At 38.3% G+C, this 141,638-nt stretch overlaps 14 protein-coding genes across 16 annotated transcripts; 5 read left to right on the top strand and 9 right to left on the bottom strand.

Annotated features, from left to right (window-relative positions):
• Window positions 1-7,247: 7,247 nt before the first annotated feature.
• Window positions 7,248-18,283, bottom strand: LOC104421834 (fructose-bisphosphate aldolase-lysine N-methyltransferase, chloroplastic). 2 transcript variants are annotated; one of them, XM_010033952.3, is made up of 14 exons: window positions 17,939-18,283; window positions 17,319-17,382; window positions 17,131-17,232; window positions 16,965-17,024; window positions 15,988-16,095; window positions 12,881-12,953; window positions 12,280-12,320; window positions 12,121-12,201; window positions 11,887-11,922; window positions 10,680-10,763; window positions 9,491-9,624; window positions 8,709-8,797; window positions 8,448-8,596; window positions 7,248-7,839 (listed from the first exon to the last, which is right to left on the bottom strand). In XM_010033952.3, the coding sequence occupies exons 1-14, from the start codon at window positions 18,217-18,219 to the stop codon at window positions 7,663-7,665; spliced, it is 1,479 nt and encodes a 492-aa protein (XP_010032254.2). In that variant the 5' UTR covers window positions 18,220-18,283; the 3' UTR covers window positions 7,248-7,662. The 2 variants fall into 2 exon arrangements, with proteins under 2 accessions (XP_010032254.2, XP_039159067.1); XM_039303133.1 differs by lacking the exon at window positions 17,939-18,283 and adding an exon at window positions 17,545-17,915.
• Window positions 18,284-23,881: 5,598 nt separating this feature from the next.
• Window positions 23,882-24,693, top strand: LOC104421838 (histone H4). Its single transcript, XM_010033956.3, has one exon. The coding sequence runs from the start codon at window positions 24,033-24,035 to the stop codon at window positions 24,342-24,344; it is 312 nt and encodes a 103-aa protein (XP_010032258.2). The 5' UTR covers window positions 23,882-24,032; the 3' UTR covers window positions 24,345-24,693.
• A 588-nt stretch (window positions 24,694-25,281) lies between these two features.
• Window positions 25,282-28,491, bottom strand: LOC104421837 (probable receptor-like protein kinase At2g39360). Its single transcript, XM_010033955.3, has 2 exons — window positions 28,190-28,491; window positions 25,282-28,016 (listed from the first exon to the last, which is right to left on the bottom strand). The coding sequence occupies exon 2, from the start codon at window positions 27,913-27,915 to the stop codon at window positions 25,447-25,449; it is 2,469 nt and encodes an 822-aa protein (XP_010032257.1). The 5' UTR covers window positions 27,916-28,016; window positions 28,190-28,491; the 3' UTR covers window positions 25,282-25,446.
• A 6,179-nt stretch (window positions 28,492-34,670) lies between these two features.
• Window positions 34,671-38,868, bottom strand: LOC104423564 (chalcone--flavonone isomerase-like). Its single transcript, XM_039302820.1, has 4 exons — window positions 38,757-38,868; window positions 37,016-37,174; window positions 36,278-36,501; window positions 34,671-34,898 (listed from the first exon to the last, which is right to left on the bottom strand). The coding sequence occupies exons 1-4, from the start codon at window positions 38,866-38,868 to the stop codon at window positions 34,671-34,673; spliced, it is 723 nt and encodes a 240-aa protein (XP_039158754.1).
• A 2,817-nt stretch (window positions 38,869-41,685) lies between these two features.
• On the bottom strand, window positions 41,686-46,091 carry LOC104421835 (chalcone--flavonone isomerase). The gene is made up of 4 exons (XM_010033954.3): window positions 45,980-46,091; window positions 43,787-43,945; window positions 43,045-43,268; window positions 41,686-42,146 (listed from the first exon to the last, which is right to left on the bottom strand). Exons 1-4 carry the CDS (start codon window positions 46,089-46,091, stop codon window positions 41,925-41,927), a joined length of 717 nt encoding a protein of 238 aa, XP_010032256.1. The 3' UTR covers window positions 41,686-41,924.
• Window positions 46,092-51,945: 5,854 nt separating this feature from the next.
• Window positions 51,946-54,275, bottom strand: LOC108954720. Its single transcript, XM_039303419.1, has 2 exons — window positions 52,694-54,275; window positions 51,946-52,572 (listed from the first exon to the last, which is right to left on the bottom strand). Exons 1-2 carry the CDS (start codon window positions 54,013-54,015, stop codon window positions 52,554-52,556), a joined length of 1,341 nt encoding a protein of 446 aa, XP_039159353.1. The 5' UTR covers window positions 54,016-54,275; the 3' UTR covers window positions 51,946-52,553.
• A 3,286-nt stretch (window positions 54,276-57,561) lies between these two features.
• On the bottom strand, window positions 57,562-70,976 carry LOC104423565 (chalcone--flavonone isomerase). Its single transcript, XM_010036037.3, has 4 exons — window positions 70,830-70,976; window positions 68,978-69,136; window positions 67,879-68,102; window positions 57,562-57,816 (listed from the first exon to the last, which is right to left on the bottom strand). Exons 1-4 carry the CDS (start codon window positions 70,939-70,941, stop codon window positions 57,562-57,564), a joined length of 750 nt encoding a protein of 249 aa, XP_010034339.1. The 5' UTR covers window positions 70,942-70,976.
• A 10,167-nt stretch (window positions 70,977-81,143) lies between these two features.
• On the top strand, window positions 81,144-83,341 carry LOC104421840 (40S ribosomal protein S15a-2-like). The gene is made up of 3 exons (XM_010033959.3): window positions 81,144-81,396; window positions 82,506-82,666; window positions 82,833-83,341. Exons 1-3 carry the CDS (start codon window positions 81,267-81,269, stop codon window positions 82,929-82,931), a joined length of 390 nt encoding a protein of 129 aa, XP_010032261.1. The 5' UTR covers window positions 81,144-81,266; the 3' UTR covers window positions 82,932-83,341.
• Window positions 83,342-89,350: 6,009 nt separating this feature from the next.
• LOC104421841 (probable membrane-associated kinase regulator 4) lies at window positions 89,351-90,582 on the top strand. The gene has a single exon (XM_010033960.3). The coding sequence runs from the start codon at window positions 89,443-89,445 to the stop codon at window positions 90,580-90,582; it is 1,140 nt and encodes a 379-aa protein (XP_010032262.2). The 5' UTR covers window positions 89,351-89,442.
• Window positions 90,583-92,515: 1,933 nt separating this feature from the next.
• On the bottom strand, window positions 92,516-96,969 carry LOC104421842 (ankyrin repeat-containing protein ITN1). The gene is made up of 4 exons (XM_039303655.1): window positions 96,598-96,969; window positions 95,423-95,923; window positions 94,501-94,910; window positions 92,516-94,046 (listed from the first exon to the last, which is right to left on the bottom strand). The coding sequence occupies exons 1-4, from the start codon at window positions 96,617-96,619 to the stop codon at window positions 93,216-93,218; spliced, it is 1,764 nt and encodes a 587-aa protein (XP_039159589.1). The 5' UTR covers window positions 96,620-96,969; the 3' UTR covers window positions 92,516-93,215.
• A 2,490-nt stretch (window positions 96,970-99,459) lies between these two features.
• LOC104421843 (ankyrin repeat-containing protein NPR4) lies at window positions 99,460-103,182 on the bottom strand. Its single transcript, XM_039303317.1, has 4 exons — window positions 103,090-103,182; window positions 102,538-102,939; window positions 101,286-101,695; window positions 99,460-100,685 (listed from the first exon to the last, which is right to left on the bottom strand). Exons 1-4 carry the CDS (start codon window positions 103,109-103,111, stop codon window positions 100,029-100,031), a joined length of 1,491 nt encoding a protein of 496 aa, XP_039159251.1. The 5' UTR covers window positions 103,112-103,182; the 3' UTR covers window positions 99,460-100,028.
• A 3,699-nt stretch (window positions 103,183-106,881) lies between these two features.
• On the top strand, window positions 106,882-108,057 carry LOC120288710. The gene is made up of 3 exons (XM_039302821.1): window positions 106,882-106,935; window positions 107,301-107,630; window positions 107,908-108,057. Exons 1-3 carry the CDS (start codon window positions 106,882-106,884, stop codon window positions 108,055-108,057), a joined length of 534 nt encoding a protein of 177 aa, XP_039158755.1.
• Window positions 108,058-112,801: 4,744 nt separating this feature from the next.
• Window positions 112,802-119,246, top strand: LOC104421844 (MATH domain and coiled-coil domain-containing protein At2g01790). The gene is made up of 5 exons (XM_039302822.1): window positions 112,802-112,866; window positions 114,225-114,290; window positions 114,420-114,577; window positions 115,215-115,239; window positions 118,199-119,246. The coding sequence occupies exons 1-5, from the start codon at window positions 112,802-112,804 to the stop codon at window positions 119,046-119,048; spliced, it is 1,164 nt and encodes a 387-aa protein (XP_039158756.1). The 3' UTR covers window positions 119,049-119,246.
• A 6,817-nt stretch (window positions 119,247-126,063) lies between these two features.
• LOC104421845 (3-ketoacyl-CoA synthase 19) lies at window positions 126,064-129,002 on the bottom strand. 2 transcript variants are annotated; one of them, XM_010033968.3, is made up of 3 exons: window positions 128,400-129,002; window positions 126,762-127,727; window positions 126,064-126,577 (listed from the first exon to the last, which is right to left on the bottom strand). In XM_010033968.3, exons 1-2 carry the CDS (start codon window positions 128,896-128,898, stop codon window positions 126,805-126,807), a joined length of 1,422 nt encoding a protein of 473 aa, XP_010032270.1. In that variant the 5' UTR covers window positions 128,899-129,002; the 3' UTR covers window positions 126,064-126,577; window positions 126,762-126,804. The 2 variants fall into 2 exon arrangements, with proteins under 2 accessions (XP_010032270.1, XP_010032269.1); XM_010033967.3 differs by lacking the exon at window positions 126,064-126,577 and having other exon boundaries at window positions 126,579-127,727.
• Between the last annotated feature and the right edge of the window lie 12,636 nt (window positions 129,003-141,638).

The raw sequence follows: 141,638 nt of genomic DNA on the forward strand, positions 1-141,638 counted from the left end.
GCATGTGTAAAATAGTCCCACTCCCACCGGATGCAAAGCATAAAAATTGTAAATTAAGTTCAGAACTGAGGAGAAATAAGGTTTAGCGAAAAAGAAATCAGGGTCGAGGTAAAAAATTCTGGCTTTTGATCATATTTTGTCAAATCAGGCGAAATCAAAGACTAGATACCTGGTCTTGAAAATCTGAACTTTTCCAAATCCGGAAAACAGACAGAATTCGAGGATCGCTCCTCGTAGCAAATACTTTTATGCATACATTTTCTGGTTAATTTACACCATATTTTATTCTCATAAGATAATACGCAATTGCTAACATCCCACCGGATGCTACATTAGAAGCACATTGGGAATGTAGATAATTGGGATCATATACATATAAAATGATAGCAATGGAATGTCAATCCTTAGGCTTTATTTGTGCAGTCTCTATTCCTTGATAATCGAAACCTAAAGATCTATAAACTAGTCAATGCTTGACTAGCCAAGCAGACAAACGACCTTGCAGCTTTTCTATCTCCTGCTTTTTAATTTGTATTTTTATTTGTATAAGTAGTTCACATTTACAATAAGATGCAATTTATGAGGATTAATTTGTTGTTTGTTATTCTATATTAAAGAATGCTGCCTAATTCAATGATTCGTGGGATATACTAAACTTTTATATTTGAAAAATGTTTTAGAAGGTATCTCTAAAGTAAATGGTGATTCATAGAGTAATATTTTATCATAATTTGCAGCATGAGTACTATGTCCAACATGAAACTTGTGATTGATAGTAAAACACTGATTTTCTTCTTGAGATCTAATTCGCTCTTCATAAATATCTCTAGCTATCTTCTTACGAAGTTTTATTATAGCATCTATAACTAACTTTATTTTAGGACAGCCTAACAAATAGACTTCTATAGGAATTAGCTCATCGGCTTCTCGAACAGTATTATACGAATCAATACCGAACACCCCCCTTTTAAGAAAATAGAAGTCTATTTTATGCTAAAAGGGTGTCTCTGAAGGGCTTGAACGGGAGAAGTTCTTCCACTGTGGGAAGGCATACTTGCAGGAAACTGACTTCGTCCTCCCCGATTTTAAGTCTAGATCCATTCGAATGATATCAAAGCCATGGTTTTGTTTGTAATAATATTTGTTCCATGCGCTTAGTAGATGAATCCAATGCTGAGAATATCTTTTCACATCATGGCAAATCATCCATAAATACTAGAAGCACTTGTTTCCCTTTTTGCATCTCCATCTTCTTCAACCCCTTCAGATTTTCGTGTTTCAAATGCTTCTAAGATAGATTATCTCTATGAAGTCTCTCTTAGTGATAAAACTAAGATCTCTGAAACCCAGCTTCCCCTGATGAACCCCTATTCTGCTTTTGCTAAACCCACTTCATCATTTTCTCCCATCCGATCTATTCACCGGCTCATTCGCCAAACTCTGAAGGAAGTAAAAGAGTTTGTTATATTTTAGTTCAGGCATTTGTTCATATAATCTCACTAAAGAAGGAGCCACTTTCACTGTTACTGTGCCGGATATTAAAATGAGGTCCGTCTGTCTAGGACTCAATCTCTGTACCAGTCCATAACGATCAAAGTCGAATCACGAGCCTATTAATGAAGCAAATTTAATGAAGCAACAACTGATACCATAAAGAAGGGGCCATAAACTAGAGAGCCTTGAACAATTTGAAAGATTATTTAATGTAGTTGAAATAGTTGAACTGTCTCTATGTTATTTTTTTTTATATACTTTTTTTATTGTCTGAATATTCAAGAACTAAGATCATTCCAATGATCCTTCTCACCATGCATAAACTAAACCAACAATTAGGATAAGCATGAACATGAAAGCTTGTATAAATATGGAAATCTCCAATACATTGAAACTCATTGCCCATGGATAAAAAAAAAACTATTTCAACATAAAAAACAACAAAAACTAGGGAAAACATATAATAATTGATTCGAAATTGTAACCAAGCATCACTCATTGGTTCTATACCCGATTCATAAATCGAAAGTTTCTCTGGCCCTTTGCTAATTAGGGCTAAAATTCCAGAAATTAGAAATGCCAAAATAGAAATAACACTTGATATTATTAGAAATGTCTAGAAAATATCACATTCATAAAGCAAAAACATGGATGAACTCCTATGAGTTTGAAAAATATACCCGATTAGTCGATTCAATTTAGTCCATTCAATTAAAATTAATTGTAAAGTCATCCACAATATCAAATAAATCATTTTGATTGACCTATCTAGTTTCGTTTGTTAACCATAGTACATGTCTTGTTTAAATATTTATCAATTGGAATCCTATTTATATTAATCTTACTTCGATTTTTTTTTTTTTTTGATATAGATTAGGGGTGTGCAAAATACACAGGAACCGTCCGGACCGCCGGAACCGGACCCAGCCGCCCGAACCGGCGGTTCTTGAGGGAACCGTCCGGTTCCCGGTTCCAATTTTGGGAACCGGTGGGAACCGGTCCGGTTCCCGGTTCCATGGGCGGATCCGCCCACCGGACCGGACCGGTTCCCTTTTACTATTAAAAAAATACTAAAATTGAATACAAAGAAATTGTTTTGTGACAATTGTTTTTGCTGCAGGATGAATACAAAGCTAAATATTGGGGAATTCTTATGTTTTTCGTTGTTTAGTTTATTTATTAATATAATGTTGAAGGTGATATATTCAATAAAGTCTTGTTTAGTTGCACTTCCTTTGTTTTCCTGTGTTTGGATGGTGCCTCATTTCACCTCCTTTGATTTGTTTGTGCGACTTGTGATATTTTGCCGAACCTAATGAGGGATGTGTCAGTTCATAACTTTAAGAAATACTCATTTTTCCTAAACATTTACTACTCTCTCTGCCTCTATATCAACTTACGTATATCCATTCCTTCATTGGTTGCATTTATAGTTGCAACAAATGAATTTTGTTCCACGTACTTAAATTTGGTTTTCTTTTTTGGCTTGCTTTGATGTCACGTAGTCGTTTTATGTTGAAAATCAAAATTGTTTCGCGTCAAGATCGGTTCCATGGATCCACCTAGGAACCGGACCGGACCGCGGTCGGTTCCCGGGTGGATCCATGGAACAAACGGGTGGATCCTGGTTCCAATTTTCGAACCGGTCCTTAGCGGGCGGTTCCGGTTCTAGGTCGGGAACCGCCCACCCGGACCATGCACACCCCTAATATAGATAGAGTAGTTATAAATAGATAGTCTCTTATACAAAACAAATAAAACTTTTTGCTTCACCTGGATGAATTTTTTATAACAAAGAAAAGGAATTCAAACAAGATAAAAAAATTTAATTTTTTATTTCTTTGGATTTGAAATTTGAATTCCAAAAATATTCAAAATGGAAATTAATTTTTTTGTTTTATATTAAAAAAATATTTATTATAATTTTAATATACTAGTTAACGAGACTATTATATTAGTTATAATAAATTATAATATTAGTTATATTAGGGCTATACGGACTTTATTGACGTTCTCATTTGCATTTGGATATCAATGCTAGATTGTTCGTCTGCTTGATACTAACCAATTTGAATTTCATTACGTCGAGGGTCATTGATTTGTATTAACAGCAAGTAATTGTCCTATACGAGCCTAAAATTTGCAAGCCACAGCAAGGACATTGACAAGAATCTTCACCGTGCAATATTTTTCAAGCACACCCTAGTGTTCAAGGAGATCATAATGCTCGGATGTTGCGATTTGAGATATGTTCCCGTGTTAAAGGAAAAAATAACTTTCAACTTCTGGCCAAACACTAAACTAAGTCCATTCGCAGTGTTCAAAGGGGAAAATTGTCTAATCAATCATAAATATATCGTTTGGATGCCTATTAAGTCATAAATTTTTTTTTTCAATTTTGTCTATTTAATCCTAATTTTTTTTCAAATATGATTAGAATGATGTGAATCCGATATGGAAATTTGACAATATATAAGTCTCCTAAACAACACGGTCATGAGAAGCCATTTCTGAACAAAAAAAAATAACATTAGAAAATATGTTTATCCCTAATTTTGTCTCAATATTGCCCTAAAGTTCTAGTAGATTTGTTACGGGTATCTTAGTTTGAAATTTATTTGTGAGACAAAATAATCATTGGTCTGGGATTAAGTTGGTACAATTGTATCGGTTCAAGATTTTTTTTTTTTTTTTCTGTGATATTAGCCTATAAAAACTGAAGCCCCTTGCGTTAGGTGTTTTGATTCTTAGGTAACCAACAGAATCACTAATACTTCTACATCGTACGCATGGACTCAAGTTTTTATCTCTTAACATTAGGGACGCTACACAAAAAGTGCTAAATCAACGAGTATTCATTGAAAAGGGATATCAAGCATTAAATGTAGATATTCCACACTAAAAGGGAGAACAAAGTGGAACCTCCTTTTGAAGATGAGTTGACTTTGAAAGAGGATATTGCGCATTAAATGTAGATCAAAAATTGAAATGCCATTAACTCTTAGCGTATTAAGTAGATGTAAAGTACAAGGCCTTACCATTAAATGATCTGTTGCATTTGAATCCTTCTCGTTGTATAAATGAGAGTGAGAACCATCAGCGTTGGCACACAAACTACCAAACAATGACAATATCCAATCTCACATCAGCGGCTTTCCTCACTTGTTTTCTCATTGCCATTGAGCCTTTTGGGTCTGCCGGCTTCAACATCAAGCTCATCCCATTTGATCGATTCGACACAACACTCTTTCCTTAGGAACCTCACCCCAGAAGAAAGATACCATAGAATCTTTGGAGATACCTCGAACTCGTGTGCAACAACTCGGATTCGCAGCTTCTTTGAGTTCCGAGGGTCAAAAAGTGTCGGCAGAGCATGGCCCCAATACGCTACAACCTAAAACATCTTTGCATGTTACGGGTTATTACATAACTGACATGAGAGACGCATCCCTCCATTCACGTATCTCCCTGGTAGTATGGCTGGTGATGACGCTTGCACGCAATGCGAAGGGTGCACCAACTGCTTCCCCACAAGGCTAGGTAACTTCAACAGAAGTAAATCGCAAACATATCGACCCTTATCTCATGATCATCCCCTTTGTTCGCCCAAGGACGCTAGGGGCTACTCACATGGAAGTTTCGATTGCTATAGGAAGGGGAAGGTCGGGTTAGACACCTTTGTCTTTCCGGACCGTAATAGATCTGTCAAAGAATTCCCTAACTCTGTGTTTGGTCGTGGTCTAAATAACCATAATTTGGGATGGGTCAAGAAGGGACAGAATTATACCATATCCGGAATATTCGGATTGGGATTGGGGCCACGGTCTATCTTTTCACTGTATCGCAATGAGACTGAAGGACGTCTGTCCGATTGCATGCCTTCATTATACTCCGAGCATGGGACCTATGTGTCACTTCAGTTTGGGGACGATACCTCGTGGGACAGTGGTCCGGACAACACCACTGGTCCCTAACGTGATCCAATATGCATCGACAGCCATGGGGATCAGTGTCAATCGAAAGTGCCTCAATATAAATCCAGCGGTTTTTCGGATAAGACCGGACGGGACGGGTGGGTTTATTTTCGATGCCGGACTGCCTCACACTGTCCTCGTTCGTACTGCTTATACTGCTGTAAAAGAGGAGCTGATCCGATATTTCTCCAATGCCTACGGCTGGCATCGCTAGACTCCTCAACACGGCGGATTCGACTTGTGCTATGACTTGCCGCCTGGTCGCCATACATTTCCATTTATGACATTCCATTTGGAAGGGGCCAATCTTATGCCTAACGACAAACAACTCTTTCTTTTCTTGGGAGCGGAATTTTGCTTGCAAATGATGCCTATAAGTGACAGCGGAATCAACGTACTTGGAGCATTCCAGCAGGCGAGGAATTGGTTCTCGTTTGATTTTGGATCACACAAATTATCTTTTGTAAATGAAGCGTGCCGATACCCTTGAGAATTGCACGCTAAAGAGAAGGAAAACAGCAAGTTAAGGTCCTCCATGTAGCTTTGTAAGCTAATAACTTGTCTAATAAAAGAAAATTTGCACAATATCTTTCTCTAATGTGCATGGGTGTGAGAATAGATTATAATGGAGATTAAAAACCGATGGCTGCAGAGTCAAGCTCATTTTTGTAGATTGCATCGGTACAGCAGTCTTCCCCCTAAACTCTCACCCGCGAAGAAAGATACGAAGGAGCTCGTTTCCATTGACTCGAGTTTTATCTCTTCACGGGAGGAATGACCATGCGCAAGCGTAGAGCTGATAGTTCAGGATTCTAGCGAAATTCAACTATGCGCAAGTATTGTAGTGTTGTATGACTAAACCTCTAAAATTTGGACGGCTGGACCTCAAGGTATCGCGCATTCTAACCACGATCTGATTGATCTTGCGGGTGTCGGGAAATTGGTGATCTTTCCCGATCAATTCGACGAATTCCTAAAGACCCATGATCTTGGCATTTCTTCATGAGCCGACTGCATTTTGCGGAAGTTCGAATGGCAAACTTTTCGTGGCGCAAAAATTGGGCCAATGGCGACCTTGGAAGGAAAAGATATGAAAGGCAAAAGTTCGGTCAAACTACTGGCAAGATTTATCAAAAGGGTTAATGTCATGAAAAATTCTAAATTAATATATTTATGATAAATTTAACTAAAATTAATATTTTAACCATAAAAACTCCATAAATTGATACACATATGAAATTTACCTTCTATAAATTTTCATTAAATTTGACCATCAAATTATTAAGTTAAATGACACATAATGATTGGTAATTTTACTAGTTTATGATTTTACCCTCCATTTCTTACATATATATACAAATTTTGTGATTTTTCGTAATATTAATCTAATTTAATGGAAATTAACAGAGGATAAATTTGTCACCCAAATACTAATTTGGAGTTTTTTATGATATTAATCCTTACTAAAATTAAAAGTCGGCAGTGCACCCAGCTATTAAAAAAAAATTCCAAACCGGGTTCGGTGGCTTGGTTCCTAGGGTCTTCCCGAACCCTAGGTTCGGGTTGACTAAAAAACTAGATACTTTTATATATGGAAAAAGTAGAGATGATTCGCCACAAATTGATCTTGTTCTTTTCTATTTTACCAGGCCCATTTGAATGAGCATGCCTAAGAAATTATAGGGAAATATACTACCTAGGTGACATACGCAAAGTGACTAGTCTATTGCATACTCAAGAAATGGAGTTCGAGTGTTTCGTTAAAGGCGACTGGGCGTGGACAAATCAAAGCTTCAACGTAACGACCCAAGCGGATAACATTTATCGGAACGGCCAAGCAAACAAAAATATGCATAGAGAGCTCCTGACCCGAAGGAAGAAGGTAAGGTTTCAAATTCATCAACATGGGTACCAAAACTCAAGACATTGATTCAGAAACCAGATGCTTATCCGCATTAAGGGAGCTTAACGTGCGTGGATAACGGATGACCTCTTCTAACTCTGAAGAATAGAACATGAGAAACAGATAATCCGCACACCTGATTTGCAGGCACCCAAACTAGAAGGCTCTGACTGGCTGCCTGCTGCATTCAGATATTTGCACGCACCCATCAAAATACAAGCAATGGGTTTCTCGCTTCACTGGTGCTCCCTTTGATTTCTGACATGGAAATTGTCTACTTACTCAATTGTTTCACCGACTAACAAAGCCTCCAGCCAGTTTTATCTCGTCACACAGGTTGGTTGTGTAGTTTTCTAGCCATGAAGCAGCAGATTTCAGAATACGAAGTTCACCAGCCAGCAGCTCACATGCCATCAACCTACGGATGCCATCTCTTTTGCTTGCAGGACAACCAGTAGGCTTCATTAACTGTACATATAACCACAGGATCGTCACCATATGCATATTGACGTTAATAACAGTACTTATCAACTTCTAACCGACCATTGACCTCTCAATCCCATGGTAATCTCAAGCAGTTAAAATCTGAGACTTTTCATCAGGGAAGGGATAATGATAATTAACCATCATGTATTGCGGACATCCTAACATTCACAATCCCACATTACAGGGTCTGGGGAAAGACTATGAACAACTCAAGCTTGAAGTTTAGCGAAGCTCTTTAAATGGGTTGACTTTAGAGGGCTTACAGTTTCAATTGAGAGTCTCTGCAAATAATTCACTATGGTACAAATTATTCCCTTCCCAAGACAGAAACCTTCGAGGCATATCAAAGCAGTTACCTATAACTTGGACTAAGAAGCTGTATCACTTGCTCATATCATGTTCCTACCTAGCAACACTTCTAGAGTCCTTCAAATCGATTATTGGACCTTTAGTAATTTGCTTAGCCCAGCTAAAATTGCATGGTCTAGCAAAGAATGGTATACGAGCCTAAACATATTGATTTTTGATGTGCAAGCTCACTTCTTTTGCAGGCTTCTGGAGCTTATCGCACATAATAACAAGGACAATACCTTCGCAGATGCATTGTATTGGTCAATCAATTTGGTGATACTTGATAGCAACAACTGATGTGCTTGTATTTCCCTGGTGATGTTCTTTAAAGGACGTCGGCCAAGCCGGCCATCATTTTGGGTGGCTTCCTCCTCCATATCATTCAGCTCTGAAAATCAAACTATCAGAGTACATTCACTAAAGCAGGTGTCTGGTTCAGAGTAAAGTTCATTCTAAAGAATACAGAACTATGTGTGGAGAGAAAAATATGATTCACACACCTTCAGGAGAGATGCAAGATAGCACACGGGCAGCAGCACGGAGTGATTGCGGAATCCCAGTGCCTTTTCCCTTAGCAGATCTCACTTCCCTGAAAGGCAATAAATTATCAATAGATACAAACCTATAACACAATAATGACATTGTCACTGCTCGATATTTATGTAAGATCACCTACTTATGCAGATTTAAGGAAGTTACAGAGATATTCATACGATTTAATTACATCAAAGTAATTCCTTGTTTCTTAAAGGGAGAAGGCTTTAAGTCGTATACCACCTTAGCAACTCTACCTTTGACGACTAGTCAGGGTCACAGGTGCTAATGGCCTATGGTGTTTTATCAATCAGTAGCCTTTCTCTTAGAAGCTACATAAGAAGCCGCAGAACTTTTACTATGGGTATGAACAATCAAATAGACCAGGTCAACATTGAGAAAAGTGATCATATTTAGCCTTCCATAGTAATTGCCAGAACTGAGAGAAAGCAGAAGCAATTTCATGGGAGCCAAGACTTCTCCCAATTTTCTCATTCAGTGAATTACCCCAACCATGTCTGAACCGAAAAAAAAAAAAAAATTATACATATAAATTACCCCAACTGTGAGTAAAGTGTGTGTGACTAATGAGTGTCCCATGACAATCTCAAAAGGGAAAGTTCATTCTTGGATTACCTTAAGGACCCAATCCATAACTTCAGTTGGACATACTACAGAAAACATACCAATTGAAACAGTCTCAAATTTGTGACATCTAATATAAGGAAAATAAAGCATCAATACCAACTTGATTGTGAAAGAATCTGCGGGACACTTGGAAATGCCAAAATTGCGAGTTATCTGCAAGCAATGTCTTTGCAGAAGATACAGCTTCATTTTGTATAGAGGATCTTGAAGAGGAACATTGAATTGGATCTGAACCTGAAAGTTGCTAATATTTTGTCAGAAGCATTCGTCATGCCAAAACAGATGTGCGGACAGTAGTTAATGAGCATGTGATGAAAACACTTTCTACATTCAATATGCCCCCACTGCTTTCTTTCTAGTTGTTTGTTTGTCAGAGTCTCCTGTCATGAACATGTATACAAGATAAAGTTGACAAGTACTGGTGTCAAATATTCAGCTCCAACCTTCATACTGTATCTATAAGACAGCAGATTCCTGGAAGATGCAGTTTCTGATATTTCTAGAGTTTCATACGGAAAAAGAATGGCATGGCTGATTTTTACTTGCACATTGGGAAATTTAGTAGAATTTAAATTCAAGACAAAATAACAAGAGTGAAGAATTTATCAAGAATGGTCATATCAGCTCCGTCGTTAAGTATAATTGAAGAAATTTTCCACTTCCAAAGCAATAATCACATATATAATAAGAAAAGTTCATGTATTGAAATTGAAAACTTTCCGCATTAGTTAACAAGTGCCTAAGGACACTTCCCAACAAAATCCTATCTACAAATGTCATACGGCTAAACTTAGCAGGAAAAACAAAAATGAAATCCTACTCATGAAAATAACTGTAGTCTTCAATATTTAATCTAGCAAATCACAATCAAAGATTCTGGTCCCAAAAGAACCTTGGAAGTTTAGAACCATCAATATACACAAAAATCAATATATCTGATCATAAGATATCTGCAGAACAAACATATCATTCAAGGAGGAAATTAGTATTCTCACGAAGACTATCTAACACAAACTGTGCAATGCTACCCTTAAGCAAGGATGTATATCTCATCCAAAATGGATGAGCACTCAAATTATCATATGTTCATCCACGAAAACACAAGGCTTTGAGAACATGATTAACAAAAGAATGTCACAGATACAAAGCATAATTTCATTAAATTAAACTAAGCCACTGCTGCAATAATCAATTCCGCATTGCAAATCACATCTAACCAGTACTAAACATGCACCACTGTGGGAAACATGGACCACTGTACATTTGTTTGATTAGAATATAAAACTGACCTCATCATAAATGTTGTGTGGAATGGTAAACCCGAAATCCAACAATAAGACAGCATTCGAAAACTTTCCATATGATATTAGTACCTGTACACACATGTCAAAGGTTCCTCATGATACAAAGATATCAAAAGTGGACTACCAGAGATATGAAGGGTTTGCATCCATGTTTTGTTATTAATTTTGTTCTTCATGTCCTCAACCAAAAGAGAGCAAAATCTCATACATTACTGCAAAAACCCTGAACCACGATCACCAAATAAAATCAACATATTAATGTGAGACATTAAAGTTCAGGATTTTCATAAATATCAAATTAATGTTTTGATGAGCGAATTATGTTTCTTTCCCTGCTTTGAGAAGAAGCATCCATGGAGAAGAGACTTATATAATCACTAGAACAATCTTTTAATAAGAGGAATCCAAACATAGTGAATGAAAATCAGTTGATTATGTGGTACAAAGTCCAGTATTATTCCCCGTCATGGTTGAAGATTGACACTTTGTGAATTATTTGCAAGAACGCAACTTGCAGCTACTGTTTAACTGGTTTAAATATGACAAAACATTTCATTAATGCACATTGATTGGAAACAGCAAGATACAGTTTAACTGCGAAAACAAAGACAGAAGTATCAACAGCCAATGGAATTGCAGAACTGGGGCAAGTATAGATGCCATTTGGAACTGGTTTAGTTACAGTTGTCACCTACAAATATTACTGACCAAACAACTTTTGCATCTTTTGGTGTGAGATGTTAAGAACGTACATCAAAATGTCGAATTATTTTACTCAAAACTCTCACAAAGATATTGTCATCTTTGTGCTTTACTAATTTGCTGCAGTTTCTTGCTAATAAAGAAAGCAGTCGAGAGTTCTCTTAGATTGACTATAGGAGCTTTCACTTATAAATTCCTGGAGAACTTGTACTTCCATTAAAGGAAGATGGTTAATGCAATCTGTCCAAAGAACAAAACTCAAGCAAGAAACTTAATACCTAATGAAGAATGTCATTAAAGATGCTCCAGTAGAAGTTTAAGAACATTATCCCAGATAGCTAAAAACCTTGTCATTCCAGCATCAGGCTATATGGTCTTTAAATACAGATGATCATTAGCAAAAATCTGTTTTATGAACAGAAGCATTTCTTAAAATAGAACGGAGATCCAAAAATAGAGGATAAGAGTATCTTGAAAATTGACAACCAACCTGTTCACCAGGAGCATAATTGCGATCAGCAATCACCTGAAAATTTTTTTAAGCTAATAAGGATTTTTAAATTATAAGGAACAAAATCACCAACATATAGTACATTCAGCTTCAACAAGAATTTTTTTTTGCTTGGGACCAATAAAGCCATCAACAGTTGGGCAAGAAAAGAACAAACAAATCAAATTTCAGGCAAAAGGATAAGTGGTAGATGTGGTCCTAGGAGGAGATTACCTCTGAGAATTGTTTTTGTTCATCCCTCAACAAAACTGCTTTTGCAAGCCCATCATGGTTAAGAAAATCTGCAAAAGGAACCTACCAGAAGATTATTCAATTTCTGTATAGACATTAGCAAGAGAAGTGCTTTTTCAATCTTATACGGGTAATCTTTACCAGAGAATAGCCCTTGCTGCTTTCCCACGCGCGAGATTCCACTGTCATAACAATCATGTGCTCGTGAGGAAACATTAGAATTTGTACCAGTTAAACAACAACATAAAAACAGGTGATAAAACAAGGCAGCCAAAAACCTACAGTGACTAGTATGAAACGTCACATCCAAGATAGCAAACTGGGAAAAATGTATGATTTAAAAAACGACTGTCTTAGATTCAGGGAAAGGGCCATTGCAACAGCAGGTGGTCTATAAGTGCCACATGTATATAATACAGAAAATGGCAACAAAAAAGGGGAAAAAAAAGAGAGAGAGAGAGAGAGTGAACTGGTAGCATTTTCTTCCAGTTTCATGCGCTTAAGGAAAGCCACATGAAGAAAATCGCAAAAAAGTTGCCAAAACAGTACATTACTTCAACTCCCAAGAATATGTATAACCTCATAGGAATGCTAACTTGAAGTAATAAACCCAAGCTTTGCAAGCAGAAATTGAGATAAAAAGAGGAGGAAATAAATATTTAGAAAGAGCCTGTTCATGCAAAATGAGCAAAAGTTGGTTCCCTATGCAGTGAGAGAGCACCATAACTTCAAAGTTGCTTACCCAAAGCACATGCATGCATAAAATCTTCAAATTTCATATCCTTGGAAACTTCTGGCAAGTGACAATCAAGAGCCTGAAATTATTCGCTGTGGCATGTCAAAATTACTATCTTCTGGCAACATAAGGTCATTGCAAGTAACATCAAGCTAATGACTGGACTCAGCAAAGGAAAAGAAACAGGGATATGTACATTGAAGGTGTTTTAACTTAGGGAGTTCCCATTTCATATGGACACGTACTTTAACTGTTTCACTCAGATACACCAACTACTAAATCTAACTATGTAAGGATGTGTCTAGATTGACTTAAACTTTTAACTTTTTGCTTAATCAAAATATTGCAAGTCACATACTTTTGACTTTTTTAAATAAGAGATGGCTGGAACTTTCACAATACATAATGCTCACACAGAGATTAAACCATAAATTTTTTCATAATTGTTGGAAATTCAGATAATACTTCAAATGTTGGAGCAAGAGCAATGGCCAAAAACTACTTTTTGCTTGTGCTTAATGCCAAACAAACAGGCCCTAACTCATCAAGAAAATCTCTCACAAATGTACTTGGAAGCTGGAACTAACCAAAGATTCTGGCATAGACAAAGAATTCAGAAATAGGATTTTCTTTCTCTTATTTGTCAAGAACAAAGTTCGAAAACTACTGGAGAGAATCGATCTATTGGCATGCCAAAGCGAGGTCAAAAATTGACATGTGCCAAGGTGATCCAAACTTCAGATGATTGGAGAATCATCAAGATCGCTCCACAGTTCAGCACCCGGGTGCGTTTGTTTCGCGGAATACATTTTCGGGGAAAACATTTTCCTCATTTTCCGGCATTTGGGTCGCTTAGGAAAATGAGTCAATGGAAAACGTTTTCCTAGTCAATGGAAAATGTTTTCCTAAAAGCTAAAATTCAGGAAAATGATTTTCCCTTTGAAAGGACTGGAAAATGTTTTAAAGCTACCAAAGCTTAGATTTGATACTTGGTTTACAGACAATTATTCTTATAAAAATATATTTTAAAAAAATTGAATTTGAATTTTTATATTTTTAAAAAATTAAAATTTGGAAAACATTTTTAAAATAAAAATAAAAAATTCGAATTTGCTTCTTTTCTTTTCTTCCTTTTTCTTTTTGCTGCTTCTTCACCCGTCACCGGCCACAAGGGCCCGGCCCGGTGAGTTTTTGCTTCTTCATTTTTTTCCTGTGATGAAGTGTGATTATTTTTAATAGGATACAAACGATAAAAACATTTTCAATTATACATCACCAAACAAAGGAAAACAAACCGTATTCTCGGAAAATGCTTTCCCGGAAAGCATTTTCTTTTATCATTGAGTTTTCCGTGAAACAAACGCACCCTACATTGAAAAGGAAAGACAGTGAAATGAAGTACATAAATTTGAAAGTGCACAAGGAAAATGGAAATAAAAGGAACATCGGTGTGTGTCTTCTCTATGCTTGGCTGAGTCTTTTCATAGTCCTTGTGAAAATTGCAAGTTTCTCCTGTTAATATCCAACACTTGTGTGACTAACACCACTAAGGGCATCTTCTCATATTTCACTCGACCACTGCTTGCAACTTCTCATTTAAGGTAACTCCCAATAACCACTCATCTTCTTAAACCTTCCATACGGGCATGATCTAATTTTTTTTTTTTTCCAAAGCACTTAAAATGCATTTTAAAATATGAAATATGTTAAAAAGTGGCATTAAGAAAAAAAAACCATAAAAGTTAAAACAAATACTTTGCTAGGGAGTGACATCAAAGACAAACTACAAACTTCAAAATGACAACATAAACCCAAATTCCATTATCACAGAATTTAAATTTTAAAGTTCACTAAGTGCTGTTGGAGAACGCATGGTAGAGAAACCCAACACAAGAAGCCCTCCACTTTGAAGACTATTCTATGGAACAGTCCTTCAGTCATTTATAGCCCCTAGAAGACTATGGAAAAATCAGTTCCATCCAATTACAGCCAATTTCAATTACTCAAAATGAGCTTCCTTCCAGAACCTCATAGAAACTTCGATCATCCCCATTGACTTGTAAAGGAGTTTGTGCGGAGAAAGAGAAGCATAGAAGATAAGAAGCTTGAGCAAACAAAGACAACCCCTTCTCAATTTATTTACTCTCTCCCATTATATCTTCTTGGCTGGTGTCTTCTCTGTCTAAGTTTCGAATGGTAAGATCTTTTTAATTTTCACGTATTTAACCTCTTCCAGTTCAGCTCCTGACTACTTGACACATCATTAAGAGAATTTCATTTTGGCCTACACTTTCATCCAAGTCAGTACATTATTAAACCAAAAGTATTTGGTTTACTTGGAAAGAAAACTTCAATTTCCAGCATTTAAATGGAAGTATCCTGAAAGTGTGACTACTTCTGATGCAATGCATCCCAAATACCAATTAATAGAACCACCATGAATGTAGCTGTGGCATAATGAAGATATAGTTTACTCGATCCCCCATCTTGCCTTAGATAGAGATTGAGTTGCCATGGCTGAGAAGGTGATGTTGATTATGGTTTTGCTCAGATTAGACAAACTTCCATACTGTACATGGTTTAGCCTGTCTAATCTTTGTCATACATTGACACCCAGAGTTAATTATTGATTCAACTATATTTCTTCCTTCTCTTTATCACCCTATATTACTTAAACATACCATTGTGTTCTATTCACCAAAAGGCCACCTGAAACTAACTGATTAGTTTTCACTAGCACAGTGCCATACTCAAAAGCACTGCTACTTGATAGACATTCGTTAATCTTACATACATATCAACAGCACAACACTAAAAGTTAATCCTGTTGCCAGCACAGCATCTTGTAGATGAAGCCAATTTATACTGATGAAACCACCCTACAGGATAAAGTACTTATTATCTTATCAGCAACTTAATATTGCAGGAAAGAAAAAGTAGGCTTGTACATTCAGGACACATTCCGAATGTGATCCTTACGACAGTGAGTGTAGCGATAATCACATGCTAAACATGCCATAGTGATGTATTTGCTCCTAATCATACATGAAGAGCCAAATAAAATTGCCTCAACAATTAGAGTAATATTGCTGGGGGACACAACAAATACTTACATGTCTGAGTACTGAAAAATCTCTCTCCATTCCAACTTTCTTGTCAATGGTTCTTTGATAAACCAAGCTTTCTTTAATCATCTCCAACTCCTCATCGCTCCAGAATACCTGAAGCCAGTTTGTAGTCATGTTCAAAATCCATACCAACCTTCTTGTAGGCTGTATGCTTATTAAAAAGTGAAGCACCTAAACTGCCATTTAACAACTGTAAGTGCTAGTAGGGTAGCATGAGGTTTCAAAGAGACATGGATGCCACAAAATTACCAATCCTGGGAGTAGAATAGATTGCACTACATCTCACTTTAGTGGCACATTTCTACAATATTTGTTTGTTTTCTTAATCTTGATTTTCAATGATCTTAAAATACAAAATTTGTTCTCTTAATCTTGATTTTCAATGATACCAAAATACAAATATATATACATTAATCAAGCACTAGCAAATTTTCAGACTCCAAAACTTGTTACCATTTCCCACGATAATTATATCCATGCAGATCCCTCTTGAACTAATGAAGCCTCCTCAGCAAACAAAATTTTATCACTATCACAAAGTCCGAAATATAAATATAACCAGCGAATCTTGCTGCAAGGGATGCAATTTGTGGCAATAAGACTTATTGTTAACATTCAACTGCATTTCTATTGTTTGAATATTTAAAATCCTAACTATATTAGAAATGAAAGTTAATCATAGTAGATTTATTTTTTTATTATCCTTCGATAATATGCTACAGCTCCAAGAAGGAATATATAAGATAGAATTTTATTACTCTTCATTGGCTATATGGAAAAGCAGCAATGAAATGCAAATCCTACTTGACCATTATGAGGACCTCCAACTTTCTCAGTGAAGGATTTTTTTTAAATACCCGATATATCTCTTTTCGCAAGACTATACAGATTCAGCATCGATAAAATAGGAAGAACAAATTGTGAATATCAGAGTGTAGGAACATTCAATAAGACATTCAGACCATGCTATGCATCTCCTTGGGCAAAGGAAGACATCTTATATAAGGAGCCCACTCAGAATCCTGTAAAAATAAAGGAAAAACTGATCAACTGCGGAAGCTACTGCAAGCGCAAAGAAGTACACAGAACAGCTGTTTAGGAGAACAGAAGAAGCTACAACAGCATTACCTGAACCATTTTCTGTTCTTTCAGGACGACGGTAGCAAGTTTAGCTACATTTCCTACTTTACAGGACCTAATTTCAGGAAGGAGATCATCTGGTGATATTTCCTGTAAATTTAAGGCAGAGAGTTCAACTTAACTATGGTTCTCTCAATCAATCTATCCTTTACTTGAACCCATGACGAACAACTCACCACGTTGAAAGGGACCTTCAAAATGCTGTCCCCTGCTCTTATCAACTTTGAAGCAAACAGGGACCTGCATCGACAAATCATGCACAGATAAAGATCCAGCACAATTTAGAAATGGAGCATAGTAGGATAATTTCTCTTTCACACACACACACACAGACACTCAAGAGAGCTTATATTCTTCAAAAAAAAAAAAATCCCAAATAAGCACAATGCTAGAGAAACTGACATGTTATAAATTCCTTCCACGCTTGTGTTGAACAAAGCAGATGTTAGAAATGGCCGAGATGATTGCAGATTTAGGACTAGTACCAGGATGATAACCCGTATAACGCCAACTTGAAACTTAAGACAAACTCAAAGCACATCATCAAAAAACTCGAAGTGTCCCATAACGCGAAATTCTATACGTAGCAGATTCCAAATTCGACGTGACATTCAATCCTAAACAAAGTTCCATAAAGCTGTGCAGCTGCCAGTTCGAGCTCAAACAACTCCACGCACACTTCAGACAACAGAACCACGGCAAACAAGCAACCGGAATCGCCTCCTGAATCAACTCCCGACCGGAAAGTTCAAAACGTGAAAAGGCGCAAAAGGAAACGCGGCACGCGGAAACGAACCGTCCGTAGGCGGATTTCCCGACCGAAAGGAACGGCGAGACCTCGGCGCCGGCTTTCCGCTCCAGCCACGGCAAGAAGTCGCCGCACTCCTCCACGTCCACGCTCTGGATCCCCAAGCCGGTGGACGACGAGGAAGTGGTGCGGAGACGAACCTGAGGCGGTGGAGGAGGAGGAGAGGACGAGATGGCGCACCGGAGGTCGACGCGGCGGCGGCGGTGCGCCGCGGCGAGGAGCGGGCGGGGAAGCGGCCGGAGCTTCGCGAGCCGAGAGGGGCATAGCATCTGCGCGTCGCGATTGAGGAGGCGAAATCCTAGTGTGTATTCATGTTCTAATTTTGAGGTAAGCCCGATTGGAGTTGGCGGTTCCCATCTCGACCGTTTACTAAAGACCAATTCCTAAAAATTAGAATCGGAAGCTGCCCGGATCGTTTGATAACGTTCCGGAAAATACCTGTTTCGAAAAAAAAATCATTTCTTGTTTTCAGGAATAACTCAAAAAAACAAGCTTTCTTTTCTTTCTTTTTATCTTACTTTCTTCTTCCTAGCTAGTCACCAGCTCGGCAATGGTCGGTGACCGGCCAAACAAGGCCCAGTGACCTCGCCAGAGCCTTGTCGGCTCCCAACGAGGTTGCCCTGAGCTCGCCGGCCATCGGCAAGGCTCGGGGGAGCCTCACCGTGGCTGGGTGAGGCCGAGCCTCGCCTAACCACAATGAGGGCGAGCCTCGCTCAGCCACGACAAGGCTCAACCTCACTTAACCACCGCAAGGCTGACCTCCTGGTGGCTAGGCAAGGCTCGGGGGGACCTCGTCGGTGGCCGGCAACCTGTCTGGCTAGTCGTTGGCCGACCATGGCCAAGCCGGTGGCGGCTAAGAGGAAGGAGAAGAAAATAAAAAGAGAAAAAAAAGAAATGTAATAAAATTATTAATATATTAAAAAGAAATTTTAAGTCATAAAAAATTTGGGAGTTATACCAAATATGTTTCTGTCCTTGGAACAATTTTTTATAATTATAAAATGTTGTAAAATGCTCGAAATTGTTTTTTGAAAACAAAAATAGAAAAAAATGTTTTTAAAAAGAAGCGTTCTCAAGAATAGAAATGTTACCATACGCACCTTACTAAGGATCCGTTCATTTCGTGGAAATTGGCCATTTCCGAAAATATTTTCTCAAAAATCATTTTCGGGAAAATGACAATATTTTCTAGTGTTCGGCTAAAATCTAGAAATGTTTGAAAATATTTTCCAATGTTCGGTAAGGAAAATAGTTTCCGGCGAGTGCGAGCATTAAGCTCAACGCTCGCCCGGATCGACTGAGCGCGAATTTGAGATTGAAACTTGAGGTTCACCTAGTTTGACAATAGCCAAGAAGAAGATGGAAAACAAAAAATAAAAATAAAAATAAAAATAATAAAATAATAAAAGAAAAATAAAATAAAAAAAAAGGAAATAATTCAAATTAAAAAGAAAAAGAATAAAGGAAATGAGGAAGTGAGGATTTGTAGATGTGTGAGATAAAAGAGTTCAAGTGAGGAAAATATTTTCCATTTTTTAAAAGTGGAAAACATTTTCCCCTACTTTAGAAGAGTTTTTTCTTTTGATGGAAAACATTTTTCTCAAGGAATTCATTTTCTGTGAAACGAATGTCGAAAAATCCAGAAAACATTTTTCCAGAAATTATTTTCCGTGAAACAAACGGAGCATAAGAGAATGAATTTTCCTTTAGATGTAACATTTGAATAGATATGTTGATGCTTTCGAGCATGCTCTCTCAAGGAAATCTGTTGAGGCCAGCTAACGCAAGCGCTAAAAATTTATTAATTCTAGCTCCGCTAGAGTCACTATGATTTCATGAGGGCATGCATAGATTTGAATACCTTTTTAAACATGTCTTACGGAAGAGTGCTCCGATTGCACTTGTTAATCATATATAATAAGAAAATATTTCATCGGAATGTAAATAAAGAAGATCACACTTAAAATCTCATTTATCAATGCAAAGAGGATGAGAGTCAATGTAAACACAAAGATGTTAATGTATTTGATGTGAAGAGGGCTGTTGGTTTTAGTATTGGACGTGGGAGGGACATGTGAAAGCCATCGCGGGAAGTGTGGTAATGATAAAGGAGTCAATCGTTCGAACTTATCGAGCCATGATGAGAGCAAATTTTTAGCTAAATTAAATCTTGGCTTTTGCTACGTTATGTGGAAAGACTTTCTAATTTTTGGTATATTGATGAGTTGCTGAAAATATTATATAAATATAAGAAAAATAGAATATGCACCCTATTAATGTAAAGAAAATTTTGCATAGACTATCCGATCTACCTTTTCTCGAGAAATTCAAAATGGCCTTATGGGTTTGGCTTCCTGGAAGAGGCAAAGACTAAAAATGAAATGACAACTAAGCAAAATCAACAAAAATGGTTCACAGGGCGTTTATTTTACAGAAATTTAGTAATTTATAAAATATTTTCCTAAAATTAATAATTTATTACTTGACATAATTAATCAATGAAAAATATTATTATTATTAATAATCTATATATTGTTATGAAATACATGAATAGATATTCATTATATTCATCTTATCTAATGTACTTATTATGGTACATTTGTATTATACTTTCTAAATACATCTCCCTATACAATGAATGTTCATCTCCCTATCCAATACATGTATAAGTCGATACGCTGATATTAATGATAAGTATATCATTGTTTTCATATACATAGGTGCTTAGTTTTTGTCATAGATATACCAGTAATACATTGGAAATAAAGTTCACTCCTCTAACTTTCTCTATAATCTTTGGTGTCTGATTTTTCTCTTCTCAATCTATTTATTCTCTCTATTACATATTTGCAATGCAATATTTTACAACACATTATCAGTACGAAGATCTATCGACTGAGTAAGTAATTTTTGCAAGGTATGTATTCTTTTTATTAATCAACTTATATTTTATCTTCTTCTATCAATTCTTCATTTTTATTTTTCTTGGCCCAAAGCCAATTTCAAATCTAAAAGTATCATTTTTATCCTTTTGCTCATGAAATGGAAGTGGATATTTAGAAATCTTTCTAATTAATTTAAGGATTTTTTTTTTACAAGAATTATGGCAAATATTGAAAAGCCCAAATTCCACATTCTGGAAGTGAGTGGAAAAAATTATCTATCTTGGTGCCTTGACATGGAAATATACCTCAAAAGACAAGGTCTCGCTAATGTAATTATAGAGGATGGAACCTCAAATGCAAAAGATAAAGTAAATGCGCTGATTTTTATTTGCCGTCTTGCATGAGAGCCTACAGACTCAATATTTATCTATTCGAAACCCTCAGATCTTATGGAGGAGGTTGAAGGATAGGTATAATCATTCCTCCCTCAAATACAATATAATTGGCAAAATCTCATACTGTAAGATTTTAAATTAGTGTCTAACTATAATTCCACTTTATTTAATATTATTTCTCGGCTTGAGTTATACGGTATCAAACTCACTAATGTGGAATTATTAGAGAAAACTTTTTTTACCTTCTATGCTTCAAATATTGTATTGCAATAGCAATATTGGTAACATCAGTTTGCCACATATTTTGAATTAATTTTTGTGCTCCTTACTGCCGAGCAAACTAATGAATTGCTGCTCAAAATCATGATCTTAGACATGTTGGCTCAAAAGCGTTGTCTGAAGCACATGCTAACTTTGAAAAAAATACTGACTATTTTAAGGGTTATAAACGCAGGCAAGAATATAATCCTAGAAGGGATGGTAGGAAATTTAACTGCTCTAGGAAATCTAACTTTGGCCCGAATTATGGCAAAGAAAAAAAGCCAAAGAAGGTGAATAATGAAAGTATTTATCATCGTTGTGGCATAACTGGGCATTAGTCATGTAGTTGTTGTACGCCAAAGCACTTTGTTGACCTGTACTAGGCATCTTTAAAAAATATGAGTAAGCGTGGTGAATCTCATGCCATTGAAATCAATCCTACTGCCATAACAACTGTTGAGGCTAACAATATCTCTGTTGATGGGACTTATTTCTGAAGTAGCAAATGCATCTTTGGATGTTTTTGATTTTTTTTGAGGACTTCTGATTAAGGTATTACATTTTTATGATACTTGACACCTGAAATTGTTAACGTAAATGCAAATAGAAAATACCGAGAATAATGGAGATATTTGTTTGCTTGATAGTGCAATAACATATACTGTATTTTGTAGTATATACTTTTTTTTCGAGTATGAAATTGCTTAAGGCACAAATCCATACAATATTAGGTATTGTTCCAATTATTGATGGTTTTGAGAATGTCACAATTGTTTTGCCAAATGGCACCATCCTACATATTGAGGATGTGTTTCTAAGCATTAGATCAATGTTTCAAAGATGTACGCCGTAATAGGTACCATGTTAAAACTATTTATGAGCAAAATAAGTATAATTCAATATTGCCCTTGATATAATTTTCTACTGTAGCGGCTGATCAAATGTCATAAGTTTATCATATTATAGGGGTTGATCGAATAGTTTATTTCAAAGTCCTACAACATATTCATAAATTTTTTTGTATATTGCTAGGATAAAAGAAACAAAAAATCTAGCTTATATTTTCCTACAATTTAAACTATGAAGAAAAATGAAATTGGTTCAACTATTTCAAGAGAGATTGATACCATTTGGGGCAATTCTCTCTCTCTCTCCCCTTTCTCTCTCTCTCTAACACAACTTTGTTTGGCAATTTAAGCTGGGACAATAGCATCTAGATGGAAAGGAAATGAAAAGATAACGAGTGAAATAAATAAAGTAGAGGGAAAGTATGTCAATCGATAGACTAAAACGTCCTTTCTCTTTTCAATTTTGCCTTTATTTAAATAAGAGGCAGTTTTAAAGCGGGTAGGTAAATAAAATTTCCCTTCGTTTCCCTCCGACGTTGAAGAGAAATTTCTTTGTGAGGTTGAGAGATGTAATTTCATTCCCTTTACTTCGTGTTTATTTCCCGTAAATAAGAAATAGGGTCTTCGAGTTCAAGCTTCAAGCGAATTCAAACCCCTTTCTTGTTCTTGGTTTTAGTTTCCTATGCTCAAATTAATTTCGTGGCGAAATTGTCGGTGGTCTGAATTTTTGCATCTAGAATCAATGAAAACGTTGCATTTTCAAAGGATTTTCCAATGTAGACATCTGGAATGAAAGTCCTAGATTTGTATCTCACATCTAAAATGTAATTCTCTATTTCCCATTAACATGCCTCGATCATTTTGAAATTATAGATATACAATTTAGCAACACCCATGACAGTAGCAATATGCCAAAAGAACTACACTTAAAAGAATAAAATCGATGTAGTGCTAGTGTTGTTTCATTGAATTATGTCACATTGAATTGGGTTTATGACATATCTATTTTTACTTTGTGTATTAATTAGAGTTAAATCTGAGATTTTTACTGTATCAGCATGGTGTGTTGCATTTAATTCTCTTACAGATCCATTATATGGGCAAGAAGGAGAAATAGGTGTAACTACATAGAAATCATATGTGAACGAAGTACCAAAAACTCAAAAAACAAAGACAATATCATGTTTAACTCCATTAGCTTTGCTCATTTCCACCGAGCCCTTTGGAACCTTTGTCTTCAACATCAAGCTCATCCCGATAGACAGATTCATGCTATGGTGTGATCATTCAATTATTATCAGGATGCGCGAAATAAAAAGAGTGATTAATCGATTAAATCATGTTATTATGAAAAATAGCGGAATCAGCACCTAAAATGCCCCTTTCACGGGCAGAACACCCCCAGCTAACTCGCCACGTCACCGATCCGGAGCCACTCCCCGCGCTCGCAATCTCGACCGTCCAAAACGAAATCGACGGACCCCGGACGCTCCCGCGAGCGCTGCCCAGGATCGTCCCCTCCATACAAATACGCGTTCCCCTCGCCGCTTCCTTCACCGCAAAATCCTCCGGCTTACGGCGCCCCGCTATCTCCGATCGGAAGCAGAGTCGATTCCGCGGAGCTCCATCGATCCGTCCGGTCCGCGGTTCGCCGGCGAGGAGAGGCGAGAGAGAGAGAGAGAGAGAGAGAGAGATGTCGGGGCGCGGGAAGGGAGGGAAGGGGCTGGGCAAGGGAGGGGCGAAGCGGCACCGCAAGGTCCTCCGCGACAACATCCAGGGGATCACGAAGCCGGCGATCCGCCGCCTGGCGCGGCGGGGCGGCGTGAAGCGCATAAGCGGGCTGATCTACGAGGAGACCCGCGGCGTCCTCAAGATCTTCCTCGAGAACGTGATCAGGGACGCCGTCACCTACACCGAGCACGCCCGCCGCAAGACGGTGACGGCCATGGACGTCGTCTACGCGCTCAAGAGGCAGGGCCGGACCCTCTACGGGTTCGGCGGTTAGGGCGGGGTTTAGACGGGGGTTAACGAGGGAAAGAGCAAGTCTTGCTGTCAAGAAGGAGGAAGAAGGGAGGTTTTTTTGGGGGGTTTCTCATTTTGGGGCGGTAGATTGGGGGTGAAATTAGGGTTCCGGTGGGGGATTGGGTTGCGGGTTTTTCAAAGGGTTATCTTGTAAAGGAAGGATCTTGGCTGGAGTTAGGAATGGGTGGGTACTTGGGAGATACTGTTTATCCATAGTTCTATGTGTGTACTGTAAATTTGCCCTGATGCTTATTGAGCTTCATTTCTTGGCATTTTGAATTCCGGTGGTTTCGTCCTTGCTTAATACTAATCTGGAAGAAGATTCAAGTGGATTCGATTTAAGCAGGTTCCTTTTCCCCTCACGAATTAAATGGGCATTTGAGCAAGGAAGTCTTTAGATAACTGCAGTCATCAATTGAAGAAATCGAAATGGATATGGGGTTCAAATTTGCAGTGAGCTGCAACTTTTTCTCTGTATAGTAGCTATATCCTGAAGCGGCAGAAGACATAGATGGAGCTCAAGTCAGAGCTGACTGGAGCTTGTTGACCCTGCCCTGAAGTGAAATTCACTAAAGTAAGTTGAAGGAGGGAATTTGACACCGGAGAAATTGAAACATTTTCCTTTGTAATTCAACAAAACTATATTCGTGTAATTCCTAACGAGTTTCCCAGAGTTTACGAGAATCTGATGCGCCGTTCCTTTGGCAATGTCCTCTCCTCATGCATCCACAAGGCTGGCATATTCTCCCTTGCTGCTTGGCGAGCCGATACGTTCATCTTTTAGCCATTTGACTTTCACTGAGTGGTGGGGAAATTATCCATCTCCTTCTCATTTGAATTCTTGACAATAGTTTAGTTATTTTATGCTAGAAAGTGTTTCGGCCAGAATCGGCGAAAGGCTCAAGAAATCGCTCCTGAAGTTGAGAAAAGCAATATAGATTATAGAGCCCAACAGGCTTACAAATGGATTATACATTCATGAAGTAAAATGTCATGTTGACACCAGCATTCAAATCTGGAATGCTGTTTACACATCAGAGGCTCCTTTTGAACCAAACCTGGCGAAAACTTTGAACTGGGGGGGTCTACCTCATATCCTCTTTCGCCATTTTGGCGAACAGTTTGCTCATCGAGACACTCGCGAGATCGCCTAGGCTTCCCATGCTGAATTGAGTGGTCGAAGCGCTAGGATGAGTGTCCAGATAACCAATCCAATCCGCTCGAGGGGCTAGCTCGCCTTTATCGCTCGGTTTTTCTTCCTTCAATTGGACTTGAAGTGCAGATTCCAGGTTCCACAGCACGTCTCCCATCTGAGGCCGATCCAGACCGCATTGGGCTAAGCATTTTTCGGCAATCTCCACGAACTTCCAGAGGGACTCTTCACTTGCTTGAGCCACAAGATGAGGGTCTATGGTTTCTTGGATTCGCCCTCTTTCTCGCCATTTCATTGCCCACTCAACTAAATTCACCTTTTCTCTGGGAAGCGACGGATCGATAACCGCTCTACCACAAAGGATTTCAAGCATCACGACCCCGAATGAGTAGACATCTGATTTTTCCGTGAGCTGTTGCCTCGTCAGGTATTCAGGATCCAGATATCCGAAGCTCCCTTTCACGGCTGTGCTCACGTGCGTCTGGTCGATCTCAGGACCGGTCTTTGACAGCCCGAAATCGGCAACCTTGGCCATCAAATTCTCATCCAACAGGATATTTGCCGACTTGACGTCGCGATGGATGATTGCCCTTGTGGAGCCGGTGTGAAGGTAGTGAAGCCCTTTAGCTGACCCAATGCAAATCTCCAGCCTTTGCTTCCAACTCAGCACGGGACGATCCGAACAGTACAGATGACTCTTAAGGGTCCCGTTTTCCATGAATTCATAGATGATGATCATCTCATTCCGTTCGTCGCAATACCCGATCAGCGACACCAGATGGCGGTGACGAAACTGAGACAACATCTCGATTTCTGTACGGAACTCCGTCAGGCCCTGTTGCGACTTGGATTGGCCCCTCTTCACTGCCACCTTAGTCCCATCTCTGAAAATTCCCTTGTAGACCTTGCCGAAACCTCCCGTCCCTATTATCAAATCTTCGCTAAAATTATTCGTAGCCTCTTCAATCGCCGTGAATGGGTAGCGATAGCCGAACGTCGAGGTGGAAAATACTGCCAAGCTGTTCGAGTTCTTATCTCCTGTCTGATTCATGACAAAATTGTCCTCCTTTGAGTGACCCACAGCTGCTAGCTTTCTTCTTCTTCTGCAGACAAAGAAGAGCGCTGAAACGACGACAAGAACGATGCAAATCCCGCCGGACAAGCCTGCGATCAGAATGATCTTGCTCCTTGAGTTAGTCTTTAAAGAACCATTCTCGGAATCTGAAGTTTCAAGACTGTCCTGAGAGTTACTTATCTTCATGATCTCTAGCCCATTGAGGATGGCCATGGGGTAACTACCCTCAGGAGAAGGGCCAACACTAACACTCAGTGCACTACTGCTGGTGGAACTTGTAATTACATCAAAATAATACGGGCGGCCGATGACATTGGATGTCAGTGTGCTGAGATCGAAACTTCTGTAGGCAAACCAGGAATTGATGTAGACGTTGAATAAGAACGACCCCAAAGTAGAATTCACAATGTCGCAGAAGTGGAATCGGACAAGATAATTGAACCCAGCATCGACACTGAAGAGCCAAGTTATATTGACGTTAAGGTTAGGATCAAGGACCGAATCCAACTTGGTGGCCGTCCCATAGACCGAAGGGGGAGCAATGTTCTCAGTAACATTCCCATTCTTATAGGTGACAGCTTTAACGTTCGACACAATTGACACCGTACTGTGCTTCAAAAACGTGTCATCCGAGACCCAAAGACGCCACAACGTATCCTTCTGCGGATGCACAGTTTGATTTCCCATGTTCACTCTCAAAACAGTCTCTAGTGCTTTACTCTGCAAATTCTGATAGTCTCCGGGCATTTCAACGATTCTGGCACTGTGAGGGATCAGCTCAATCGGGAGAGAAATGACTTCCAAAGCATTTACAAAGGCGAATGAATCGGTATTGGGCGTGAAAGTAAGAACGAGCTGATTAGTGGTGATGTTGAATGAGTATTCCTTTACGACTGAGCCCTTGTCTAACTGGAAACCCTCGAGAAGGGTAAAATTCTGTGCGGAGATGGAGAATTTGGCCGTGCTCAGATTGTACTCTCTATAGACAAAAGGGAAGAAATAGAGGCGAATCAAGTGCCTGCCATTTTCCTTTATCGGAAAAGTGTAACGGGAGGCTTGGTCGAAGATCCTGGCGGTGAGATACAGAGTCGAATCATAGGAGGATGAAAGAGAACTCGAGTTTGTGTTGGCAAGAATGTTTTGTGCAGTCGAAAGTATATCAGAGTAGAAGTTATCTGCCAAAAACGTGCGATTACCAACGGATGCATTCCGTGGGGATCCACAGTCTATCAGATAATTATCCAATGGAACAAATCCTGAAGCTATACAAATCAAACAGAAGAGGTATGAACATGAGAGGATCAACTGAAAACTCAGATTCCCCATCTTTGGAACAGCTCGGAGAGGTGGATAATGAAAATGGGCTATTCAAGATGGTTGCAGAACAATTCCCAGGACATGAATTCACGGACCTTGATCATCAAAAGCTGTCGGATAAGTTCAAATAAAACCAGTCAATGGCGACAGCTTAAAAAGAATTCGAAGGGCAAGAACTAAAAAGCGAATTCATAGACTTATACACAACCGTTTCCAGGGGCAAGCTATCGAATAAATCGATGAAGAACTGATAAGGGGAATCAAGAAAGGATAGAAAGATCACCTGAGCTGACATCAACGTGAAGAGAGATGGAACGGGATTCTAATTAAAGAATAAGGAAAATGAGCTCCTCAGTCTTCAGCTGATCCATCGAAGTGAATAACAAAAAGCTAGAAAACAAAGCGTAAAGCCGGAGCGGACAAAGCGCAACCACTATAACAAATACAATCGACAGCAGCCCGCGTTGTTCCCTCTTGTTCTTTTGCTCATTTCTCTCTTGACTTATTTGACAAGTTCTTGGAATTGGAAAGGAGGAGAAAGAAAAGGACAATCATAGAAAGGCGGAAAGTGATAAAGTTGAACGCGTTTGCAATCATGAGAGTTCAAAAAAAGGACAGCTATGGAGGGAAGGTTCGCTCACCTGCAGCTTGTCCATATGAAGAGAGAGCCCAGAAAAGTCGTTGAACGTTAGATTCCACTGGCGTCCGTATCTGATATTTCTTATTTTAGAACCCTTGAATCAATCTTTCTTGGTTCTTAGGTAGGACTTTGATGCGTCAATCTCACTGCCCATCATCTAGGACTCTAGGCACTTCCTTTGACCTTAATTTAAAAATCTGTCTTACAGAAGGTTAAAAAGAAATATCTCCAAGTGCTGGGAATAACAATTTGGATGCGCTATAAACATTGTTTGTCCATGCCATGATTCTGTTTTAGGTGTCAAAGATTTTTAATCGATCACTTAAGGATCAAAATTTTTATACATTGTTTACCTCAAATATCAGAAATTCTATGTGGCATGACACTTGTGATGATCCGACACTTGTATGGCACTCAATCGATAGATTGAAAAGTTATAACACAAAGTCATAGTATCAAATAAGTCAGAAGTTATGCTATTCAAATGAGTGTTATTTGAAAGTTATGACATTTGTGATATTACTATCTTGGGCAGGTTATGATGTTTTTACTTGATTATTCTAATTTCGTGTTTGACTTTATACAAACCAAAACATATAAAGTTGTGTAGTAGAAGGGTTATTCAATACCAAACCACATATGATAAGTAGTGCGGTCCTACTTTTATATGATTGTACTATGTGGTAACCAACGTTTCAATTACTTCTGTAACAAGATCAAATTCGTATTCACATTGGACACCTAACGCGATGAGTAAAATATGGGCACTTTTTCAAACGATTATCATGTGAATGATACCCCTCTCGAGATCATGCTTCTAGATGCATTGAACATTACCGATGATTTGTTTCATCGTGCATCTTAAACTGGAAGATAGGAATTCAACCAAGGACCCCTTCGAAACAAGGTAAAGCAATTGGTCAACCGCAATTCTCGGGCAACAATTTCTGGTGTATCCAACGCTAGAAATCCTAACAACTACTGATTTACTGACTACATGAATAACCAAACTGACATCGATAGCCTCAGAGACGCGCACAAAAATAAGTAACGATGGTGCTTCGATAGCAACTTTTTACATAGGTTTTGGTGGTTTTTAAATCGACTGCTTTCTTCGATAGCATCGTGAAAAGCTAGGAACTTCTGTAAGACACTAGGTACCGATTGGAAAAAAAATTGGTACAGGAGCGAGGCAATGAAGCCAGTCAAGCGTCGAACGAGTGAGTTGATCCTGTGGGAGGGCACGACGCTGTCGGGACGAAGCTTCCTCAGATTCCTTGGCGATCGCAAGGACAAGAGAGTGCGGGGGGGTATGAATATGAAAGGGACATCGTACCGGCGTACTTTGTCAGCTGGTGTGCGCATTACGCGGTTTCTTTTCCACACCTATCCGACGGCTCTGCGCACTTATCGGGCAAAGTGCGTCTCTTGACCCGTGGAATCTACTCATCCAGTGGGGGACACGGACTTCAAGATTTGCTCTGGTACCTCGTTTTCCCACTGAGCGTGAAGCACGAGCGTCGTGAATTTCACTATTTGCTTTTCGTGGAAAGTTTAAAGTGGCCAACACTTTGTGTTTCGTGAAGAGACAATGACATTTGATGATTTTTGAGTTTTTTTTTTGTCAAATGTACAATTGATCCATAATGTTTAATTTATTTAATATGATCATTAAATTTTAACTCGAATGCATAATATTATTAATAAACTTTTAATTCATTTAATGTGATATATGAACTTTTGATATATATTTAATTTACTCTTTAAATTATATTAAAATGTTCAATATTTTCCTTCTATCAATTTAACTTAACGGAAAATTTGCTGATTTGGCCATTACATTCGAATGGTGGATACAAAAAAGAAAAAGAAAAAGTTTCACGTAGATTATATTAGAATTTGGTGCACAATCATAAAGAAAATAGAAAGTAAAAACGAGAAAGAGAATTTGAGATTCAAGATTTTATCATGTTCACCTTTAAACTAGAGTTACATCTAGCTAAGGATTCCACTATAATTAATACATCGCACCTCTTTTTACATTAATCAATTATAAGAGAAATATATATATATATATATATATATATATATATCCAATAGCTATTCTTGAGTCCAAGTCCAAATTACTAATAAAATATAGGCTTAAATTATAAAATACTTCCGGCAAGCAGGGGCGTTGCCCCCTATAACTCATACCCTAACAGATTATTCATATAAAATATTTAATTCAAATTAGAATATTAGAATCCTTTTAATTTGTTGAACTTATTCGATTTGAAAAATTGATTATTCTTATTATATATGACATGAATAATTATATTTGGATTTGAGTTGAATATTATATGTGAACAATGCACTGATAGAGTCATCTTTTTGTCCACCATTCAAACTTATAAGTTAGTTTTTCACTCCTCTTGCTACCACTAGGTTGCCCTTGGTTAATCTACCTCCATTCATAGAGGTGACTCACATAACTATCACCATTTTGCATTCCTATGGAGATCAGGTTAAGTTGAATATTATGGACATGCCTTACCTCTTTCAACATTAGCTTAAATACAATCTTGATCTTGATCTCAACATTTCCTACACTAACAATCTTTGATGAGCCATCATTACCCATCCTTTGGAGATTGAAGTCTCCAACTATGTATGAAGAGAAAAATTCTCTCTCGGAGACTACATAAAATGGGGCTCTAGAATCAACTAGCTAAGTGGTGTCCTAGCATGTAAAGTTGATGGATTCATTAGTGCAGATAATCATCATATCTTCATAAAGTATAGTGACATTTGTAGCCAGTGTTTTAACTTCTTTTTGGCTGTCTTCAATCGAAAATCTCTGATGAGATGCTCGGTCTTTCCACAATAAAAATAGGCTCTCTTCTTAGCCCTTTGTCTTGAGGTTGAACGACCTTTAGGTCCATGACTTTTGCTTCTCCCACAATTTACTTTATTATCTTGTTCATTGATAATAAGAGTTTTGTCACCAGGATTGTAGTACCCCTCATCCGTGCACCTTTGCTCTTCACTCAACAATTTGTCCTTCACCAACTCCATAGTCAATGCTCCATTAGGCATGAAATTGTGAATCGACAAAGCTAAGGTGTCCCGGCTTTTTGACATAGAACTTGTCAGGAAGTGTGCTTGCAATTTCGAAGTGATCATCATCTCCATTGCATTATTTAATTCACTAGACCTCCCATAATGCCTATGCGTACAGAGACACTGATCCCATTTTTGTACTTAATATGTGACACATTCTTCATTAAGTTTGCTCTGTTTTGAGATGTATTCCTCACCTATATCTACTTCAGATTTCTCCACAAATCATAAGCAATGTCCTCTTAGGTGAAGTTTTTGAAGATGCTTTGATTGAGCCACCTTCCAATGGTGCCAACACAATTTTTATTGAGGATAATCTACTCATCTTCCTTCTCCTCCTCCTCCACTTCTTCTATTGCTAGTATCGGGGCTATTGAGGAGTCTTCTCTTTCTTCTCTAGCTTTTGTTGATTTATGAGCTGAGTTTAGATTCTTTATCATGGCCTTCGAGGCATTCTTGTCTTTATTGCCTTTTGCAAGCCTTTGATGTATAGATGATCCTCCATCTTGCACCTCCATATTGCATAATTTGTAGTCGTGAGTAAGATCATGTTGACCTTGTCTTGTGACATCTTTTATAACTTAGCTTTGATACCACTTTGTTGTAAATTAAGTTAAATTACAACCGATTGTAGCTGAATTCTAACTGTTAGAATCATCCAATATACGGTGAGCGGTTTTAGTTTTATATAGGTTCTACGTAGAACCTACCTATTATAATAGGTTTTTCATTTTTTGGAATCTGAAACTTACCTTGCACATCTTGAAACTTGGAACCTATTTTATCACAGGCTCCAAGGTCTACCCATATTCCACTTGTATTATTAATTAAAAGATTGTAGTGAATCATCACATTTAATAACCACTACTTACTGTCAATCTGCTAACCACAACTCATATTTAGACATGAAGAATATGAAACATTAACAAAGTAAAAGCATCAATCATAAAATATAAACTTAAACTAATGGTTTTATATTATACACTCATCATTGGATGCCACGAAACATCGTAAAATCACGTAAAAATATAGAGTAAGAAAAATACAAAAACTTGTTCTAGGTTTAGGTTCCACCTACTTAGAACATGGAACCTACTCGCTGAAAAAGGTTTTCTAAATTTTGGCATTTGAAACCTATTTTGCATACCTTGAACCTAGAACTAAATAGGTTCCCATCGGTCCAGTTCTTCGGTTCTAGATTCTACTCTAGAATCATGCTCACCTTTATATGTAGCCATATATTCTCTTTACAAAAAAAACGTAAATAACACAACATATAAGAGAGAAGAAGAACGATACACCCAAACTTTTACGTGGAAATCCAATGTGGGGAAAACCATGGGACGCTAATCTAGGAATTGCTCCACTATAATCAAAGGATTACTTAACACTCTGGGTGTTTTTTTTTTTTGGTAAAATACTTAACACTCTAAGTGTTTCTCTCACAAAAGATCATCAAATTGTCACAAAACACATCCTTATTTGATGAACTCTCAAGATCTCTCATTTTTAAAACTCTTGTGATTTCTCTGGAATATTTTCTAGTGCATTAAGAAACTTGTACTCAAGCCCTTTTGTTTATATAGTGATAGATCTCTACTCAAGTTAAGAATCCTCCTTGATTGATTGACAATCACCTCCCAATTAGAGATCTCCCCGATTCATTGGATTTCCTCTAATTCGCAATCGCCAAAATTGTAAAACTCATTATTATTTAGATTTCTTCCTTTTCAGCATACGACCATAATAGGACTCCTTCCTATTAGGTATTCTGTTGTGCAGAGAGGTGTGGCTTCAAACGTGGGTGAGAGAGAGAGAGAGAGAGAGAGAGGTGTGGCTTCAAACGTGGGTGAAGGGGAGCACGGTTAGTGGTGCTATCGTTGGTGGGTGTCGTCGTCAACGCTACAACGATGGTCGCAATGAGAGGGTGGATTGTGTAGGGTTGCGTTGATGCAGTTGCAAAGAGAGAGATTAGGGTATTTTGTAAGGTAAGGGTATATTGAATAAAAATGATAACGTTGCATATAAAAGCAAAATATAAAATAACATTAATGTAATTTTGTGTTTAAGTACAAAGCTTAGGACGCAAAAAATCGTATTTTTAGAAGGATCTTGCTAACATAACCACATTGTTACTTCCAAGTAATAATGATTTTGACCAAAAAAAAAAGTAGTAATGGTGCAAGTTGGACCACACATCTTATATCGTGTTCGATGATCAACTAATGTACAAAGTCAGTGGCCATTAGTTTAAACTTTTAATTTTAATTAGATGAAAAACGTAAATTAGTAATACCATTCAAGAAAAAAAATTATTGAAGAAATTAAATATTATTTTAGGCGGATATTGCAAAACGAAAAAGAGTCAAGATACAAAACTACGTACATGAATCATATATATTAACGACTTTTGACTATTAAATTTTTCGCATCACATATATAACAACTAAACTCTTTTATCTTAGTCTCTTTCCTTCTAGAAAAGAGAGTTTACCAAATTCTCAGTGACTTTGATTGAACATAATTAAATGGTACTCGACATTGAATTTTAATTTTATTTGTCAATATAGTTTTTTTTATAAATAAAATGCTTAAACAATTTTCCTAGTTTGTCTCCCATGAATCGATGATGGAAGTTTCCTCAACTGTAATTTGATTGATAAGAAATGGTGGCAGAAAATTTGAAGAATGAAAAATTGTACTTCATTACTTTGGGAAGTTTAAGCGGTTTGACAAGCACGAAGAATTGAACTTTATTATTTGATAATATTAACTCGAGCTCGTCAATATTGATCATTTCATAAAAATAACAATCACCAGAAACGGAGGTATAAAAGTCCCGACTTGTTCATCCTTTATTGTCACATCACAACTAACTCAAAAACCTTTTTGTCGGTCAAACCTCATTAACAACACTCTGTTCAAAAAAAAAAAAAAAAAAACCTCATTAACAACACGAAGAGCAGCTGCTCTCAAATTATTTAATTATTGGATAATCAACTACTCTCAGTTTTCGCGATCCCTAACTTGAAAAATCCTCTGATTTGCCATTTTTTCCTTCCTTGTCATTGCTCTGAATGTTCTCCTTCATCAACTGAGCAAGCCTGCAAGCCAAACAATGCCTTGCTGCAGGAGAAACGCCGTTCTTCTTCTTCCCTATGATCGTCTCCAGAACGGTCCCCGCCAGTTCATTGTCGTCAATCACTGCAATCCCGGTTTCCGGTATATGATCATGGTCGGAGAAACTTATCTGCAAGTTCATAAAGAAGCGAATTACTAATTGATTACTGTAAATTTAATAAGATAACAACAGATTTACATATCAACTTCGTTTTCTGTGTCTGTACTGTTCTTGAACTAAACTTATTTTATCTCACACCTCAATCCAATGACATAATTTTGGTTTCAAATCTCAATATAATGACATAGACGTTGTAAATTAACTTCAAAATAAAATTTTATGAGTGAAATACCAATTACTATAGGGGAGGAGTTTGTAAAGTTTGTCTACTTTTTTAATTAAAATTTTTTCCATGTTTAGAGAGTTCCCATAGTGATATTGAAAATAGGGTGATCAGTTCCGATTCCTAAAATTGGGAATCTGGGATCAAGAACTGGACCAATGGTCAAGTTCGGTTCGATTCCAGTCCAATGGAACCGGTCACTTCTTTTTTCCCATTACTTTTTCCCACTACTTGAAATCGGACCAAACCAAAATAGTGTTTAGTTCACATTTTACTAATTTTTTTTGAAGAAATAATAATAAAAAAGTATATATAATCAGTCTAGTCCGAGAAACATACAGCTTGAACACCAGTTCACTTTTAGGAGCCGGTAACCGAACCAATACTCTCAGGAATCGGACCAACACTCCTAAGAATCGGACCAAATTGGCGGGTCTAGTTCGGTCTAGTTGGTTTCTTGTTTGGGTGGTCCGTTTTGCACTCTTAAAAATTACCTCTTGATTAATATGGAAAATCAAATATTTAGTCCAAAATACGATTATAAGTCGATTTAGTAAGCTATATTCTCACCAACTACGGCACGTGTCCAAAAAAGACTACTGCCACTTTTTCAGAGCACTCGATCGTAGATTTATTTGTTTGGTATATCCTAAGTGCATATGGAATTATTACAGCTGATTGGTCTAATAATTAGGGGGCGGGAAACCGCGAGGAGGATAGTCTATCTGGGGCGGATGCCTCCTTTTCAAAGAAAATGTTAAAAGAGTGCCACCTGGGAAATTGTTAAGTCTCATTAGTATGTGCTTTGGAAACTTTGAACTATTTGAATTAAAAGAGGCTTTATTAAATTGTGCAATTTCTCAATTTTCGACGTGTCATGAAAATTGTCATTTCCACTTATAATCAATTTATTTTATTAGTGCCTCAGGGATACTTGTTAACAACATCCAATTAAAAAAAATCCTTGTTACTTTTGTACGTGCACATAAAACACCGTTCCTCATTTTCGAAATCTACAAAAATCATCATGTTTTAGGATTTCATTTCAAGTTGCCTCTGAATTTTAATTAAAAGGTGTTTCTAGTGGCTAAATTACGATTGAACTATATATGCAAGCTCCTACATCACAACCATCGAAGTTAGCATATGATTAATAAATACTTACCACGTAGGATCCACTAGTTAATTGAGTGAAGAAGATGGAGGAGCCAGGAGGGAAGGTTTGGTCCTTGAAGACTTCGATAAGCTCATCAATGGCTTCCGCTTCTTCTTGCTTGTGACCTCCATTGCAGTTCCATAAAGCAATGCAATTCTCGGTTACTTTATCCGTGTATTGCGGTCCCGTGAGTTGAGTGATGAATGACACGTGCGTGAGCTTCTCGAATGGCCCTTGTTCGAAAATAAGATGACACTCATGTTAAATTTGACTAAGCATAAGCATTAGAAAAACCTTACAAAAAAAACATAATAATCAAAATGGTAGCCCTCTCTAGTTTAGCAACCTCAGTTAATATTCGAAACATCTACTGAATTTCACGAGGGTTTTTGCTTCTGTTTGGTAACAATCAGTGCTACACTTGACATCTTGATGGCCCTATTTCATGTTTACCTTAGTTTGATCAATAAACTTCAAGACCCGCGCGTGTTATGGAGTTTCTAATCATTCTTTTGGCTTGACCAGCCGAACGATAGGGGCAGGGGAGAGCTAAGGAAACGAAGTAGAAAACGCAGCATCTTTACTCTCTTCACACGGCTGTATAAGGTCAAGCTCCAAGACTTTTGTCATTTCATAAATGACATTGCTTTAAATGTTTATCTTACCCAAGATTGATTAAATGATTATGAGTTTATCTTGATTAGAAGGATAAGAGTGATTAAGGGGTCCATTAATTGGATAACCAACCAGTGACAACATCTCTGAAGAATTCAATCGAGTCTCTTAGTTCATCAGCCGTCTTGCCCTTCCACTTAGTGGCCAGAATAGGCACAGCTGTTGCTTCCAAGTAAACTCCAATGGCCGTGTATTTCACATATTTCCCATCAACTTCCAAGCCTCTCACTCCTGCCATGTCCAGCGGTACATCCATCTTATATACCATAATTTTCCATAAATATATTAAATGTGAGGTGTCATCACAATAGCAATAAGATGTGCTGCTACAGTTTTCAAAGTTTCGAAGCTTTTTCCTTATTTTCCAGCAGATTATTTACGGCTTAAATTTGAGGTGGCTGGGGGGAAAAGTTTGAGATAGTAAGGACAGAATCATAACTAACCGATTAAAGCGTGTTTGCTTCTCATAGTATTTGAAACCCATAAAACATGAGGAGGTTGATTGAATGTGTGATGCTATTATAATAGTCCGTTCCGTGGTTCTATAATCTATAGAAATCGCAAAAAATAATCTTTTTCAAGAAAAATGGTTCCTAGGAGGAACCACCCATGGTGAAAGATCTTATCCAAACTCTGTGCAGCAAGTGCGCAAAGCCTTTACATCTTGTAGACCTCATGAGGACCACATGTTCGGACTAGTTAAAAATAACAAACAATAAAGAATTTCCAGTAATTATCTGGAAAGGTTTTAATAAAGAGAATATTGTACTTGATTTGTACGAGTGAATGTAATTCCCACCAATAGGGATGAGTCAGAATATTGACTCTTCTGACAAAAAATAAACAGGAAAGAATCTCAAAAATCATCCTCACTTTTCATTCTCATATCAACTTTTATCGTGAGTTTTGAAAATTTACAATTTTCATCTCCAAAAAAAATTCCCAAATCAGAAGGGCTGGTACACCTTTATAAGTCATCCAAACCCTAAGCCGTTCCCGCCTTTCCTCTCCCTCTCTCTCTCTCCCCCCAATCGACTCTGCGAGTATAGAGCTTGACTCAAGCTCTGTTGGTGTCAAGCTCGACAGATCTGACTCAAGCTCCACCACCAGATCTGGGCCAAACTCGATGGGCTGAGCTCGACATTTGGTGGTCAATGGGTCGTGGATTTGTTGGGGGTGGCAGTTGGCAACGACGAGGCGGGTGTCGGGGTGCGGAGGAAGAGAGGGCCAAGGGTAAGTGGTTTTCATTGGCAGCGGATTTGAAATGATAGGACGGGCAAAGTTGAAAAGAGCTAAATTTGTTCGATGCAAACTGTATGCTTTGAAAACTCAACATGCAAATTGATACGAGGATGACTGGCGAGAATGCTTTTCGAAATTTACATAAAGAGAACTTCAAATAAATGCTTTTTGAAATTTAAGTTAGGACTTAAAAAATCCTATCCTGCCTACATATATTCCCAAAAGTTCAGGATTATCATTTCATTGATAACTGAAGCAAATAAAAAATTCGACAAATTCCCTTAATCAGTTTCTTCTCGAGGATAGATGATTATTTTGGAATATGAAGGTTCCTAGATCATGTAATAGTAATAGATTTGCTGATGGATTTGCAAAAAAGCTGCTTGGAACTATGTGCATTGTGCTACATATCGTTTAGTTGTGCGATTCTCATTATTTGAGAAAAAGAAAAAGAATGCACACAAACTTTATGGTTACCATAACGAGATTACTCACGAATATTGATTGGCTTGTTTAATGTTGATAAACTAAAAACTCAAAATATAATATTGATAATGAAAATATATAGGACCTGCCCCGCTGAGGAACAAGGTATTGCCGGAGCCAGGAGGTTTCGCCGTCGGCGGGAGGACGAAGCTCTCAACCTGAACCTCACTCACTGGTGGCACCGTCAATGGAGACATTCTCGAACTCATATTTTCTGTTCTTTTTCTAGATTGTCTCTTTATGCAGGCAGGGAAGTTGCTAGCGTAAGGGCTTCAATTTATAGTGGCCACGAGGAGAAGTAGAAAGTGTTGGATCTTCAATTTATCTGCTTAATCAGTGATTATCTTTTACACTTTGTAATTAATTTGTGGTCAACTAGGTATGTGCATATGGGTGAGTATGGTTCGGGTTAGGCCGGTCCAACACCTAACCTAAGGACCAATCCGCATAGCATTGGTCCCCAAATTTTAGGACTAGCGACCGACCTTGTTGATCCAGTTCCAAGGTCAACATGAGAGCAACCGATTATTTTTTTGTCTTATTTTTTATATTCTTTGAAAAGACAAACATATTCTTTCAGATTACGTATCCATTAATAATGCGACCTTGATAACCAAACTATAAACATCGGTACATATCAAACATAAATCTAAAATAAGATAACAATAGAAATCTTCATTTGTGATTGTTGAGTTGCATTTGTGAGGCGGGCCAAGAGTGGTGAGCGATTTCACCAGCTGAGCTTTGCTCACAAGGCGAACGGGGCGAGCAAAGAGAGGTGAGCGATGAGTGAGGATGAGGCGAGCGAATGGAGCGAGGCGAGTAAAGAGGCCTTCTATTTTATTTTACTTTTTGGTCGAATGAGGTTGGATTTCTACTTTTTAATTTACACGGTAGAACTGCATAATAAAGAGTAGAGATGAGGTGCAAGGATTTAGAGTAGATTTAGAATATATATATTATATATATATTATATTATATACTATATATAAGGTTGATTTGGGTTGGACTAATCCTAAAGTCCCAAGGCAGAGGAACAACTCACGCAATGCACGGTTCAAGAATCTCAAGACCAAGGACCAGCCTAATCTCCCTAGGAACTAAATCAGGACCAACCAGGTCGAGCCGGTACCGATGCTCACCCCTACATGTGCATGGTGTTACATGGCTGAGTCCCCAGACAAGAATTAATTAAACAAATCTAAAGATCTTCTAGCGAATGTGCAAGAAATAAGAATGAAAACTATGGCCTGCACACCGGTCGAAATATTCATGAGAAGAACGCGCGAAAATAGGAATGATGATAGGTCAAGACGGGGGTGCGGATCAGTCTCTCACCCCCTCATTATTTGGAGATACCTTATTGCAGTTGCATGTCCCCTGCAAAGGCAAATTTATGTACCCCATTCCCAATCCTGACCGGTGTTCGAATTTATCTGTATCGTTGCCAGAAAGAAATAGAAACACTCATCTCAACTAATTTAAACTTATGTAAAGATCGTGTGAAAATAGGACTGATAATCGGTCAAGATGGTTGTGGGGTTCCGTCTCTCACCTCACCCCATTATTATGAGAGACCCATCCTTGTTTAACGTCCCATACGGTGTATTTATTTGTATATACGTATATATATATGTATTTATATATGTATGTGTGTACCTCATTCCTAACCTTAACTGGTATTTTAATATACCTGCCTCACTTTAAAAGAAGAAGAATGCCTCACTTTAAAAGAAGAAGAAGAAGAAGAAGAAGAAGAAGAAGAAGAAGAAGAAGAAGAAGAAGAAGAAGAAGAAGAAGAAGAAGAAGAAGAAGAAGAAGAAGAAGAAGAAGAAGAAGAAGAAGAAGAAGAAGAAGAAGAAGAAGAAGAAGAAGAAGAAGAAGAAGAAGAAGAAGAAGAAGAAGAAGAAGAAGAAGAAGAAGAAGAAGAAGAAGACAAACAACTCTGTATTACTCATATAAAGAAATTAGCTTAAGACTAGGAATTTCCAAATTTTAAGAGCATGATCGTGGGTGGAGGTAGGTTTAGACCGACTATATCCATATTCATCGCGCGCCACATGCGGGGTGGAAAATCCATCCTATCCTCACATCAAAACCCATTAGGTGCAGATTTTATACATCCTATTTACTATTTAGAGTAGTGTGATGTGGGTATCGGGCAAGATGGATGATTGCCATGCCCGAGTAATGAGTCATTGTCCAAGGGAGAGTCCCTATCAATCCGATTTATTATAGCGTACCAACAACTTGCACATCTTAGTTATTATTAAAAGCTATCCAGAATCATTTTGTTGAAATTATGTTTTCAAGAAATTGCAGATTTCTGGAAAGAAGCCACGGATGACGAAGCGAATCGTTATCAAATAACACGTGGGTATTCAACAGAGTACAACACCAGAGATTCAATGTGGGACATAATGTGCAAAGGACTTTACATAAAAGGAAAGGGTCATTTATTTCGATACGGATGCACGAATAGCGAGAATAAGATCCATAAGCGTGTTGGTTACTTTGGCATCTGTTTGTGATTTTTATGAATGGATGTTGAAAAAACTCGTTTCATATAAAATTCCTGTAAAACTTAGAAAAATTATATAATAAAAGATGCTAATGATGAAGATATCTCCACAATAAGGATCAATGAATTTGTGTCACCCTGAATAGGTGCGGACTTCAACCTTTTCTGACCAACAATCCATGAGTAAAGACGTGGAGAATAGGCTGCCTAGAGGCAAATGAAACACTATACAAACCCTATGGAACGGCTAGATACAGACCTTTAGTCTGAGCGCGTAGCTTTGACTTTAAAGAAGGTGCATGCTGTCGGTGAAATTAAAACGAGTGACGTCTAATTCCGGAGCTAAAAATCTCCCATTGCTCTCCAACCAGCTATATAGGCGATTTTACGTTTCGTGATAATTATGCCAAAAGTAGAATTTGAGATATCAAGTCTATGGCGAGTGGAGACGAGGATTAAGATTGTCCTTTGTATGTTCTAACAAAAGTCGAGATCGAGAGTACTCATCTTTTCATTTCTTTAGCTAGAACAGTATTCATCTTTTTTTTTTAAAATCACCAGAAATGGTGGGGTAACAGCCGCCGGCTCGTTGACCATTTATTGGAAAACAGTGTCACATAATAACAACACACAAACGCTGGGGTCGATCAAACCTCATTAACAACACGAAGAGCAACTGCTCTTAAATTATTTAGTTATTGGACCATCAACCACTCTTACCTTTCACTCCCCCTAACTTGAAAAATGCTCTGATTTGCCATTTGTTCCATCTTTGTCATTGCGCTGAATGCTCTCCTTCATCAACTGGGCAAGCCTGCAACCCAAACTATGCCTTGCTGCAGGAGAGACGCCGTTCTTCCCTACGATCGTCTCCAGAACGGTCCCCGCAAGTTCATTGTTGTCTATCACCGCATTTCCGATTTCTGGGATACGATTATGGTCGGAGAAACTTATCTGCAAGTTCATAAGAAGCGAATTACTAATTGATTACAGTAAATTTAATCGAGACAACGACAAACTTACATATGAAATTTGATTTATGTGTCTGTACTGTTCTTGAACTAAAACTTTTTGATCTCACACCTCAATCCAATGACATAATTTTGGTTTCACATCTAATATAATGACAGAGGTTGCAAGTTTACTTTAAAACAATTTTTATGAGTGAAATACCAATGTACTTAATAGAGGAGAAGTCTGTAAAGTTTGTCTACTTTCTTAATTAAGATTCTTTCCATATTTAGAGAGTTCCTGTAATGATATTGAAAAAACCCCTTACTTAATGGGGAAAATAAAGGATTTAGTTACCAAAATAGGATTGCGAGTAGCTATTGCCTCAGCAACTACGGCACTTGTACAAAACGATTACCGCCGCTTTTTGGGGCACCCAACTGTAGGTTTTTTGGTTTGCCATATCCTAGGCGTTTATGAAATTCTTATAGCGGATCGGTCTAATAATTAGGCATTTGTTAAGCCTCATTAGTTTGTGCTTTGGAAACTTTAAACCATTTGAAATAGAAGAGACTTTATCAAATTGTGCAATTTCTCAATTTTCGAAGTGTCATGAAAATTGTTATTTCCACTTATAATTAATTTATTATATTAGTGTTTTATGGATACTAGTTAATCACACCCAATTAAAAAAATCCTTGTCGCTTTTCGTACGCACACATCGAACACCTTTCCGTATTTTCAAAGTCTACAAAAATCAACATGTACTAGGATTTAATTTCAAGTTGCATCTGAATATAAATTAAAAGGTTTTTTTTTTTGACTAAATTACGAGCGAATTATGTACGCAATCTCCTACATCACATCCATCGAAGTTAACATATGATTAAAAAATACTTACCACGTAGGATCCATTAGTTAAATGAGTGAAGAAGATGGAGGAGCCAGGAGGGAAGGTTTGGTCCTTGAAGACCTCGATGAGCTCATCAATGGCTTCCGCTTCTTCTTGCTTGTAACCTCCATTGCAATTCCAGAAAGCAATGCAGTTCTCGGTTACTTTATTCGTGTATTGCGGACCCGTCAGTAGCGTGATAAACGACACCTGCGTGAGCTTCTCGAATGGCCCTTGTTCGAAAATAAGATGACGCTCACGTTAAATTTGACTAAGCATAAGATTTAGTAAAAAAATTATAAAAAAAAAAAAACGTAATAATCAAAATGGTAGCCCTCTCTAGTTTAGCAACCTCACTTAATACTCGAAACATCTACTGAATTTCGTGAGTGTTATTGCTCTGTTTGATAACAACAGTGCTACACTTGACATTTCGATAACCCTATTTCATGTTTACCTTAGTTTGATCAATAAACTTCATGACCCGCGTGTGTTATGGAGTTTCTAATCATTCTTTTGGCTTGATCAGCCGCACGATAGGGGCAGGGGAGAGCTAAGGAACCAAAGTAGAAAACACAGCATCTATTCTCTCATCACACGGCTGTTCATGGTCAAGCTCCAAGACTTTTGTCATTTCATAAATGACATTGCTTTAAATGTTTATCTTACCCAAGATTGATTAAATGATTATGAGTTTATCTTGATTAGAAGGATAAGAGTGATCAAGAGGGTCGTCAATTGGATAACCAACCAGTGATAACATCTCTGAAGAATTCAATCGAGTCCCTCAGTTCATCAGCAGTCTTGCCCTTCCACTTAGTGGCCAGAATTGGCACAGCTGTTGCTTCCAAGTAAACTCCGATGGCCGTGTATTTCACATACTTCCCATCAACTTCCAAGCCCCTCACTCCTGCCATGTCCAGCGATACATCCATCTTATAACATAATTGTCCATAAATATATGAAATGTTAGGTGTCATCACAATAGCAATAAGATGTACTGCTGAAGTTTTCAAAGTTTTGAAACTTTTTCCTTATTTTCCAGCAGATACAATTAGTTATTTATGGCTTAAATTTGAGGTGGCTAAGGGGAAAATGTTTGAGATAGTAAGGAGAGTATCATTAACCGACTGATTAAAGTGTGTTATTTTCTCATGGTATTTGAAACACATAAAGGAAGGGGAGATTGATTGGATGCGCAATGTTATTAGATTAGTCCGTCTCGTGGTATTACTACTATATGAAAGGTTCTATAATCTATAGAAATCATAAACAACAATAATCTTCTTCAACAAAAATGGGTCCCAGGAACCCACGATAAAAAATCTTATCCAAACTCCGTGTGTATCGAATGTACAAAGCAGTTACATCTTGTAGATCTCATGTGGATCACTTAAAATGTTTGCACTATTAATTATAGAGAGAGAGAGAGAGAGAGAGAGAGAGAGAGAAGTAGCAGTAATTATCCGAAAAGGTTTTAAAAGAAAAAAATCTTGTACTAGACCTGTACGAGTGAATCTAATTCCCACCAATAGGGATGAGTCAATATTGACTCTTTTGACCCAAAAAGAAGGAAAGAACTTAAAAAATCATCACTTTTCATTCTCATATTAACTCGTGTCCAGAGTTTTAGGGTGCGCATGACAAAATTTCTGGAACAAAAATTGATTTCTAGCAAGAAATTGATTTTTCAATTTCTATTTTAGAAACTGAGAAGCTAAAAATTTTAGCTTCGATTTCTTCTTCAAATCTATTTCTAAAATAAAAATCTGTTTTGAAATAGAGAAATCAAATTACATTACCAACGGATTTACTTTCAAACCGCATTTAACAGAGAAACGAAGAAATCAAGAAACAGAAATTTTATCATGCGCAGCCTTAATAGTTCACAATGTTCATCTCCAAACAAAATCCCCAAATCGAAAAGACCGGTATACCTCTTAAAGTCATCCAAACCTCAAACCCTTCCCGCCTTTTCCCTCTCTCTCTCTCTCTGGTCGGCTCCTACCATCAAAGACACTGAGCCAGCCACCAAGCCCTCCTATGTGTGTGTGTGTGTGAGGCTTGACTCGAGTTCTGCTGATGTCTAAGCATGATGAATCTGGGTCAAGCTCGACGGGTCTGAGTCAAGCTTGACCAAATTTAGGCGAAGCACGATGGGTCTGGGTCTGATTTGAGCTCGACACTGGCGGAGCTCGACTAGATCTGGGTCAAGCCCAACATCGGGTGGTCAATGGGTTGTGGCTGAGTTGGGGGTGGCAGTTGCCGACGACAAGCGGGGCGTCTGGGTGCTGAGGAGGAGAGGAGCCAAGGGAAAGTGGTTTTCACTGCCAGTGGATTTGAAATGATAGGAGGGAAATAGTTGAAAAGAAAATGACAAATATTTTAGAGAGATACTGGCATGACGATACCGTCTCTTTCTTGCTAGCATGGGGCGGACTCCATTTACGTTCTTTCTTTCTTTTTTGAGTACCAAGAACAGAAAATGAGGGACAGAAACGGCTCCGTCACTTCAAATTGTGTGTTTTGAAAATTCAAGATACAAATTGAAATGGGAATGACACGCAAGAATGCCTTTTAAAATTTAAATAAATAGAACTTCGATTAACTGTCGTGCCTATATATATTCCCACAAATTCAGAGTTGTCATTTCATTAACAACCAACGCAAAGAAAAAATTCGACAACTACCCTTAATCAGTTATAAAAAGATAAAAGTTCCTAGATCATGTAATAAGTTTGCTGATGTATTTTCAAACAGCTGCTTGGAACTATGTACATACTGCTACATATTGTTTAGTTATGCAATTCTTATTATTTCACAAAAAAAGAAAAAATGCGTACAAACTTTATGGTTATCGCTACGACCTCACTCACGAATATTGATTGGCTTTTTTTACTGAAAACTCAAAAAATATAACATTGATACTGAAAATATATAGGACCTGCACCGCTGAGGAACAAGGTATTGCCGGAGCCAGGAGGTTTCGCCGTCGGCGGGAAGACAAAGCTCTCGACCTGAACCTCACTCACTGTTGGTACCATCAATGGAGACATTCTCAAACTGATTTTTCTCCTCCTTTTTCCAAGTTGTCTCTTTATGCAGGTTGCTAGCATTGGGGCTTCAATTTATAGTGGCCACGAGGAGAAGTTGAAGGCGTTAAATCTGTGCAGGATCTTCAATTTTTCCGGTTAATCTGTGATTATTTTATACGCTTTGTAATTAATTCGTGGCTAGCTAGGCATGTGCATGGCGTTCCATGGCTGAGTCCCTAGACGAGAATTAATTACACAGATCTGAAGTTCTTCTGGCGAATATGCAGGAAATAAGGACGAAAACAGTGATCCGCACACAGGTCGAAATATTCACGTGAAGAGAGCACGAGAATAAGAATGACGGCAGGTCAAGATGGGTGTCCGGATTAGTCTCTCATCCGATTATTAATGGCGATGCCTGCATGTTCCATGCAAAGGTATATATATGTACCCCATTCCCAATGCTGATCGTTATTCGAATTTATCTGCATCGCTTGCCAAAAAGGAATAGAAATGCTCATCTCAAATAATTTAAATTTATGTGAAGATCATGCGAAAATAGGAACGACAATAGGTCAACATGGGTGTGGGGTTCCATCTCTCACCTCACCCCATCATTATGAGATAACCATCCTCGTTCAACGTCCCAAACAGTGTATATATATATGAACCCCATTCCTAACCTTTACTAGTATTTAAGAAAATAGAAATACTCATCTAAGAAACGAAGAAGAAAGAATATAAGAATAGATTGCAAAAAATTAATTTGAGAATTTTTCGTGATTGGCTAAGAGAAAAAAGGAATGAATTATTGAAAGTACGCATTGTCAATATTGTTGGAGATGGAGAAAATAAAAACGACTCCATATTACTAAAGCAATACAACTTATGCAAAGAAATCAGCTTAAACCTAGGGATTTCCAAATATTAAGTGTTGGAAATTTCCTATAATATGGGCTTACATTAATTAATTGATTTTTTATTTTAAATAATCGGGTTAATGGATATTCCAATATTTGTTGAACCCTAAAGTAATATGATTGAATTGGGTATTGGCATCTATTGATAACGGGCCTAGTTGAGCAACAAAGTGTATGTAATTGTGTTTGACTAAAGCCCGTAATGGGAATGGCCCAGTTGATACGCTGTTGATTAGGGTTTGTTAGGTCCCCTCTCTAGCCTATAAAAGGGTAGGTTATACCTATCAGTTGCTTTAATCCCATTGAAAGCTGCTATATCGAAATAGGTCATCTGGTATTCCGATAGATCCATGATTATCAGAGTGATCTACTTTTCTGCAAGTGAAGCAATGGCTCAAACATGTACGCTTTAATTCCGCTGTATTTATTGATCGGTGTTTTACAATCATATATGGATCTGTTTGTTTCATGATTGATTAATTATTCATGTGAATAATTTTCTACATGTGGTATCAGAGCTTGTCATATATGATTGTAGAACCCAAATTTTATCTTTTTATGGACAAATTCGAAATTTTCCTCTTTGAGCCAAATATGGGCATTATCTTTCGTGTGGATTTTTTGCTTGATTGATCTGAAACCATAGGGTTTTTGTTCTACATGTTGAGATCTTTCCAACCATATATAATTTGCATAATTTCGTTGAGAATTGAGAGAGAATTTGAAATTTGAAATTCTAGGGTTTATACATAAAAGGTTCTAAAATTTCAAGTTACATTCTTGTTTTACCTTCGTTTTTCTCTTCAATTTAACGGTAGCAACGGTTGGTTTGGAGATTATTGTAGCTGATTGTTTGTTCCCCTTTGGACGAGCGTTTGGGGTTTGCTTTTCGAGTATGAAGTTAAACAGTCTGTTAGTGATGGTGGTTATGCTCTTAGTGCGCTCGATTGATCTATTGATTGGCCGCATTGCTTTTGTCTCCTTGTTATGGATGATTGTTCCTGTAGAATGAGAGTTCTTTGAAGAGGGTGCTTGTACTTTGTGCAGAGACCAACATAGGTGATTTGTTGCTTGTAGTCAATTGGTTAATACCTGATCAAAACTGCTCTTTTAAAAGTTTTTTCTTTTTCCAGCAAGTGAGTTTTTTGTCTGTGGAAAAGTTTCTGATTTTTTATAGTCGATGATTCATGAATACATGAGTTAGTGATATGGGTAATGTGATGGTAAATACGAGAACTCTTATTCACGAGAACCTGTCCCTAGCGGGTTATGTCCTTTTGTATGTGCATCTTAAGATTACGATTTTAGTTACATTGATTACATGGTCAAGACAACTTACGGAGATGATGTATTTTGGATGGAGCTGCTTTTCTGACTTGACATGCGTTCGAATTTGGCCCTCACTGGAGTGCTTTGCACTTTCATGAGTTCGGATTAGGGTTTCGGCCGATTTTGCTGATTTGATCTCTGGGTTTTTCAATGAGATTCATGTTAGTAGATTAGTCCAAATGCATTGCATGTAGTTCTTTCCGTGGTTGTTGCTTGATCGTCCATCTCGTTTCGATGCATACATGGAAGAGGGTCCGTAGGATGAATTGCGGACTCGTGAAGTTCGTGTGAGGGAAAAAGAATCCTGTTTTTTTTTTCTTTTCTTTTCTTTTCTTCCTTCGTTGTAATTCGCATGGTTTGAGGTTGTTCCTAGTCGGGATCATGCAAATTCAAAATGCTTGATCCTCGTCATGTCATGACCTTGTGATCTTGATGTTGCTGATTGTATGTACGCTTCGGTTTTTCGAGAATTTCCTTCCTAAAAGATTTGATCTTCGGGATTTTTGAATGTGGAGTGCTTTGGAAATTGATAACATGGTATTGAAATGGTTTGATCTTTGGAAACTCTTTAGCATCTTTGAGAGATGAGCTTGTTTTTTGTCATGTCGCTGGATTTGCGACATATTGGTTATACCTCTTTTTCTGCTTGTCCACCAGCCCATAATCCCACAGGACAAGCTGTGAATTGTCAGTTGGAGGCTATGAAATTTTTGGGTTTTCAAATAGATGCTATCCTTCTAATAATAATTTCAGGAATTTCGAAGTTTTGTCTCCCTTTTAACTTGATGAGTACAATTAAGCAGAGAAGTGATTTACACTAAAGAAAAAAAATAGGAGATGCGGTTTGATTAATAGGGTTGGTGAATCTCGTAACACTTTTAGAGAATTTTTATGAAGTAGAAGAGCGAAATGACCATAGAAAATTTGAATGTTGGCTTTGTTCGAGGTTACAGTCTTTTTCAGATTTGGACCAGTGACTAATGGAAGACTATAGCGTCAAAATACGAATTAATCAATATTACTGAAAATTTTGGCAAACCAAACGGACCCTTCATGTCTTCTTGTGTGGTTTTACCACGAGTCATCGGAGTGGACTGGCTTAACATGATTGAGATTTAGAAGTTCTTTTTATAGAGATTTTGCTTGATCTCTTGTGGGTTTCGTGCTAACATGCATGAAGGATACTTCTAAATTTAGATGATATGATTGTGTCAAATAGGTGGAGATTGAGTTATTGCATGACTATGTAATTTCCCAAATTTAAAAGATGCCAAATGTAAACATGCCAACCAAGGGTTGACGGTGAGGAAGTGTGAGATAAAGATTGTCCTCATGACTTTTTGATGTAATGGTTACTGATAGCTACGAAATTTTTGGCTCCCTTTAATTCTAGTAACCATTCGTATCCATTCCTGTTTTGCCATGAGTTCGAAATATTAAAATAATAATTAAAAAAAATTGTGGCAAAAATTGTTGCTTGATAAATGCAATATGATCTTGGGAAGTACATGTCGTAAAGTGCTTCATATTGTTAGATGAATTTTGGGCATATATTTTTTGGAGTTTCCTATTGATAAAAATTAGTATATACAATTACCTGCCTAAAATGGGTTATTGTGTATATTAATTTGAAAATTGCATGAAGATAAATTCCAAAATTAAAATATGGGGATGTATGACTCAAAAAGATTTATCTGCCCAAAGGGGATAAATTTTTGAAAGTTATATGTAATTCCCTTCTATATTGATATATTAGAGATGAATGATGGGGATGTGTGATTCAAAAGGTTTATCTGCTCAAAGGGGATAAATTTTTTAGAGTTATGAGTAATTCCCCTCTATGTTGAGATAATGGAGATGTATAATTTAAAGGATTTATCTGCCCAAAAGGGATTGATCTTTGAAGATTATATGTAATTCTCCTTTGTTGTCTTTATATATTGATATCATGGAAATGTATAATTTAAATGATTTGTCTACCCAAAGGGGATGGATCATTGACAATTATATGTAATTCTCCTTGTTGCTGCTTTATAAACTTCATGCTATGAAAAATAATTGTGCATTATACACTCTGCCCGAAGGGGAGTTTATAATGTACTAATTATTTTTGTTGAATTACTTATTGCCCATAATTGATCTAATTGTATTATGCGTGACAAACAATTATCTTTACTATAAACAACAAAGCCATGATTGAAATGTTAATTGGATCAAATATTATACTGTTAAGGACTTGATAAAAAAAAGGGGGAGACATTGTGATTGAGAATATTAGAATTGAGTCCATATTGGCTAATCCTCTAACAAAAGGCTTATGACCCATTTTGTTTAAAGAACATGTAAAGAATATGGGTGTCTTAGATTCTTTTGATTTCTTTTGTTAGTGGGAGTTATATAATTTGTATTTCTAGATATTATAGTTATATGCAGATTGATAATGCTTTTATAATGTTTATTAAAGCATTTATTTTCAATGATTGTTGTTATTGATTCTATTGTTATCATTTCTCCTGTTGACTGAGAAATGGAAGTATAAAACAATATCTTTAAACAAATTTTTAGTTTAAAGATGACTGGATGTCACTGATTATGAGATCTCATATTGGATTGTGACATAATTGTGCAATTTCATGTTGTTTAGAAATTGCACTAATGCAGTTTTATGTTGTTGAGAAATTACATTGAGGACCGATAAGAAATAGTGTAAATTTTGATCACATGTTGGCACTATTTCTTACTACACTACTAGGCCCATGATCCATGAAAATATAATACTTATTATATGTGATTATGGAAGGTATGTGTTGTGATATTTTCTTAACACATTAATCTCCATAGTCCTATACTGAGGTTATATAGGATTGGATTGGTATTGAGATGCCATTATTGGAATATTATTTTTAAAAAGTTGTGGCCACATAAAACAAAATTTTCAATTATTAACCCGATAGTGTCGTTTTCAAATATAAAATCTTTTTCAAAATAAAATAAGTTAATTAATGTAGCCCAAGTGGGAGAATGTTGGAAATTTCCTATAATATGGGCTTACATTAATTAATTGATTTTCCATTTTAAATAATCGGGTTAATGGATATTCCAATATTTGTTGAACCCTAAAGTGATCTGATTGAATTGGGTATTGGCATCTATTGATAATGGGCCTAGTTGAGCAACAAAGTGTAGGCAATTGTGTTTGACTAAAGCCCGTAATGGGAATGGCCCAGTTGACATGCTGTTGATTATGGTTTGTTAGGTCCCCTTTTTAGCAAGGGTAGGTTATACCTATCAGCTATGTAGCACCGACACGCGACACACGACACGCGACACGACACGACACGACACGCGACACGTCGTTTCTAAAAAAGTAGAGAATTTCGACACGTTCCGACACGTTAAATATTAAATAAATATTTTTATATATAAATGCATAAATAAGTAAATAATAATAAAAAAAGTCTAGAAGTAGTCTATACTAAAAACATTAATCCTACATTTGTTAATATCATTCATTCTTTTAATTTGAGGAATTCAACTATATTTCATTGTAATAAACCATAAAACTTGAAGGAAAAAACAAGTAATCCACGTTCCACTATTAAATTTAAAATTTAACAATAAGCAAATAAACAATCAACATTCCATCAAGTAATATAACAAAAAGTCATTCATCCACATTATCCACTTCTTCTGCAAAAAAAACATACTCCATCTCCGGCTCATCAAGTGAAAGATTTGCAACTTCAAGCACCCCTACATCTTCAAACGAGTCAAATGCATCTCCACCAATATCCCACATCTTAGTCTCTCCTTCCGCATATTGTGGGCTTTTTCTTGATAGAAGACGGAGATTGCTATGAATAAAAACCAAATCTTCTGCATGTTTTGGGGTCATCTTATTTCTTCTTGCCGAGTGCACAAATGAGTAAGTACTCCAATTTCTCTCAGCACATGATGAAGAAGAAGGTTGTGCAATAAGCTTTAAGGCTATACTTTGAAGCATCGGTGCACATGCACCATGATTGACCCACCAAGCCTTAGGATCCATTGAATATCGATTTTGAATGGAATCCAATTCTCTAAAATCTCCATTTTTACTTGCAAAATCTACGTACTCCAAATTCACCTTGTTGCGCTCATCCAAGTTAGGAAAGTATTTCTTGAAGCATTTCAGTCTTTCTTGGTTGATCTCCTTATTCTTGTACGGAGAAATTCGAGTAGAATCTTCATCAAGTCATTGATCACTATAGTACCTGTTATTTAATAAAATGAAATAAAATTAGAAAACAATAATAAATGAGAGGAGTATTATATTATCATGTTAAAGAAAGAATAACTACTAAAGTAATAATCTCATACAATTTTAGAACTTACCTAGGATTTAAGGCATGTGCCAAGCAATGAAGTGGAGTATTGTTCTTTGTCCAACGATCTACAAGAATTGTGTGAATCACCTCATAAAATGTGGACTTCTCATCTAGCCTCTTCACTTCATGTGCATATATAACTTTCTTCACTTTTTCGATCATCGAACCCCACATATCATAAACTAAGTAAAGACAAGGCTTATCGGTGTCACAAACTCTAAGCATATCATAAATAGGAGCCGTGAAGGAAAGTATATAATCAATCAAATCCCACCAAAAATCATCCAACACCTTCTCCTTGACAAGCTTAGCTTTCTCTTGATTAACATCCCGATAGATATTCCATTTGTCACAAATCACCATGTTTTGAAGACCACTTTTTATCAACTTGAATCTCTTGAGTATCACAATCATCGAAGCAAAACGTGTATCCGCTACAGAAAGCAACTTCAAGCTAACAAACTCATTGTATATTGCTAATCTCATAGAATGGTTCATGATGAAATGTTTGATTTGCATAACTTCCTTAACAATATCTGAAATCCAACTACATTCATCATAAACTATTTGATTGCTCTCCATATTTTTTGCAGTACAAATATTCTTCAAAGCTAGATTAAGCGTGTGCACCACACAAGGTGTCCACATAATGGATGGAAATTCTTGCTCAATGAGTTGTCCCGCACCCTTACAATTTGAAGCATTATCCGTAATTACTTGGACCACATTCTCATGCCCAATTTCATTGATAACTCCTTTCAACAAGTTAAAAATGAAATGCATATCTTTTGTTTCTCCCGAGCAATCAACCGATTTTATAAACATTGGTTCTCCATCCGATACCGCCATGAAATTAATAAGCGGTCTTCTATGTGAGTCGCTCCATCCATCACTCACAATACTTACACCCTTCTCCTTCCACATGATTTTGATAGGTGTATACAACCTATCAATATTTACCTTCTCCCTTTGCAACAAAGTGGTCCTCAACAAATTATATTTCGGTGGTACATAACCCGCAATATTATGATTAGCAGCATAAGTGAAAGCGGATTGAAAATAAGGATTCCTTGCTAAGTTAAACGGCAAGCCCGCCGAATAAAACATCCTAGCAATCTCACAATCTAGACGATCCCGTTGAGTCATATTAAATACATTTTCAAGTGATTTTCCACTCCCACTTTCGCCTTTCCTTTTTTTGGAGTTCAATGATAAATCCATTCCGTCACCACCACCACCACTAAGTGAATAACTAGCAGGAGGCAAAGGTACATTTCTAGGTGCAATACTCATTAATTTAGTATTGACCTCTTCATCTAATCTTTCCATCTCCAAAAGATCTTTTTTTTTCTACTTTTGTGCACTTTCCAATTCCTTTTCCACTTATCATCATCAAATGGCACCTCACTCTTGTATATGAACTCTTAAAATCTTTTTCACAAAAGTTGCATCTCCAAGACAAATTTCCCCCCGCATCAGTATGATTAACTAACTTAGTAACATACCTCCATAATGGTTGTTTTACAACTTCATTGCTAGAAGTAGCTTGTGTGCTTGAAGTACTACTAGCCATATTTGAACTTGAAGACATTCTGCAAAAAAGAAGAAAAAATAAACATGTTATTATCAATTGCTATAAGGTTTCAAGTCAGAAACAAGTGAACCAACATCAATGCTAGTCAAACACCCAAGAAGAAAGAAATCAGAACAGAGCACAATCCATATCATCTTAAAAACCACTAAACTTGTAGTTTCTCACTGTCTACCTCATGTAGCCCCCTTTTCTAAACCAACATTCAGAACCTAGATCATAGATTGCACTAATTGTATGAATGGTAATGCTTTAATATCAATTACAAATCAGTAAATCGCCCAAAAAATAAAAGATTACAAATCAGTAAATCACCCAAAAAATAAAAGAACTCTGTAAAGGGGAGAAACACATTCGAATGCTATAGAAACAAAAGAACGAAATTCGAAACTATCCCCTCATGCGTTAGCAGCAAAAGCAGGCCAATCAACCACAAAAGTTTTAAGTCCGGCGAAGTATTCTTTGCTTTGCAGAGACATAGAGAGATTCTGACTCCAAATGCAACCCCAAAACTGAAACACAAGCGCAAAAGACGAGTACCCACCTCGGAATCAATACTTCAAATTCGAAAGGCAGCTCGGAATTACGGCAATGATCGCGATGGTAGAGAGAGTTTCCAAGCAGCAATCGACAAAAAAGATAATTCACGGAAAATCTCACAATCGTGAACAATCGGAACGGACAGAGCACCAAAATCTGAAAAAAGAAAGAGAACGCGAAGCATCAGTCAACGAGCAGTCCACCAAACAAAAACAACAACAACCCAGGGAGCGAGACCAGCAAAAGAACGGCATAAGAGCGCTGGAGACAGAGAGACGGAAAGAGGGTCCAAAAAATCCCCCTTTCCCCGAACTAGGATTTGCCAAAAAATCCCAAATCGCAAGATGCTAACTTGAGGCGTGGGGGCTACGGCGAGTCGACGACTGGTGGGGTGGGCCGCACGGCCGGCAAAGCAACACCGGCGAAAGAACGGCGAAAGAAGAGAACCAAAGTAGTCTGCTCACTGCTCAGGCTCGTTCGCTGCGACTGGAGAAGACAGAGAAGACTGAATAGAAGATTGAAGTGAAGAACCCGTGCGTGCTAGTGAACAAACGTGAAGAACCCGTGCGTGCGACTGAACTGAAGTGAAGAACCCGTGCACTCACAATCGTGAACAAACGGAACAGACAGAGCACCAAAATCTGAAAAAAGAAAGAACGCGAAGTATCAGTCAATGAGAAGTCCACCAAACAAAAACAACAACAACCTAGGGAGGGAAATCGGCAAAAGAACGGCACAAGAGCGCTGGAGAAAGAGGGTCCGAAAAATCCCCCTTTCCCCGAACTAGGGTTTGCCAAAAAAATCCCAAATTGCAAGATGCTAACCTGAGGTGCAGGGGCTATGGCGTCGGCGAGTCGGCGATTGGTGGGGTAGGCCGCGCGGTCGGCAAAGCAACACCGGCGAAAGAACGGCAAAAGAAGAGAACCGCTCACTGCTCAGGCTCGTTCGCTGCGACTGGAGAAGACAAAGAGAAGGCCGAAGAGAAGATTGAACTGAAGAACCGTGCGTGCGAGTGCGACTACATTTTAACTTTTATTTATTTATTTTTTATTATTTTCATATATTTATATTTAGAGCCCAGAAGTTTTCAAAATTTATAAAAATAACCCCGTGCGTGTCGGAGTCACGTGTCGGAATTTCCGACTCACGTGTCGGAGCGTGTCGAAAATAGTTGACCGCGTGTAGACTTTCCCGACACGCGTTGACCGCGTGTCGGAGCGTGTCGGACACGTGTCGGAGTGTCGGACACGACACGAAGGGTCCCGGAGAGTGTCCGTGCTTCATAGCCTATCAGTTGCTTTAATCCCATTGAAAGCTGCTATATCGAAATAGGTCATCTGGTATTCCGATAGATCCCTGATTATCAGAGTGATCTACTTTTCTGCAAGTGAAGCAATGGCTCAAACATGTACGCTTTAATTCCGCTGTATTTATTGATCGGTGTTTTACAATCATGTATGGATCCGTTTGTTTCATGATTGATTAATTATTCATGTGAATAATTTTCTACATTAAGATGATGATTGAGGGTGGAGGAAGGCTTGGACCGACCATATCGAAATTCATCCTGCCCCACCACCGGTGAGGAAAATCCATCGTAACCTCACATCAAAACCCATTAGTTATGGATTTCATCAGTCCTATTTAGAGAAGTGGGATGTGGGTATTGAGAGAGATGGATGAAATTGTCGTTCTCAAGCAATGAATCACAATCCAATGGAGAGTCCATATCAATTCGATTGTCATAGCCCTACCAACAACTTGCACATCTTACTTATTATTAAAAGAAGCCACGAACGACGAAGCGAATCGTTATCGAATAACACACGGAAGCTCGGGGATTTGTTTGTTGGATCCAAAATTCTACTGTATACACGTGGGTATTCAACAGAGAGTACAGCACCAGAGGTTCAATGTGAACCTTTGAGGGGACATTGTCTGCCAAGGAGTTTACGTAGAAGGAAAGGATCGATTATTCCGATATGGATGCACAAAGAGCGAGAATAAGATCCATCAACGTGGAGGTTACTTTGGCATCTTTTTGTGATTTTTATAAATGGACGTTGAAACCACTTGTTTCATATGAATTCATGCAAAAATGAGACAAATTATATAATAAAAGTTGCTAATGATGGAGATATCTCGACAATAAGGATCAATGAATTTGTCTTATCGTAAATAGATCCGAACTTTAACCTTTTCTTATCGATAATTCAAGTGTAAGGATGTGGAGAATTGGCTACCTGAAGGCAAATAAAACACTTTATAAACTCTATGAATTGGTTAGACATAGACCTTTAGTCTGAGCATGTGGCTCTGACTTTAGAGCGAGTGCACATAGTCGGTAGAAAACAAACGAGTGACATATAATTCTGGAGCTGAAAATCTCCAATCGCTCTCCAACCAACTACATCAGATCATACATTTCGTGATAATTATGCCAAAGGTAGAATTCAAGATAACAAGTCTATAACAAGTGGAGACAAGGATGAAGAATTGTACTTTGTATGTTCTAACAATATCAAGTCGAGGTCGACAGTGTTCATCATATCACTTCTTTTGCTAGAACAGAATTCATCGTTTCATAAAATCACCAGAACCGGTGGCATAACAGTGGCCGGCTCGTTCACCATTTATTGGGAAACAGTTTCACACATAGCAACAACAAACAAACGTCTTGGTCGATCAAACAACATTAGCAGCACGAGAGCAGCTAGTCTTGAAATTATCCAGTTATTGGGAGATCAAGCACTGTTAATATTCATTACCCCTAACCTGAAATGTGCTCTAACCTCTAACTTGCCATCGGTTCCCTCCTTGTCCTTGCCCTGAATGCTCTCCTTCATCAACTGGGCAAGCCTGCAAGCCAAACTATGCCTTGCTGCAGGAGAAACGCCGTTCTTCCCTATGATCGTCTCCAGAACGGTCCCCACAAGTTCATTATTGTCTATCACCGCATTTCCGATTTCCGGGATACGATTATGGTCAGAGAAACTTATCTGCAAGTTCATAAGAAGCGAATTACTAATTGATTACAGTAAATTTAATCGAGACAACGGCAAATTTACATATGAATTTTGATTTATGTGTCTACTGTTCTTAAACTAAAACTTTTTGATCTCACACCTCAATCCAATGACATAATTTTGGTTTCACATCTAATATAATGACAAAGGTTGCAAGTTTACTTTAAAACAATTTTTATGAGTGAAATACCAATGTACTTAATAGAGGAGAAGTCTGTAAAGTTTGTCTACTTTGTTAATTAAGATTCTTTCCATGATTAGAGAGTTCACGTAATGATATTGAGAAAACCCCTTACTTAATGGGGAAAATAAAGGATTTAGTTACCAAAATAGGATTGCGAGTAGCTATTGCCTCAGTAACTACGGCACTTGTACAAAACGATTACCGCCGCTTTTTGGGGCACCCAACCGTAGGTTTATTTGTTTGCCATATCCTAGGTGTTTATGAAATTATTATAGCGGATTGGTCTAATAATTAGGGGGTGGGACAGTGCGGGGTGCGTAGTTTGTCTGGGGCAATTGCCCCCTTTTCCAAAGGAAAATGTTAAAAGAGTGGCTGGGATAGCTAGTATAAGCACCTAGAGGGGGTGAATAGGTGCACAAACAAATTCTCGAGATATGGAAGCGATTCTAGGCAATCAATAGAAAGGAAAATACGATCAAAGTAAAGTAAAGGTTAGGGAAGAGAGAAATGAACACAAGATTTATAGTGGTTCGGCTTATTCCAAGCCTATGTCCACTCTTCCGCACAGACAGCCCACCGGCTGGATTTCACTATGAACAAAAGAGAAGTTACAGCATAGCTTTTCCTTGATTCCACAGTATAGATGTTCTACCACACTTCCTTAAGGTTTCTCACGAATATAGACTCTCTTTTGTTTACACGATTTTGCTCAACAAATGAATTGACTAAGAATAAGGAGCTTCAGACTTTGGAATTCTTCTATCGTTCACCTTCTCGAACAACTTGAACGTCTTCCTTATATACTCCTTCATGCCATCATACCCGTTGGCACTTACCAAAGGAATTCCTCAAATCTACCCATTGGACAGAATCAATTAGGAAGATCATTCGAGCTATTAAAGGAACATGTCGATAGCCCATCAATCCTGTTCGCCCATACAATCAGGATCTCGGTTTCCATAAGTAGAATCTTCCAAGTTTACTTTGCCAATCATCGGATCTTTAATCTTCGAATCAATTATGATCAAATAAAGAATTCCGTTATGTCATATCCAGCCAAGAGATCTTCTCCAGTCGATAATGCCACATCCTTAATGAAACATCTAGTTCTGGATAGTCTTTCTTCAACGGATTAGAAACCGTCAATGATGATAGACTTTGAGTCTTGAATCGGCTGTCCTGGAGGTCTTCGGACTTTAAATAACGAGTCTCGCAAGCTTTGGGACCGGGTGATGGAAACGTTTTGTCAACTTCAAAACACTTCACGAAGATTTCTCCAACAATTTCCCCATTTTTGATGGTGACAAAACTTTCCTGCAGATTTGGAAAACTTTGACCTGCAAAACATTTCTCAAACACATATGCATATCTTATAGAGATAAATGGCTAAATGAATAACACTAGAATCTGCAACCACAGAAATAGGTTAGTCCAGTATGCAATAAAGCCATCCATAAGATATCAATAGTAGTTAATAATAAGCAGTCAAATCCAAATCTCAGATTTAGTCCACATCCAGACACTCAAGTCAAGTCAAAACAAATCACAAACCAAATAAACCAAAAGTTTGACAAATTTAAGTTCAAAGTTTTTCAAGTCTCGCAACTCTCCCCCTTTTTGTCGGCATAAAAAAGATTGAGATGAAAATGAAGTCAAGGATTCTTGGGAACACGAACAAGCTGAAAATCTCCCATCGATGAATGATGCCTTCCAGCCTTTCAAGTCTTCCTTCAGTGAGCAACATCCTCACCCTTAGCATTAGCCTGAATCAAAGAGAAAGGGCTTGGATTTGATCATTTAATGAACCCGAAAAGACTTGTCCTGCATTTTGCAAGTTCTGAACTTCACATCCCAATGCATATATCGACCTTGCATCTCCAAGAGAATATCCATCACTCTGCGAAAGTCTCGCTAAATTTTCGGTCCGCGTGCGGCATTAGCACGATCGATGGAGTAAATGCGACGATGTTAGATCAAAGCATAATCACGCAGATTTGGCGAAGAAACCTCATGACCTTCCTCGGGAAATTGAGAGGCAAAAACCTCCTCTGGGATCTCGCTGGGGATCGACCGACTCCCTCACTTTGGTTGCGGGATTTGAGGACATTCCTCTTTTCTCTTGGTCTCCCCCGTGTTCATGCCTTCGGTGGAGAGTGCTCCTCATGTTCTCGCTTCTTCTTGAACTCTTTTCTCTTCTTCTTCTTTTTCAACTCTCTCTTGCTTAGCATCTCTTTCTTCTTCTTCTTCTTCTTCTTCTTCTTCTTCTCTTTCCTCCGTTTCTTTTTCCTCTGCCTCTTTCTCTGCTCTTTCTTTTGTCTGCTGTTCCGACTCTTTCTCTGGAACAGATTGACTGAGATTGTTCAAAGCAGAAATAGTGATGTTATCCTCATCATCTTCATCCTCAACGAGGAGAGCTCTTCTTCTCTTGGATTGAGCATCCATGGGCTCCTTCCCTTTCCTTTTTCCTGCAGAAGAGAATTGATGAGATTTGACTGGAGTCTTCTCCTTAAATTTCTCCAATGCCTTGCTTAGTTCCTTCAGACGCATCTTGGTCACCATTTTCAGTCCTACCACCATATGATCGCACGATCGAGCACAAAGGATTTGTGGAGGCTGAATGTTCAGATGTCTGAATAACTTCGTCACAAGACCTGGATAAGGAAGTTGTCCTCTGTCCTTCATCACAGCTCTATACATGTTAAACATAACAGTGTGAGGAAGTGAAAACCTTTTTCCCAGTGATGATTGCATACATTAGCTTTGCCTCTGAACTTGAGACATCAGTCTTGGAATTTGATTTCGGTCTGAGGCAATTGATTACAATTTTGTGCAGCAAGATGTTGAATGCACTCATCCTTGAGTAGGAAATCTTTCCCTCTGTTCTCCTGTTCTTAACGAGTTCCAATGTAGTACGAGCAACATAAACTTTTATTCGTTGATATCTTTCTCTCTCAACTCCTAACACATCTGCCAGCATATCCATATCCACAACAAAATCTTGATCTTTGACATTGAAGGAGAATCTATTCGCATCCAAGAAACTAAGATTTGAATAGAAATATGCAGTTAGTTGAGGATGGGCTTCTGTGGTGTCAGAGCAGAATTTTTTAAGTTGAAGATGACCAAACTTTTCCCTTAAGTTCACATTTACAGCATCCAGAAAGTCAAAATCCACACTCCTAGGGTTTATCACCCCACGCTTCAGCAATTTTGAGTATAAATCCATCTGTTCCTTCGATCTAAACAACTCTCCCATTTTTCCTCGATTTTCCGCCGCAATTCCCATTCTTGGCTGAAATTCGCTGTATAATTTATCATCATCATTTCCATCCACCGGATTAACTCCCCAATCACGAGGGTCACTTGGGATATTCGCAAGGGATTCTTCTGCCACACTCTTACGAGCAATTCCCAAACTTTCCATTTTTCGCAAAAAGATATATTCATTTCCATATCCTTTGTCTTTAAGAAAATCATCCACATAGTTCAATGGAGTACAAGTCCCTTTTAAAGCACGATACATCTTATAAATAAAAGAGGGCCTTTGAACTCTTACAGGGTCTGCATCTTCAATGATTTCTTCATTTTGATGATCATCAACATCTTGAGGACTAGATGTAGGAGAATGATCTTTGCTGAGAATGTTGTGGGCTCTGCTGCTGATTTGGAGACACTTCTTCTTCAGTGAGATCGAAGTGCGTAGGCCCCTCACTCATTCGCCGTGGTCCCCTGCTTGCGATCCTCGAAGACTTTCTTGAAGATGACATCTTTCTTAGTCTTTGAAAGATTCCTTGCTTGACTTTCCCAAGAAAGATGACAACTTTTTCGAAGATTAAACAAGAGAAGAAAACTGGAATTGAAGATTGGTGCTTTTTAGGGTTTTGGAGTTAAGCGAAGAGAAACTGACCGTATATAAGACAGTCGAAAGGAGGGGATACCAACCGTTGTAATGGTAAGTGAAAAGATGTCTTTTAAAAAATAACTGCCTTTTTCGAAAAATGGTCATATCAAGATGACTTCTTTTTCTAAAAGAAACGATGCAATAATTTCGTCAATTAAAGATATCGTTTGAGATAACAATAATCGTACCGGATAATTTCAAATTGAAATTATCCGTTGGAGAGAGAGAATAACTTACAATCAAAGTCTTGCAGTCAAAGTCTTATTTGTCTGAGTCTGAGAGTCTCTAGACTTTAACTTCTTCAAATCTCAAAATGTTGAGTCTGGAACGGATAATTTCAAATTGATTTTTCTCCAAAGGTTTTGTAAATATATCCGCCAGTTGGTTCTTTTAGTCAACAAACTGAATCGAGATTTCTCCATTTTGAACATGATTTCTAATGAAGTGATGTCGTATCTCTATATGCTTTGCTCTTGAGTGAAGAATTGGATTTTTGGTGAGATTGATTGCGCTGGTGTTGTCACATTTAATCTCCATGCATGAATCTTCAATTCCATAGTCTCTTAGCTGTTGTTTTATCCACAGAATTTGTGAACAACAGCTTCTAAGAGCAACATATTCTGCTTCTGCTGTAGAGAGAGCTACTGTACTTTGTTTCCTTGAAAACCAAGACATTGTCCTGCCTCCAAGTAGTTGATAGGTACCTGAGGTGCTCTTTCTATCAACTCTACATCCGGCTAAGTCTGCGTCTGAGTATCCAAGAAGAGTAAAATCTCTCCTTTTAGGATACTAGAGACCGAAGCTTGAAGTTGATGCAATATATTTGATAATACGCTTTGCAGCATTTAAATGTGATTCTTTAGGGTTTGCTTGAAATCTGGCACAAATGCAAACACTAAACAAAATATCGGTCTAGAAGCGAAGATAAAGAAGTGAACCGATGATACTCTTGTATAACTTTTGGTCGACTTTCTTTCCTCCTTCATCTTTATCTATCTTCACGGAGCTTGACATTGGTATATCGGCCTTTTTACAATTGTCCAGTCCAAACTTCTTCACAATATCATTAGCATATTTTTCTTGATGAATAAAAGTTCCTTCCTTCAGTTGTTTCACTTGAAGTCCAAGGAAGAAGGTTAACTCACCCATCATGCTCATTTCAAATTCATCCCGCATAGTCTTAGAAAATTTCTTGCACGAGACTTTCATTAGAGGATCCAAAAATAATATCATCGACATATATTTGAACAAGTAGAAAACTCTTGCTTTCTCTTTTAATGAAAAGAGTAGTGTCTACTTTACCTTTAACAAATCCATTTTCAATTAAAAACTTACTCGATCATTGTACCAAGCTCGAGGAGCTTGTTTCAAGCCGTATAAAGCATTTTTGAGTCTGAATACTGAGTCTGGTTTTCTTGGGTCTTCAAACCCAGGTGGTTGTTCCACATAGACTTCCTCTTGGATGAATCCATTTAGGAAGGCACTTTTGACATCCATTTGGAATAACTTGAAATTCTTATAACAAGCAAAAGCAAGTAATAATCGAATTGCTTCTAACCTTGCTACTTGGTGCGTAAGTCTCGTCATAGTCTATCCCTTCTTCTTGTGTGTATCCCTTGGCCACGAGTCTTGCCTTGTTTCTTATGACTTTTCCTTTCTCGTTCATCTTGTTCCTGAAAACCCATTTAGCTCCAATAACAGATTTACCTTTTGGTTTAGGAGTCAATTCCCAGACATCATTAATGCTGAATTGCCTGAGCTCCTCTTGCATAGCTTCAATCCAGCTTTCATAAGATAAAACTTCTTTTATGCTTTTGGGTTCTATTTTAGAAACAAGTGTCATAGCACTAGACTCTTCGTGCCTTTTAGATCTAGTGCGAATTCCTTCATTGATGTCGCCAATAATAAGATCTTTGGGATGACTGGACTTATGTTTCCAGTTGCTGGTTAATTTGTCGATTGATGGTCACTTCCTTCACTTGATTCTTCAACAGTCACTTGTTGCTGATCCTTCAAAGTCTGAGCCATTTTAGACTTTGTAGAGTCTGGAGCAGGTTCAAATTCTTCAAGATGAGTCTGAATGGATTCATTTTGCATAGAGTCTTGGAATTTAACATTCATTGATTCTTCCATTGTTTGAGTCTTCTTGTTGTAGACTCTGTACGCTTTGCTTGTGGTTGAATATCCAAGGAAGATGCCTTCATCTGACTTTTCTTCAAACTCCAATGCTTTGCGTTCTGGTTGGTCCAAAAAGATCCATATACAGAAGCTGCAGTACACGGTTAGTGGAAACTTGATTTATTGGTTTAAAGGAATTTCTTACCTGTTTTCCCAATATACATGGTGTACATAGATCGGACTTTTGATATGATAAATTGGGTAGACCACGAACAAGCTTCTTTGCTGAGATTTTGGCTATTTGCTTCATATTGACGTGCCCAAGCTTTCGTGCCATAAGTTTGCTTCGTCTTGGATTGAGATTAGACATTGTGATTCATCTAGTTTCACATCTAAGAGGTAGATATTTCCATGTCTTCGACCCATGAATGACTGAGTAGAATCTTTACTAATTCCAGAACATATTCCCTCTTGAAAGTTGATTTTGAAACCAGTATCACATAACTGACTAATACTGAGCAAATTATAATTGAGTCCTTCCACTAAGGAAACATTGCTAATTTTGAGATTTCCAATCTTTATAGTTCCAAATCCCACAATTTTTCCTTTGTTGTTTCCTCCAAAAGAGACTTTTCCACCATTTACTCAAACAAGCTTTATGAAGTAATTTGAGTCTCCTGTCATGTGTCTTGAGCATCCACTATCCGAGATACCATTTTACATTTTTCTTGATAGTGACCTGCATTTAAAAAAGAAACTCAAACCTTATTTGGTACCCATATTTTCTTGGGTCCATTGGTGTTAGTATGATATGCGGTTTTTGCCCATACCTTTTTAACGAGTTTCCAAATCATAGGACATTCTTTTTCAAAATGATCTGCACTATTGCATTTTGAGCATCTGAGAGCATTGCGACCTACTAGTTTTACAAAGATTCTTTTAAAATGATTTTTGTAAGCATCTCTTGTGGGTCTTTGTTTGATTCTTTCCTTCATCTTAGGAAAATCAATTAAAGGAATGGTTTCAGCAGTCATTTCCAAACCAGATTTATTAAAATAAGGTCTTTGAACAAAGAGAATTTTTTCAAGTTTCTCGGATCCTATAGAAAATCTTTTGGAAATATTTGAGATATCACTTTTCAAGAATGCATTTTCTTTTAACAAATTATCTTCACTTTCTTTAAGAGAAGAAACATTCTTGTCTAAACTTTTCACTTTTTCTTTCAAAATATTTTCCTGTTGTTTTATAGCAGAATTTTCCTTCTTGAGTTCGGAAATTCTTTTAAGAGAAGTCTTAAGACTAAAACACAATTCGTCAATATACTTTGAAACCTTAATAGGGATTTTGAAGTTACTTACCTCAAATTCTCTTTCGAGTCCGAATCTGTCTCGGAATTTGAATCAATCCGATTGTGCCATCAGACATATATTGGCATATTCATCATCACTTTCTTCACACTCTGTATCACTCCAGATTTCAGCTTTAAGAGCTTTTTGGTACTTTTTAGTTTTTCCTTTCTTCTTTCTCAGAAGAGGACAGTTGGGTCTGATGTGTCTCTTTTTCTTACATTCAAAGCGGACTACATCTTTGTTTGATTCATCATCCTCAACAGACTTAGTCTTTGCTTTTGAAAACTTTGTTTCTTTGGATTGAATCTTCTTCCTTTTCTGTTCAACTTTCTGAATATTCTTATCATGAGAGCAAGTTCCTCATCATCCATATCGTCTTCGAAATCGTAACATCGAATCATCATTAGATTTTAATGCAATGGATTTCTTACCTTTAGGGTCTTCGTCTTCATTGATTCGCTCCACTTCATAAGACCGAAGAGTCCCAACCAACTCATCAACAGATAGTGGCATGATTCTTTGGGTCTCTCGATTGAGATCTTTATGTGATTCCAATCCTTGGAGAGTCCACGCAAGCTTGTTTACTTTCATGGGATCAGAAATTGGTTGACCTTGATTTTCAAGACCGTTCACAACATCTGTAAAACAACTAAACATATCAGTTATAGATTCTCCTGGTTTCATTTTGAAGGCTTCATATTGGCCGAGGAGAATGTTAATTCTAGTCTCTTTCACTCGATCGGTTCCTTCATAGGTAATATGTAATCTATCCCAGACTTCTTTAGCTATAACACAAGAATATATTATGTTATATTCAGTAGGAGATAAAGCACAATATAAAGAATAAATTGCTTTTGCATCAAGAGCTTGTCTTTTGATTTTCTCTTCCTGAGTCATTTCGCTAGACTCAACAACATCTTTTCCTCTTTCTGAGACTGATGCAGCTTTAGGAATGATTCCTTTTTTTACAACGTCCCATTCCAGAGGATCCTTTGATCTTAGGAATGCTTTCATCTTGTTTTTCCATATGTTGTAATCCTTTCCATCAAAGTAAGGTGGTCTGGTATTGCTTTGCCCTTCTACCGTCCCGGAGCCAACATACTAGCCATGGATCTTTAACTCTGAAGTAAAACACTTCAAACAAAAGTGAGTACACAGGCTCTGATACCAATTGAGATAGCTAGTATAAGCACCTAGAGGGGGTGAATAGGTGCACAAACAAATTCTCGAGATACGGAAGCGATTCTAGGCAATCAATAGAAAGGAAAATATGATCAAAGTAAAGTAAAGGTTAGGGAAGAGAGAAATGAACACAAGATTTATAGTGGTTCGGCTTATTCCAAGCCTACGTCCACTCTTCCGCACGTACATGACCCCACCGGCTGGATTTCACTATGAACAAAAGAGAAGTTACAGCATAGCTTTTCCTTGATTCCACAAAGTGTAGATGTTTTACCACACTTCCTCAAGGTTTCTCACGAATATAGACTCTCTTTTGTTTACACGATTTTGCTCAACAAATGAATTGACTAAGAACAAGGAGCTTCAGACTTTGGAATTCTTCTATCGTTCACCTTCTCGAACAACTTGAACGTCTTCCTTATATACTCCTTCATGCCATCATACCCGTTGGCACTTACCAAAGGAATTCCTCAAATCTACCCGTTGGACAGAATCAATTAGGAAGATCATTCGAGCTATTAAAGGAACATGTCGATAGCTCATCAATCCTGTTCGCCCATACAATCAGGATCTCGGTTTCCATAAGTAGAACCTTCTAAGTTTACTTTGCCAATAATCGGATCTTTAATCTTCGAATCAATTATGATCAAATAAAGAATTCCGTTATGTCATATCCAGCCAAGAGATCTTCTCCTGTCGATAATGCCACATCCTTAATGAAACATCTAGTTCGATAGCCTTTCTTCAACGGATTAGAAACTGTCAATGAGGATAGACTTTGAGTCTTGAGTCTGGCTGTCCGGAGGTCTTCGACTTTAAATAACAGAGTCTGCAAGCCTTCAGACTAGACTGATGGAAACGTTTTGTCAACTTCAAAACACTTCACGAAGATTTCTCCAACAGCCCCTAGGCATTTGTTAAGCCTCATTAGTTTGTGCTTTGGAAACTTTAAACCATTTGAAATAGAAGAGACTTTATCAAATTGTGCAATTTCTCAATTTTTGAAGTGTCATGAAAATTGTTATTTCCACTTATGATTAATTTATTATATTAGTGTCTTAGGGATACTAGTTAATCACACCCAATTAGAAAAATCCTTGTTGCTTTTCGTACGCACACATCGAACACCTTTCCATATTTTCAAAGTCTACAAAAATCAACATCTACTAGGATTTAATTTCAAGTTGCATCTGAATTTAAATTAAAAGGTTTTTTTTTTTGGACTAAATTACGAGCGAATTATGTACGCAATCTCCTACACCACATCCATCGAAGTTAACATATGATTAAAAAATACTTACCACGTAGGATCCATTAGTTAAATGAGTGAAGAAGATGGAGGAGCCAGGAGGGAAGGTTTGGTCCTTGAAGACCTCGATGAATTTGTCTATGCCTTCGGCTTCTTCTTGCTTGTAACCTCCATTGGATTTCCAGAAAGCAATGCAATTCTCGGTTACTTTGTTCGTGTATTGTTGTCCCGTCAATTGAGTGATGAACGACACCTGCGTGAGCTTCTCAAATGGACCTAGGTTGAATATAAACTGGCGGTCATATTCAATTTGTCTAAGCATAAGCATAACATATTCCCTAAAAAGTAATAATCAAAATGATAGCACTCTCTAGTTTAACAACCTTACTTAATATTCCCTACATTGATCGATATTCGCGAGTGTGAGTGCTTCTGCCAGGTTATGATTATTACTGCGTTTGACAATCTTGATAACCAAAGAGCAGAAGTCCAAAAAGCAAGCGTATGGTAAAATCAAAATGGTGCACAATATCTAAACTCACTAAATGTGGACAGAGATAATTATCAATCTTAAGGCGCTCTTCTACATCGGTCTAGTGCGTTCGGGATTTTTACTCTCGGAGTCCTCCCAATAACATTTGAACCCAAGACCGTAAACAAATAAGTAAACTCCATGTACATCTAGGCCAACACGCCTTAGTAGAAAGGTAATTGTCCGCTACAATAAGCTAATTCTCCTTAAATCTATTGGCTTTACCTGACTATTTTTGTCTATTGATAATACTCGCAGACAGTGTGTTTGTATGTGTCTATATATATGTATAATCAAATCAGATCTAAGAATAATGGAAAGTCAACATGAGTTTACTGCTTCCTACTATCCGATCGTTGATGATGCTGATAACGTATCCGACGTTCCTTTTCCTCCCAGGATAATGCTGATGATGTACATATTTTTGCAGACATTTTGTCATGGAATCAGCTGGGCATCGAGCAAGTTCCAAATCCAAGAGTTTCGTCATTTCCTAAATGACATTGCCTTATATTTTTACAGCCAACATTGATTACATGGTTTCGTGAGTATATGTTACTTAGAAGGATAAGATTGATTGAATATAATTTAAGGGGGCGTCATCAAATAAAAAACCAACCGGTGACGACGTCTCTGAAGAAGTCAATCGAATCCCTCAGCTCATCAGCAGTCTTGCCCTTCCACTTAGCGGCCAGAATCGGCACAGCTTTTGCTTCCAAGTAGACTCCAATTGCCGTGTATTTCACGTACTTGCCATCAACTTCCAAGCCCCTCACTCCTGCCATGTCCATGGATTCATTTTTTCATGCCACGATTTCACTTAAATATACGAAATGTCGGGCGTCTCCAGGAAAAAAGCTGCTATGAATGTAAAATGGAGTAGTCATCGACAGATAAGATTTTCAGAGATTTGATTTTTCCCCCCTTAATTTCCACCAGATACTATTAATTATTCATGGCCTAAATTGGAGCTAGCTAGGGCAAAAACTTTTAGGTAGTAAAGATAGATAAACTTTTAAATGGGATGTATTCTTACCGTTACCAAAAAAAAAAAAAAAAAACTTTTAAATGGGATGTATTCTTATCGTTACCAAAAAAAAAAAACTTTTAAATGGGATGTGTAATAGGGATCGTCTCTATGAGGAAGATTTTTAGCACCTATAGAAATCATAAGTAAAACTGTTATTAAAAAAAAAAGAAGTTCCGGGAAGGAATCACGAATTGTAAATGATCTTGTCCAAACTACATGTGCACCAACTTTTCAAAGTCGTTACATCTTATAGCTCTCATCTAGACCATATGAACTGATCGAACTATAATTATTAAAAAAAGAAGAAGAAAGAATTAGCAGTTGTTCGGAGAAGGCTTTAAAAGCAAATGTCGCATGTTGATTTTTACATATGAACTCATTCCCACGAATAGGCGTAAACCTCCAAAATTAACTCTCTTCTGACCCAAAAGTCTAAAAAATCATCCCCCTTTTCGTTCACATATCACTTAGCATCTCCAAACTAAATCCCCAAATAGAATACAGCATTTTACCCATATCCAAACTCTAAACCATTCCCGCCTTCCCTCTTTCTTCCCCCATCTCTCCCCATGCTTTTCGCGTCTCTCTCTTCTTAGCCATGGTCAGGCTTGACCCTCAGCCAAGCTTCACGGGTGTCGAGCTCGACCTGAGCTCTACTAGCATCAAGCTCGGTGAACCTAGGTTAAGCTCGATGAGCATGAGTGGAGCTTGATGCCGGCGAAGCTTAACCATATCTGGATCAAGCTCGATCCTGAAGTGTTTAACGGGTCGTGACTTAGCTGGAGATGGCGGTTGGCTATGACGAGATGAGCACCAGTGGTGCCAAGGAGGAGAGGGCACAGTAGTGGGTGGGAGGGTGGATTATGGTTAAGGGCAAGTATTTTTCATTGTAGGTGGTTTTGAAATGGTTGATGGGTTCAAGTTGGAATTAAAATGACTAATCCGTAGATAAGACCAAATTTTTTACATACAACTTGAGATGATAATTATAAGTTTTCAAAACTCAAGTGGCAAAATTGACACGGGGATGGAATATGCGAATGTTTTGTGAAAATTCAATAAAGAGAACTTCAAATAATTGTTATGCATATACATGAGGGCACAAACTTAGGATTTTTGTTTCATCGATAACGGACACAAATAAAAAATTGGACAAGAACCCTTAGTCACTTACCTCCAGAAATAAGAATTAGATTTAGAAGAGTACGTTAATGAAAGTTCCTCGACTATGCAATAAATTTGCTGATGTTTTGTGAAATATCTACTTGGACCAATGTATATCCTGCTACAGACTATATATAGTTATGCAATTCTCATTTGTTGACAAAAAGACCGCACAAAATTTTTTCCATGACAACATCAATCGTAAATATTGACTATCTTGTTTAGTAGAAAAGAAAATTTCAGAAAGTATAATTTTAATACAGATAATATATAGGACCTGCCCCGCTGAGGAACAAGGTGTTGCCGGAGCCCGGAGGTTTCACTGTCGGCGGGAAGACAAAGCACTCGACCTGAATCTCACCCACTGGTGGCACCACCGACGGAGACATTTTTCGGACTGATTTTTCTCTCCTTCTTTTTCCAAATTATGTCCCTTTCAGGCAGGAAAGTTGCTGGAGATACGGGCTTCAATTTATAGTGGCCACGAGGAGAAAGTGAAGCGTTGGATCCGCGCAAAAGTTTCAACTTTGCGGAGCAAGTTATGATCGATTCTAGCTACCGGTCTCTCCATACTTTTCTAAACGTCCATTCTTCTCTGAGCAACCAACTTCTGTTAAAGGATGTAATTCGACGCCGATAAGGCGAGGGCATGGCGTTAAAATTGGTAATTAGAATGGAGATAGATGGACCGGAAGACGAGAAATAGCAGCAGGGGTTGACGGGTCTGAGGGTTTTCGTCCCTCACCGCCCCCTAATTATTGAGAAGCCCTGTCCCCACACCACGTGGGATTCGACAAAAAGTACAAGTGAGACATTTAATGACTCTGACAACCTTTGAGGCAACGTCAATTCGGCGTAGAAAAAATGATGGGAGTGATCATAAATTTTAATTTAATATGATGTATAAATTTTAAATTTATTTAATATAATTTTCAAAAATTAGCTTAATGTGCAATACAGTTTCTGAATATTTAATTTGTCTCATACGATCTATGAACTTTTAATATATTATATGAATATGCATTATATGAAAATGCTACAAAATTTTAAGGACCATATAAATGTTTATGAACCATAATGCACAATAGGCTAAAGTTTAGGGACTAAATTGAATAAGTTTGGATTTTAAAGATCATATTGTATATTGAGCCAAAATTCATAAATCATTTGTGTTATCATTTCATTTGCGTAAAAGGAAGGAGTCAATTATTTTGATACAAATGCCTCAAACATTTTTCCAAAATAATGATGCTTACAAAAATGAGTAAGTGAAAAATATTTTCATCATTTATGAAAATAGTTAGGCATAAATTGTTATCAATAATAAAAAAAATTACGTTGGCTAATTAAGCGATATAATCAATCAATTTGGGAAAATAATTTCTGAGTTTTGAATTTTTCATGAAATAAATACACCATAAAAATGTCAGTTCCTTGGGCATCAATTTAAAATTCATATCAATAATAACTTTTTTAGATGTTAAATTCCTGTAAAGCAACCAAGGCGTTTTGTACTTAAAAAAAAAAAAGATTGAAGTTGTAATATCTCAGAAAAAAAAATAAGGATGAAATAAACGGAAGAGAAAAAAAAAGTGGAAAATAAAACGAAGAAAAGAGAGGAAGTTCTTGAGTTCCCGAGGCTCTATTTATGTTGCACAAAATAAATAATTTGAAAAATATTTTTCTAAAAATAATTACTTATATTGCTTAAAATAATTAATAAAAAAATGTCTTCATTATCGATGACAAGTTGTATCTAAACATTTTGTAGACAATAAAAATATTCTTCATTTATTCATTTTTGTAAGTAATAGTGATTATTTTAAGAAAATTGATAATTTTCAAATTTTTTATTTTTCATAAAATAAATGAAACTTAAGTTTAAACATCTATTTTACCTTTTGGACCATGCTTCGGCCATTTTCCCTCGATGACATCCTTTAATGGATGCTCCACATGACGGTAAACACGTAGAATTTGCTAGGGAGATCGAAAGTGCGATTTAAATCATCTAATCTAAATTTCCAGCAATAATATTGATGTTTGGGTGAGACGACAAGAGCAGGAGGGGCAATTCATAAAAAAAGAAAAAAGAAAAAAAGGCGACCCTATTTTTACCCCTTTTTTATTTATTAAAAAGACAATTGTTCTCAATCATTCACTTGTAATTTAAGGGGCTGGTCCCATTTCTTTTCTTTTTTTCGTTCACTTTTATTTTGAATCTAGTTGTCATAATTAAGCATTTCACATTTTATTGGTCTGTTGTGGGTATTGGAGGAGATAAGAATCACAGGAGTCCCGTAACTTTCGCACAATATTTACTTGAATTCTATAACTTTTTCTTTGCACTCACAAATTTAAAATATTAATTATTCAAATGTATCAATGATTTGGCTTGCCGAAAAAATCCGATGTGGCATGCCGGCAAGCTGAAGTCAATAATTAAAAAGTTAAACCATGTCACTTGCTCATCTAATTAAAGAGAGAAGGAAAAAAAAATAGAAGAAGAAATCAAGTTCCAAGAGAATTATTGTCTCTTGACCCATATCGACATGTTTTGCACGATGAACCGAGAGGAATTACAACCAATTGACTTAAAAAAAAAGTAAATTAAAATTGACATTTTTATATCACAAATAGAGCAAAGCGACAACGCTAACAAACCAATGCCTACGACTTGGCAAATGACATCCCTAGTCTTCACCTTCCCAATTTCATTTGAGCCCAAGACGCTTAGCACGACTGGCTTCTTCCTCGGAAGAGTCAATGCCTGGGCATAGTCGTTGCCATCGGGAAGATGCTAAGCGAGAGGAGCACCTTGTCCACTCGGTACATTGCGAGTAGAGGTGTCAAAATGGGTACATAACCCATTTATGAACCCACATTTGTTTAAATTGATCGTTAATGGGTCAAGCTTTATTTCCTAAAACACCCATAATGAGTTCTAAAAATAAAGATACTGAAATATATGAGTCTTAAATGGGTCTAATCTGCACCCATTTAAGACTCATTTATCAACTCATTAAAAATGAACTTAGCAGTCTCCCTCTTCGTTTCCACCCTTCCAGGCTTTCACGAATCTGATTTGCGGCCACCTCCATCGCCTATCGCCGCCTTGCCGCCGCTGATCGCTGCCCATTGAGGTCGTTCGATAGCTCAATCGTCACGGTGTCGCTGGTCCCGCACTCCTCACAAACCCTAACCCCCGTTTCAAGAAGATAAATCACTCCGGTCACCACCCGCAGTGGGGTTTTTTGCTGCGCAGCTCGAACAAGAGAGAAAAAGAGAGACAGAGACTAGTCATCATGGTAAGTGAACCTCTGCTTCTAGCCTTTGTTTCCTAGCTCTAATAAGCGACATGTGCTTGATCTCCCGTTCTGGTCGAGAACTACTGTTTTGTCGGTTTAGAAATTGAAGATGAAAATGAAAAGGGACACGCGATTGCCGCGTTGTCGTGTCGATCCTATGGCCTTGTGTCGATATTGCTGCGGAGTCGGTGCTTTTGGCAACTCCAAGGCTTCGCCTTTAGTGGGAGAGTTCTAAGGGTACGTTCATTTCGCAGAAAATAGGTCATTTTCGAAAAATATTTTTTCAGAAGTCATTTTCCAGGAAAATGACAATATTTTCTAGTGTTCAGCTAAAATTTGAAAATGTTTCGGAAAACATTTTCCGGTGTTCAATAAGGAAAATATTTTTTGACACTTCACCGCTTAGGCATGCATCACTTGCCGATCTATAAATCTATCAAATATGAACTTACCTTTAAATCTAGGCAAACTTGCTTCATATTTTTGTTCCCTCATTATCACCAAACTCTCATCTACTCTAAAAAATATTCATATGAAGTTTAAAAAGAAGCAAAAGAGAAAAGAAACAAAGCATATACAGCCCTAATGAGAATCTTCCACTTGAGTGGCTTGTTCTCCCCCTGCGTCTTTTGTGTTTTAATAAACAAAAGAAAAAAGAAACAAAGCATGTAGAGTCTTTTACTTAAGTAATGTACAATTATAGGGTAGAGTAAATAAAGAAAATGATAAGCAAGAGTGCAAAGCGTGAGCTTGAAATCGACGAGCTCAAGCTTCGCCTAGCGACGCCGACGACTAGCCAAGAAAGAAGAAGATGGGAAAAAAAGAAGAAAAAAAAAAAAAAAAAAAAAGAAAAGAAATAGAAAAAAAGGAAATTAAAAATAATTCGAATTAAAAAAGAAAAATAAAATTAAAAATAATTCAAATTAAGAAAGAAAAGAGGAAGAAGAAAGGAGAGGATGAAGTGAGGATTTATAGAGGTATAAGATAAGAGAAATCAAATAAGGAAAATGTTTTCCACTTTTGAAAAGTAGAAAATATTTTCCCTTAATTTAAAAGACTTTTTTCCTTTTATGGAAAACATTTTCCCTAGGGAATTCATTTTTTGTGAAACGAACGCCGGAAAATCCGAAAAAATGTTTTTCCGGAAATTATTTTCCGCGAAACGAATGGAGCTTAAAAGAGCGAAGGGTTTTGCGTTTGAAGCTTTTGCGGGGATTTTATGGGATTTTGCGGTGCTGTTGTGCTAGCGAGTTTTAGTTGCAGCTAGAAGGAAGAGGGCATGTTCCAAAATGAGTGGACAGTTCAAATAAGATGATCATGAGGCCTTTTTCTCTTGCTGCACATGGTTGAAGCCATCTTTGCTATGACATGCGTTTTCTTATCATATGGATGGCTATAGTTCTGGAAACAATATTCATATACTACTTGTTATGGTGCAAATGCTGATACATTGTGGTGGCCTTCTGGTGCCCTTTTGCTATAAAAGCTCTTGTAGTTACTGAAGAAGAAAAGACACAAATTCCGAATTTCCATTTTGGTAAACTGCTAAAGGAGCATATTGCCCATATACGATTGCTTTTGGCTTCTTCTTTTTTTTTTTTCCCTCTAGTTATAGGCATTTGTAAGTTGATTTTTAAGCATAGTAAATGTGTATTATGGACTTCTGAGCACAATTATAGTTACTCGGGGTACTCTTTTGACTATTCACTTTTGCCTGGTACAGATGTCTTAATTTATTGGAAGGAACATGTGCGGATTGAATTGCTGCCTTATCTCTGCAGGCAGAAGCAAGATGATAAGTGGGAACATGATCTTTATGAGAATGATGAACCTCAGATTTTAAGTATGGTAGAAGATCATATCAGTCCGAAAAAATGTCTTTCTACTATTATTCTATTAAAAAATGGTCCTCTTATGATTTTGACTTTGTGGTACTCGCATGCGAAGATCGCAAGGTCGAGGGCCGTGATCTGCGTTTGAAGCTCCAGAAGAAGGGTCTACAGCCAGCATCTCAAGGTGCAAAGGGCCGTGATCTTGTCCACTTGGTACATTGCGACTTGCGAGCTTGGCATCCGGGTACAACATCGTCGTTGCCGAGGTTCCATCGACCCTGATGAAGACGCTGACTCGGTTGTCGTTTGCGGTGATGTTGAGCAGGAACTCCTTGCCGCCTAAGCCACCGGTCCGGTCATGAAAGGGTTGCTCACTCTAGAAGTCCTAAATTCTTAGGGAGAGAGCTCGATTTGGAGTTTTTCAGAAGCCCTACTTTGTGATTTGGGAGATGAACCGTTGAGGAAGAGAGTTTGAGGAGGGGAGTGGGACACGTTGGACAAAAATTTCCACGTTGGATTTCCATTTATTTTTACAAATTCTATGTCAGAATGGAAAATTAAGTAAAAAATTCACGCAAGAACCTGAAAAATGACATTCATGTGAATGATTTTACATTAATATGTCACTTAAATGAGCAAATAAATATTTAATGTCCTCAAGTGAGTGTCATATGAAAGTTATGTTACTAATGTTGTTCTTCTCTCTATACCGAAGGCACTGTGTTTTCTTTTTCTTTTTATCTTTTTAATTATGAAGAAATAAGTTTTATTAAAAAGAAAAATTTCCAAGAAATATATATCGGGTTTTTTTAGTTATAACATCAAATCATTTATATTTTTTCTTTACTATTGACGAGATACTTTTACACATAGTATATAAGATGTTATAGGAGTATTTAGGAGTACACTAAAAACATCGACATGCATAATGAGGCATTTTTTTTTTATATTTTTATTGTAAACACTTCATGTATGTTAATTTTTGTCAATCCAAAATGATGAGATTTCATTGGCATTTGAAAAAAAAAAATGTTTTGTGAATTCTTTCTTTAAAGTCTCACGTTGAAAAATATAACTATGATTTCAATTTGGAAAATCTTTAAAGAAGGCTTTTCTTATTTTAATGTTTTATCCTTTCATCCCATTAGATGCCGTATATTAAAGACAACCGATAAGAAAAGGTTTGATGATTATATGCACAATAACAATGGATGTTTATCAACAAGTCATTGTGTTAAAAAATTGTCTATCTTTAAAAAAATTGGATTTTATATGATAGCCGCTCCATAGTTTTGCTTAATAATGTAAAAAGGACTTTTGTTTCTTGAAAATTTTCTTTTCAACAAAACTAATTTCCATCAAAGTAAAATCTAACAATATAAAAGAAAACATAGTGCCCACTAGATGCAAAAACAAAACGTGTGGGATTTTTAATTATGAGAGTTAGATCTTATATAAAATTGGAAAAGCCAAGAAAAGAAGGAAAGAAAAATAAATTTACGGCACTAGTTTAAATTTAAATTAAATGATTTATAGCTTTTTCCTCTTTTTGTTGAAAATTAAGTGGATTTAGTAATATAAGGAGTGGAAATATCGCTTGCCTAAAAAAATATTGTAGTTTCTCTTATGCTCCACTATGGCTATGTTTGGAACTAGCATTTGAAATGAGCTTTGAGTATCCAAAGCCCATTTAGCCAATATTGGGTGTTTGGGAAAATTTTTAAAACTCACCTTGAGGGAATGCTAGCCTTTCAAAGGCTGAAAGCCCAAGGCAGATCTTAGGCTACCTTGAGCTTTCAGCATTTTCAAAAAGCCTGATCCACTGTTCATCTTCTTCAACCTCAGATCCTAAAATGTTGACTGGCGTGGTTGCGATGGGTTGGCGACGAGTTGGAGAGAGGTCGGCGTCAGCAATCGTCGCCTGCTAGTCACGCGACCTTATCGAGTTGCGGCCACCCACCGATTGTCGTGACCCTAGGTAGTGCCCCCTTCGCGAAGGGCCGCCAAGGTCGACGACTAGGTGGCCATAGTAAGGTTGTAGCCTAGGTTGTGGTGTTGCAGTGAGGTTGTGACGTCGCGGTGAGGTCTGCGACCTCGCAATGACCCAAATCTAGGTCATTGCAACCTCCTTAAAGGGCCACTCGAGGTCACACGACTAGGTGGTCCTCATTGGGGGTCGCTCAACCCTAGGCGGCCCTCGTCGATGGTTGCTGGGGGTCATTTGACCTCAGGCGATCCTCGCCAATCGTCTCCGATGGCCACCTAAGGTCGTGCAACTTGAGTTGTCGACCGTGGCACTTGCCCTTCGCCAGCCAACTATTTTTTTCCTTTCTTTTATCACAAAAGTCATTTGTAAATGTAAATTTCTCTAAACGCTATTTTACTCAAAGGTATTTCACAATGCACTTTTAGATTATAATTTACCAAACACAATTTGCATTTTGAAAAACTCCTTTAACTTAGGTTTCGTTTGTTTTACGGAAAATAACTTCAAGAAAAATGTTTTCTGAATTTTCCGGTTTTCGTCTCATGGAAAATGAACTAGTCAAGAAAATTGTTTTCCATTATTGGAAAAAAAACCTTTAAAAGTGAGGAAAATATTTTCCACTTGCTTCTTTTTATCAAACACATTTTCATTTTATTTTTATGCTTTTATTTTCTTTCTTTTTTTCTTTTTCATTTTTTTTTTTTTAAATCGAGTTTTGAATTTTTTTTCCTTTTTCTTTTCTTTCTTTCCTTTTCTTGGCCTTAGCTGGTTGTTGGCCATGGCGGCTGTCGGCGACTGGCTGCGGGCTAGCTTAAGCCTTACCCTAGGTTGGTGAGGCTCGAGCTTACCAAATTTCGATGAGGTTGAACCTCATTGGCCTATGGCAAGCTTAGGCCTCGCCAAATCCAGTGAGTTGGGTGGGGCTTGGGCCTCACATTAGGCACCCGATCCAAGTGAGCCCTAGCTCTACCACTAGATCCGGCGAGCTCATGGCTCGCTTGGATCAGCCAAGCCTTGAGTTGTCGGCCTAGGTGGAGCTCGAGCTTATTGGATCTAGCAATCGCATCTTGGTCAACCACCAAGTAATTGGCCACTAGCTCCGTTGCCAGATTCGGCAAGCTCGTGGCTTGCCAAAGCTCAGTGAACCTTAGGTGGGGCTAGAGCCTCGCCCATGTTGGGCGTCCGATCTAGGCGAGCCCTAGCTTTGCTGCTAGATCTGGCAAGCTCGCAGCCTTTTTGGATTGATCGAGCCTCGAGTTTGTTGGCCTAGGCAAAGCTCGAGCTTGTCGGATCTGGCAACCGCATCTTGGTTGGCCACCAGGCATTCGGCCATCATTAGGCATGTGGCGGTGGAGGAAGGAGGAGGACGGAGAAAGGAAAAAAAAAAAGGAAAAAAAGAAAAAGAAAGAAAAATTAAAATAATGAAAATTTGATTTTTAAATAATTGAAAAGTCCTTTTTAAATATATCACAAAATAAAAATAATTTTTTTGGTCAATTAAAAATATTAAAATTCAAGTTTTTAAGTAATTTTTTCCCAAAAATCAAATTAGATATCGAATGTGGAAAATATTTTTCACTTAAATTTCAAGTTTCAGTTGAATATTGAAAAATATAGTTATTTTGTGGCGAGGTTGCGATGTTGTGGTGAGGTTTGCGACCTCGCAACGACCCAAATCTAGGTCATTGCAACCTCCTTAAAGGGTTGCTTGAGGTCGCACGACTAGGTGGTCCTCATTGGGGTTGCTTAGCCCTAGGCGGCCCTCGCCAATGGTTGTTGGGGGTCACCCGACCCCGATGATCCTTGCCGCTTGTCTTTGGTGGCCACCTAAGGTCGTGCAACTTGAGTTGACGACCGTGGCACTTGCTCTTCACCGGTCAACTATTTTTTTCCTTTTTTTTTTTTATCACAAAAGTAATTTGTAAATATAAATTTCTCTAAACACTATTTTACTCAAAGGTATTTCACAATGCACTTTTAGATTATAATTTACCAAACACAATTTGCATTTTGAAAAGCTCATTTAACTTAGGTTTCGTTTGTTTTACGGAAAATAACTTCAAGAAAAACGTTTTCTAGATTTTCCGGTGTTCGTTTCATGGAAAATGAACTAGTCAAGAAAACTGTTTTCCATTATTGGAAAAAAAAACCTTTAAAAGTGAGGAAAATATTTTCCACTTGCTTCTTTTCATCAAATTTTATTTTTATGCTTTCTTTTTCTTTCTTTTTTCTTTTTTCAATTTTTTTTTAAAAAAATCGAGTTTTGATTTTTTTTTTCCTTTTTCTTTTCTTTCTTTCCTTTTCATCTTCTTCCTTGGCTTTAGCTGGTTGTTGGCCATGGTGGCTACCGGCGATTGGCCACGAGCTAGCTCAAGCCTTGTCCTAGGTTGGTGAGGCTTGAGCTTGCCAAATTTTGATGAGGTCGAACCTCATTGGCCTATGGCAAGCTCGAGCCTCGCCAAATCCCGGCCCGAGTTGGGCGGGCTTGGGCCTCACATTAGGCACCTGATCCAAGCGAGCCCTAGCTCTACCACTAGATTCAGCGAGCTCGTGGCTTGCTTGGATCAGCCAAGCCTTGAGCTGTCGGCCTAGGCGGAGCTTGAGCTTGTCGGATCTGGCGATCGCATCTTGGTCAACCACTAAGTAATTGGCCACTAGTTTCGTCACCAGATTCGGCAAGCTTGTGGCTTGCCAGAGCTCAGCGAACCTCAGGTGAGGCTAGAGCCTCGCCAAGTGTTGGGCACCCGATCCAAGCGAGCCCTAGCTTTGCCGCTAGATTTGTCAAGCTCGCGGCTCTTACGGGATTGGCCGAGCCTCGAGTTTGTCGGCTTAGGCGAAGCTCAAGCTCGTCAAATTTGGTGACCGCATCTTGGTTGGCCACTGGGCAACCGGCCATCATCAAGCATGTGGCGGCGAAGGAAGGAGGAGGAAGACGAAGAAAGGAAAAAAAGAAAAAGAAAGAAATTAAAAATAATAAATTCTATTTTTAAAAAATGATTGAAAAGTCCTTTTTAAAAATATATAAAAAAATAAAAATAATTTTTTGGTCAATTAAAAATATTAAAATTCAAGTTTTTTAGTAATTTTTCCCAAGAAATCAAATTAGATATCGAACAGTGGAAATATTTTCCACTCAAATTTCAAGTTTTAGTCGAATATCGGAAAATATAGTTATTTTCTTAAAAATAACTTTCTAGAAAATTTTTTCCAGAAAGATGATGATGGAAGTCCTTTGCATTTTCTCAATAGTTTTCCTTAAAAGTCTAATCAAACGCATCCTAAAACCGCTTAGGGGCCTCAACGCCCATATAATTTGCAATTGGGCCTAAAAGGCCGAATCCAATAATTTATTGAGCCTGAGAGCAAGGCCTAAGCGGGCCACTGCTCGGCACGGCTCGTGGGCCGGTCACCATTCGTGATATATTTAAATTACCAAAGAGGCCTTCAACGTACGTCAGAATATCCAAATTGCCACGCCAAGGTGGAGGGCGAGAACAGAAAGCCCTCGCCGCTCGCCGCGAGCCTGCGACTGCGATTCCTGCCACGGAGGGTTTTTCCGAAGCCTCCGGTCGGGTCGAGAGAGAGAGATGGGGCGAAGGATACTGAACGACGCGTTGAGGACGATGGTGAATGCGGAGAGGAGAGGGAAGGCCATGGTGGAGCTGCGACCCATCTCCAACGTGATCTCTTCCTTTCTCAAGATCATGAAGGACCGAGGTTGAGCTTCCTACTTCCTTCGCCTCCGCCTTTTCCTTTTGCCCTTTTGTTTTTCTCTTCTGGGTTTTTTGTCAATGGAAGATTTTCCTCTTCAGTTGCCTCCCCCGAGCGGTTTCCCTTGTTCGATGACTTCGATGCGTCTCGTTGACGATGCGCTCAAAATTGGGTATTTCGATGGAGTGTCGTCGTCGGTCGTCGTCGAGCGAGAATGAGCGGAGAGTGTTAAGAGTTTGCTCTGCGAGAGAGGTACTTGGTGTGTGTCCGCTGAAGAGGAGGATGCGTATCGCTTCGTGTGGTCTTGTGCTGATAGGATATGTCGTTCGAGCCGTGGCTGGCGATGACCGGAGAGCAGTTCCGTGCTTCATTTTAGAGTGGTTTGGCCTTCCTGTGTTTGTGACTTGGCGGTTGGGACGATGCAGTGGTAGTGACGAGAGAATGGTTTTGCGAAAAATAGGAATTTTGAGTAGAGACGTGTTCCTGAACTGAGCAACTTAAGGCACTAACTTGAGTCTAGAAGAAAATTGGCCGATAGCCATGCTGCATACGAAAATGTTGATGATCTTGCTTCGACTTTATTCTTTTATTAATATGTTGGATAAATGGGAGAGTGTCAGTTGACTGTAGCATGAGATCTTGGGATTTAGATTATTATTTTCATTATGTGATGAATGGGCTCTTTTGGTTGGAATTTGTGGAGAAAAAGGATAGACTGCTACGAGGTATGTCAGTGAAGTGCTTTGGGGTTGGGTGATAACATTAGCTATGTCTATGATTGTCTAAAAGAACTACCATTGATTGATCAGTGGCTCTTCTAAAGTTTTCTGTTAGGCTGAATGGTGGTAGGGTTGAAGGTGGATGAGTTGGAGGAATTTATGAGTTTATGATTGGGTAAGTAAAGATGAAATGATTTTCATCTGCCAGCCTAATAGCATGGTCAGGTTTTATGAGCTAGTTCTATAACTGGCCTGTGTATCAGTTTAATTCAGCTGACTTACTAGTTATGAACATCTGTTTGGGTCAGATCAATTGAAAAAACTTTTATGTTGTGAGATTTTTGTGAAGGGCTGGTTGGTATATAACTGTTTTCCCTTTTGGTTTTGTTTCCTCAGGATATGTGAAGAGTTTCCAAGTTCATGATCCCCACAGAGTGGGGAAGATAACTGTTGAACTGCAGGGCCGAATAAAAGATTGCAAAGCTCTCACTTACCGGCAAGATATCAAGGCTAGAGATATTGAGCAGTATAGATTGAAAATGCTTCCAACACGTCAGGTACTTGAAAATTTGACTTCTTGTCTAGTTGACTTCTTGATGCATGCGAGTTTGTTAATGGTAATATCTCGGATGATAGAAGCTATTTCACATGCTATGGTTCAGTTGACACGCTTGTTTTTAGCTGAAAGAAATCTTTGGTAATTGATTGTTTACTCTCTCACAGTGGGGTTATGTTGTTATTACAACTCCTGATGGCGTTCTGGACCATGAAGAAGCCATTACAAGGAACGTGGGAGGCCAAGTTATTGGTTATTTTCATTAACCATAATGTGCTCTCCAAACACAAGATGGATCGTGAAGTGACTAACAAGAGAAGATAATGCTGTTGGGCAGTAAGGCAATGATGTATGATCTGTCTCCCTGCACTGATGAACTCAGTTGAAGTTTCAAATTGGTCTTGTTGAATCAGGTTTAGATATGATGAATGGCAAATGACCAGGGTTTCTCATTGTCTTAAAGACTTCTCCCCCTTCCTTATGATTATTTTGCTGCTTTTCAATTTTTGGGAAGCAGCAGTTGGTTCTGGATTCAGAAAAAGATTAATTTTTATGCAGTCTATTCTGGAATTGTGCATGGGTGAAACAATAAGTCATGATTAATTATGTACTTGCTTTATGTGACACCGTAGCTGAATTATTTACAACTTGTTATTCATGGAATATTGTTAGCAAATGGAGAGATTACTATCATCTTCAAAAGTTCAGTCTAAAAGATGGAATTATATTGATCTGTGTGGGTAGTTAATTTTAATGCTTCTGGAAACAACCCAACTTTGGCAAACTTGAAGGTTCTGGTTAACTTTCTGGTTGAATTTAGAGATGGTATCACCATCGTAACTTAATTATATCCTGTCCTTACAAGTCCAGCACATAGCCGTTCAGTGTCATTTCTCCAGATGCTCTTAAATATGAAAGTCATTTGCTCACTTGTTCCAAAGCGCAAAATATATGCCGAAAATCTGTTGGGAAGCTGTCTTGTTTATCCATTTTTATCAGACGTCATTATTCTGATTTTTTTTTCATTTTGCCTTAGGATGTCTGCTCTGCATTGGAATGTAGGTGCTCTCTCTGATTTCTGCACTAGTGCAGATGATAAATTTGAGCTTTGAGTGAGATCTCTTTCTGACCCAGCAATGCCATTCTTTATCTGGAGTGAAGAGTTGCTAGCTAGAATTGCTTGTCTACTCCAGCTTGGAAATATCTTTGAACATAGGTTGTGGATAGGGTGTTCAGGTTCCACGGTGGATAGGGTATTTGCGTTAATTTTGAGGTCTACCTAATTGTTACCGGGTCCATGTTTTCAGAACTTGAAAGCTACCTTATGCTTTCAGGTTCTTGGAATCACCTTAAAATATGGGACCTGTCGGTTCCATAGGTTTCAGGCGACCTTGTATTTTTTCAGAATTGTATTTGATGAAAAACAAAATTGTTAGGTAGTTATTGACGCTTACCTGATAAAAAAACAAATTTAGGTATTATAGTCACGTGACCTTAAGACGATAATGACATTGAGAGTCAAAGACAAATAAATAAGTCAATTGCCATCCATCCTAATAATCTGTGAGTTTACATGAAAGCTTGTCTCAATTTATTGGGAGCATGAATTGAAATGTCTCCTCATAGACACAGCCAAACACGTCACCGAGAGGGACGATAATGCGGAGTTGGAGATTTGTTTCTTCTAATGAATTGGGGATGGGATCAAGTAGAGCTTTCACACATATAAATGTGAAATTTCTTTTAAGGAAAGATTTTTTAACAATGTGGTAGTTATTGGATAATTATTACCTCCACTATTAGTGTAAAATTTTTCTCACACATCCATTGTTGGACACGTCACCCAATGTTACCCATGCAATAGTGAATAGTAAAAAATTCTTTGCACCGACAAGTTACCCTAAACCTTTCAACACAGTAAAAAGTATCTGTCCATGGTGCCGGATGGTATGACTTGAATTTTGAAACCTACCCTATACTCAATGGTTTTGAAACTTATAATTGGAACATATTTTGCAAGCTCTAGTATGCGCCCATAAACCTACTCAACTATGTTAGTTGTATAGGGTCTACAAACTTCACTGGTTCTCCTACACCCATAGAATTTAGGGTTGTGATCCTTAGTTCTTTTGAAGAAAAAATAACATAAATGGCTCTTGAACTTTGGCTCAATGTGCAATGTCATCATGAACATTTAATTTGTTCAATATAATCCATAAATTTAGCTCAATGTGTAATGTCATTCATGAACTTTTAACTTGTTTAATGTGATCCTTCAATTTTTGATACATGTTCAATTTAGTACATAAACTATATATAATTGTCCGATGTTGTCTTTGAACTTAAATAAATAGAAAGATAATGTTGGATATTTTCATGTACTTTAGGGACTAAAATGAACATTTACCAAAAGTTTATGAAACATATTGAACAATTTAAAATTCATGGATAACTTTACATATTAGATTAAAATTCAATAGTCATATTGAACAAAATAAAAGTTTAGGGACTTACATTACACATTGGACCAAAGTTCAATAAATATTTGTGTAATTATCCTTATTTTGAACTTGTGATTTGTTTAATCTGTTATAGGACTAGAGAAACAGCATTTCTTGCTTTTTCCTTGGAATCTTGAAGGCTCTTTTCGGACAGTGTTCTTGTTCTTTTTTCCATCACTTCTGGTGTTCTTCCTTCAATCTAATTGAAGATTTGATCTTTGAATAAGAGATGATCTACCTTATTTTGTGGGGGCCGTGGGTCACTTGAATTTGCATTTGCTTGTCTTATTTGGCTTATGAGCAGGAAAGCGTTCCAAATATGTCAATGCCCTATTCCCAAAGGACTGTGCATTTTTGTTCCTTCAACAAAAGTACAAAAATTAATGAACTAATATTACGAAAAATCTCAAATAAAAACATATGTGACAAATTTATTATTAATTAATTTTTTAACTACCAAAACCCTTAACTAGTACATTTGTGATAAATTTATCTTTCGTTAGTTTATGTTAAATAGGATTCATATAAAAAACTTGTCTAAATAATTTTAAACATATTGTATTTTTGTCAATTCAATCATAAACCTTTTTATATTTTGTCAATTAGTTCATCTGGCCAATTTTGGTTGAAAATACTAACATGAATGGTAATTTGCTAACATTGACACTTTTTAAATAATATATATTTTTTTTTTTTTATTTTTGGTTTTTTTATTTTTTATTTTTGGGGTTTCAAATTTGGCCAACAACCCTTGTTGGCTCTAGGGCCACGATGCCCTCACTAGACTTGGCTAGGTGAGGGATTGGTAACCCTCACCGCCCCAAGCAAGGGGCCTAGAACGAGGTCATGTGCCCTCACCTAGGGTTGGTGAGGGTCGCTAATCCCTCGCTTGGCTAGATCTAGCGAGGGTGTTATGACCCTCACCATTTTTAGGCAAGGGCTCATGCACCCTCGCATTTGCTGGTGAGGGTCGGTCGGCCCTCGCTTATGGCTAGTGATGGATGGCCAGGCAACCCTTGCCTAGACCAAACCCCCACCCCCACCCCCACCCCCAAAAAAAAAAAAAAAAAAAAAGGAAGAAGAAAATAAAAAAATTTCAAAATATTATTAAAAAGTGTCACGTTAGCGTTGCTAAAATCCAAGAAAGAAAAGATTTCTAGTTAAAATTGACAAGAAATGAAAAGATTTAGGATTAAATTAGCAAAAGTGTAATAACTTTATGATTTTTGGACAAATTTTTTGAAAAGCCATAAACTAGTACATTTGTGATAAATAAATGATAAAATCTCGAATTAATATCTCTATCAATTGTCAGGTGTCATATAGCTTAGCAATTTGACCGTAACATTAACAAAAACTAACGGATAGTAAAATAATCATAAATAATTAATTTGGGGTTTTTGGTGGTCAAAAAATCAGTTTGAAATAAATTTATTATAAGTATGTTGGTTTTGGTTTTTTAACCCAAAATTTATATAGTGGAAAGCATCGTCATTATTGTTTTCATCTTATAATTCATTTTACTGACTTTTTTGATGTTTGAAATTAATCAAAAAAATTAACAAAAAAAGAAAAAGAAGTTAAATCATTTTCATGTTCTGTTTTATTTCTCTGTCATGATTGAATATTGGAACTCGAGTTCTAATTCCATTCTATTCCTTCGCACATTGTATTTTCACCAGTCTTTTCTATCACACCGAGCAGGTTTCGTGAATTCTTTCGACTAGCGAAAGCGATCTTTTTCATTTTGTTGGGATTGTTGTGCCATGCCTTGTTATTTAAGTGTCATGGTATTTATCTTTTTGCCTTCGTACTTGGAGCTAGTAAGACCATAAAATTGCATGCATCTGTCCTGAGAAGTTGGCAGCCACTAGCCAATTGCAGTTATCTTAAATATATGGAAAATTTTGACAGATCTATAAAAGATTGAGTCGGTGACTAGACCCAATCCTTCCATTTTCCTCCTTTGATGTTTTTGGGATGACAGTGTTAAGCAAAAGATCTTAAACCATAGGAGTGTCCACTGTTCATCACAATAAAAGAAAATAAAAATGTAAAAAGGACTATCCATCACATATGCTAATGCCAAGAGCTGCTGGAGTTTGGTGGCGGCTTTTGTCATCATCCCAAGTCAATAGATCTACCTTAAAGACTTATAGCTATATGTGAATCTAAACCAGTGGAGAAAGGACTTCAATTTCCATCTTTTATGGGATGATCAGATGTAATTAATCAAAGATGAAGAAGATAGTTCACTTTAGCTCTTGGTTCCAGTAAAAGATGAAAAGTCCTGGAAGGAGAAACCGTTCCAATTACCCTGTCAACTATACAAGTCGATATTTGTATACAACTGCACAGGTCACCATGCATGTTTTATTTGCCTTTTTTTTTTTTTTTTTTGGATTTTGTTGAACCTTCTGATGTTAAGTTGGTGTTGTAATGAATGAATAGTATCTCGACATTCTCTTTTGGTTGCGCAGACTCTAGACCAATGCGGTTTACTCGCACTGAAAGATTCCGAACTTGATGGATATGCATCTTTTTCCTTGATGATGTTCTTATCCAATGGGCCTGAAGAGTCTAGATCCCGTCCCTGATGGCCTAACACGCCCTCTACCTTTTGCCGGGTGGAAATGCGTTGACGTTGGAAAACTCTCTCCGAAGTGTCCCACTGTTTGGTCATTGCTTTTCTATCTGCAGAGACGTATTATTGGTGTTAAAAACTAGTGATCTTTAAGATCTGATTGCCTTGAGTAATGATGTATGGCCTCGGTTGTTATTGCTGCCTGAGTTCTGAAAGGCCCTAACCGTGAGGAGAAAGGAGAATACTATAGCTCACATCCATTTTAATAGACGTTTTAATTACAGCACAATCCTTTCTCTAACCCAGTGAGTATATCGAATATTATTCCGGTGCTACAATCTCAACTTTCAACCGATGCATGTGGTCCATCCGTAATTTCCTTAACTGGACCTCTTAATGTCTGATCACATGTCCCTCATCACCAGTGTCAACTCTCTCTCTCTTTCTCTCTCCCTCTCTCTCTCACACACACACACACACACACATCTGAGTAATGTGCAGCTCCTGCATAAAGGAGGATAAATCCAATATCAACAAAGAGAAAAGACAAGAAAACATAAACCTGTAATCAATCTACACAAAAAGACAATTGTCAAAAGACAAGGATGATTAACCTAATAAAGAACTCATAAAGGAGTTAATTCCAAACCCAGGAATCCAGCAAAAGTACTCAAACCAGGGAAAGTGACAACCTACCTCAACTGATTTGTCTCTATTGGTTAAAAGGGTTCATAGAAAAGAGGGTAACAAATGTTATGATACTTGGGGCAGAGCAGAAAACCAGGAACAAGACATGTACCTGTCTTAAATTCAAACGGTGCATTAGATCCAAGAAAGTATTCTATTATTTACTAAAGCATGCTCTCAAAATAACAATCTTTTTTTTTTTTTGGTGGATATGATGTACAGAAGGGTCTTCCTACTCAGATACACTATACCAATTTGAAAGTAGCTTCTTTGCATTTTGTCTGTTATCAAAACATCTTTGTCTGCTTCATTATTTTGTAATGAACAGTGACAATTAACAATAAGAGCATCAAGAATGTGGGGGTCAGCTAGGTGGTTCTGCTTTAACATTTAACTTTATGAAGAGCCTTTTTCAAAATTTATTCTTTCAGATTCAGCTAATAACTAAACAAAATCAGTCAGTATGGCTTTTGATTATGAGCGTCAATCGTAAATTCAAAGGATGATTATTTTATGTTCTGTAAAAATAGCTTCTGATCATTGATTTAGAATATGGTCCCAAACATCAAAAGCTATCGATGATATCAAATTCACTTCACTGCTTTTGTGATAAATTGTGTGCGTGGTGGGGGAGATGGTGCATGCTCACATCACGTAAGCTTTCCAAGTATTTCCTTTTGGTGTCCAAAGGCAAGAAAAGAAAGAGACAAGAGTCCTGCAACAGCAATAACTATATATAAATAAATAAAAAAAAGTCAAGACAAATTGACATGCATATTGAGTGGAAAACACAACAAGAGAATCCATCAAGACAACTCCCACAATTCCATATATTATGTGGAAGCACTAAAACAAAGTTCTTGATCTCTCTCTCTCTCTCCACTCCCCCCTCCCTCCCTCCCTCCCTTTTCCTCCCACTTTTATTAGATGCACGTTTCTTCCCTCTGACAAACCACTATATCTGTGTACTGTTCCACATCCCAGAGTGCAATCGAGCCATCTGCAATGGACATGAACCCTCTCTCTCCTGACCATGCAGATGATGACTACATCGACATGGAAGTCAGCTCATACTCCAATTTCCTCTCCCAATCAGTGGCCTCTCCCCAACATCCTCGAGAGTTCGAGTTCCAGATGTCTTCAATTTCTCTAGAGAAAGAAACAACCACTTCACCAGCTGACGAGTTGTTCTACAAAGGAAAACTACTCCCCCTTCACCTCCCTCCGTGTCTAGAGATGGTAGAGAAGTTCCTTCAACACTCTAATCCGTGTTACGCCGATGGAAGAAATACATATGAGGAACATTATAGCACTCCATTGGTGACTAACCCTACCACCCCGACTACTATGAGTACTCCGTTTGAGTCGTGCAATATATCACCTTCTGAGTCGTGTAGGGTCAGTAGAGAGCTGACCCAGGAAGAGTATATCAGTGAGTACTTTACCGAGACGGGTGACTCCATTAGAGAAAATCCAAAGAAGTCCTGGACGAGAAAGATTAAGTTGATCAAGCAGTCGTCACTTGGTTCCAAGCTTAAGGCTTCTCGCGCTTACATCAAGTCCTTGTTCGGCAAATCAGGTTGCTCGGATGACACTTATGCAGGAAACGCTAAAGCTGCAGGTGAAGAATCAACTCTAAAAGATAGAGATTACTCAAGTAATTGCGAGAAGGTGGCCAAGAAAAACCCATTTGGCCAAATCTACAGGTGCAAGAATCAAAGTTCAACTTCATTGCTGAGACGCCCAAATGAAGAGAAAAGAACTGACAACGGAGTTGGGGGTCATAGGAGGTCTTTTTCCGTGTCTATTAAATGGCATTCACCCAACAAGATTTCATCCTCCTCCTCATCATCTAAATCATCTTCTTCCTCGTTCTCAAAAAGTTCAAATGGGTTTAATGAGTTGCAGTTCCTCAAGAGAAGCAGCAGCGTGAAATCCGAGATGGAAAGCCCAATCCAGGGAGCAATAGCACATTGCAAACGGTCTCAGCAGTTCTTCCGTTCCAGAAAGACTGACGGAGAAGTTGGGTTTCTATCGCTATCAACGTCAAGAATTTCTGTTAGTGAGGATCATGAAAAGATCAGTTACCATTTGAGGGATGAGAGAGAGAGAGAGAGAGCAAGGACAAAGCAAACTTTTGATTGAATTTTCATGTGTTCCTTCTTCTTCTATGATTATTTTAATGACAAGTCTGCTTTTTACTTTACGAAGCACTGCTTCCGGCATCGTAGTATCGGAAGGAAGTTTCTCAATATGCCTAAACCTTCACTTTCTGGCAGTAATGGAGATCAGGAGTCACCGCAACTTCCCAGCAGTCAATGAAAGTCAAATGATCAATTTCAAAAGCATAAGGACAGGCCTAACTTTGCAATAGCAAATACAAGCTGTGAGGAAGTATCAGCCTAAGTCCTGAAACTGTACTACTTTAGAGTTTAGAAACTAATGGTGGATGGAGATTCATTGTTCTAGTTTAGCAGAAAAAGATGCTGCTATTTTGGAGTCAGACCGTCGCAAAGACATTCAAACCAGAAATTGTTAAAAGCTCTCGAGACATGATGACCGCATCAAAAAAGCCATGGAAAAAAATAATCCTTTCCTTCAAAGTGAAGTTTGTTATAGAACTCCAAGGGCCCTCTTTCCTCCGGTCTGTTGAAAGAGAACCGAAGGAGGAAGCTGAGATTAGATTTTTCTATCCCGAAACCATATGAATATTCTTGAGGCAAACCATCTTTCCCCAAGTAGGATCCAGCTTGAACACTGGAATCTCATTATCAAAGTAACAAAGCAGATCAGGATTATAATTGCAGAACCACCTCTACGTCAGAAACAACTAATGGAGTCCTGAATTTGTTGATGTAAACAGACGCTTGCTTACGCGACAAAATCATTTCTTCATCAACCAATAGAACATGTAAAGCCAAGGGAAAGCAATACTTGGCAACAAAACTGTGCAACAACCAAGGAAATCGCAACGGAAAGCCTTCCCACTTCTTGAAGGAAAGAAGCAAGAAAAGAGGACGATGAGTTCTTTAAGTGCAGACAAAAAGCTGTTCGGTTGCCTTACTTTCTGTTTTTCGGCACAGCTCAAGTTGATTGTGGATGACCCAGACCCTTAAACTAAGTATGTATGTCAGTGGGATACGTGACAGGATTAGAGACCAAAAGAAATCAGCAAAAAGACTAATATGATGCTGCTGAGCACTAATGGATGCTGATAAGTGATAAGCATAATATAAACCAGCGTTTCCCCACTCAATTTATTTCTGTCTATTGGAGAAAGTTGGAAAGCTGGGCTTTATGTGTATAGCCACTTTCTTTTTGGAAGAATTATTCCGATTATTCATTAGCCAGTGAAGATGCAGTTAAGTTAATGTCATTGGTGGCTGCTCATTTTACCGTCACGTTACTTCCAGAACAGTTGAACTTTAGTTTGCTGATTACACACACACACACACACACACTCTGACATGCACGCGGATATACAAAGGTCTTCACACAATCTCAAGGCACAAAGAGCTGGTGGGAAGAAGAATTTGTGCGATGGTTTCATAATTGAGTTCTTTATTGGATGGCAAAGACTTCACTCGAAGCTTTGTGCAAGGGAGCCAGGTCCAGGTACACTGTATAGTGACTAGCAGACTCGACTCCAAACCCAACTTACTGAATAGTGTTTTTAACAATTGACCCCAAACCCATCTCTACTTCCAAAAACCCAATAGTAGCTTACGTCCTACTAGGGATCGAGAATTTAATTATATTTTTCAGAACTTTTAGGATTCGATTGCATTTCTATGGTAAGTTGTAAAACTTCTTGGCACTTTTCGAAAATTTTAGAATTCAATTATATTTTCGCGACAAGTTTTAAGACTTTTATTGCACTTATCTCATTTTTTTATTTATTGAGGTTGGCTCTAGGCAATCTCAATGAACTGCATGACAATGCACAATCTCTCCAAGTTTTCCAGGAGGTATGAACCTCCAATTGACTTGGATACAGGCAGCCTAATCTAGCCTATTCGTGGTTAATTAAAAGACCTCATGATGCACCAGGTAAGTTGAAGGTAAAGGCTTATGTATGTCGATGAAGTCAGAAAACAATTTTATTCCAACCAAAGTAAGACTAGTTGAACATCCATGCTGCAACAGTAACAAAGTATTGTCCATGTGAAAATCTCCATCTCGTGTGCGTTGCAGTTTTGGTCTCACAAAGCAGATCCTATTTCTCATGTGGTAGGGCTGAAGCAATACAACATAAACCCACCTCTTAAATTTAAGAAGAGAATCTGAAACCCAACCCACCTCCCCCCAACCACCCCAATAAAAAAAAAAGATTAAGAACATAAGAAAGGGAAGCAGGGAGGGCTATTGATGGATTTCAATGCTTGATAAAGATTAACATCCAGCCAAACAATGACCACAAACTCGAGAGGTGAAATAATTAGTCCTGCCCTCAAAATGACATTGGCCGACAAGGGAAAGGCCAGCAAAATTTGTGCTTCAGTTGCGCTAGATCTTGCAGTGTCTTTGCCTGAGAGGCAGGTTCTGATATGTGCCTGCCCCATCATGTCATTTTTTTTAACCACTTACTAGATAAGAAATGCCCCACTTCAACATTCAACGACTGAACGATCCAGTGTTATGGAGATCAATCTCTGAAGTCTTCGTCCCTGCCAAATACATTAATGGAGCATGCTGCACAGATCTCGCTTTTGATGGCTTTCTCTTGTCCTATGGTTGCTCCCAACACTACAAAGCCACCAAGCAGTGCATAGTCCCGTCTAAAGAGCATATATTCTATCAACCTCTGAGTTAGAGAAGTCAGAGGGAATAAATGAAGTGGACCCACTTCTCCTGGCAGACTTCACCTTCTTCCTCATTGATCTGTTTCTCTTTGACTTCACAACATAGTAAGTCATCGTACCAAGCACCCCAGCCATAATCACTCCCCCAACAGCTGTAACAAGGTCTGCAGCCCAAGCATGCCGCCTACCAACAACTATGTAGGAGGCGGCCATAAAACCTACTGAAGTGCACACAGAAGCCAACCACATCAACTTGTTAATAATTTCCACAACTCGCCTCTCCGCTTTAGTTTCGCCCCTAACCAAAGTTATCTGGACCACGACAACAGCCAAAGAGGTAAACAGAGCAATGGCATTGAAAATGAAGAATATTTTGAAAGACATGGTGGACACCACTACAGCCATCCCATTATCATCGTCTCCACCAGGAACCGTAAATATAGCTGCAAAGGCAACTGTTGCAAATAGCACAGCCACCACAGTCACAGAGTTTGTGGCATTGTTGATCCCCTCACGATGGAGCTTCCTGAGCTCTTTAGATATGTTATGAACATTTTTATTGGTTCTTTTGGTTTGCTCAAGCTGTGTGTGGACATCTTTCTTGATTTCGGTCACAGTTTTCCTCAACTCGTCTCTTGGTTGGTTTAGCTCATTAGCTTTAAGTGCACCACAACGTCTAAGGAAATCTTTAATCTCACAGGAATCTTCAGACAGGGGAAGTCCTTCAGCTATATCTAGAGGTGTTTTGTGTTCTCTAGTCAGTGCATTGACATTTGTATCTGGAAGCATTAATAACTCATTCACAATCTGCAAAAAGAAAGGTGAAGATCCTTGTTAGAACAAATGAAGGGAAAGAGAGAGGAGGAGAGAAGGAGAAGAGAAGGGGGGGAGATAGAGCATGCAACAAGACAGGGCAGGGCAGGCAATAGAAGCAGTACATTAGGCACTAACACATAATAAAGTAGCATTTGAAAACTTTTCATCTAGCAGCATGCGGATAGCCAAAGCTCCAAGAAAAAGACAACATTTGGTATCAAATTATGCAATTGATAAACCATCTGCAGACACGATGGCAGACATTCAAATGTATGATATTACTGACCCAACTTTGTCCACTTCAATAATTAGTAGGGATTTCAGGAAAACAATACCAGTTATGCAAGAGAATTTTTAAACCCAGATGGTAGTATGATGGGTTTAAGGAATTTATCCACCAATAAAGAACATATATCCACTAAGACTTCCTTCATAAAACATGTACCTCTGATCTCTTTTTCCTGGTTGCCACATGCAACGCAGTGTTGCCAAATCTATCAGGAAGCATCACTATAGCAGCATCTGCATTGAGAAGTAATTTCACGACCTCACAGCTTTGACCTTTCACAGCCATGTGCAGTGCAGTCTGCCCTTTCTTGTCTGTCCTCCGCGCCAACTGGGGATCTTTGTCCAGTAAAGCTTTCACAATATCAACATGACCCTGCCGAGCAGCTAAATGTAGTGCATTTTTCCCGTTGGTTCTAGTATTATCTATCAAGCTGCAATCTTTTGCAAGAAGTTCAATCACAACTGCTGTATGTCCCCTTGTAGCAGCAGAACTCAAAGGTGTCGAATTAGAGGGGCCAAGTGTCTGGCTTAATCCAGGGTCATAATCCAAAAGCACTTGCACAATATCTGCAAGAGAAAAACTAGCATGAGACTAATGGAGATAATTGACAATCATGTAATGAATAAGCAGTATTGGAACTTAGAAAGACACTTGGACAGGTCTTGAAAGGTAGTATTGGAAATCAACATTAATTATCAAGGATGATAGCCTATGAGAAGAATAAGTCACGTTTGATTCTGAGGCTTATTAGTCCATATGTAACGACCATGGGTAGGTGAAGTGTTAGTAAAAGTTGGCTAAGTTGCACCATACTGCAAGGTAGTGCTGTCTTTGCGATTAAAGAACAAATATTAGGTAGCACCAACGGAATTTCTAGTAAAGAAAAAGTTCTATATTTGATTCTGCAACCTGTATATCTTGAAATCACTTTGCCTTTTTCTTTCGTGGACTATTGAAAACAATCCAACAGCATCATTGAGATCTTAACATCAATTTCTAGCTCCATTGATTTAATTAAGCTTTTGAAACAAAAGCTCCAATCTCAGAAAGAAATGGATGAGTGGGTGGGACGGCTTACCGTGGTGCCCTTGACTTGCAGCCGTATGCAACGCGTCAAACCCGGACCTGTTCTTCTTCATAACACAATCCTTATTCGAATACTTCAACAATTCCTTGACCACATCAAGGTGCCCTTTCTCCGCAGCGGTATACAAAGCTGTCTCTCCCAATTCATTTACTTCATTGACCACTGCAGCCCTCACCTCCGCAACCTCCACATCAAAATCTGTGCCACTCAAAGTCCCAACCATCTGCGAGTTGATATCCTCAAGAATCTGTTTCACTGCAGCCAGATCACCCCGCTGGGCAGCCAAGTGGAGCTCGGTGTCATTGTGGCGGCCTGTAACTTGTTTCACATACTTTTTCTTCCCGGCCTGATCAATTCGCTTTCCAGAGTTGGATAACACAAGAGCAGGGCCGGCTGACGTTGACGATGGCGATGGAGATGGTGAGGGTTCTGCAGTGGCAATTCTGCTAGGTTCCACCGACACTAGTCCCTTCTCTAAGTCCCTCTCAACTCCTGTGGTGTAAAGCAAGCACAAATTAATCCAACAATTATACCCACCAAATTCCATCTTCATCTGTTTGTTAAAGTAAAATGACCCGAGAACTCGAATAGCCGTATCCAAAAGGGAGACCTGAGACTTCCCCACCATCTAAAAATAACTTGCATCTACTTTACCATACAATTCACCTAAATTACATAGACTTCAACCTAAATCTCAAACTAGATACGTCAGTTGAAACAATTACGCGTGGGCTAACAACAGGATCGGAGATGAACTTCTCTTACGGAAGCAGGGACCACGGCCAAAAAGATTCAAAAGAAAGCAGATGAACTTGATGGAACCTCATGCCAATAACTCCGCGAATACTGAAACCACATTTCACTAATCTTCTCCCAATAATCGACCCAACTTAATGCGAAATTCAACCTCAAATACGAACAACATCCCCGCCCCCACCAGCGAACAACGATCACACACACTACGAAACAAGAGAATCGGAGCCAAAGCGAAGAGATCACTAAAAACCCGGCCAAGCAAAGAGCTGCCCGACAGTCGCGGGGAAACGGGCCGACCATCAAAACGACACAAACCCACTGAACCCAAGACTCATTCGACCACGCCACAACAGACGGACACGCCGAATCTCGACACGGCAAGCGGGGCAGCAGCGGAGCGCGGACTTTACCTTCCTCGATCGGAGAAGCCATGATCGGGAGCGGCGGCGGCGGCGGCGGCGGCAAGAGGAGGAAGCAGCAGGCTCGGGGAAAGCAGGAATCAGCGGGGAGAGACGTGAGCGAGTGATCCGAGACGGCGGTCAAATTGCTCGTCTAAACAGTAAGTACCCACAGAATGAGAGAGAAATAGAGAGAGAGAGAGAGAGAGAGAAGGTGGTGTTGGGTGGTGAGTCAGGAGAGGAGAAAAAGGGCAGGAGAAAGAGGACAAAAGGTGGGAGGACGAAGACGAAAGTGGAGGAGAGGGAGGAAGGTGCTGCGCAGCTTCAGCTTCTGGTGGCCAGGCGAGGGCTTGCCTTTTTCGCTTTCGGACAAGAAAACGCTCCCCCCCCCCGCCAGTCCCGCACGTATTAAGATTCCCGTGATGTTCCGCGCATGAGTGATGTATTATATTATATTCTATCTTCCCGGCATATCCACGTAAATAATCATTGATTTCTTATGAGACCATAAAAAAATAATCGATAAATTTCCTCCTCGTTTCTCTCTCTCTCTTTTGCCTCATGGTCCTCTTTCAAATTTTTACATGATTTTTAAACAAGCCTCGAAGTTTAAAACTCGTGTTGAACTGCATGATAATTTAGGTTTTAGGATGCGCAATTTTACATGTGCGTGAGTTCCTTGATTTTAAAAAGAGACGAACGTCTTGCCATTAAGATTTTGGTTAATATCACCAAAAGCTCTAAATCACTACTTTTTTGACAATAAAAAACTCTAAATTGATATACTTATGATAAAATTACTCCAGACTAATCTTTTGGTTACCAAAAAATCCCAAACTGATTCATTTTTAACATATTTACCATCTATTAATTTCTATTAAATTACTAGTATATTTGTGACAAATGAAGGGTAAAACTACAATCGGTACACCTATTAATTTTCGCATATCATCTAATTCAGTAATACGACAGCAAAATTTAATAGAAATTAGCTAATTGTCAATTTGTCATAAGTGTACCAATTAAAGGTTTTTTTATGGTAAAAAAATAAGGTTTTGATTAAATTTATTATAAATATATTAATTTGGAGTTTTTCATGATATTGACTATTATGATTACCACCATGGTTTGAGTTTGGCAAATGATTTTGAATGGTGACATGGGTCCTAAAATAGTTGTGGCACTGTCTCAATCCTTGTATTTATCTTTTCGTTGGTATTTTGCAGCATAGTTTGGAAAATTAAAAATAATCCTCTCATAACAGAAGCTTTCAAAGCAAGTAGCAATTAGAAGAGGGCATCAATCCAATTCAAACCGACAATTTGGAACAATTCTCCAATGAATTAGGTAGCTTCATGGATAAGAAGCCTAAGAACCGGCCAAGCTAGTTTAGTTACTGAGTTATCTCTCTAAACAGTTGAATCTACTTGAGAACTAATCTACCCAAGCTGGGTCTAAGTTGAGGATAAAAAAGTTGATCCTAGATGACTCAAATAGACTCTAATTACTGAAACCATTTTGCCAAGAGAATCTAATATATCAATAATGCTGAATAAAAAGAGATCTAAGATCGAACAGAAGGAAAAACTTACAACCCAATTCCTGAGTCTACCCTAGAACCAATCAGTTCCAAAGGGTTGGCTTGGGTTCACAATTCTAAAAATCAGGAACCGGCCCTAGCTAGGTAGATTCCAAGTTCTCGAATGAAAATAGACCTGCTCCAAAACCGATGCATTCAGTAGCCGCCTAAGAAATTCCCTTGACAATTGTTCCAGATGGGTCGAGGAGTCAACCGCCTCCTTGACTAGAGATATCAAACTGACTGATGCCAATAGACTATCCAGATACAGGTTGGTAAGAGAAGGTTTTGCGTTTCCAGCTAAAGTTTTTTATTTTATTTTATTTTATTATAATTTTTTTTTTTTTGCAGCTAACGTTTCATTGCTCAAGAAAATACAAGTCTTTGCAGCAAAAATTCCAACACGTGGTGTTTTCTTTGTCTCAAGTCAATTGTGGCGGACATAGGTCGCAAGGAAAGTTAGCCACCTGCCAGTGCCATTTGCTTCTCTCTCGCATATTCTTGCGCTGCACCACTTTCTCTTTTTTCGCGCAGAAAAGTTGCTTTCATTATTCAAAAGGAATTGAACGTTTTGGAACAAGAGTACTTAAGAGAAAACCTAAATCCAAAAAATAATAAGCATCGATGGAGCACCAACAAAGTTAAGTACATATTCATTTTACAAGAATGGATCTGTCAAGCAAAATAATCAAGGACTAATCACTAGAACTTATATCTTTTGTTAAAATTCATTCTCCGATAAATAACAACAATTGTCTATCAGCGATGTACGTCATCAAAACATATATGGAGGAGCAAATTTTCATGATTCAATGAGACGCTAAAGCTCTTGCGATTATCATTGAAGTTGGAGACAGAAAACTTGTAAATGAACAGAGCAAATGGATATTGAATCCCAAAAAACATATCTATTAAACTTCTAGATTTAGAATAAGAGAGGATAGCACCCAAATCTAAATCAGGAGAATTCCGTGTCACTTAGGACACCCTACCGTGTGAAGGATTTCAAACTACAGCATCGAGTTACTGTAGAAGTTCTCGCAGTGTTCATGTGCCTTTTTGAGAAGTAAAAGATGGGCGAGAAACCGGATGTTTGGTTGCAGATAACGTGGTTTTCTCAAAAGCAGATGGATTGAGATAACTGTTGCGCCACTTTGTTAGGTATCCCGTGAGCATAGGAGTGGTTGGTGACGGGAGCCATCGCCTGACTTGTCGACGAAGAAAGAGGAAGCGAAAGAAAAGATGAGGCGGAATAGTTCTTGGACCATAGTGAAGATACTGAAAAAATGGGGTCGTAACAACGAAGAAGAGTGCTTGATTAATGTTATGACTTCTTTTTCGAATGCCTGTGAGTACGAGTCTGGGATTATCATGCTAAAGAAGAACATCCCCAGCAAACCAGATCGGAAAGATCCAGCTCAATATCATCTGCACTGAGTAAACTCAATGTAAATAGAGCCAACTGATTCCATCGTGAGACACTATGCTATGCTAAACACAGGGAAATGACTTACACTAGAATTAGAATCCAACATAAGATTACCGATGAATCTTACACATTGACAGTAGAGACCATGTGAGACCTACATTCTACTTTTCTTCTCTTTCTTTCTAACCACGAGTGTAACTCCACCTCCCATAATCAATTTGGGTTAGCCTCAGGCTGAGGACGACCACTATGGCATACACTCGGCATAGGCTCAGCACCTAACACTCTTCTACACCTTCATAGAAATTACCCAGAATTGATAAACAGAATCTTCAACCAATACGAACCGCCATTTTTGGTTGAGATACATAAGTGCACAGAGAGATACAACCGGAGGACTGTAAAGAGAGACCACTTATCCAGACACCTCTTGGCCTATGTTTGCTTTTTCCTTATTGACCTAATCCTCCTTAATTTCATCTCATAGTAAGTCTTGATGCCAAGAGAGCCCAGTAATATAACTCCCCCAGTAATCGTAATCAAGGCTGAAGCCCACTCGTTCCGCCTCCCAACCACTACATATATTGCAGTCATGAATACCACAAAAATGCAGATTGTCGCGAGCCATATGAGTTTCCTTGTTACCTCCGCCATCATGGCAAGTGCCTCTGGTTCAATCTCTCCTTTGGTCACCGTGACCTGGATTAGCACGACCGCCATGGACGCAAAAAATGCTATAGAGTTACAGATGATCAGTACTTGAACGGAGGTATTGCTCATGGCTAGAGGAATCCCATTATTATCACCACCACTAGGCACAGTGAAAATGGCTGCAAATGCTATTTGGGCTATGAGAATGGCAGCCATATTTACGGAATGTGCACTGTTGATCCCTCCCTGAAGAGCTCTCTTGAGTTCTTTGACAGCTCCAAGGTCATTAGCTCGGGAAGCACCCTTACGAGAAAGGCAGCTTCTGATGTTAATGGACTCTGGAGAATAAGGGAGCTCTTCAGCTATGTCAAGAGCAGTTTTGTGGTCCTTATTCGTTGCATTGACATTGGTTTCAGGGTACAGTAATAAGACCTCCACCAACTGCAAAGCTCTTAAGGGAAATCTGGTTAGTTGACCCTGAATTCTAGTTTCCATGAATATCACAAGTTCTAGTTAAATAAATGGGAAATGAAAATTAACAGGTCATCTTGGTGGACTCTACGCATGGATATATTGATAGGACAGAATAAACTATCGGCACTGAGGAAGAATGACTAGCAGGCAGTCAGAACTTACTCCATTACCGATAGGGCTTTGAAAGTACTTGATTTGGAACCATCTGCACACTTTTGCATATGGCTCTGATGCTAAAGGGATGTTACTTCACATTGATTTGCGGAAGGTTGCATGACATTTGTACCTCAATCAAATGAATTAGAACTGTGGCTACAAGTTATGGTTCCTATGTTCCTAAATTACCCAGTTCCGAGTTCCTAATTTCACAGAAGTAAACAATGTGACACGAACAATGAGTATCGTAAAAACTAATGAATTTGAAAGCATGAAGGGCACTTTATCTTCACAACTAAGTTCAAATACCCTTTGACGGACATCTCATATTGAATGAAAAATGGCAACAACTGTAATTTAAAAGTGAATGAACACTAAATACACACACCAGTTGTGAACCTCAAGAAGTACCTTATCTCGGGCCTTTCTCGTGGCAACATGCAATGCTGTATTACCAAGCAGGTCAGGAAGCACAACCACCGCTGGATCTGCCTCAATAAGCAACTTAACAACTTCTTGACTATATCCTCTCACGGCCATATGCAATGCATTTTGGCCTTTCAAATCACTCCTCCGCCCCAACTGCTTGTCTTTGCCAACCAAGGATCGAACAACCTCTACAAATGCACGCCTTGCAGCTAGGTGCAACGCATTTCTTCCATTCGATTTGAGAGCTGTGAACAAGCTACAATCCTTTTCTAGTAGCAGATCAACAACAGCAGCATGCCCTCTTTTAGCTGCAATTATAAGAGGGCTGCCATTTGAGGGGCCGGCAGCCTTGATCAACTCGGGGTCATATTCTAAAAGCATTTGGACAATGTCTGCAACAAAAAGGTCCATACAAGCACAGCAATGATTATCGGAATGCCATGACCTTCAGGAAATCCACTTCTCATTTTGCAGTCCTAGCTGATTGGACTCTAGGTAGCTAGGATGTATGCATTTCACCGTGAGTACAGATTCTACAAGGGTGCACCTCTAATTAGTGCCGAGTTTGTCTACCATTTTTCACATCAGCATTACAAAAAGATCTGCAAGACGGGAGTTGCTTTCTAGAACATTTTGTGACTCGATGTTGTAGGAACTTCAAAAAAACAGATATAGCAAGATATATGCAAATTGATACTTTCAGATTTAATTGAGCAATACATGAAAATGTAAGCTCCTCCCTGAAATGTTTTCGTATGGGCAAGGCATCAGGCCATGATTGGCCCAAAGACTTGAGCTATAGCAACTCATCATGTAACGACATAAATGTGAATGTAATGACAAGAGGACGCCCCAATAGTTTCAAGTGAACTCCACCCTTATGCAGTATAATGGCGCAGATATTAGGTTTCGGTCTAGCTTCACTCTTCCATAGTATAATGATGCAAAGATCAGTCTTTCAACAAGAATATAAAAAACAAAACGATGGAAAGACCAGGCATATCATCAGAAATCATGAGTGGCCGAAGCTTGCCTAGGCCAGAGTATCCAAGGTAACTTCCATGCTTAGTGAACACATTCTGTCCCAGAAGCTACACACGAGTACTCAAAAAGGTTGATCCCTAATCGGTTAAAATGAGGTGCCTTCACGTTCAATAAGTATCCGACCACATCAACTAGACGCCAGAGCCAAAAATGAAGAAATTAAGAAATGCAAATATCAGGAATTAATCACCAGCATGTCCATGACCAGCAGCAATGTGCAGGGCAGTCAAACCGTCAAGGTTCTTCCTCATAACCCCTTCTCTGGTCGAATGCTTGAGCAGTTCCTTCACGATGCTCGCATGCCCTCTCTTTGCTGCCACGAACAACGCGGTCTCTCCTGATTCGTTCACTTCATCCACCGACTCCAGAGGAGCAACGCTTGCTTCTGCGCTGGCCTCACCAATCGGCGGTCGACTGTTGACTTCGAGGAGGATCCGCTTCACGGAAGCAACATCATCCCGCTCTGCTGCCAAGTGCAACTCTGTGTTCTTGCGCAGCACGGCCTTGTTCTGTGTAAAAGATTGATCAAACTGCCCTGTCATGGCCAAGTTCGGCGGTGGCAGAACGCCACTCTCTATGTCCCGGTTAAATCCTGGACATGAAAAGCACGCCAATCAGTCGCTGGCTGCGGATAAGCAATTTGACAGAACTCAGGAGAGCATCAACAGATTAAAACTAAACCGAAATGCTTAGCCCTCAAAGTGGAGAAGATATTGGTAGAATTGAGGGGGAGTGAGGCAACCTTCTGTAACTGCCGAAGACATTCGAACAGCTGCAGAGCGATCGGAGAGGTTGACCACTGAGGAAGAAGGTGGAATGCTCGAGTTTCAATGTCGCGATGTTATGGTAATGCCAACGACCGGCGGCAAGAACGGAGTTGATGTGGACGTGGTGGGCCGTTGCCGATGGAGTGAAGGGAGGGGAACTGAGAAAGTCCACGCAAGGAGAGTACCCGAGGAATCGAAGACCCCATTAACTGGCGCATGCAATGGTGTGAACGGGTTGACTCGCTGAAGGATTCTTTTGTCGCTTTGTTAGAGGGATTGATGATCTTTTCCAAGTTACGAGTCGCACTAGTAAACCAGAAGACCCATCTTTTTCATGCGATGGAATGCCGGATTTCGAGCAAGTTGTTCTCCTTCAAACTCGCCGAAGGTCGGATCTTGGCAGTCTTCCGCGAGCAGTAGGAGATGAGAAGGCTTCTTCAGCATAATACGCGCCGAAACGCATGCTCTCCTATACATCATACTGTGTACTTTTCAATTCCTCCACTTTATATCTCCATGTAATCTCAATTCCAGTTATATTTATTGCATTGACGTTTATTCCTACTCTACACTTACTCGCAGACTTGTGCCCTGCCTTTTGCAAGGTGTGGGAGTCGCAACCCACTCTCGAAACTTACGCGTCCCTACCCCCATCCCCTGAAAAGGTGGGGATTTGAACCCCTCACCTCCCCCTTCCATGTTGAAAGGGTGTCCACTAGGATGAATCTCCAGTGGTTGCATTGACGTTAACGACACCCTTTTATCTGCAGTTACAGGGCGATTCACAGATGCCTTACAAAAGTCGCAATTATTCTCTTCGCGGCTGTAGCTACTCTATCAAAATCGGCGGGGCGTCACTATACATGATTGTCTCGGAATATGGCCCCCTGTTAAGGCAGCAATATTAATGCAGCTACCTCGTTGCAGCTTTGACCAAGATAAAGACATTTGCAATATACAAGAAAATTATTCGGTCGTAAACCGAACTTGGGGTTGAGATGCACTCCAGCAAGACCGTTGTGGAGCTTATAAAACTAAAGGTCTTGTCCGGTTGCGTCCTTTGATTGGTTAGATGTATTGTCCATGGAGAAAAGTACCCAAAAATGTTAGCTGGATTCTCTCCCATACGGAGGAAATCTAATCAATTGCAAGCGCGAAAGGGATTGGGCCAATACGATAAGTCATATGGAGAAATAAGGTTTCTCGTCTTGTTTTAAGTGGTAAGTGCAAAGAAGTCAGTTGAGATGCACTAATAAGAGAGAGAGAGAGAAAACGGAAAATCTAGAGTCTGAGGAATAGTCTAATTTATATCAAGTTGGCATTAGAGGTTGATTTGTGGTTCACTTAAGTTGAAATTTTGGTCGCATGTTTACGACACACTCTTTTCGAATCTAAACGGTTTAATTTCCATTTCAAGCTCCCTACATTAAGTTTTTCGTGGGTTAATCAAAACTTGTGTTTTTTTATCAGATTTATCCTTAATTTCTTGTGAAATTTATGCATATTACCAAGAGTGATGTTCTTGAGGTCTTTGTTGTTATGTACATTTAGTATTTACTAGAGAAGAATTTTGTTCACTTAATTTTGTTGATAGTGAAGATTTTGGATGGACTCCGATCCCGTGGTTTTTTACCTCCTCACATTAAAAAAGTCTTTTCACATAAAATCGCCTTAAATTTGCATACTCGGTTTTTATTTTACTTTAGTAGATTAGTTCCAATTAGGTTGGCACAAGAGTGAAGATTATTTTATTCTGATGTGTTAATCCAATATTATTTGGGTTGTTACTATTCTCCCATCAAAGTGATATAAGAGTTTTGGTTATTACTTGATTTTTCTGCATTGTATTATACAATGAAAATAGATACAAGTAGAATTGTTATATTGAATGGTTCGAATTATCATATTTATAAATGAAAGATGGATGACCTTTTATATGTGAAGGATTATTATTTGCCTGTACTTACTGAAGAGAAACCAAAGACTAAAACTGATATTAAACTGTCTATATTTTATCATCAAGTGTGTGAGATATTAGGCAATGGGTGGATTATAATGTTTTGAACCATATTATTGAGAAAACAATTTGTGGAATAAAGTCGAATAGTTATATGTATGAAAGACTGTGAATAACAAGTTATTTATGATAAAACAGATGATGGCTATAAGATATCAAGATAATACTCGTTTGACTGATCATTTAAATTCTTTTCAAAGAATTATAAATCAATTGGCTGCAATAGGAATCAAGTTTGATGATGCGATATGGTTGCTTGGCACTTTGTCGAACTTGTGGGAGACATTTCAAACGTTTTTGTCTAATTCTGTCTCAGATGGTACGATTTGGCCAAGAGTAGTATTTTGAATGAAGAGATGAGAAGAAAAACATAGGGATCATCCTCTTCACAACTTTTTTTTTTTTTTTTTTTTTGGTGCTGGAGGAATCGGCTCACAGCCCAGCCGCGCCATAAACCCCCAGGTGACACTTAAGCAGGAGGACCCACCACCCCTAAGTCACACTTAATATACCTAGCGCCTCCCCTGGGTTTTGAACCCTTCACCTCTGGGCTGAGGATCAGCAGGGCCATATCCAGTGGAGCCACCGCGGCCGGTGGTATCCTCTTCACAACTTGATGCCTTGGTTGTTGAGAAAATGGGAAGAAGATAGTGGTCCGAGAAATAGAGATAAAAGCAGAGGCAAATACAATAAATTTGCTAGTGTTGAGTGCCATTATTGCCATCATAAGAGACATATTCAAAGATTTTGCCTTTAGTTTAAAGAGGAGAAACAAAAAGGAAAAAGTAAAGAGAAGAAAAGTAATAATGACAACAATGACAAGCATGTTGTTACACTTGCAGAAGGCTTTCTCATTGTTTGTGACGATGCTGCGATGAATTTTGTATGTCATGAAACCAATCATATAATTGATAGCGGTGCATCTATTCATTCTATATCTTGTAAGGATTTCTTTACATCATACAAGTCAGGTGACGTTAAATCTGTAAAAATGAGAAACAATGGGCTAGCTAAAGTAGTAGGCACTGATGATGTGTGTCTAGAGACCAACAATGACACTAGGTTAGTATTGAATAATGTTAAGCATATACATGTTATTCGTTTGAATTTGATTTCTATAGGCAAGTTGGATGATGAGGGATATAGAAACACTTTCAATGGCGATCCATTGAAGCTCACTAAAAGTTCTCTGGTTGTGGCTAGATGTGAAAAATATTCTTCGTTGTATATTATGTAGGCAAAATTGTTCACAAACAAAATTAATGTAGTAGACAACGAAGAGAAATGTGAGTTGTGGCACAAGAGGCTCAGTCATATTAGCGAGAAGGGTTTGTCGATATTAGCCAAGAAGAAGTTTCTATCGGGTATGCAAAATTCAATGCTGAAGAAGTATACTCACTATTTAGCAAGAAAATAGAAAGGGTTGCAATCAAAACTTCCCTCCTTCAAGAAAGTCGAGTATACTTGATTTAGTGCCTTATGATGTTTGTGGTTTTATGAAGACAAAATCACTTGGTGGCTCTCTTTATTTTGTTAATTTCATAGATGATTTTTCAAGGAAAATATAGGTATATACCTTGAAAACTAAAGATCAAGTATTAAATACGTTTAAATAGTTTCAAGCTTTAGTTGAAAGACTGATTGGAATGAAGTTGAGATATATTAGAATTGATAATGAGAGATACTATATTGGACATTTTAATGAATATTGCAAACAACAGTGCGTTCGACATCAAAAGACATCTCCACGATGCCTCAGTTAAATGCCTTAGCTGAGAGAATAGAGATGACACTAATTGAAAGGGTAAGATGTTTACTTTTACAATCAAAGTTACATAGATCCTTTTGGGGTGAGGCTTTAAGTACAATTGTACATGTATTAAATCTTATTCTATGCATTTCTTTAGAGTTTGATGTTTCTAATAGAGTCTGGATAAGCAAAGATGTTTATTATGATTATTTGTGTGTCTTTGGGTGCAAGGCATTCATGCATATCTCCAAAGATGAGAGATTTAAACTTGATATGAAAACATGACAATGCATATTTATCGGATGTGGAAAAAATATTTGTGACTACAAATTTTATGATCCAGTTGTGGACAAAATATTTATGATCCACGTCATGCTGTGGTGTTGTAAATAAGTTTTTGAATTCATTACTGTCTCCAGAATTCTGCAGACACGCAACATAATTTCAATGCAAGAGTGAAAAACTGGGGTTTCACAAGTTTCATTCCATTGACTGAGCTTCATTATCGTACTGGGGGATACCTTGCAAATGACTCTTTGGTGATTAAAGCCAAAGTTTGCGTCTCAACAGTTACTCCTCCAGAGAATATTCAGCCAGCTAAACCAACTGATAAGTTTGACTCCTATTTTGCTGGTGTGGAGGAACTCATCAAAGCTGATGAGACTAACGGTGATACTGTAGGATCAACTTCGTACCCTCAAGATAGTGCTTTGACAGCTGAAATGCATAGCTTAGAAGAAGTTGAGAAGGTTAAATAGTCTTTGAGAGAATGCCTTTCAGATCTCTTTAAATTGAATAAGAAAGAGAGGCTATTTGATGCACTAACAACTTTAAGCTCAGCCAGAATTGGATTATCATAGGAGCAATAAATAGCAATTGAGTCATTTTGGGCAAATTTCAATGATTTACTTCCGACTTCTTAACATTTGAGCAGGGCAATGCTGAGTTTGAGCTACATAAACTACAAAGGGATGAAAGGTTCTTTGCTATGAAGAAAAGCCACAGACTCACATCTTGTATAAGCAGTTAATTGACAACCTCGGGATGGAAGAGGAAGAGCTCAGGAGAAAGATGGAGGAAGTGAAGTCTAGGAGGGACAAGCTCCTCTCAGATTGGGAGATCTTGCTGGTCGAGTGTGAAGAAGCGAAGTCGGACTATAAAGATGAGCAGAAGTAGCAGAGGCCGAGGAAAAGAAGAGAATAGCCTAGGAAAGAATGTCTAGATCAGCCACTGCTAGGTCAAATTTGAAGGCTCGATTTCTGTTAATATTATAATGGGATATGTTCAGCAGAAGTCCTAAAACTTGTCAAGGAAATGTAATTGAATCCTAAAACTTACAAAAAAATACAATCAAGTTCTAAAACTTGTTAAGTTGGTTCAATTGAGTCATAAAGTTAACACTGTCAAGAAAGTTAACGGAAATTACGACGTCACATTTTAAATGAATTTTTTTATATGGCTTTTTAAAATTATTTTTTATTCAAAATCTTTAAAAATTAGATTAAAAACTAAAAAGGAAAAGCTAAATTTATTTAAAAAACAAAACTGTTCAAAAAAAAGAAGGCTGGAGCTTCCATCGCCGGAGGGCCCGGCCGATAGTCGCCGGAGGGGTCGGCGACGCTCGCCCAGATCCGGGCGGCGGGCGTCGTCCGACGAGGCCCTGTCGGACGGGTCCAAGGGGGAGGAGCAACCGCAGCTCGACGAGCCGGTCAACAAGGAGGATGAGGAGGAGCTCAAGGCCGTCGCTCGCTCTGCTAGCTCTACCGACGGGACGACGCCGCCCCGCCGCCGACGAGAATGGCAAGGCCGAGGAGGAGGCTGACCATGAGGTTTGGTTGCTCGGCGCCCAGATCTGGGCGAGCATCGCTGACCCAGGCGAGGGCCGGCGAGGCCTCGCCTAGGGTGGGTGATGGTGGCTGACCCCTCGCGAGGGCCGCGCGTGCCCAGATCTGGGCGTCCTTGCCCAACCTGGCGGGGGTGGCCGACCCTCACCTAGGGCCGGCGAAGCCTCGCCCGCGCGAGGGCCGGCTACCTCGCCCGGGGTTGGCGACCGTCACCGGCACCTCCGGCGACCGTCGGCCGGCACCTCCGGCGACCGTCGGCCGGCCCCTCCGGCGATGGAAGCTCCGGCCTTTTTTTTCTTTGAACAATTTTGTTTTTTAAAATAAATTTAACTTTTCCTTTTTAGTTTTTAATCTAATTTTTAAAGATTTTGAATAAAAAATAATTTTAAAAAGCCATATAAAAAATAAAAAATTCATTTAAAATGTGACGTTAGCGCCACGTCGGCAATTTCTGTTAACTTTCTTGACGGTGTTAACTTTAGGACTCAATTGAACCAACTTAACAAGTTTTAGGACTTGATTGCACTTTTTGTAAGTTTTAGGACTCAATTGCATTTCCTTAACAAGTTTTAAGACTTCTGTTAAACATATCCCTATTATAATTTTTCAAATAGGCTATGAAGCAATTGTTCACTTAAAGTATGAAAACTGTCTTCGGCTTGACTATTCGTTGCCCAATCTTCAGCAGAACAATTGCTTAGAAGGGCTAATTTGGTTGACTCTATATCATATTAAATTAGTCAGCATGTGAGCCAAATATTTACATATGTACACATATGTCAATACAGTCAGCGTTTGATGTCTTCAAATGATATGCGCAGTCATCGAGCATTTTGCTCTTGGAGCTTGAAAATTCTCACAATGCTGATGTGCTTTCCCAACTGCTTTCTATGAATATGTGATGATCGAGTCTTCTCTTCACGTAAAACCTTCCTGATATGACTCTGCCTTGGTTGGATCTAGTGATGAGGGAGTTAACATGTATCCACATCTCATGAAGCAGAGCTTATGGACTCCGTTGCAGTCTTGGGATTTTGTATTAGGAGAGTTTACCCTGTCATAAGTAAGTGATTTGATCCCTTGCAAATGAGCTTGGACTGAAAAAAAACCATGATACTGTCTAATGGTTAGGAGCGTTCTTACTGGGAGAGCCACAAATAAGTGGCTCTTATGTTGGGGAAGTTATTGGTAGGTACGGAAGAAAAATAATTGATGCTTTCAATTTGTCCAAACAAATAGCAATGAAAGACATTTTGGACATTACTAGAACATAATGAAATGAGCTACAGCAGAGTCTTGCTCTATGGGGCCCTGCTTAGAGCTTCTGTTCGAAGTAAAGCTTTTGTGTGCAAGCTAGAGGTAGACTCGAGTCATAAATTCACAACAAATGTAAAAATCATAGTAGACATAATAGTGGCATTCGACAAGCGCCGTAAAATGATGGCCACATATGTTGTAAGAAAAAAACTTGTTCACGTTCTGTCTAAATGAGGAGATGACTTTTTTAGTCTTGTTTGGTTGATATACCACGCCTAGATGTAGACCACGTATACAAGAAAAGAGGAACCTTAGGAAACATCATGTGATTAAGACCGTTGAAGGAACAATCTCATAGTGGAAAATGTTGCTTTCAAAAGGATGTGGAATGATCATAAAAAAAGGAAGTTCTATTATTTACATATAGGGTTAGTCAAAGATGCTTTAAAACCCCAACAAGGATTGAATTAAAATACTTTAATTGTTATATGCTTCTTGTAGGCATAATAAGTTCACACATTCTTCACTAGGAACTGCAGAATCCACAGTGTGTGATGGATTTATGTATTTCAGTTGCTATCTAAATTTTAGTGTTTTAGCAAAAGAATCCAAATGCTATGAGAAAATTAGAGGCACAAATAAAAGCCTCAAGATTCCATACGACAGAAGGATCTTAGAATTAGATAATAGAATCTATTACAAGGTCACATCACCAGCAATTGATCCAAGAGCACAAGTTAGATTCAGACAAAGGAGAAACCTTTTTGCTATGTGCAAATTTGATGAGGAAAGAAAAACGTTGTAGTGCCAAAGACAATTAGACATAATGACAATCAACTTCCACAAAAAAACTGGATTTCCAATCAGTAACTGTTCAAACACCTACAAAACAATGAAGAAGTTGAAAAGACCATTGAATATGAAGATGGAGACATAGAAAATAAGTTAAATAAGAGTAGATCAGCGAAAAGTTGAACATTGCAAAATATAATGAAAGAAAACTACCTTTAAGAATTTCTTATAAAATATCTTTGACGCCATCATACTCATCTATCCTACAAACAGATCATAAGAGAATGGTTTCCAAAAAAATTAGAAACAGAAGACTGCATCCTTCTTATAGGATTGCTCCTATACTGCCAGCAAAAGCTATGTAGGATCACCATACGATACAAAGGGGGAAAAACAGCTATTTGGCAACTTTGCTAGGGGATGAACGTGCACCCCGTTGTTAGAAGATGGTTAAGGGGCTGTTTGTTTACTTTTGTTTCTGTTCCCCGGAACAAAAATTATGTTCTTTTGTTCTGGAGAATAAAAAAAAAAAAATATAAACGCGTTTTTTACACTTTTGTTCTCGGGAACAAATTTGGAACAAAAACAAGAAAAACTTGTTTATTGTTTCTGGAAACACTTCCGAGAAACAATTTTCTCTCTCCTATTTTCCTTCTCTCTTTTCTTCTTCTTTTTTTTTCTTTTTTTCTTTGGCCGGTCGCTAGCCTTGGCCATGGTCGGCGACCTCGCCAGAGCGTCACCGGCCCCTGGCGAGGCTCGGCCTCACTAAGGGTCGGCAAGCCTTGCCATGGCTGGGCGAGGCCACCAACCCTCATTTGCCGATCGCCAACCATGGCTAAGCCGGCGATAGGCCAAAAGGAAGAAAAAGAAAAAGGAAAAAGGAAAATAAAATAAAAATATTTAAAAAAAAAAAAAATTATACAAATTTACTAAATGTGTTTTTGTTTTTTTTTTTTTTTATTGAGTGACTATTTTCAGTTACTATGGCGAGAAAATTTAAGACCATCCTAATTTTTGTCGTACAGATATATTTTTGGCAACGTTTTCATTTTTTATCGCTCCATATTGATAATATTTTAATAGATTATGAAGGCCTTAAAAATTCAGAAGCCCTCGAATCAGTCCTACTTCATTGGACAATCAAAAGCCTCAAACCACAAAATGCATGGCCTTGATAGTTTAGTAAGTTTGTTTTGTAGAATAATAGCTTGTGTCGTTTACAAAATATAAATGAACAACAAATATTTTCATGATTTATTAAAATGTTTAGTCAATAATTTATTGTCGATAATGAAAATATTTTGATTGATTAATTATTTAGGAAAATGTTTTTTAAATCCATAATTTTCTGCGAAACAAATGGAAATTAAGGAGAAGAATATAATGCGGAGAGAAACTTTGAGAGGAAGAGGAGAGGAAATTGAGAATTCAAGGGGATGAATTTGAGTTCTTGCTGGCAAAGTCAGGCGATATGCGGCCTTTCCCACTTTTCTCTCAACGCTACTTAGGAACGAGCTTGTGGGATCGTGAAGGAGCCAGGGATCTCTGCTTGTAGGGCTGTAGCTTTAAGTATACCATATCCCCTTTTGAAAACACATTCCGCCCTTTTCTCATCTGCATACTGCTCTATTCGACCCTGAGGGCCTGATTTCAGTCTTGTAGGAACTGATTCATTTTTTCGACATTTGAGAACGCATGAATGTCAAGCCCAAGGACTGATGGGAAAACACCATACAAAGCCTGAAATGGAGTTGTCTGGATGCTACTGCCAACGGAGGCATTGCACCACCATTCTGTCAAGGATAACCAACTAGCCCATCTGTTTGGTTGAGCAAAAGGCATACACCTGAAGTAAGTCTCTCGACCCTGATTTGAGTCTCTCGATTTGCCCATTTGACTGGGATTGTATCATGTCGATAGACGTAACTGCATTCCCTTAGGCCTGAAAGTTTCTTGTCAGAGCGAACTTGTAAATATCTTCTCTATCACTTCCAGTGCTTTGGCATAGCCCGTGCAACTTATAAACGATGTCGACGAACAACTTGGCCACTTCTAGTGCTGTGAAAGGATCAGACAAGGTCATGAAGGAGGCGTAGCCCGCGCGGCGATCCACCGCCACAAACGCACTATCCTCCCGTCAGATTTAGGGAAAAGCTTCAATGAGATCCACAGTGACGTTAGTCCAGACCTAGGAAGGAATGTCCAGTGGTAGCAATAGTCCAGGGTTATCACTATCAGTGTGCTCCCCCTTACTTCTTTGCCGCACATTACAGGCTTTAACCTATTTCACAACATCCTGCTGCATCATTGGCCAATAGAACAGTTGATTCACCCTTTGATCAGTTCCCTTCCCACCAGAACAACCTCCTAATGCTGAAGCATGTGAGACAGTTAACAACTTAAAAGACCATCTAGCGTACCTATATGTATTTCACTTATAAAGAACTATGTTTGTTGTATAAATACCTAAACAAAGGGAATGCCACTTTAACTTCACGGGTAAGTTGTTGTCAAAAAAAAAAAAAAAAAATAGAGTTAATATCATGAAAAACTCTATATTAATGCGTATGTAACAAATTTACTCAAAACTAATTTTTTAACTATACAAAACTTTAAACTAATATATTTACAATAAATTTACTCTAATTAACACAAATTGATACATCCATGATAAATTTACCTTTAATTTATTTCTGTTAAATTTTATTATTAAATTATTTAGTTAGATGACATGTATACCAATTAAAATTTAACAAAACTAATTAATAATAATTTTTTTACAAATATACCAGTTTGGATTAGATTGGAGTAAATTTATCACAAATATATCAATTTGAGATTTTTATAATCAAAAAATTAATTTTAAGTAAATTTATTACAGACATATCAATCTAGAGCTTTTCATTGTATTAACCTTGTTTTTCATTTTTGGCCAGCAACTTCCTCGTTAAGTTAAAGTGAAAAATCAGGAGCCTATTATTATTATTATTATTATTATTATTATTATTATTATTATTATTATTATTATATTGGCCAGAGTAGCTGTTTATCTAGGTTCAGAGGAAAAAGACATTTGACGTCATACACACTTTTGGTGGAAAGCCATTGACATTAAACCCTTAATAGAAACGAAAAACTTCACGGGGAAGTTTTCTCCTCTTTCCATAAATGCCCGAGACTTGCAACCAACCCGTTCCCTCGAAGTCGATTAGTCAACGACATTCGAGAGGGGTACGTCATAAATTTTCCCACTCTCTGTAGTATAATAAATTGTCCTCCTCCTCCTCCTCCTCCTCCTCCTCCATCTTCTTTGCAATTAGAGTGTCGGTCAAGAAGAGAAACTGGTGTTTGCCAAAGGATCTCGCAGAAGCAGCAGCCCAACAAGCAGAAAAAAAAAAAAAATGGATGCACAGAATGATGTTAACGGGGAGAATTCACGTGGAAAATCAGCTACTTTACGGAGCAGGATGCGACGAAGCTTTACTCTGAAGCTTTCACGGTTTCTGGTTGCGAATGGTACTTCAGAATTCTCTTTTTTTTTTTCTTTTAATTTTTCTTTTCCATTCTTTGCGTTGTTTCTTGATGATCGCATATTCGTCGTGATGCCAAGTGATTCTTGCGTCGTCCCCGATCCTTTTTGAGCAGGAGAATTCTGGTATTCCCCAAGGGGAATGCCCCGGACCATTTGTCGCTGTACCTCGATGTCCCCGATTCTGCGACGTTGCCGAACGGGTGGACCAGAAAAGCCAAGTTCAGCTTGAGTGTGATCGATCAAGCCAATAATGGTCGCTCTGTTAGAAAGGGTTTGTTCTTGAATTTGATTTATTTTTATTGAAATCTTTTCTTTTTAGTGTAAGTGTATGATGGGTTTCTCTCTGATTGATTGTGCATCTAGATTTTGAGATGGTGTTATGACTTGAAGAAGAAGGGTCTAGATGAGAAAGGAAAATGTTAGAAAAGAGCGATATTGAGCTGAGAGAGAGAATATGTTTTTTGTATTTCATTTGTTAGACCGAAATTTCAAAGGCGGGTGAGCTTCTAACATGTGCATACAACAATCCTGAGGTTCCTGATTGAGGAATTTAGCAAGTTAGTTTGTAAGCAACTGGTCCTGTGGATGGAGAAGCTATGGCTTCACTGCACCTTTCTGACCCAAACGTTGGTCCACAACAAAGAGAGGAGCCACAATTTAAGTTTATGATAGTTATGTTTGGGGATGTTAAATATGTTGTGCATTGTCAGTTTATCAACTTTTTTTATGAATTTGGTTGCTTAAGCTGATCATGGAGAGGTGTTTGCTTCTTCTGTTGTTAATATTTCACTTGATGTATAATGTACCTTTTCAGTTCTTGATTGTCTCCGATGATTCTTCCACATCATGCTCTGGTGTTGTGGCAAAGAAGCTTTTGAATTTGTCACCCTGTCTCCTGAATTCTGCAGAAACGCAACATGATTTTAATGCAAGTTGTTGACACCTAAATTTTGGCGACCCGCTTAGTCATTTATTGCATTAAAAAATTAAGGGTTAATTTTATTCCGGAAAAAATAGTTAATTGCATAGCATATAGTTTTAGGTGCATTTGTTTCTTAATTTGCATTTATATTGGGTCGGTGACAAATGGGTTTGATTTAGTAGTTCTAAGCTTTAATTTGGCGGGTCGGACTAAGCCCACGAAGCAAGTAAATTGGCCGGAGCCCGTTTTCTTTTAATGACAAGAATTACCTAAATTGAGATTTGAAATAATATTACGGTGGATTTTTGGAATTTAAGAAAATCGGGTTGCAATCTTATCTTTAGGTGATAAAATCGGGGAGATGTGGAAAATAAAATAAAAGTGATATTACGTGCGAAAAAGAAATCTTCGCGGATGCTGATTTGAAAAGGAAAATAAAACTGTCTTCATTTTTAAAAAGGTTTTCGCGTAGGGTTTCAGTGGAGCGCACACATTGAATATACGGCCACAATATAGAGAGAAAACACATGTGAGAGAGGAATGTTCAGCCAAGCATCACGTGGCTGCAACCTTGCTAACCCCACGGCTGAGCTTCATATCGCGTGCACCATGAGACGGTGACCATTGCCGCGCCTCCTCGTCAACAACGAAGCCGTGAAGCCTTGCTCGAGCTGCTGTCCCGACGTGCCCCGAGCTCTACCCTCATCGTTGAGTTCCAGCAGTCCCAGGAGAGGTTCTTTTGCCGAAAGTATTCAAGTTGAATATTATCCAATCAAAGAAGACAATTCCGCAGAAGATCCATTCTCTGACTTGCAAAAGATGTCAGAGCCAACGTGGTGAAGTCCGAACTCCAAATTCAGTCGTGTGGGCAAAAAGGATCAATCCACAATTCGACGCGTTCACTCATCATCAAAGGCCACCTGTTCTGCCTCGCCTACAAGTCATCCCATACAACGTTCCTGATTCAAGCAGCCACGATCCTGTCGTTGCCAATTGCCCACAATCGCCGATCCAGAGAGGACAAGAGAGTGACCAAAAGCATAAAAAAGAGAAGCCTTTGAAGCGGTGCTCTTTGTCTGGAGTGGTCCAAGGCGAGAGAAGCAGAGGAAGCTTTTTGCCAAAAAGACAAGAAAGGGGAAGCCGATCCTTCATCAATATCACATATTTGCATTCCACTAACATTCTTTTCTTAATTCTTTTTTTCAGGTTCTGCCCACATCCTCGTCATTGTAGAAAACGCCAAGGAGAGACCCCACATTTGAGTATTAACAAATCCCAAGAGGCTTCACGGAGATCCTCAATGCGAGTCCCAGTCTCGGTAAATTACGTCCACCGTGGGTCAACAATCGCAAGCCGAGCAAACCTGCTTTGCCGTCCTTGTCCTTTGCTGTCGACGTGCCTCAACGAATTGAAGACATTGATGAGCCACTTGTGATCCACCACGAGACAACTTGTTCTCCTAACTCCGTGCCGAGCCTATCGCGAGTTCATCCATGAGCCGGGCCATCCCGTAAAAGTTCTGCCTTTGTAGGTTCATTGGCCATAAACTGCCCATCGCTGTCCCACCCGAAGCGCCGATTGCAGTCCCGGTCAATTGCGCAAAGTCCAAATTGGAAATTAATATTCGGAATAGGTAAAAATTTTGATTATTTTAATTTCCGAAAATTCCGTTTCCTTATTTGATATGTTTGTTGATGCACATGATCGATATTCGCAACTCGAGTAGTCTTCTAAATTAGGAAATCTTCCTAATTCCGCAACGTGCATATGATTGATGGTCCGATTTAAATGCCGAAATACGACCCGCAATCGCACGGAAAAATCACCAATCCGATCTCACGCTCGAGATACGATTCGTGATTTTTATTTAAAAATTGACCGATCCGATCTCATGCGCGAGATACGATTCGTCAATTTATTTCCAAAATTAAATGGACATGGATGATATCTTGCTTGATTTGTTGCAGTGCTATTCTCGATGCCTTTATTTGATTGCTCCCGTAAGGGAAAAACCCAAAAAAATAATAATTGAGTTAGGTTAAATGCATGTTAGGATGTTACTGGTTTTAATGTTATGTTGCATGTTTAGGATAGGAAATTTGTTTCGAATTTCTTAAATAAAAAGACCAAAAACATTAATTTAGGATATCATATTTTCTTCTCATTAATTTAAATTGCACGTTTAATTATTTGGCAATTTTAAATTTCGAATTTCATAAAAAATTTAGAATTAGGGCATTTTTGCACGTCATTGCATATTATGATAGATTGCATACTTATTAGGAAAATAAAAATCATGTGCACGTTTTATATAATTAGGTTCATACTATGCACGTCATTTAGTGATTTTTGCTAGGCCCATTTAATTAGAAATTACATGTCATTAGAATTAGGTCATTTAGTTAATATTGCATTGCATATTGCATGATTTTCATTAATTAAGTGAAAACAAAACAAAAATTGCGTGTTAATTAAAAACCATATCTAGGGTTGTTGATGTAGATTTTAATTTAATATTGCAGATGCTTTCGTTGCTTTGAGGTAAGTCCTGCAATTTATTTATTGCTTTACTTGGGTGTTAAATTGGTGGTTTGCGCACCTGCATGAACATCTCACATGTTAGGGAATTAGTTTAAAATCAATTCAAGCTGCCTGCAAAACCTTTTTTTTAAATAAGAGAAATGGTACCGAAAGGGCGTTAGAGAAATGTAGCGTAATCAAGTCCCCGTACCCATAGTCTGCGGTTCGTAGAAGTAAAGTAATTCTCCGTTATTTTACTTGGGTTTCTAATCGACCCACCAAAAATAGATTAGTGGCGACTCCTAGTTAAAATTCAATTGCATGTTAACAATTCAAACCTAAGTCGTGAATTGATATGGGCTTGGGAGAGCCCGAGTTAAGTCTAGGCTTAACAATCCATTAGCCAAACCCTAGGTGGTTCACACCCCGAAAAATTGGTCGTGACACAAGTGATAGTGACTGGGGTTACACGAGTTTCATTCCATTGACTGAGCTTCATGATCGTACTGGTGGATACCTAGCAAATGACACTTTGTTGATTAAAGCTGAAGTCTACATCTTAACAGTTACTCCTCCAGTGAACATTCAGCCAGCCAGAACAACTGATAAGTTTGACTCCTATTTTATTGGTCTGGAGGAACTTGTCAATGCTGCTGAGACTAATGGTGTTGGTGTAGGATCAAGTTCGTGCCACCAAGATGGTGCTTTGGCAGCTGAAATTCCTACCTTAGAAGAAGTTGAGAAAGCTAAGCAGTCTTTGAAGGAATGTCTTTCAGATCTCTTTAAATTGAATATGAAAGAGAGGCTATCTGAGGCACTATCAACTTTAAGCTCAGCCAGAACTGGATTATCGCCAGAGCAACAAATAGCAATTGAGACATTTCGGGCCAATTTCAGTGATTTCACTTCCGACTTCTTAACATTTGAGCAGGACAATGCTGAGTTTGAGCTGCATAAACTACAAAAGGATAGGAGGTTCTTTACTATGAAAAAGGGCCATGAGACTCACGTCTTGTATAAGCAGTTAATGGATGACCTCGCCAAGGAAGAGGAAGAGCTAAAAAGAAAGATGGAGGAAGTGAAGGAAGAGCTAAAAAGAAAGATGGAGGGTGTGAAATCTAGGAGGAACAAGCTCCTTTCAGACTGGGAGATCTTGCTGGTCGACTCCGAAGAAGCAAAGTTGGGCTATAAAGATGAGCTGAAGAAGTTAGCAGAGGCTGAGGAAACAAAGAGAATAGCTGAGGAAAGAATGTCTAGATCGACCACTGCTTGGTCAAATTTGAAGGCTCAATTCTGTTAAAACTAAGGTTTCAAATTGGCTATGAGGCAATTGTTCACCTAAAAGTATGAGTGCTGTGTTTTAGCTTGACCATTTCTTGGCCATTTTTTTAGCATAACAAATGCTTAGAGGGGCTTTTGTGGTTGACCCTGTATCATGTTTAGTCAGCATGCTTGCATACATGTATGTATGTATATATATTATCAGAATTGTGATGCACTTTCCTGACTGATGTTCTGTTCATAGTTCTTCTACGTAAAACCTTCTTGGGTTGACTCCGCATTAACTCTCTGAGGTAAAGCCTATAGATATCATTAGTCTTGCAGATTTGTATTAGGAGAGTTTACCCTATCCTAAGTAAGAGATTTGGACCCTTGCATTTGAGTTTGGAATGGAAAAGACAAAGATAGTGTGAGGAGCGTTCTTACAGGGAGAGAGCCACAAGGGTGGGGAAGATACCGGTAGTAACCGAAGAAACTAATTGATGCTTTCAATTTGTCCAAACAAATGGCAGTGGAATACATTTTAGACATTACTAGAACAGGATGTTATATCCGCAGTACATAATGAAATGACCTGCAACCCACTGGTGTTCTATGGGGCCTTTTATTCTTACAGTTTTTGTGCAAAGTGAACTTTTGTGTCCAGGCTAAAGGTAGCCTCGAGTCATTAATTCATTTTCAATCTGGGTAAAGGTTCAAATTTGGAGTCTATTTTAAATGAACTTTTGTGGACTTGCAAGGAGGATGAGAATTTTATTTGAAAATATGCTTGTAAAGTTGAACAAGTAGGAAAAGTAGATGCTTTGAATGTTTATCCTGGGCAATTAAAAATCAAACGATCATGTAAGATCCTGTTCAGCCCCCTACCGGAGCTAAGTGTCACGATGCGAGCCGATTGGCCTCAATAATGGGACCATGTGTCGCCTGGTGAGTCGAATCACCAAGCCAACCTCCCCTTCTTAGGATTGTTCACGTGGCTTGCTTCATAGAATGCCTTAATCGTGATTATGTCCCACGTCTCCCTTTTAGCTTGGGCATCATGTGTCCCGAGCAGGGCATGCATCTCGATTGAACACAATATTGGTTTTGGCTTGTCATGACCATAACCAAGACAGTGACATAAACTCATTACCAATTATGCACAAGTGGTCGGTCTTGCCTTCATACATTTTTCACATGTTATTCCTTTCATCAAATTTCTAGTGCAGTTTCTAACACCAATCCCACTTAAAGTTATGTCGTTCATATCTCATACTCATGGTTATCCTCGTATTACTAGTTTATATTTCCATGCTTTCATGGAACCGGCAATAGCTAGACTATGAAATTCTTCTCGCTTGATTTCAATAATGCCCTCATTATGGCCTATTTTGTCGCTTTGCTTGGATTTTCCTAACCATCATCGCCTCTCCCTATGTCTTACATGCATGATGAATGCTCGCCTAACAAATGCTCTGCTCTATTTCATTTCCTTGTGTACCACATTAGCGTTGGCTCACCCTAGGCTTTATGCAAATGGGCTAAGCTCGTCTAATAGGAACACATTGTCTCGACCAGTCATGACCAAAACATGTTGATAGATTACATCTGCACATACAACTTCAAACTCCTACACCAAATAACACTAGCCACAATCCGGGCTGATTAGCCTCAACCACAGGACAATGTGGTGCTTCGTGAGCAGATTCACTCAACCAGCCTTGCTTTTCAAAATGACTTATTGTGACGGATCACTCCACGTCTCCCATCGACTTGGGCACCTCACAATGTCAAGCAAGGACGCTTCTCAATTCAACATGGCAATTGGTTTTCCACTTATTGTGACCATTATCAGGAGAGTGGCATTAGCTCTTATTAATTTTGCACATGTGACAAACCCTGCCTTTGGACATCTTTCATGTGATGTTCCTTTGATCAGTCAATTCCTAACATAAATTCTTTGACACAAGTCTCAGGATCCGGTTGTATTGTTCGTATTCCTCATGCTTTTCTCCTAGTATAGTGGAGTCACTTCCATGCGTTCATGGACTCTGGAAAAGTCGAGCCATGACACTAGGGCCCAAGAAAATTGTCCCCAAGGAAAAAGTAGGTTTTGAAAAATCATAGAAACTTGGTTTCAAAAATAAGAAATTCAATTAAAAAAAAAAGAAATGGAATCTTTGAGAAACAAATTCAATGGATTTAACCCATATATTTAATCCAGCAGAGTAATGATATATTCAGGGAAAAAATGGCAAATTGAGGGCCAAATTTATTAGTGTGAATTTCCACTGAAAAGGGAAATGCTTCCCAAGGCCTAAATATTAAAGCTAGGCAATTAAAATCCGCTAGAAAATGGAGGATTATGGCCCATGTCCATCGGGCCCCAATCCAGCTGAGAAATCATGCTCTGCTCGCTGGGCTAGAGCAGAAGACAAGCAAAGGCTGAGAGAATTCACGCACTGGGCCAAGCTCGGAGACGCGTTGGGCTAAGAAAGGACCCGTACTAGGCCCGCTTGAACCAGGGCCGGACCTTGTTGCTATGTGCAAATGCTGAGGGTAAAAAATGTAGTGGTGCCAAAGACAATTAGATAGAATGAAATTCGAACTTCATAGAAAGATGGATTTTTCAATCGAAAAATGTTCAAAGACCTACAAAACAAGGAAGAAGTTGAAAAGATAAATGAATATGAAGATGGAGAAATAGAAAATAAGTTCAATAAGAGTATTTCAATGAAAAGTTGAACATTACAAACTCATTAAAGAAAAGATACCTATGAGAATTTCATGCAAAATATCTTATAGGTCATAATGCTCATCAATCCTGAGAACAAATCATGAGAGAATAGTTTGTGATAAATTTAAGAAACACAAGACCGAGTGTTGCATCCTCCTTGTAAAATTGTACTAGGGACTGGCAAAATGGGTCATGTACCCATTTTAACATTTCCTTTTAAAAAAGACCACAAAAGCGTAAAAAGAATATCTCGTTTGAGATAGAATGAGGGAAAAGAAAATGAATTGCAGAAACATACATTCCAAGGGAAAATTGTCCAAAAAGTCCTAAACATATTGCACTTTTGCCAATTCAATTCTAAACCTTTTAACTTTGCTAATTGAGTTCTAAATCTTTTCACTTCTTGCTAATTCAGTCCATTCAGTCAATTTTGGCTAGAAAATGCTAACGTGGATGCCGGCGGTGCCACATAGGAATGCTGGAGTTGACGTAGATAATTTCTAATAATTTTTTAATAATTTTTTGATTTTTTTGATTTTTTTATTATTTTTCTACTTTTTCCCTTCTTCTTTTTTTTTTTGGCTTTCTTGGCCTTTTCCGGTGGTCGGCCACGGGCGACAGCTAGCCACCGGCCATGGCTAGCTAGCTAGCCTCGCCCGCCACGGGCGAGGCCTAGCCGGGTGAGGAGGAGCCTCGACGAGGGGAGCCCTCACCCAGGCGAGCGTCGGCCTCGCCCAGACCAGATCTAGTGAGGCTGACCCTCGCCCTTGGTCAAGCGACGGCGACGCCGGGCAACGAGCGAGAGAGGGAACCGTCAACGAGCGACGGCGAAGATTTTGCATTGAGCAAACAGCGACATCTTGCTCGTTGCTCGGCGTCGTCGTTGCCGGCTAGGCCATCTGCGAGGTTAGCCCTCGCCCAGGCCAGGGTGACCTCACCCGGCGTCGCCGTCTCCCGGCCGACGCCCAGCAAGGCCACCCTGGCCTAGGCAAGGGTTGGCCTCACCTAGGCGACCCTCGCTAGGCCGCGCTTGGCGAGGGCTCCCCTCGTCGGGGCTCCTCCTCACTCGGCCCGGGCTCAACAACCCCAACCGACCCTCCCCCACCTTCCAGCGACGGCAAGGAGGTGGTGGCGGCAAGGCTTAGCCCTCGGTCGTCGGCTGCCTTCCTCCTCCTCCTCCTCCTCCTCCTCCTCTTTTTTTTTTAAAATATAAATTATATTATTATTTTGTTTTAAATTTAATTTAATTAATTTTTATATTATATTAAAATTCAAATTATGCCAAAATGACGTCGTTTTGGTCAATTTAAGAGCTCTATTTTGGCCAACTATAGAAACAACATCGTTTTGAGTGAATTAGAGCTGAGTCAGCTCTCCGATGAGCCACCTCGGTGAGAAATATTAATATTTAATTGCCACATATGATTTCCAGCCGACTTCGCCAGAGGTGGCACTTAGGTGTCCCACTTTTCTCCTAATATGGCACTTAAATGTCCCTTTGTGCCAAGTTATGGCACTTGAAGTGTTCTTTTGTCGAGTTATCTCATCATGGGATCTTTGTGGTGATGCATTGAAGGTGGTGGAGACGTGGAGGAAAATAGAACATGGTCTGCTAGTTAACCGAATTTGTATGATGGGCATTCTTCGTGCAATAGATTGATGGACTGAAGAATTTGCACCATGACCAACATCAATGAGATGGCATCTTCAAGATTACGCACGCACCCGCGACAAACATCCTTTATAAGAATTTATCTTTTAGCATTGCTATGTGCTTGTGTGAGGAACCGCAGAGCCATCAGTCGTCCTCCATTCCTTTGGAGTTACAAAGTTTGATGAGAAAAAATTGGCTTGAGACAGTCCATAAAATATTCTCTAGTGCTCAAATAGCTAAGAAATTCCTAGTGAATATGCTTAGTACAACAAGCTGTCTAGTGAATTGATCCCCATCGACACAGATAATACTTGTAGAGAGATGGAGCCTGTAGAGCCAACAATTGCTATACCTATTAAGTTTGACAAGTGGGTGGTCAATCTTCTGAAAAATATGGATGCAATGGTGGTTTTGCTCTATCTGTGATGGATGATATGCTATTTAAGAATCCTTGTCAAGTGGTTAAAGCTACAAGTAGTGCTCGTATTTTGATGAGGTCGATGGTTATGGCAAAGTTTTAGTGTAACTTGGACTTGAAAGATCTTTATGGTAGTTGAGCCCATAAGGGTTGGTAGGGGAGAAGCAATGAAGTTAGGAAACCAACAAAGCGATTGTGACTTAGACTCAAAAATTGAGTCAACGCGGAGATTGTTAAAAATATGTTTCTAATTTGAGCTTAAAAGGAAACTTTCCTAATTCAAATCGGTTTCCAAATTTGAGTTGATTTCTACTCTAAGGGGAGTTTAATTTGGATAAGTCTCTTCTATATATGAAGTGAGTTTTCTTCATGAAGAACATCCAAAAGAAATTTGTGCTCGTGAATTATGTCCCAAGTATTTGAAATTGCGAAGATCTTACTGGGAAAAATATGATCAATCGGAAATAATAATGGGATTAAACTTTGAGTCATGGTAATACTCTTTTAAATGAATTATTTGCCCAACAACATTGCTAACGGTTCTTTGGTAAAAATCCTCCATGAGACAACAAATTCTCGACAATAATATTAGATAGCAACTCTGGTATTTCTTCAAGAATCCTCAAAGGGAAACAATTGAAAAAGATAGTTGTATATTTTTTAGAAAGAAGAATTGAAAAAAGTGAAAAATTGAGTCGTAAAATTATGAATATATATCAGTCCTTTTAGAAGGGAATGCAACCTTTCAGGAGATATTATGTCCAAAATATGTTCTCAAAAAAACATATTGAAAATTCTGAATAAAAAATAATAATAAAATAATTTTTTCAATTCCGAATTTCATCATTTATGAAAAATTGCAACCTTTTAAGGAGAACTTATGTCCAAATAGACACAACTCTCTGAAAATTAAGAGGTTATGCATGAACAAACATAACTTTCCAAAGGTAGGAAGAGCACCTAATAACCATTAGGCAAAAATTAAAATAAAATTACAAAGTTAAATTATAATATATATATATAAAAAAAAAACATCATACTCTATTGCGTACAATCACACTTTTCAATAGTACACATAGGTTATTTTATGAATTCAGATTTCAATAAATAAATAAAGAAATATCAATGCCAATTATGATCAGCGAGCGCGTAAAGTGCACCTAATAATTGTGCAATTATTCGTGCATGCAGGTATTGTTGGTCTAGCCCACTTAGTCCAATGTTTTTGGGGTCTAGATTGTCATTGCTCTCTATGTAAAGATCCTCCAAATAAGGAGGATCATAGGCCATCAAGAAGGAGAAATAGGCAGAAGGACATACTCTAACAGAGGTACCTAGATGGAGACCCTAATCTTGGGCCACTTGGTGAAAATGGAGGAAGATAAGAATGCGTGGTATCATATGGACCACCTAAACCATATACTCTTTTATCCTCTCTAGAACCATGTAAATCACCTTCACCACTGCCTTCGCCTCAAGAAAAAACCCTTTTCCGTGAAGCCAAGAACAACAACCCAATATTCATCACTGCATCAGTTTGTAAAATACGTTCTCTTATAGAAGGAATCTTTAGAGGGGAAGATGCTACGGTACTGACTTGCAACTGCACACTTATATAGTGGCCCACATACTTCTAACTTTCCTATTTAAGACAAAGAAAAGCATAAATTTATGTGTTTTACAAACAAACAACCAACAAATCTTTTGTTAAGATTCTGCATATTTCCTTTATGAGATTAAATTATTTCATGGAAAATTATGAGAACTAAATATTATATGAGTTTTTCGGTGTAATTAAGGGCAAAGCATTCTGAGAGTATCTAAATGATTCAAGTTCGGTTATAATCTCTATTGTATTTCTTGATTTGTAGTATAATTTTGGATTGCTCTTCCCATGAACGTAGATCACACCAACCAAAATCACTTAAATTTGATATACCATTTATCCGCATATTCTATCGATTCTATTATTTGATTGCTTGCTTTTCCGCAATAAGAGCTAGGGCGTTGACAAGCTCCAATGCCACCTAATGACTAGGGCGGACGATCGTGACATGGTTCCTTATGAAGGATGCTTGAGTCTATGCGGCATAAGCTTCTATATTTGATAATATATTGTATCAAAGTTTTTTCTAGTCGGAATTTTGCATCGAAGTTAAAGAGGCACTATTACCCGTAGTTACCAGGTGATTGCCAAACACTTCAGAAAAGTCGCGATCATCCGCTTCGCAATTATAGCTGCTCTATTAAAGTTAATTGGGAGTCATATACATGATTGTTTCAAGATATGGCCCCAGTCAACGCAACAATATTAATGCTGCTACCTGTTGCCGCTTTGACCAAGTTAAAGACATGCGCGACATACAAGATAATTTTTCAGTCGTAAACCGAACTGGGGTTGACCAAGATAATTTTCCAGGGCTTACAGAACTTAAAGGTCTTGTCCGGTCACGTCCTTTGATTGGTAAGATGTAACATCCAAGCTTAGCAAAAAGTCATAACTAGTCCATTTTCTTATCTAAAAACCTCTGTTATGCGGGACCTCCATGTCCGTCGCTGAAGTGAGTGATGGAAACCCAACTACTGATTAACGGGATGAAAGGGAAACCATATCCAACTGATCCAATCAGAGCAGAAGAAGCAAACATAAACATCGCATACCCTATAGTCAAAGACCATGTTTGATCATTCAACAGAAGAAGTCCCATGGCATATCACTCCAACGATAGGGAAATGGCAATTTATTTTATTTCCATCCACCTTTGAAAAGACAAAAAGAAGAAGGTTACTTTGACAATCGAGACGAATCAAGGGTCTCCGAGTCCAACTTACAATTACAGAATCATTTGGAACTGTCTACTTGGTATTTGATAAATAATTCTTGTTCAATAAAAGCCAAAAAACAGAGTAAAGGAAAAGCCAAAACCAGCAATAGTCCAATTACCTTCGATTGTTCATATGATGGCAAATGCGCACACACCGCCCGATCAACGCACCATCCTCCGGACTTCGTCGAACCGGACGAAGTTGAGGAACTCATCATAGATCCACCCGAACTTGTCCATGAATGAGGTGTCGGCGCTGACCCTCGGGTAATTCTTGAGGCTGTCCTCCCACACGTTCGGTCTTTCAAGGTCCCTCATCACCTCCCACACGCACGTGTTGCTTTTGAACCCGGCCCCGAGGCTTATCATCAGCACCTTGTCCCCTCTCTTCAGCCGCTTCTTCGCCTCCATATAAGCCAGCACGTACCAATTCCCACCCGCTGACGTGTTCCCGAACCGGTGCAGCGCCATCCTCGACGGCTCAAGGTCGTAGTCGCTCAAATTCAACCCCTTCCCGACGGTGTCGATCACCGCCTTTCCTCCTGGGTGGACACAGAAGTGGTCGATCCCAGACCTGAGGTTCAAGTTGAGGCTTGGGCCGCCACGGACCTTCCGATTCTTTCTCTTGGCCAACGGGTTGTTCGCAAGGGCGTTGGCTAGCTTGTAACGGACAAGCTCACGGACAGGGAGGACCTGTGGCAGCAGGATCCGGAGGTTTGCCTCAAGGGCCTGCCCAGCGGCCTTGACAAGGTATTTTGTGAGGCGGAACCCCTGGTGGCCCTGCCCGTCCTCCTCTTGAATGCAGCAGCTGTAGGACTCGTCGTGCGAACCATGGTGGATGCGGACGGAGTGGCTGAGCTTCATGATGGCCCCGTCCTTGGCCCGGTTCCTGTCGTTGGTGAGGAGGACGGCACAGCCGCCCATGCGGAAGAGGCAGTTGGATATGATCATGGACTTCTCCTTGCCGCAATACCAGTGGGAGCCCATGCTCTCGGTGCTGACGACGAGGGCGAGCGCGTTGTCCTTGGTTTTGAAGAGCTCTTGGACCAGGTGGATCGCGACTAGGCTCGCGCTACAGCCCATGCCTGCGCGAGTCCGTTTAGGCATTTGGAAGGAGAGGGAAAAGAAACATTGAATCATAAACAAGAACATCGTTAAAGAATCAAAATCCCATTGGATAATAAAATTGATTTTTTATTTATCTAAACTAGACTTTGTAAAATTATGTCTACTTCTTTTGTCTTTCAAATTTATTTTTGCCAATTTATTTAAGTATCTATCTATTTATAAATCCACTAAACTCATGGATTGTATGGCGAGAAATAAACAATCTCAAATCAGATAGATCTACTTGAACAAAATTAACTCAAATTATGTTCGGGCCTCGACTTGGGCTCTAATCATAAAGTAAGAAAACTCTAATCAATTATCCCAACAAACCAATAATATTGGAACTTGATTTAACAATTGTGTTAACTACGTATATTGTTCTTCTCAACGAAGCATGTCCAAATGAGGGAACGGTGTTTTTGCATAAACAGTAGCTAAAAAGGGACCCTTAGCTGTTCACATCAGGCATATGAAAATTGCAAAGATAAATGATGGGAGATTTAGACATATAAACATGCCTTCGTTTGGGCACAAAATCCGTTAAACTAGATTCAACCAAATTGAATCGGGTCCTTTTCATTTTTGAGTTTAGAGTCATTAGGCGTTTCCTATCTATTGTGTTTTTGGAGTCAAACTATCCCCAGTACCTGCTAGATTGAAGGTCTTGATGTTGTCCCTGAGCTTGAAGTGGTTCACGATCCTTGACGTAAGGGACGGTGCCGGCGAGAACAGCGACACATTGACGATGAGGATATCGATCTCGGATGGCGCCACCCCAGTGCTGGCGAGCACCTTGCTGACCGTCTGCTGGAACACCTCGTCGAGCTCACGGTGGGCCTCGGACAGGGTCGGGGTCTCCTCGTGACCCTCAAGCACAAGCCTCGGCCCATAGGTGTCCTCACCGATCCCAGACCGGGCCATCGTCTTGAGCAAGAACCGGTAGTCCTCAAGGTCGAGGTTCTTGTTGCGGAGGATGATGCGGGCGCACTCGTCCGTGCTGAGCTTCGTGTCCTCTGGGGCCTTGTAGCACTCGTACCCAAGCATGTAGCAGCACTGGCTGCGGCGGCGGAGGACGCCACGGACGAGGCTGAGCATGGCATAGGACACCGCGAAGATGTACATTGCTGCAAGGACTGTGATCTCCATTGGAGTGAACTCTAGAGAGAGAGAGAGAGAGAAAGAGAGAGAGAGAGAGAGAGAGAGAGTGTTCACTAACACTTTAAGAGAGAGAGAGAGAGAGTTCACTAACGCTTATGTCTTGGGGTTATGTTCTGTGTTAGCATTGGGTTTCCACATTTATATTCACGTGAACCCTAGGTGGTGTTCATTCTAGCTACCTACAACAACGGTTACCAACTTTGGCTAATGATGTCATAATAGAAGCGGTTACCAAAACCCGTTTAAATTGCATCTATCTTATCTGAGTGTTGTCACCAACTTTGGCTAATGATGTCATAATAGAAGCGGTTACCAAAACCCGTTTAAATTGCATCTGATCTTATCTGAGTGCTGTCACCTTTTATTAGTGTCTGCGTAGGTTTATTTAATGTTTTCTGGACGATTCTGAGGTTCATAATGATGAATTCTATCTACCAACAAGTACTTCAGCGGCTCCTGGCTCGACTTTCATCGGTGTCCTCCCATCAGTTCCTAACCAGGTCCTGTTGTTTCTGGCAATGGTTTTCCCTCCCATGCGTTGCACTCGTGCTATTTATGATCTCTTCAAGGAGGCGCAAAGAAGAAATCCAAGGATAGAAGCGATGCTTGATTAATTGTCATTTTTTTAGTAGGTGAAAATGAGTCGAATATTGCCTGACTATTTCGACAGTCAATCCCATGAATCGATTAAGCCCAAATATTCAAGATATACAAGCGATCCTTATCAAGAGCAATATGCATATAATTAGTGAAATCTGCATAGGTGACCACCTGATTCTGGACTGGAAATTCACCGATGCTCCTACCAACTGCGCCAACCCTGAGGGACTCGAACTTTCAATTTCTTATTCTCAGAGTTCAGGGAAAAGAATAGATTCGGGAGGAAAGAAAATTGTTCGAAAGCTCTACGTTGTCGAATTTCAGTGGTGTTCATAGTAAATATGTGTTCTTATTTTTTGGAAAAGAAATGTTCAATGTCATGAAAGTTTCTAACTAAACCACGTAAATTGCCTTATGCATATGAGGAAGACCAATTAGGGTGTACTCCTTTTCTATCTCCTACATTTCTTGTTTAATCTCCTTATCAATATGAAAAGGAGGAATGATTGGGTAATAATTTTAAGAGCTTTACTAACATAACAGTTGTTGGGCACTATGAGAATAACAATTGCTTATAAGCCGCAAATTTTTTTGAGAAATAAATCCCATAAAAATTTATAATTATTTGTTATTTGATTTTTTGTAATGCAAAATAGACTATTATTCTCATAATAGATTTAAAACTGTCACACAATCATTTCTCTAATATTTAATCGACTGTAAGAAAGACAGTCTATTCTGAATTATAAAAAATTAAATAATTATAAATTATTGTGGGTTCACTCTTTCCAAAAATCGTGATTCATAATAAGTTATAATTCTCAACTGTTATACTAATAAAATCCTATGGAAAGTTAGTGAATGCAAAGTCAAACGAGCAACTAATAACGAAGAAAATGGGAGTGGGAAAACACGTAGACTGACTAAATATTGGTCTCCCCATTTGAAATGGTCAATTTAGGTTTGTAGACTTAGAATAAAAAAAGAAACAAAAAAGCTGTTAGAACAGTAAAGGAAAGGTATTTGATAAGACCCCCAAGTTGGTAGATCGGGTGGCGACAACATATTTATAACCCACTAATTATGCATAAGCTGATTTTTGTTAGGGTTAGCCAGCCAAAGATCCAGTCTTAATTCATTAATTGGAGTTATAGAGTGGTCCATAGGATCTCAATTACTCGGGTCTCTACGTTCATGGCTCTGAGTCATATAAAAAGAATAATTAAAGAGAGATTGATCTGACCACACCGGTGCACGTGAAGAATTAAAAGATATGCCTTTGCATAGATTATTGCCAATCTGGCATGCTGATCAGCATGTGGCCTCAGCATGTCCTTATCCATAAGCGATCTATTTCTCTCTCTATAAATATCATTGTTGAGATGGACTGTGATGGTTGAGTTTCTAATTATTTTCAATGCTCAGGCTCTGTTCATTTCGTGAAAAATGTGGCGTTTCTGAAAAATATTTTTCAGGAAGTCATTTTCTATGAAGAAAAAGAAAAAAAAAATAGAAATATAGAAAAGAAAAAGGAAATTAAAAATAATTCAAATAAAAAAGAAAAGAAAAAAAATGTGAGGAAGAAGTGAGGATTTGTAGAGGTATGAAATGAGAGAGATTAAGTGAGGAAAATATTTTCTACTTTTCAAAAGTAAAAAACATTTTCCCATAATTTAGAAGACTTTTTAAACATATTCCCCAATGAATTCATTTTCCATGAAACGAACATTGAAAATCAAGAAAAAAATTTCTCGGAAATTATTTTCCGCGAAACAAACGAAGCCTTAATCATCTCTAGCTTTTAAGCATGAAACGCATAATTTAGCTAACATTAAATTTTCATTAAATGATCAACAGCCCCATCCTTTCACCGGCCAAGGCGCGGAGGAGACCGCGGATGAGGCTTAGCGCGAAGGAAGACACCACGAGAGCGTACATCGTTGCAAGGAGTAATCTTTATTTGAATGGAGAGATAGAGAGAGATCACTAACACTTTTGTCTTAGGGTTATGTTTTGTGGGAGTTAGTATTGGGTTACTCCATTTATATTCACAGGAACCCAGGGTGGTGTTCATAAAATCTACCGATGACAAAGGTTACCAACTTTGGTTAATGATGTCATAATGCCAGCACCTTCTTGCTCAAGGTAGAAAAAACACTATAAGTATTAAAACTTGTGTACGACACTCACTTTAGTACCAAAAGTCTTTGTCGGATCACTTAGTGAAGGAAAAACAATCACTTGAATGTCAATGTCAAGAAACTCCAGTAAAAAATAATACGCGGTTATTATAATCACAAATTTTATATGAATTTGCATATTACTTAAAAAAAAAATCCAATCCACGTGATCTTTTCATGTGACATACTTAGAATTGAAATAACAACTGGCACCACAATGATTACTTTAAATAAAATTTGCCACTCAAATAATCACTATTTACAACTTTTAGCCAATGTCATTTAGGGATTATATGTCGACTAGACACACCGGTGAGCCACGTAAAACTAAAAAGACCACGCCAAATTTCCAGCAACCTAGATAAGAGTTTGAATTAAAGTAAGTTGCATTTTTGTTCCAAAATTATTTTTCTATTCCATACTTATTTTTGGAACAGAAATCTATTTGGTAAAATAATTTTATTTTTCTAATTATGAAAGAAATTTTATTTTAAAAATGAGATTTTACTTCTCTATTTTTGGAATAAAAATGAGAAATAAAGACTCTTTTCATTGCCCATTCTTGTTACTAGTCGGTTGTCTACTAGCCATTGCTCACAACAGCTGCCCAATGTTCTCTGCCGATAGCTAGTTGCCAATCCCCACCTGCCAGCTCCACCCGCCACCCCACTAATTGCCCCTTGCCATTTGCTGTCTCTCGAAAGGGAGAAATTTTAACAGAAATTTTATATCGTTATCAAATACGTATTTTTGCTCAGAAACTCATCTAGGAATATGAATAATTCCATAAATCTATTTTTTACTAGAATAGTTATCATTCATACTCTTAGAATCCTCCTCTCTCTTCCTTGGCTTTCATCGTTGTCATCATCTATCCTAGGTGGCGTAAAGAAGAGATATAGAGAAGCGATGTTTGATCAGTTGTCATTATTTTTAGTATGTGAAAGTAAGTCAAATATTGCCTACTACAAGTGCTTTCGTTCTTTCTTATTGCTCGGGGACATGAGCACAAAATTAAAATTATCCCAAGAGTCATGGGAATCCCATGAATCAATAACGTCCAGATATTCAACATATACAAGCGGTCTCAGTCAAGAGCAATCTACACATAATTTGTGAAATCTGAATATGTGACCACCCAAATTTAATCTGGAAATCGTTGATGCCCAAGTCGATTGTACCAATTTTAGGGGACTCAAACTTTCGAGTTCTTATCCTCAGGTTTCAGGGAAAATAATTGTTTAAAAGGAAATAGAACTAGTCGAACACCCTATGCTGTCTAATTCCAATGACGTATGTGGTAAATATGTGATTTTTTTTTTTTTGGGGGAAAAAGAACTGTTGAATGTCATCAAAGTTTCTATATACTAAACCACATCAATCGCTTTATGCACATTAAATGAGGAAGACGAACTCGTTCGAAGTAGGGCATCGTCATTTTCGATCCCCTACTTTTCTGATCTAATATCTCTATCTACGTGTCGAAGCAGGGCATCTACCTTTTCTATCTTCTTCATTTCTGATCTAATATCTCTATCTACAGTTCGAAGCAGGGCAATCTACCTTTTCTATCTTCTTCATTATCTAATCTCTCTATCTGCAATTAATCTTTCGGTACTATCTGCAATTAACCTTTCGTACCGACATGGAAAGCTGATGAACGCAGAGTCAAACGAACAACAAATATCGAAGAAGGAAAGGGGAACAAGGGAAAATTCGTACACCCAACAAAGAAACAGAGAATCAAAATTGTCTATCCACTGACTAATGATTGGTCTCCCCATTGGAAATGGTGAATTTAGAGTTTTCAGACTCCGAATAAGAATATAAATAAAAAAGTTCTTTGAACGATAAAGGCAAAGGATTTGATTTGACAATAACGCCGAGTTGGTAGAGCGCGTGGCGACAAAATAGACTTTCAGCTCAAAAGTGGAAAGGTCAATTTTTTTTTTCCGGTCTCCCATCAAATTGCGTTCAAACTGATCATGATCAAAGTTAATCAGCAAAAGATCAAGTCTTGACTCATTCGTTGATCTTACCGGGCGGTCTATAGAATTTGAAGTACTCGGGTCTCTACCTTCGTGGCTCTGAATTTTTAAGGAAAATAATTACAAAGAGAGATTGATACTATCATACGAGCGCATGCGAAGATTCAAAGATTTTCCTTTTTCTTGGAATATAGCCAATCCAGTGTGCTGATCAACGTGTGGCCTTAGCATGTCCATACCTCAAGCAATCTCCAACACCCCCCCCCCCCTTCTCTCTCACTAAACGTCATTGTTATGATGGGACGAGGTGGTTGATTTTCCAAGTATTTTCAATGCTTGGTTATCTCTAGCTTTCGAGCATGAAAGGTATAGCTTACCTAAGTTTATTTCCATTAAATGATCAATATTCCCATCCCTCGAACATTTGGAATTGACTATTGTTGGCAGCCTCACGAGTCACGAGTCCATGACTAAGCGTTAACGCTGCCTTAGATAGCCAAGCCAAGGATTAGAATTGGATAAGATGTGATTGGGTTTGCTATACCCGATCTTTTATTTATAAAATGCCAGATATCATGTTGAATATTCTTATAAAAATGAGAAACTCAAGTAAATTAATTTAAAAACTAAATTGAAAATAAGTTTGACAGGACGTGGTGGTTGCAAGACCACTACGTGGCCCTGCCCATTTTAATGGTGACCACTACCATCGTGGTCATCTGTTAGTCGAGCTTTGGATCTCCGTGGTCAACCACTCATTTAACGGAGGTCACAAGAGCCGGCGCAATGGTCAACCAATCAGTTAACTAGAGTCGAAAAATAAGAGAATTGAGAGATGATAATATATTTTGATATATTGAAAAAGTAGATGGAGAATCTATTCATAGGTTTAAATGGAAAAAATCAAACAAAAAATTAAATCAAATATACATAATCAAAATAGATATAGATAATTAGAAAAAAAGTATCCTAAATATTTCTTAAAAAAAATTTAATATTACTAATATCCCTAATATCTCTAACATTCCCCTAAACTCAAACTCAAGGTGGCATCATCAATTGGAGTTTGAATTAATGTTAGATAGTGCCACAAAAAACTTGTTCCTCTAACGACACCGTGGGACGGGCTTGTTGATCCGTGGTGGGTGGTGCGTGAGGCAACATCTTCTAGATGAGGGCGGCGAGTTCTTTGGTGGTGGTGTTGACTTCTCAAAATGATGTGCAAAATGTCAAGAATTGGAGTGGGAACAACAATGCGACCGGCTTACGAAATAGTAACTAAGCAACGCGCCTATAAGTCTAACATTGGAGCATTAAGCAACCTATATGGATAGCTTGGAAAGATAGTTACTGAGCGATGCGGTCTATGTGACTAGCACTGAAAGAAAGCCTCCTTCATGAAAAAAGGCTCAACTATGTGACATAGTCAGTGCGAATATCATCAAAACACCAACTACTATGGAACAGCTCGATTAAGTGCTTCCTCAAATAATGACTCGTGCACACAAAGTGAACGCCACTAAGATGTAGGGATAAATTTATTTGAATATGCAGTGGGATGCTCAGGGTGCACCGAGTGTGATCTGCACCCAGTTCACTTAGGTTTCCACAAAATCAAAGACTCTGATACCAAGTTGGAAAATAAGAATGCAGTAGAAAGAATTAAGAGATTTTAATATATTTCGATATATTGAAAAGAGTACATGGCAAGCCTATTTATAGGCTTAGATAGAGAAAATCAAAGGAAATCAAATCTAATATACATAATCTAAATAAATATAAAAAATCAAAGAAAATACCCTAAATATCTCCAAAAGATATTTTAATATTGCTAAGATGCCTAATATCTCTAATAACTAGAAAGAAAGTCAAGGTAACCAAAGGGTTGAGAGGCTCACCTCTCAAGCGAAGAGGTCGCCTGAGAAGTGCGACTACTTGGGGGTGGTCACGAGCCAGGATAGCTAAAAAGGACCATGTTGTTAGTGTAACCTAGAGCAAAAGTAGACAGCAGCCCCTCTTGTTTCTTTCCCCTTCTAATTTTTTGTTTTTTCCCTGGATGGATCAAAATCTCCCAACACCTAGGATTCAAATAAGTTTTTCAAAATTATCCCAACCTGACAATGTCTCTAAGTGCCGAATATGATAACTGTTATGTTGAAATAGTTTGTTATTATAAATAGAGATGACCATTGGTTATGAAAAAGAGATTTTATTGACGTGAAAAGTTGTGGTTGTTTATCATGAAAAGGGGTGATGAGAGGGATAAGGTACCTATTTCCAAAAGATATGTTGATTGGTTGTTTATAAATAATTTATTGTTCAACTTCTTCTTAACAGTCTCTTCTTCTCTTTTCGTACACACAGTAAAATTCCAAAGGAGAAATTAAATAATTGATAAACTTAGCAGTTGCTAAGGTGGGCCATTGATGTTTTGAGTGATGTTGAAGGAATCACGGATAGAACAAAGTGTAAGGAAATTGATTTTAATGGATAAATGAAAATGCAAGATAGTATACGGCCACTACCAAGGCTTAAAGAACACACCACTAGCCAAGGATAAAATTCAAGATTGACAAAGTTCACCACCAAGACCTAAAGGATTAACCACTTGCTAGAATGAGGGATTTCAAGATAGAAGAAACTCACCACCAAGGTCTAAAGGACAAACCACCAACTTGCTTTACCACCAAGGAATAATCCACTTTTCAATGATAAAGGAACCGGGATAGGAGAAGCTCACCACCAAGACCTAAAGGAAAATCCATTAGCCAAACTTAAATGGCTTCTTGGCTCACCACCAAGAAAGAATCTACATTCCAAGAATAAAGAAACTGGGGATAGAAATTCATTTACATGGAGGAAAATCTCATATATTTTCAATATTCATGTCTTCGTCTGCTTTTATAATGAGATTACATCTCAATTTATAGAGATATAGCTAAACAAAAGGGATGACTCTTCATATTCCTATAAATCGAACAGACCCTCGGTAAATTAATCTAATTATAACTCTTGAAAGCAACATATGATAAAAATTTATAAAATGCTGCAAATTAAAAGACTTACCGCGTGCAACTAATTATTAGATGCATTGAAACTTGATAAGACTTTAAATTCGTGCATTGGTCTTGGAAGCCGAAGAGTCATCGTAGAACGTCATCAAACAAGAATAGAAATCTACTAGAGTGTCATCTGGTTGTTAGGTAATTGATTAGTAGTCTTGGAATCGATATCAAGCTTGTAAATCAGCAACGAGCTAATCGATTAAAGCCCACAAAAACGATAACTTATCCACCAAGTGGATAAACTGTTTGCATAATTGGCAATTGCAACCTTGAAGCCAAATCATTAAGTTGTAGTCAGAATTGGTCTTGCTTGCATAAATAACGAGCGAGTTGATTCGATCAACTAGACATGAGTGGAGCTTAAGGACTAATCGTTGGAAATCAATGCTCCCACATCAGTTTCTCTGTAGCTTTGGTATATATCATAGAGGTATGTTTGTTAAAAACTCAATATCAATAATAGTAGGAATAAATAATACCTTAAGGATAATAATTGTCATCACGCACCAATGCATCAAATATCTATAACTACTGCTCTATCTTCATCGTCAATCAAATTTCCTTAACATTTCATTCTATTTGGGTTTTATCCAGGCGACCGAACATACCTAAGGGGTTCCTTGCAATCAAGAGATGTGGGAGCAAGAGAAATTCAAGTCATAGTTATTTCTTTGACCGATCTATCGAAAGCAAATACCTTGGGTAATTTAATATCACAATTTTTTTATTACTGGCTCTTCTTGACATCAATATAGAGATATAATTTTTTTTGAAAAAAGATAAGGCGAGATATTGACTAGAGTATTTCAACATTAAATCTCGTCTTTATTATAACTTAAGTTTTTATAACAATGAGCCGTGGCTTTACAAAATTTCACGTAGTAACCGAGTATCAAATCCCAAGTGCAAATATACCTATTTGCCTCCTCTATATGTATTTTCATGTTTCAGACTTAACTCATAGTTTAGCTAACAAGTGAGATAGAATATCATGCTTTCATCTAATAAATTAAAATTTTAAAATAATCGATAAAAATCCCGTAAACGATCATAGTATCTTCGTTGCAAAACTTATATGGGAAAACATTTGAAAAGTAAATATCAAGAAATGATAGCAACCACAGACCGGGCATTTAAAACATGAACCGCAACGCGAAGTCCGAGTATGCCTTATGGACAAGATTTTATGACATGCTCTCCTATACATATTTTATTACATTTCAACAATTTAAATCGGTAGGTGTTAGCTCCATACGGGCGACAGGTCGACATACGGGAGCAATCTCTTGGAGCATCGAATCATGCTCTCGAACGTGACGACAGCATGTCGATGGCGCAGCGGTGGGATAATGACTTGAAAGCATTAAAAAAAGTGCAACCCTTGCTCGTATGGTCATTCCCGATGCACGAGGGCGTGACGTTCTGGAACTTGTGCCGTGAGAGATGCCAACTGTTAGGCAAATTTGGTTATTGATGAATATAGAGCAGTAGCTATAGACCTTTCATACGCGATGATGATCCTTATCTTTTAGGTATTATTTGCCCTTACTATTATTACTATTAATTTAAAATAAATATAATAAATCAAACCATGAAGAAACAAGTTCAACAATTACTCAATTCCTTTCTTAAAATTTTACTTTAAGCGTATTATCAAACTTGTGTGTATGAAAAGAGAGAGTTACGAAATTTTTTTTATTATTTTAAATAATTGTGCTAAACAATATATGATTTGGAGCTATTTATAAACAATTAATTAATACATTTCTTGAGAAGGAGTATCTCATCCCCGCTACCATCACTACTTTTCATGATGAATTATCACTACTTTTCATATCAACAATTGCTTTTTTTTGTAATAAAAAATCACATTTTTTTCATAACAAACAATTACTTGTCTTCGTGATAATAACCTATTTCAACACCAATACGCAGAAGGCATGCTTTCACTCGATGGCAAAAATTGAGACGGAAGAAGAGCACCACCACCACCCAAAACTGTGAGGTCACAAGCTGCTGTAGCAATTAACGCAGCGACAGGGACTGAAGATGACCTCCTCAGTCCTCCAACTATTCATTTAGTTTGGGCCCAATGCCTCTGTTCCCCAATTGATTACCGAAGGGAAAAGGTCAATGCTGCAACCTGCTGGACGGCTACTTAATGAGGGTCGTTATCAGCCCAAATGAAGGTTAATTTGACAGGTGATCTGATGTTATCACAAGGAAAATGAGGTATTAGCTAACAATGTGCGTGACTTTAGAAAGAACCCGTGAGAGTTCCGATGTTTCTTGACGTGTCCTTGGCTTAGCTTGATGCGGTTGACTTAAGGCACATTTAGTAATAATTCTATTCTTAAAAATAATTTTTGATCAGAAATGATTTTTTTATTTTATTTTATTCTCATGAGTAATTTTTGAGTAAAATAATGCGCTTTGTAACTATCCAAAATTTCTATTTCTATGATAGAAATGCCTTTGGTAGAATTCTTAAATTCTTTTGTTTCTTTAAATTTTTGATATTTTTATTATATTTTTCTTATTTTTATCTTTTTATCTTTTATCTTTTTCTCTTTTCTCTTTTTTTTTTTTTTTTTCTTCTTCTTCCTACTTCTTTGTAGCTGGTCTCTGGCCATGATGATGGTCGACAACCAGCTGAGTGAGGTCTAACAAGCTCGCTAGAGGCTCGCTTGGCCACCGGTGAGGCTTGACCCCGTCCAAGCAACGCAAGGTCGGCCTCGCCAAGCCACAACCAAGTGACACCGACCTGGAGGTGGCTTGGCGAGACCGAGCCTCACCCAGCCACCGAGAGGCTCGAGCTGACAAGCCTCGGCCGTGGCTCGGCGTCGCCGGTGGCCAGCAACACTTCGGCCGACGGCGGCAAAAGGAAGAAGAAGAAAGGGAAGAGAAGAAGAGAAAAGAGAAGAAACGAGGAGAAAAGAAAAGAAAAAAAAAACAAGAACTGATTCTAGAAATTGTTCCCGGGAACAAGAAACAATTTTTTTCTACTTCTTAATTATGTTCCACATCTATTCTCGAAAATAAAAATTTTACCAAACAGATTTTTATTCTTTTTTCGTTCCAGGAAACAAAAGAACAAAATAGTTGTTCCAAGGATAGTTACCAAATAAGGCCTTAGTTTAGGGAGTAGATTTTCCTTATCTTGTAAAGCTAAAAATGTATTCGATGATCAATTTGTTTTTAGAAATAATTTTTGCTGAAAAATATTTTTTATTCTATTTTTTAAATGAGTTTCTGAGCATTTGTAGGTGTTTGGTAACTATATAAATTTTTATTCTTGAAATATAAAGTGTTTAGCATAACCTTTAAATTTTTTTGACTTAAAATTTCTTTTAATTTTTTTAATAATTGTATTACATTTTTCTCCTCTTCTTCTTCTTCTTCTTCTTCTTTCTTCTTCTTCTTCTTCTTCTTCTTCTTCTTCCTCTTCCTCTTTTAGCTAGTCATCGGTCTTGGCCATGGCTAGTAGCAACCAAGCCGGATTGTCGTCAACCCCTGGTAAGGCCGACCCTCGGCCCAAGCCTCGTTGTGGCTAGGCAAGGCTCGATCTCACCTTAGCTAGGCAAAGGTCGACCTCACCTGCCTAGATCTAGCAAGGTCAAGCTTGTCTAACCACTAGCAACTAGCTAAAGGAAGAAAAAGAAGAATGCTTGATTCTAGAATTGTTTTTGAAAATAAAGAAACAACTTCTTTTTACTTCTTAAGTATGTTCCAAATATTTTTCCAGGAAGAAATTTGTTGTCGAGAATATAAAAAAGTTACCAAACGGATTTTTATTCTTTTTGTATTCCAAGAAACAAAATAATTTAATTAGGCATTATTTGGTACGTTATCAAATAGACTTAAGAGGACAATTTTATTAAAAGGTTGGGTTGATGAACTTATCGAAGTAATCAAATATGGAAATGTTTAATTTTTAGTATATTGTTTTTTTTCTCCTGATGTCTTATGAGTGCTTGATAAATCAAAATTTCCCCTTAATAGGTGTGCCGGAATTCCTAAATACGTTGATCCTGCCCTTGGGGCTTTACCTTCTGAAATCCCTTCTCGTGTTGCAGGTGTCATCGCTCTTTACCCAAGATCACTTTATTCTTTTCGTTTTGCAGGTGTCGTCGATGTAATCGATTCCTCAAATACTTGATCAATTCTCCAAGACAACGTGCTCAGGTACATCGATTCCTCACATCAATCCATCGACGATGGCCTTTCGTTCTTTTGACCTTTGGCAACCCGTGTCGAGTATTCTTGCTGTCTCATCATCAAAAAGTTTTTCAAAAAATTTCTGGTTCTCACAAGTCCCGCATAGATCAAGTGGAAGCTCCGGATAAAATGGTTGAACAAGGAACAACTAGTTCTTCTTCCCCAGTCAAGTTATCTTTTGAATATTCTTTTATCCTATCCTATTTATCTCGCCCCATTATTTAGATTTCTTATTTGGCATTTCATCCAAACATACCCAATTATATCCAATCCGTAAAATGTCCCTAAACACTGAATAAGATAAAATACACGTGAGTTGTGTTAACAAAGTATCACATCCGAAAAGTTTGTATGGTGTGAAGTAATTAATATACTATAACTTATTGGCTTAAATTTTTTAATGAACATAGATTTAACTAGATATATTAACAGGCTCAAATTGAGCATAAGTAAATGTATCAAAACTTATTCCCAACACTATCATGACTTAATCCATAGTACCAAAAACAACCGTAAGGAGTTAAGTAATTACTCAATATTTTAAATGCAACACATTCATGTTCAAATTACAGCATCTACTTAGAATTATCTTCAAGACTAGGCCATCATCCTAGGAGTAAAAGCTCATTGAATGAGTGCGAGGACAGTTGAGTGCACCATCATAGATTTATTAAGTC

Source organism: Eucalyptus grandis, chromosome 10 (assembly GCF_016545825.1).
Source record: "Eucalyptus grandis isolate ANBG69807.140 chromosome 10, ASM1654582v1, whole genome shotgun sequence".
Lineage (NCBI taxonomy): Eukaryota > Viridiplantae > Streptophyta > Magnoliopsida > Myrtales > Myrtaceae > Eucalyptus > Eucalyptus grandis.

What these genes read in the sequence shown, in the direction of transcription:
- LOC104421840 (XM_010033959.3), top strand. Translation starts at nt 81,267, where the DNA reads ATGGGGCGAAGGATACTGAACGACGCGTTGAGGACGATGGTGAATGCG. An exon ending in CAAGATCATGAAGGACCGAG is followed by an intron (nt 81,397 to 82,505) that starts GTTGAGCTTCCT and finishes TTGTTTCCTCAG; the next exon opens with GATATGTGAAGAGTTTCCAA. An exon ending in AAATGCTTCCAACACGTCAG is followed by an intron (nt 82,667 to 82,832) that starts GTACTTGAAAAT and finishes ACTCTCTCACAG; the next exon opens with TGGGGTTATGTTGTTATTAC.
- LOC104423565 (XM_010036037.3), bottom strand. Translation starts at nt 70,941, where the DNA reads ATGTCTCCGTCGGTGGTGCCACCAGTGGGTGAGATTCAGGTCGAGTGC. An exon ending in CTTGTTCCTCAGCGGGGCAG is followed by an intron (nt 69,137 to 70,829) that starts GTCCTATATATT and finishes TGGACATGGCAG; the next exon opens with GAGTGAGGGGCTTGGAAGTT. An exon ending in CTTCAGAGACGTCGTCACCG is followed by an intron (nt 68,103 to 68,977) that starts GTTGGTTTTTTA and finishes TATTCAACCTAG; the next exon opens with GTCCATTTGAGAAGCTCACG.
- LOC104421844 (XM_039302822.1), top strand. Translation starts at nt 112,802, where the DNA reads ATGTCGACGAACAACTTGGCCACTTCTAGTGCTGTGAAAGGATCAGAC. An exon ending in GACAAGGTCATGAAGGAGGC is followed by an intron (nt 112,867 to 114,224) that starts GTAGCCCGCGCG and finishes GTGGAAAATCAG; the next exon opens with CTACTTTACGGAGCAGGATG. An exon ending in ACGGTTTCTGGTTGCGAATG is followed by an intron (nt 114,291 to 114,419) that starts GTACTTCAGAAT and finishes CTTTTTGAGCAG; the next exon opens with GAGAATTCTGGTATTCCCCA.
- LOC104421838 (XM_010033956.3), top strand. Translation starts at nt 24,033, where the DNA reads ATGTCGGGGCGCGGGAAGGGAGGGAAGGGGCTGGGCAAGGGAGGGGCG.
- LOC104421845 (XM_010033968.3), bottom strand. Translation starts at nt 128,898, where the DNA reads ATGGAGATCACAGTCCTTGCAGCAATGTACATCTTCGCGGTGTCCTAT. An exon ending in CAAGACCTTCAATCTAGCAG is followed by an intron (nt 127,728 to 128,399) that starts GTACTGGGGATA and finishes GGACTCGCGCAG; the next exon opens with GCATGGGCTGTAGCGCGAGC.
- LOC120288710 (XM_039302821.1), top strand. Translation starts at nt 106,882, where the DNA reads ATGCCTCAGTTAAATGCCTTAGCTGAGAGAATAGAGATGACACTAATT. An exon ending in AGATGACACTAATTGAAAGG is followed by an intron (nt 106,936 to 107,300) that starts GTAAGATGTTTA and finishes TACTGTCTCCAG; the next exon opens with AATTCTGCAGACACGCAACA. An exon ending in GCTTAGAAGAAGTTGAGAAG is followed by an intron (nt 107,631 to 107,907) that starts GTTAAATAGTCT and finishes TTGTATAAGCAG; the next exon opens with TTAATTGACAACCTCGGGAT.
- LOC104421843 (XM_039303317.1), bottom strand. Translation starts at nt 103,111, where the DNA reads ATGTCTTCGGCAGTTACAGAAG. An exon ending in GTCTTCGGCAGTTACAGAAG is followed by an intron (nt 102,940 to 103,089) that starts GTTGCCTCACTC and finishes TTTCATGTCCAG; the next exon opens with GATTTAACCGGGACATAGAG. An exon ending in CGAGAAAGGCCCGAGATAAG is followed by an intron (nt 100,686 to 101,285) that starts GTACTTCTTGAG and finishes AGAGCTTTGCAG; the next exon opens with TTGGTGGAGGTCTTATTACT.
- LOC104421841 (XM_010033960.3), top strand. Translation starts at nt 89,443, where the DNA reads ATGGACATGAACCCTCTCTCTCCTGACCATGCAGATGATGACTACATC.
- LOC104421837 (XM_010033955.3), bottom strand. Translation starts at nt 27,915, where the DNA reads ATGGGGAATCTGAGTTTTCAGTTGATCCTCTCATGTTCATACCTCTTC.
- LOC104421842 (XM_039303655.1), bottom strand. Translation starts at nt 96,619, where the DNA reads ATGGCTTCTCCGATCGAGGAAG. An exon ending in TGCAAGTCAAGGGCACCACG is followed by an intron (nt 94,911 to 95,422) that starts GTAAGCCGTCCC and finishes TTTCTCTTGCAG; the next exon opens with ATATTGTGCAAGTGCTTTTG. An exon ending in CCAGGAAAAAGAGATCAGAG is followed by an intron (nt 94,047 to 94,500) that starts GTACATGTTTTA and finishes TTCTTTTTGCAG; the next exon opens with ATTGTGAATGAGTTATTAAT.
- LOC104421835 (XM_010033954.3), bottom strand. Translation starts at nt 46,091, where the DNA reads ATGTCTCCATTGATGGTACCAACAGTGAGTGAGGTTCAGGTCGAGAGC. An exon ending in CTTGTTCCTCAGCGGTGCAG is followed by an intron (nt 43,946 to 45,979) that starts GTCCTATATATT and finishes TGGACATGGCAG; the next exon opens with GAGTGAGGGGCTTGGAAGTT. An exon ending in TAACTAATGGATCCTACGTG is followed by an intron (nt 42,147 to 43,044) that starts GTAAGTATTTTT and finishes ATGAACTTGCAG; the next exon opens with ATAAGTTTCTCCGACCATAA.
- LOC108954720 (XM_039303419.1), bottom strand. Translation starts at nt 54,015, where the DNA reads ATGGAAAGATTAGATGAAGAGGTCAATACTAAATTAATGAGTATTGCA.
- LOC104421834 (XM_010033952.3), bottom strand. Translation starts at nt 18,219, where the DNA reads ATGCTATGCCCCTCTCGGCTCGCGAAGCTCCGGCCGCTTCCCCGCCCG. An exon ending in AACAAAAACAATTCTCAGAG is followed by an intron (nt 11,923 to 12,120) that starts GTAATCTCCTCC and finishes AAAAATTTTCAG; the next exon opens with GTGATTGCTGATCGCAATTA. An exon ending in ATTATGCTCCTGGTGAACAG is followed by an intron (nt 10,764 to 11,886) that starts GTTGGTTGTCAA and finishes ATGTGTGTACAG; the next exon opens with GTACTAATATCATATGGAAA.
- LOC104423564 (XM_039302820.1), bottom strand. Translation starts at nt 38,868, where the DNA reads ATGTCTCCATTGACGGTGCCACCAGTGAGTGAGGTTCAGGTTGAGAGC. An exon ending in CTTGTTCCTCAGCGGGGCAG is followed by an intron (nt 37,175 to 38,756) that starts GTCCTATATATT and finishes TGGACATGGCAG; the next exon opens with GAGTGAGAGGCTTGGAAGTT. An exon ending in CTTCAGAGATGTTGTCACTG is followed by an intron (nt 36,502 to 37,015) that starts GTTGGTTATCCA and finishes TTTTCGAACAAG; the next exon opens with GGCCATTCGAGAAGCTCACG.